This window comes from Solea solea, chromosome 2 (assembly GCF_958295425.1).
Source record: "Solea solea chromosome 2, fSolSol10.1, whole genome shotgun sequence".
Classification (NCBI taxonomy): domain Eukaryota; kingdom Metazoa; phylum Chordata; class Actinopteri; order Pleuronectiformes; family Soleidae; genus Solea; species Solea solea.
The window spans coordinates 12,965,401-13,109,579 of record NC_081135.1 but is presented as its reverse complement, the minus strand read 5'-3'; positions in this window follow the sequence as shown (position 1 = coordinate 13,109,579).

Below are 144,179 nucleotides of genomic sequence, written 5' to 3'. Positions count from 1 at the left end.
TTTGTATAGCGCCAAATCATATGAATGACACAACAGTCAGAAATGTGATGATTATCAGGCAGGATTTCACCTCAGGTTGCAGTTACAGGTGTATAACACACACACACACACACACACACACAGACCACACACATCAGGCACCTCGTCTTCCTCTCCAATTACTTAAACCTGCCTTGGGTATTTTACTGTATGCCCTTTTGATTCAGCAGTGTCTTAGCCTTTTGTTGTTTTGTCACACATACAAACATGGTGATGGAAACTTATGATTTGTGATTCTCAGTGTTGTGTATTTTGTTCTGGTGTGATGACATTTGTCCTTGTATGCTCTGGGTCATTGCACTGTATGTTTTAGTACATGTCATCACTGGTGTGGCAGCAACTCAATGCATTTTTGTCACATAGACATCAGGTTCAAACCAGAAAAGTGATTGATCTGAGTCTATTTGCATGTGACATTAGTAAACCACACGGGGTGCCATTGTATTGGGGGTCCTGTGTAATAAAGTAGCTGGTGTGCTGCAACAGCATATTATCTTCTTCTTTTGTGTGTTATGTGACTTTGAATTTGTGATCTTGCAAGAATTAATTACAATTTGATCATTTTCTGCAACCATTTAAAGGGAAATATGAAAGAAAAAAAAAAGCTTTTGGCAAGTTGCTGTCGTGTTTGGCAACGTTGATATTTTTTCAGAGCAGTTCCTTTCAAAAGTGCACATGTTATCAAATCCAATGACTCGGTGGGCTGAGCTTTTCTCTTTCTGAGAGGAAACAGCTGGCATAAAAGGATCCTGAAATGTAATAGAATCTTGTATTCTTTCTTTCTTTCTTGTGCATAACACTTGCATGTGTGTGTCTAATAGGAACATGGGTAACAATCGGACCATTAATGAAGACAGCTGAGAGAGGAGAAGAAGAGCAGGGTTTCAGATTTAACTCACTGTTAAGAGTTTGTGTCACTTTGTAAATGCCTCACCTCCCAAACCACAGTCCATGAAGGCAATCTGCATTTTTAGCTTGCAGGGACACAACAGCTGCTGGTCTACTGCTACTTTTGGTAACGTTGTGTCACTTCTAACACACAAATCACAAAACAAACATCTGTTGAACTAACTAATGGACATAATTATATATATGATATAATATATATCATCATATAATATATTCTCTCTGGACTTTGGTATAAAGCAACACAAACTTAAGATATCACACATTTAAGTTGGTGTAGCTTTTATAAGGTGATCCTTTTGTTGAAATATGTTTTTCCTAATGTTCCCTGTTGGCAGCCACTGTGGGTGTGTGTGTGTGTGTGTGTGTGTGTGTGAGTGGCTTTTAGGTTCTCGTTTGAAATCCGCTCTACATAACATGCTGACCTCCCTCATACAACCCTCAAAAAACCTGAAATATCCCTTTCAGGCACATGTAGTATCATATGCACACTCGATGTATGGTAGACTGACGCTGCCACACTCCCAAGTGTAAACAGGTCGAGACAGTGTTAGTATTACTGATGAGGAAACAGAAGAATACCTCCACCCTGTTTTACAAACTGCCCCAGAGAGGAATTTGACAGGTTTCCGTTTTTTTCCCAGTCGCCTAAGCTTTTCCATGTTTTTTAAGACCTGGAATGCTGTTTGTTGAAATGAGAGCAGAGTTGCTGGGAGTGTTTTATATGGGGTTAGCTCATATTTATTATAAGCTGCTTGGAACGTGACAAATTAGATCATGTCCTTTTTTTGGAGGAGAGGGCAGGCCTCCATTTTGCTGCTGGTCTTTCTGCAGTATCGTGATTTCTATTTCCTTTCCATTTGGGTAAAGTATTTTACCCACATAAGCACCTTAGTGTATCTTAAAGGCAGGAGCCAACATCCATAAAAACTGTTAAAACCTGTAAAAATGCTTGAAACACGCAATAAATGCAGGAAAACAATACTAATGTTTTAATGAACCTGTGTGTGTGCACATTAAAGTCATCAGAAAGCATTTTCAGGATATGAAGTCAGTGTGAGCTCCCTCACCCAGCATGGTAATGGCAATTACAATGAAGAGTCATTACTTCAGGTTTTTCACCCAGTCGGCCTATAGTCTGAGAAAATAGTTTCAACTAGAAGTATCATCCTTATAGCCAATGTTAAAATGCATTGGTGACAATAATGTTGAGTTCATATATGCAACCGATTTCAATTTCACATCTACTGATATCTTTGCATTGACCTCATGGCAATACAAATGTATGTTGTGTTTCCAGCTTGCTGTTACCAGCGTTGTTCAAAACCTGAAGTGAAAATGTTTCCAAAAGTTAACACAATATAATTACACACACATGTCATTTTATTTTGGCCATCAAAGGTTCAGTATGTGAGAATTAGTGACAATTATCTTTCCTTCCCTTTTTCGAGCACATCACCTATAACTACACGTAACAGAAAAGTCCATTTGGGCTGCTGTAAAAACATGGTGGTTCACTGCTTGTGTGAAACCTAAAGTACATATTGGATGCTAATTTTAAGTATACAAAAACCAAATGATTTTCATTTTAAAATTTTGATTTTGCATTTATACAAACATACTTACAAAAAATAATTAATTTCTGCCAATAAACTCCTAAATGATAAACACTGGACCTTTAACTAACAGTGAACCAATACCAGCACCTGCAATTTTGGTCAACTGGATCAAATAGACTTTCTGAATATGTATAAACGTTACCTGCTTATAGATATTACCATCTTACATAATGTATCCTGAACTGTTAAGCATTTAAATTGCCGCCAAATCTGTCATCTGGATCAGCTCTGGATGAAACTTAGTCTGATGTCTGATACTCCAATTTCATTCAAATTTCATTTTGAGATTTCACAGTTTTGAGATAGGGATTTCTTGAACAGCTCCTGGCACAAAGTGCGAGGAACCCATTGTTCTTCTTCGGGTTATTATTAATCTGTGTCATTTGCGTGCATTTTTGAGGGGATTAACAGGCATGAAAACTCTTGAACCTTTGCATGGAGGTCAGGTGTGGAGGAAATGTGATAGTGGCGTACTATATAGTAGTAGGGTCATAGCCAGACAAGTGTCCTCAGATTGGGACGGATCAGTTCATATATTTGTGTGCGGGAATTTGTGTTTACCCAGCTCCAGAGGGTCACCCTTCATCACAAAAAAACAATATATAAAGTTTTAAAATGCAAAGAAGAAACAAAACGGATGAGGATTTAAAGAAGTCTGAGTCAGCTGCAAAGATTATATCACAGGCATGTTACAAGTCAATGCCGTACCACAGACCCATCACATATTCCAAGCAATTAATTGCAGTTCTGGTCGTTGTCCAGCTGAGATGCATTCACAGCAGCAGGAGGATCTCCAGGTGAAGGGGGATGACGCCTGGTTTGAGATTGCAGGGGGACGGCACTCACCTCACTGTGAATTATTCAGAGTTTCTCTTGCCGCAGTCTCCGATGAGCTCACTCAGACATGATCCAGAGATTTGACTCTAGGGAACTGGCAGGATAATCAACTTCGGTGACTTCATCAAGTTCAGTACATGAACACAGCTTTTGTAGCATGTCCCAGATAATTAAACTAAAAGCTTTTTATGTAACATACACAATTTTCCTTGGTCAACACAGCAATTTCTAAGTCCATGTTTGTGGAACAAGTACACACGCTCCCTGATTATAGAGGGAAAAGACAAGTGTGGAAAACTATGAATTGGCCTAAACTCAGCTGAAGATAATCTCACAGCCTAATCTCACTTGCAGACTTTGGACAATGAGATTCCAGATGTGTTGATCAATACAGTGGTGTCAATTATTTCCTCTTGAGCTCATGCTGATAATTGTAATTGTAACAGGCTTAGCTACATATCAATACATGTAGTTACTGTATTATTTACCATAAAGTTAAACCACAAGTGGTTTTAAATGTACAGATTTAAATGAGCAACTAATTGAGGGGATGCATTTTATATTAATTTCCAGTTTCAAAATCAACTGTAATTAAATTAATTACAATAATTGATGCATGGTACATATTAGATGCTCATAAGTAAACCTGTACTCAAAATATTCAGTCCCTCTAATTAAATATGCACTTTGTACAATGTTTATTCTGCACAACATCTCAAAAATGGTATGAAGACTCAAGGGGAATAAATAAGTGAAGCTTCTCTGTGAAGAGACCATCACAGAACATTGATTTGCTGTGTTCAAGGAAAATCTGTTTTAGGTCAGGGAAAAAAACATACAATTCCAAAACTTGTAATATCTTTCCCAGAGGAATATTGTTATATAAGTTGTAAATGGCTGAGCAGTTTGCATAAAAGACCATGAACATTGTTGGATGCATCATGTCAGAACAACTTTTCCACTCAAGGTTGTAGCTGTTATTGCTAAAAAAGGAAATAACATATTTGAACATATTCCTGTGAAGTGAAGTGATTCATTTGATCACTTACAGCTGCTGGGGTGCTGCTCAACCTGCTCCTTGTTGCAAAAGTCTCACAATCTTTTTGTTTTAATTTCCTTTCTATCCTCTGTATAGATCAGACTCTCAGAAATTGTGTTCTACAACAACTGCAGCAATTGCAATTAAATAGATTTAGGTTTTTTCAAGTGTGGTTGTGTTTGATAGGATCTGATCTATGCCTAAAATTTTCATTAGGCAGAAATTGACAATAAAATAATAGATTTTTTTAGATAAGCGAACAATCACCTGATAGTATAAATTGTTGATTTTCTCTATAGTACAGGAAGTAAGTCATTTACAAAGCAACACAAACTTTAGTTTTCCAGTTGAAAAAGACTGTATAATTATAAACGTGTTCTTAAATATCTTAGACTTAAACTGGTGTAGATTTTATTTTGTGAATATTTTGCTAAGTGGCTAAAACCTGTTTTCCATCCAACCATGTTGTCATGCCTGCCTGTGTTCTCATTAAAGGTGCATGCACATTGTCAGTACCTCATAATACCACAATTCAAATATCCTGAAGTGGCTGATCTTTAAAGCTGAAATAATATGATCTAAAAAAAAAACAATTAAACACTACACACACCATGATAATAAGGTGATATTACAGTATGTGGTCGTACTTGTTAATGTGCCCCATTATGAGCTGTACTAAGTAGCTCAGCAGTATCATGTATTGCAGGTGGTGAGCTGTGATTATCTGCACATCCACAAGGCCATTCATCAGTCCGTCAGCACACTGCACACTATCTAAGCATCCCCCCGGTCCACCATATGGATCTTGTTATGTTGTATTATGGAATGTAAAGTGCAAGTCTGCCGAAAGATTCCCTCATCCACATGGAAGTGTGTGTGTAAACAAAACTTTGGCACATGAAAATGGTTTCCTCATCCACAGGTGGTAATCTCGTCCTGCCAACACCAACCACTGGAGTGTTGTTTGATTGTATGAGACATCTCCGACTACCAGGACATAATGTGTTTCCCACTTTGAATGCTGAAGGGTGCCTTTTTGTATCTTGTACATACATTATTTATTCACAACGTAAACACAAAACGAACCCATAGTCTACATAGTCTACACGATCATATGCTTCCAATTTATGTTTTTGCAATCCACTGATACGTGTGAGCTCATGTTTCTGGATCAAAATGAAGTTTCCATGTTTACACGTCTGCAGACATGCATATTAATGTAATCATTTTTTTAACTGCTTGTGGTGCAATGGTTGAAAATGTGATGCAGTGGTTGAAATGAGGAAATGAAGACCATTCACATGCTATGAATGTGATTAGGTGTAGTGACACAAAAAAACACCTGGTTAGGAAAAGTTTGGTGTTTTTTTCCCTCATATTGCAGCGTCTTCATAAAAGCACACAACACTGGAACATCACCATAACATCTTAACAATCTGCATTCGTCTTTTTACATTTAAAACGGAGATCTCTCACACTTCACTACTAAGAATTCACTACGTTACAACAAGCTCCTCCTCCCAGTTCCTCCCAGCATTTCAACAGTGAAGTCACAAAATAACACATTTGAACTCAGGGAGGCAGCAGTGAATCAACCACCCCTGTGCAACGTGATGTGCTGTAAAATTATTGATTTTCTCAATGGACTTTGGCACAGGTTTACAAACTCTAGTTTCCTGTTGAAAAAGGCTTTCTTACTGGCTACGATAAAGATGAAGGCTCTCTCAGTGCGATGCATCATTACCTCATACAACCACACTTCAAAAACACTGAAATATCCCCTGGAGTTGTTTGCATCTCCATATCTATTTTCACTTCTGTTTGCCACACATTTAAATACGTTGTAAATAATGTAAACTGTATATACCAAACCACACCCTGGAGTGCTATAAGGCCTCCTGTGAAGTTACCATCATCTTTCACACACCAGTCTTTAAATCTCAATATCTTACCTGCAGGCACCTCTGCACCAATAAATCACATTATTCTGGCAAGTACAGTCTGCACACGTACTCATACCATCTACAAAACAGTGGTGAGGAATATTTCTCTGCCGTGTTTTGTTGGAGCCAGTCAGAAATTCCCATCCAACAGATTCACAGTAGCTACAAAAACAAAACAGTGTCATTAAAATACCTCAGGTCATTTATGAATCGTGTCTGGGTTTAATACTTTGTCAGATGATGTGCTTACAGTCTGTATTTGTTTAACCGTCATTCTGCGTAGCACCAGGCTTATTTGTAAAGACTTGTTCATGGATGAAGTTTACCTTCAAACCTCAGGATCAAGATAATTATTCTTGGCAGATGGCTGATGATGGGTGAGGCTGGCAAAACTCCAGGAAGGCTTGTTCAGAGTGGGTGTGGTTGACACATAGAGTATCTAGACAGTTTCAATAGATTGTTCCTACCACACGGTAATAAGAATGGAACAATCCTGGCAGGTAAAATGTGCAGCTCTTGATATATGTTGCCACATTTCTATGGAACTTACTTTAACCTTTTTTGTGGTTGTTACCATCATTTTATATTGATGATAACATCAATATAACATAAAACAACGTTAAGGCGGAGCTCTGGGAACAGGACAGGTTGTAAACAAGTCTGAGATGTAATTATAATTAAAGGCACGGTAGGTTTTTTTTTCTGATTTTGATCAACAATTTCATTATAACCTTTCAGAAAAATGTATATCAAGTGATCTGAGAAATAAACATTGACATTTCTACATTTCATCTGGCCTCTGTTTACAGTGTTTACTAATTATTTCCAATCACAGTAGGCTTTGACCAATCACAGCGCAGTTCAGAGATATTGCAACTGTTCCAGCGCTGGCAACAACTTCCTGTGCTGCAAAGAAACCTAAAGCAAGGAAAGAGCCATCCATACTATGCCATTTTCATTTTAAAAATGCTATCCACACTAGCCTGGGGTTTTATAACACCGGAAGATGAGAGGTTTAAAAATGTCACTCACTCACATTTTTTGTTTAAATACACCAGGGCTCCATTTCCAGTTACTTGCATTGACTTCCTGTTTTATGACTGACAGCTGTAAATATAAAGCTATGTTATCTGCTTTTGGCCATTGTTGTTTCTCTAAAAAGAAGCAAACAAATGCAGAGGAGAGAATCAACGTCATGCTTATACCTGTACATGCATGCCCAGTGTACATTATTAGCCAAATCCTATACATCATTGTCTACCGCTTCCCCTTCAACGTGAGGGTAGCTGGAGCCAAGTTATTTGGAAACTAAATTGAATGCATCCCAGCTGACAATGCATGTCAGCTGGGATGCATTCAATTTAGTTTCCAAATAACTTCTGCCTGTTTTTGGACTGTGGGAGGAAGTATACACAGAAAGGCCAGGATGCAACTCACCAACCTTGTTAAAAATCCATTCTACTAATCTACCAGTTTCCTTGCTGACGCCAATATGGAAGTATCCGTATACTGGGTAGGCTCCAGGAGACAACTTTGAATTGAAGTCTATGGGAAAAATGACCCTACTTCTCATTTGATTTACAATCACTACTTTCAGGTCTTTTCTTCAATAAAGGATGCTGTCACTTTTGTACATTCTGATCCCCTTTAGAATAAAAAAAAAAGACAAAATATGGCATATATATTCTGGCACATTTGATTGACAGCTGGTATTGTTCAATACAAACGTGGGTGATGACTATGAAACAAAGTTTGCAAAGCCAAATAATGATTTGGAGGCCTTAAACTAGGAGATTAGATTGTTATGGCATCAAGACACAATAAGACACAATAATACGTGTCAATATTAGCAGAAAGTTCCAGAGATTTCCTTAGGTCGTATGTTGAGTATGAAATGAGTGCATGCTTTTCTGATGTACAACAAACAACCCATGTATGAATCTTAACAATCAGCTTTATTTTTTTCCTAGTGATCCTGCCACTTCAATTACAAAATCAGTTCATGGGTGAAACTACACATGCACACACGTGAAAAGCACACTTGAACTAAATTACCGACCTTTCATGGAAGAACTGTGTTCTTATAAAACTCCATCACGGATTCTTGGTCAAATTTGAACCATGAAATCCTCTGTAAACTTTGTTGGGGTTTTGATTTTTACAATTTACCTACATTTTAATCTGACATAATATGTTTTCTGTATCACTGGAGTTGTGTAAAACATGAATATTTCTTTTTAACTTTGCTGTTTTCTGACAGTGTTATTAAGCCAAAAACAAGGAAAAGCAGAAACATAAGTTGTAATGATCCTTTAATACACACCAGCTGCTTCATCACAGGTCACTTTCTCTTCCACCTTCAGTAAATTAAAACAGAGTTCTCTCACACTGTCACAAACAGACAACATGAAAAACATTACATCCTACATGAATGAAGTTTTACAATGACCTGGGGCTACAGCAGTGACCCAGGGGCCATGAGGTGAAAGGTCAGCCTTTTAGCTATCTCAGAGCACCTACTGATGTTTTCTTGTCATCAAAGAGAGACTCCAATATGCATGAAAATTTAAAATTACAACTTGAATCAAACCTGGAATCTCAAGTGATTGCATGTGTGTGTGTGTGTGTGTGTGTGTGGAGGTGAAAAAAGGAGTTTTCCTTCTTGTTTGGTTGGCATTGGGAACTGTCATGGAAACTTAGAGGGAAGTTAGGTTGATCTTATTGTGTGTCATGCCCGTAACTAATGACACGCCGCAGGCGTTGTTCCCCAATATAGGCACAGCCAGGAATAACATTGCTGGCTTTTCTCAAATGAAATCACAGAGAAAAAAGAAAACTCCTGGGGCTATACTGTATGTGCGTGTTCTACAGCAGTACAACTCTCACAACACAGAGTACAATGTTACACACATGCATATACTTTTATCTACAACCTTATTCTCTCCAAAAACCCCAGCAGCGGATATTAATTAATCTGATAATGTTAATTTCCTGTTCGTACAGAGAACGAGGATAAATGCTGCTTTTCTTCTGTTGCCAAACCTGCTCAGTGATGTGCTCTATCTCTTAAATGTTGTTATGTGGGAGAACATGGCGACTTGCTTTTTAAAAGCTTATCAAGATGGACTGATAAGGAGATGGACAGCTTAGCAAATTATTTCCTTTAATGAAAGAATTGTGAAATGCATGATTGAGTTGCACTCTGGCAGAAGCAAGTGCAAGCTCAAGAAAATTGACGGTGCATTTTATTGAACAAAATTAAAATGTATACTCTATTGTAAGAAAGTTAATATTTAGAATGACTTGCTTTAGGGTTAGCAAGCCCCTAACCCTAACCCAAAAGCAAGATATGACATTTATTATAGGGATCAAATAAATAGAACACCCCCAGTGGAGAAAATGGATCTTCAGCTATTCTTTAGGACTAGAACTTGGGAACATGTGCTTGTAATTACCTTTCCACCTCTGCAAGCCACTGCACCCATTTACTCTTGTCTGTGCTGGAGTAACAATCATTCCTCTAAAGCATGGAGGAGACTCAGAAGTGGACATACTCTTTCATACATTATCACTTAATTTACATTGTTCTGAAAGGTTAATGTAAAGGTCAGCTGGGATTGGCTGTAGGTCCCCACAACCCTCATGTGGAGGATAAAGCGGTAGACAATTGGGACACATGCTTGTGCAGTGGCTATCATGTGTCCCCACAACAACAAGAACGTCACTGGTTTGAGTCCCAGTTTGACTCCCACAGTCCCACAGTCCAAAAACATGCATTAATTGGTTAAATGGTTATTTATCAGATTCAGTCCAGATTTTATTCAGGCCCTGCTATAGACTAGCGACCTGTCCAAGATGTGACAGAGGTTGGCTCCTGTGACTCTCATGTGGAGGATAATGTGGTACAAAAGGAATGAATGCAAAGTTAATTTGGAATTACTATTACCTCTTTCCTCTGTTTTTTGTTCTCTTCATTGATCATACATTGACAATTCACAAAGCTTTCAACAGCAGACTTGTAACATCAATTATTGCAAGCAGGTTTCTGACCATGGTCACTGTGGGCACTATTCAGACATGGAATTAGCATCCGTCCTGAGTGATCTAATCTAAAAGTGGACAGCAAGTTCACACCTATTAAGTACCTCCTGGATGAGGCTCTCACTTTCTCAGTTTGTTAATGTGTGTGAGAGTGAGTTATGGGGAAAGTCGAAACTGAGTGAATCAAAACACCACTCTTTCAGCTCAACCAGAAAATAAGATTTCATCCATTGAAGATTACAAGTTATTTTTCTTTGTTTTTGTGATAGCTACAGATATCTCAATCTATGGGCACAGAGAAGTGTAAACATACTGTAAAACTGCAGCAGATCATAGAAAAGAGGAATCTTGCACATTTTGTTTGCATGCTGTATTTATGTATTTTGTTTAACCTATTTGTTCATTTTATATAATACATAAATATATTAATATTTTCCTTTTTTAAATAGCTAATATTCATTTTATCTGTATTATGTCACATCACTACATTTTAAACTGAATTTGCACTTCATGTCTTTCTTTAGTTATTAAATTATTAATTTGACCTTTTTATGACTTCACTCCTACTCTGACTACTTTTACTTCTCGTTTTAGTACTTTTTCTTTTTACCTTGGCATTGATTTCTTTCAATTCTGTATGTGTTTTTTTATATTTAATTTTCTTTTTTATTCCCTGTACATCACCTGGCTTTGCCTTTAGTGCCTCCTGATGACAGACTGTGACCACACATGCAATACAATTTGGCCACATGGTCCCAGATCATCTTTAGGGGCCTTCAAATCACTCCGAACAGGGTTTTCTGTTCCCAAAATAGTCCCCAAATCATCTCCCTCTCAGCTCCAGGGGCACCAGCTTATCACCTGCTTACCTTGTTAAACTGCAGCTGTAAAACAGCAGACACCTGCTCAATGAGGTCAAAGGTGACTCAGCTCCCCCAAAAGAACCCTCAGAAATGAGTGTTCCCGCTCTGTGACACCATCACCCCCACCCAAACCTAACCCTCCACTCATATCACGGACATGACATTTGAAAAACGTCCTTGTTTCTTTGGCACCCGAAAAGCTGTGAACCTATTTTAAAAGGGGCCAATTGCAGCAATCCTGCAGTGGTCTTTGCCAACTGGTAGTCACATTTTTTTGCTGGCTACATGTGGGCTATTATGTGTAACCTATCCTACCCTCATGAATATACACAGCTGAGGATGTTGAAATTCAGCTCAGGGACACGTGTGGCGGCCTGCACACTCACATGTGCCACACCTGAGAGAAACAGTAGCGTCTGATGGTGCTGAGCATCTGAGAGTGAGTGAAAGAGAGAGACACAGGGGGGTGGAGTCAACAACAGCAGGATGATTCACTTAATGTCACTTATGATGCCAGTCATACGGAAAGACTCTGTCTTTGTTTTCAGAAACTGTCAGGAGTTGTGGTGGAGTGACATCAACGATCCAGATGTTTCCATTTAAAGCTTTGTTTGACTTGTTTGTTTCAACGCCATCTCATGTTCAGATTGCAATTTTCATTTCAGTTGATTTTGTCTGTCGTGCAGAGACTTGCACTCATCCGCCCACCTCACTCCATCATGCTGTCATTCCACTGAGCAGATCACCTGAAGTGAACTCTCTGATGTGACAGTGAAGTGACAGCTAATCAAAACAGCATTAGCTCATTAGTAAAAGCAAATGATTTTTTCTTATTATTATTATTTAGTTTTGCCTGCCATGACCTGCACTTTTATAGAAAGGGAGACATTTAAAAAAAAAAAAATGTGACTCAGTAGCTGTATGCATCACGCTGACTATACTAACTTACTGTACATTATTGTAAGTTATTTTTTTTATTTTTATAATTAATCAAAATGAGCTCGCATGTACAACTAATAACAGATCATAACAACTACAATAATAACAACATATACAATAAGTAGATACATTCAAAGCCTCAAAGCATTTGAGAGATTTGAAGTTCAACTAAAAAACTAATTACATTGGGAGACATTGTGAACAAAAATTATATTTATGAATGTCAAATTTGCCACGTAAGATTAAAATATTTTACTCGTACTATTTTATATATGCTCAAATGAAAAATGCTATTGAGACATCACCATTGGCCTATTGTTGAGTCAGTAGGCCAACGGGGGGTAGAATGTTCAATTCTCAACCTCACAAACTCACCATACCCTTTATGAAACAGAGGAGCTGACACCCACTATATTCGTAATAGGGATGAGGTGATATAATACCAATATTGATCAGTATTGATCAGAAACAGGCCAAAATCACTGGGTCAGTGTTACATGCAATAGTTTTAGTAAATGTTTGTTGAAAGGGCAGGTTTTTGTCAGGCCTTTAGTGTCGCAGGTTATCATAGATGGATGCACCTGAAGAACTGCTGAGATGTTCACTGGTTCCCATGGAATTGAGAGGACCAATCACCAGCCAGTGGATCCAATAAATACTTATCAACTGAGAAACCCCCCACCCTGCACCCTTCAGAATCAGGTTCATTGCCAGGTAATACTTTCACAATACAATGAATTTGTTTTGGTCATTGGTGCCAAAAACAAGAGCAAAGTCCAGTATAAATATTAAGGGAGATTAAGAAAATAAAGATTATAGTGCCATTTTACACATTATAGACAACATGGAGAAACAAGCTCTTCACTTCATACTTGTTCATCTTACCTGTTTAAAATTAACCTTAAACTTTGGTTGTTTGAGGTTGGAGGATCTGAACCTATAGGTAAGCTCAGGGTACCATTTACACTTTACACACTTTACTTTACATTTTTCTGTATATCATACTGTACGTTGCTCTTTATTTTGTCACAGTTCATTCTTTTTGTGTGTGTTGTCTTTTTCAATGTTTTTTTGTATCATTTAACTTAACATTTAACAGTTTTGTACAGCTTTTCTTCTTGCTCACCTTGTCCTCGTTTTGTTTCGTCGCGCATGAGCAGAAATGTGGTGGTGACTCCCCAGAACTCAGTGCTTTGCCAAAGGTTTCAGCATGTGTGTTGGGGCTGTGATGTTGGACCCAAATGCAGGATGACACAAACAGGAGATTGCAGGCAAAATCCAAATTGAACGTGAAACAAAGGAGGTCACGAGCAAACATAATCCCAGAACAAAGCAAAGCAAAATGCACATGGGTAATGTAAAAAACAACAACTGTGAAAGTCACTCCCACCAAACTTCCGCAACTCTAACTCTCTTCCCCTCTTTAAATGTATTATTATTATCATTATTATTATTATTATTTTTATTATTAATAGCTGTGAGTTCTTTGCCCCCTTGAACTAATCTCCCAGTTGGACGCGGGTCCGCCTTTACACGTGGGAATGCCAAACAAAGAGACACTAATTCACTTGCCACCTTCACCCAACCACGTCGGATTCTCGGATTCTCCGGCACCCCATCCCCCTGCACATTTATTCACTGTGTCACAAATACATTTTGACTTTAACTCATTACTGAGTTCTGTTTCTTGCATTTGGGTCCGGTCCCTGTTGTTACCATAACAAATACCTCCACTTGTCAGTCTCTGTCACTCAGACCCCTTCATTGATATTGTATACGATTAAATATGTTCATATGCACGGAATGTTTCATTTCAATAGAGCAAGAGCAGAATGTATTCAACAAAAATCAAAGCAAATATCTGTGCAGTTATAAAAATAATAAACAAAGCTGTAAAACAAATATCACATTATTATGAAAAAGAGCAGCTTAAAAACAGATGAAAACCCTGCGACACATTTCAAAGAAATACATTCAGACTTTTGTGAACATTAATACAATGGCTCAGAAATCACAGAACAACCCGCTCACTTGAGATTTGCGCTGGGTCCCACAGGACCCACAGGATCCCAGTCCCAATGCAGAGCTCTACTCCCAGGTAATTGTAAAACAAAGTGTCAAAATAAAACAGGAAGTCCACAGAAAACAACACTAGCAGTTACAAGACAAAAGTAAAATTCCAAATAAATCAAAACACTAGAAAGTAACAAAGGTCCAGGTAAATAATCATGACAAGGTTTATAGACTGTCACATACCTGCCATGTCAAAGTGACAAACAGATTAATGGTTGAGCTGTAAGATCATACACTGCAAGTACTTGACTAAGAGTTTTCAGCTGCAAATACCAAACAGGCATTATTATGGTTTCCATGTATGCAGCTCCTCTGGTCCAGTTACTGGAGAACATTCGTGTCAAAGTAACTTGGTTTCCTGTTCCTGCACACACAAATGAGACGGTGAAGCGAGGATCCCTATAAAGGACAATGCACATGAAAAGAAAATCCATTCAATAACAAACCACAGATCAGTCATATCTTATGATGTCTCTCACTATCTTTACTGCATGGCACTGATTTAATGTCTTTATATTTGAGGCCAAATAAACCTTTGGAAACACAAGTGTGTGTTTCATTGACGTGTTTGTTTTTGTCTAAGCGTGGCTGCTCCTAACACAGCCATATGTATTCCTGTTTTCTTTTGTATGTTGCTAAATTGTACTGGGATGGAAAGGGCAAGCAGTAAGCTTCCATCATTTGCCCATCAGAGATTCAGAGTGATGCTAACAGTGGCTGCAGGCTAATGCTATCAGCTATCAACACTGAAGACCCTCGAATGTAAAAGCTGGAAACCCAGAGTGTTTGCTGTCTCCATTTCTAGCGGGAAGATGTCTGTTTCTGCTCATACAGTGATATAAAGCAGCAAAGTTATCAAAGTAACGTTTCATACACAATTACATATAAGTAAGCAATTATTTATAAATAAGCAACGTTATCAAAGTAAAGTCAAATTGTTTTAGCTTGAGAATATTTTCGGTGTTATTCAAATGTTTTTTTTAATGCTATTCATGTTTGTTCAAGAAGTTACAGACAATGTTTTCGAGCGACATTTTCAGTGCAAAATACTGCCACTACATTATGGACCAGGGCCTTGACGTGGTGATGATAACCACGGACTGCTCCCACGCTTTCACAAACAAACACAATCCTCCTCAATTCTTCAACCTACACCCCCATTCACACATCATGGTCTCTCAGGGGCCAGCCACATGGAAATGGATTTAGGTGAATATGCATTCTTTTTTTTGAGAATGCCTCCCACAGTGGGAACATTTCAAAATTCCAGCCTCACGTTTCCATGTATACAGAAAATACGCTACTATAGGAAAATGATGACATCATAGTCCCACCTCTGTTTGACAGTGTTACCAACTACTGTCAATGAAAAGTAACTAGTGTTGAAGCATTAAGAGAGAAAACTATTTTCACAGACCCTATTTTTACTTGAATAAACAATACAGATCAGTGATAGTTCCACACACACAGTTGGCTGCACTGCACATCCACAGTCTATGACTCTGTTTATTTGCACGGCGCTCACACAGCTTTTCTCTCAGTGCTTCTATGTGTGTGTGTGTGCGTGTGTCTGTCTGTCAGTCTGTCTGTCTGACTCTCCGCCCGCAGAAAATACAGTTAGATGGATCTCACTCATGCAGCAGAATTGTGCTTTTCCTTCTCAGAAAGTATTTAGGTTTATGACAGAATGTCACTAGATCTGTCGCTAAAAAAACCCCAACAAAAATCTTTAATGTGTACATCTTTTCTCTGTGTGTTACAGCGCAACTACAGTCCTGGCATATGTACAACAGCGTTTTGAGTCACTTCCATGTGGATGGAGATATTTGCTAAAAATATGCTGTGTTTACGGGGAACTTTTTGAAAATGGCAAAGAAAAAGATTGTTTACGTTAAGTGCCGTCTGGATGCTGGCCTCACTCATTCAGCCAGCATTCTAATTCTAGGTAATGAGGGAGACATGACAACAAAGACAGGTGTGTTACCATGTGTTCGCAGAGTATCATAATTACCAAAATTAGAGTGTTCGCAGCTAACTCAGTTGGCATATTTTGCTGGTAGTTTGTAAAAAGTAAAGTAAAATGATAAAATATTAATATATATATATATTTTTTTTATATATTTATAATATATATATTTTTGCTGTCATATTACTTACTATACTACGCAAGTTAGATTCACACAATAAAGATGATGCAAACTAAGACCATCATTCTGCTATTGTAAATCGGTCAACATAATGCTGCTTCTGAATTATTTATCAGCCCTTTTCTCCAAATTAATTCACGTTTTCTTTAATTATACTCTAATGGAGCAACTCTAAGGGCTAGAAAATAAACCAACATGAATTTCAATTTTTAATTAAAAAAAATAATTATATCATTATTATTATAGCTCATTCGGAGCATCCACAGTCTCTTTATAGACACAGTACTTATTTTCAGGAGTATCTTCTTCTGGTGTCCCGAACACCAATCGTGCAGGGCTGCCAACTTGTGAGAAAACCTTGGAGTAAGACTTTGTGGTGTGCGTTCCGTTCTGCGCATGTGCAGAACGTGTCTACACTGTTGTAAATATCCAATTGTGTTCCTGGTACGGATCCAGCACCAACAGCAGGATGTCTTTTCCCGCAATTTGGGAAATCAGCCAATCAGAGGTAACTAGGGCAGGTGCTTTGCTGAATTCCTAGAAATGCCCTAGATGGAAGCCAACTGTTTAAGAAACCCATCACCATAATGATAAATGACCATATCGAACACCTGTCTTTTCGTGGATTCAGATATCCTTTTCAACCCCTTGTCCTTGGTTACCCCTGCTAAGAAAATACAACCCCAAATTGAATTGGCGAACAGGGGAAGTACAATCATGGGAAGGGGAATGCTCTAAATTCTGTGGGAAAAGATCTCTTGCAGTGTCCATGTTTTCCGTAGTGAGTAAGAACTTGTCTCACATCAACCAGAACACCACGTCCGACAGCCCTGACTTGTCATTAGTACCAAAAGCTTATCACCACTTGGGGCAGGTGTTCAGCAAGGCGAAGGCCTCATCCCTTCCACCCCACAGACAATACGATTGTCCCATCGACCTTGTGCCGGGCGCGACTATCCATAAGGGGAGAGTTTATTCACTCTTGCAGCCCGAAAAACAAGCCATGAAGGAGTATATGAAGCAGTCGTTAAAGACGGGTTTGATTTGACCTTCTTCATCCCCTGCCGGTGCTGGGTTTTTTTGGGGGGCCAAGAGAGATGGGTCCCTTCGGCCTTGCATAGACTATAGTCTACTAAATTCAATTCAAAAATCGTTATCCTCTCCCCCTCATATCGTCTGCTTTCGAACAACTGCGAGAAGCCTGTGTGTTCACTAAGCTAGACCTTCGAAATGCTTACCATCTAGTTAGGATCAGAGAAGGAGATGAGTGGAAGACTGGCTTCAATACCCCCACGGGACACTATGAGTACTTGGTGATGCCGTTCGGGTTGTCTTATGCTCCTGCCGTGACTTTTTGAACTGTTTTGTTTTGTCTACCTGGATGACATTTAGATTTTTTCCCCGGACATTAAGACTCACATCACCCACGTTCGCCAGGTCCTCCAGCAATTATTAGCCCACCAGCAGTATGTCAAGGCCGAGAAATGTGAGTTCCACACCACCACAGTCACGTTCCTCGGATTCATCATCACTCCGGGGAAGATCGAAATGGACCCAGCGAAGGTCAGTGCAGTGAGGGACTGGCCTATACCTACCAACCGGAAAAAGGTACAGCAGTTTTTGGGATTTGCCAACTTCTATCAGCAATTCATCAGGAACTTTAGCTCAGTTGCTGCCCCTTTACATGCACTGACCTCGCCCAGTTCTCAGTTTGTGTGGAACCCACAGGAGGAGAAGGCATTCCAACGCCTCAAGGGATCATTCTCCTCAGCACCAGTCCTCATCATCCCGGATCCGCAACGCCAATTCTTGGTAGAGGTCGACGCATCAAATGAGGGGGTAGGGGCGGTCCTGTCTCAGAGGGCGGTTCAGGACAACAAACTCCACCCCTGTGCCTGGGGGTGGGCCTTGTTTTTAACTTTGTTTTCTCTTACAGACCTGGGACCAGAAATGGGAAGCCTGATGCCCTCTCTCGCCTCCATGACCCAGAGCCTATGGCCAAGGATCCTGAACCAATCCTCCCACTGAACCGTGTGGTTGGAGTGGTGATTTGGCCTATATAAAACCAGGTAAAGAGTGAACTTGGTGTGAACGAGGCACCTAGTGGCTGTCCGCCTAATAGGCTGTATGTCCCTGAAACCATGCAGTCCCACGTCATTCATTGGGCTCACACCTCACTACTTACCTGTCATCCAGGGGCCAGGCGGATCAACTTTGTGCTCTGGCAAAGGTTCTGGTGGCCAGGCCTGGACCACGACGTGAGGGGGTACGTTGCAGTGTGCACGGTTTGTACTTCCAGCTCGCCTTTTGTTTGATGAACTGAGTGAATAAAACTCTTTAAACCCTTTTTCCTGATTCTGGTCTCGTGCATTTGGGTCCAAGCCTTGTGAGAGTCCTTAACACCCATCTATGCATTTGTGGCACACAGCTGGGGTGCTTTGTTACACATACTGCTGTTTCCATGGCCCATTTCTTAATTTCTTCATCCTCACCGACGGGCAGGTTTTTCCTCTCGGCAGCAGGGGAATAACGGCAGTTATTTCTTTGTTGGTATCCAACTTCTTGTTGCACAAGGAATATTACCTTCCTGCGTTCATTGTCACATTGTTAAAACAAAACAAAAAGGTATTGCTACTTAACACACACACATACATATAAGACACATATAAAGGAGTGTTTGTTGAGGCTAAGGTCAATTACTTATCCAATTTACTTTTCAAGTTTTATTTATATATCTCTGTGTTGATTTTAAAATTTTTATTTTAGAATTGATTGTAAATTAATATTTATTTTTAAGAGTGTGGTGACCACTTGCATACACATACATACATTCCTTATGTTTCTTCTATGGTTTGTCTTAAGGGAACCATTTTGGAATTATGTGAAGTTTCTGCATACATGCTTCTGATAAATATATTTGAAAGAGAAAATTGAAGATGGAAAAGACTGTGGCAGATACATTTTAATCATTTGTTTTGGTTCCCCCTCTGTGACTCAGTGACTTTGGCAAATTCTTCATGCTTTAGTAAAAGAAAAACAAAGACAAAACAAAAGATTGAGGTAGATTTATATGGCAGCGCTTTGGGGTCTAAAGTTTATGCAAATGATCCAGATCCAACCTCACAAACAAGTATCCATCAGTCTGAAACAAGCAATTTACGACAACGTTTGAGAGAATTTGGTGAATTCAACCTTTGTGATAACAAGCCTCACGGCAAACATGGAATTGTGCGACACGAATAGCAAAAACGGGGCAGAAGAGAGAAAGTGTGTTTTACATGCTCTTAACTCCTCTGTTTGTCAAACGGCAACATATTGTTTTGCTCAGGAATGCACATATCACATTGATGCTTTAACCAGTTCAATTTAGACAAAGACAGGAAGGCTGCGATCTTGTTGTGAAGTCGTGAGAAAAAAGAAGGGAAAAAAATGCCCCCGAGGTTAGTGCCTGGATTCTTATGGCTTCAATCATGCAAACCATAATTGGTTCAAACTGAAGAGCAATCATTTTACACTTGCAGTCAAATGTGTCTTTGAACAGTGAGGCGTGTGCTGACACAACTGCATTCTTTTCTTTGTGATTGTGCTGTGTGTGTGTGTGTGTATGTGGATTTTGCATACAGTGTGGAAAGTCCCCCAGATCAAAATAGCACAATAATGTAGTGTCATGTTTCCATGAAACTTCAACACAGGAGTCATTCCAGTTCTCACTTTAAAGACCAATTGTAATAAATAAGACATAATTAGGTAGATATCTAAAGGTATTTAAACAACAAATGTGTGGGCTTACAAATGGGATCAAATGAACAGAACTGTGTAAGTCCACTGAACTTGGATTTTCAACTCGGAAACTCTGAGCAACCTCAACCACCATACAAACACTGCTACTTTTACCATTAATAGCACTACTGTCATATTTGTTTAGCAGATAATCAGTCATACACATAATACTGTTTCATTTTTAACCCTAGGTTACCTATGTGTTGCTTTGCTGTTTGTAGAGTGGTGCTATCAACTTTTATTGCTAACAATGGCTAGCCCAAGATATGTTTGCGTCTATTTTTTTTATTTCCGACTTCAGAACTGGAACACGGTTAACTCATGGGTGATGTCACTCCTCGTTTTTAATTTCCCATGAAATGTAACACATTGAAAATTTAGGAAAGTAAAACAAGATAATTCAACACCTGAATAGCATCTATCTCTTTCCTATCTCCTGTATTGAATATATTATATAAAAATTCCTTTCCCAAAAATGTGGAGATGTTGGAAGACTCACCACCGTCTGTCTGACAGTTGAAGATCTTTGGACGAGTTTGACAGCACAGATGAGCTACAGTGGAAGAGTTTCTCCATGCTGAAGAAGGTTTATTCAGTTAAGGACTATGAAGGACTATTCTTGAAGATTCTATTTTTACTGTTCCCTGGCATATTTGTGACTTCATCTGCTCAACCCTCTGTTGTTACTTTCCATCAGATTTGTTTCACTTCCTGGTTCCTCATTGATGTTAATACTCCTCTTCCTCATTCAGCATCAAATCTCCTTTTTGTTAAATGTGAAGTGCATGACATGCAAGTATAAACAAATGTCTGTTTCATTGTCAAATGAGTTCACACCATGGTGATTAAGCCTTTCAGCTGCGTACATATATCGGTGTTAAGATCTGGTGTGGCCCAGTGGCATTCCTGGACAGCACACAAAAACACGTTGGAGTATGCCTGATAACACAAGACGCACCCTCAAAAGGTTTCAGAAGTTGATTTGTTTGATGCTTCTTGTCCCCTCCCACCCCTACAGTGCTGCTGTATACACACACATTTTTCGCTCAGCCATTCAGGTTTCAGAGACCTGGAAATAACATGATCGGATCACAGACCAAATGGTGCTAAGTACATTCTGAACTGTCCCAGTGCGTCCTGAATGCTTCCACAGATCTGATCACAGAAACCACATTCAGAGATGGTTTGAGTACAATGTGACACAATTCCTGAGCTGCATGAACACAGTCTGTCTTCAGGATTGATTAGAGACCACTTCAACTGACTGTGATCTCTATATAATTTACTTTTTCTAATGTTTTAATATTTGTTCAGCGAGTGATTATTGGATTCACTTGATTCACTGTCAATTACACACATACACACAGATGCACCCACACAAACACACTGACAGCAGGGATATAGATCTGTACAATCAGACTCATTAAATATAACATTCTAAACAGTCATGCCATCGGTGTTTACTTGAATAAAGGGCAGGGATGCCAAATCCAACATGTAAGATGTTTTCCACTAAACAAAAGACCAAATAAAATGTTCCCCACTTAATTTAGCCATTAGGCAACATTTTTTTTAATGTAAACCGAAGTTTGTTAGCCACAGGAGTTGTTGATCCACGTCTGCCTCCATCAGTGAGTTTATATATGTTAAGTGACTTTTTGTGTTGGACGTGAGTCCAACACAAAAAGTGACACAAACTCACCAAACAAAGCCACAATAGATAAGCAGCTCACATTTTACTATTAGCTAAAAATGCGGATTTTCACTATGAAAATGTTATTAAGTTATCGTAGACTTAATCAGGTTTGGATTTTGGTCACAGAAGACACATCCGTGATGCATTATAATGCGACGTGTGAACAGTCGTGCTTTATGTTATTTGTGATCGCATCACTGAGGTTGGACGTTAAATCCACATTTGAACAGGTTTTCAGATTAAGGACTCAGCATGCAATGGTGTTCCTTTGTTTTGTTTAATGAAAACCAGACAGAGGTAAAAAAAAAAACATCCAAAGTTATGCATTGCAGCTTTCATGCTAAATCAGGTGTCAACTAACATGTTGAAAATGGTTGTGCCATTGTTGAATGAACTTGTCAAGACTCTTATTATCCAGTGGCAGTTTTTTCCAGCAACTCTGTTATCAGCATTATCTGCTTTTCTGGTCTTTTGAAGCTAAGCACATACAAGTTTTAACTGGCCCTGCGATCCACTGGTGAATCCATGTGTTATTCCCTGCCACTCTTCCATAAAGCTTCCCATGGATAAAAGTACAAAATACAGCAGTATAGCATGTTGCAGCCCCTGCTTTCCAACATGTAAAAAAAATGGAAACACATCACAAGCATCTTCTTTTTTTGGCTTTAATTACTCCTATCATTCATGGTCATGAGCGCAGCGTCAAAATCAGCAGTCAGGCTCTCTGGTGTGCTAGCAGTTGACCTCCACGACTTGATCGTGGAGCTGCTCAACGTTATCTGTACGGCTGTGTTTAGCCTTACATTCCTGTCTCCATGCATGATGCTTGTGTACGTCTAAGGCTGTGAAAAAGCTATAGGGAACAATGGCCTCCTGTGTCCCACCCCCTCTTATCTGTCCTTTACTCCTTTATTGAAAAGGCTTACCCCATGTTTCTATTAATTACATGAAAACAATGATTTTAGCCAAGGATGGGCTCCACAGTGATTCTGAAGCCACTTTACCTCGTCTTTAATCTTGGTTATGAAGAGGCAACAATGAAGCTTTTGTGTTGCATTTAAATGACAGCTAGACAATACTCAGGCAGTCTCGCATTAACTCATACAAACATCTAGAATTTTAAAAGCATGATATCATGAAAGTAATAATGTAGTGTGTGTGTGTGTGTGTGTGTGTGTACTAGGGCTGTCAGTTCTTCTTAACCTAGACACAGACAAAGTAAACCATCTTCCTGAGCAGACAATCACGACACCAAAGCATTTTAAAAGTGAATGTACTAATATTTATTGAAATTAGTTGTTTTTTAAAAAAAGTAACAGTCTAAGTGTTTTCTGACACAATGCTGCTATGACCTATGTAGACTGGAGCCGTTCCGCATCTCCTTCCTGCTGAGATCAGTGTATGACACACTCCCAACCCCAACAAACTTTTACACAAGTGGGGCATGAGAGAGGACCCATTGTGGGGAGAGGGGAACCATGGCAGACATCCTGTCTGGGTGTAAAACAGCATTCACCCAAGACCCATGACACTCGCTAACACCTTAGAGCAGGAGAGGAAAAAGAAACGTCAACCACTTTGGAAAACAACATCAATCCAGATTGTAAGGGAGGGGGAAAAGCCACCAACCACAGCAACAACAAGAACCAGTCTGCTACAAGAGGCCCAATCATGGGAAATGAAGGTTGACCTGGGAGGACCTGAAGTTCCCCCAGATTGTCCAGACAACCCTGAGGCTGGATATGGTCCTGTGTTAAAAAAAAGATCATCCTCATAGAACTTACAGTCCCATGGGAAGTTTGTGTTTGTAACAGGAAGCATAAATACCAAGACCTTCTGCATGACTACAGGTGGAAAGGATGGCAGGCATGGCTGTTCATGATCGAGGTCGGCTGTAGAGGATTCCCTGCTCAGTCAGTTTGGAGAATGCACACAGCCATTGGAATGACAGGGAAGGAGAGAAAGACAGCAGCTCGCAGGATGGGGAGACAGCAGAAAGAGCCCCTTGCCGATTATGGAGCAGTAGAGAGGAGCTAAGCTGGAAGCCAGGAGGAGTAGATGGGCAGTGACCTGGCCAGGGCTACATTCACTTAACGTGAATGAAGGAGAGAAGCATCTTACGATGTACTTACAATGCTGTCCATTTGATGTCGGACACTGGAATTTTCGAGTTCTGGACTCAGACTTCCAACTCACAATCTTGGAGCTACCTCACCAACCCCGAAATTGGGTTCCAGGATGGCTGCATACAAACACTACTACATTTAGCACTTCTGTTGATATTTGTGTCAATCAGTTGTACACATAGTACTGCTAGAATTTTAACCATACAACCTACACTGTTTGTGTACACAAAATACCACATATAGCATCATTATCGAATGATATTGCTAGCCCAGATGCATTTGTGTGCATCATTTTTCTGATTATGCCTAGAGAGCTGCTATTCCCTTTCAACTTCACTCCTGGCTGATATTATGCAGATTGCTGCCTGCTATCTGTTAGTGACTTCTGTCTTGGAATTAGGAGTACCATAATATGACTATAATATTAGCCTCCATTACTGTAAACTTCTATAGATTGGTTATCCTGTCCACATGTCTTGGGATTTTGATGTGCTAGTTGAAATATTCTGAACGTGCACTTTTGACACAACTTGTGATGCACATGATGCTTCTTTACATTGACTTTGAAATCTGTCATGTGACCAAATTATATACAAACATAGTTGGCATGAACATACAGTTTAACTGTTTTCCATATTAATGGAAGTCAATGCAGTGTTCTACAAATATGTGTGTGTGTATGTGTATGTGTGAGAGAGTGTATGCTGTTGCACTGAAACTGCCTCACTATTCTGAGCTGGGGACACAATCGTTGTTCTTCGTGTTTGTTACGGGAAGCATAACTTCCGGCAACAGTTTCATTCCTATTCTTCAGCTTCTTCCAGAGCAACCATCAGCTCATTGTGAAGTCCAGCAGTCACAACTCTGAATCTCTGATCTACTTATGGAAGGGATCATGGAAGTAGACACCCATCAAAGTTTAATCAGTGCTGCTAGAATCAGAACGTGTCATCACTAGGGTTCTAACACCCGCCAAAAAAAAAAATCATTTTGGCCGGCGTTAATAAAAACTTACTAGCCAGTTTGGCCGGTGATGCATGAGGCAATCATGTCAATCAGAGCCACTCTACTGTTCTCGCTCCCTGGGCAGTACTGACTGCATAATGAACACTGTCGTGATGCTACGTGATGATGTATAAGACTCCCATTGGCTGCGCACAGGCAGTGCAACCAACCAGCGCGAGAAACCATGGAAACAGAAAACACAAAGAAGAAGAAGAAGAAGAATGAATGAATGGAGCAGAAAGTACACATGTCCGCGGCCCCAGGATGCGTCGAGGTCCGGGCGGGGGGTCGCAGAGGCCGCCTGCCACCTTCGCCCCGAGCCTTTCCAAGCCGACCTAGAGGCAGTTGTGGCGCACCACTGGCGGAGGAAATGCGTCCGGCGGGGGCTTCTGCTCCATTCATTCATTCTTTTTCTTCTTCTTCTTCTTTTGATAGTTTCTGCCAGTAACTGTCAAAGAAGGGAGGGAGCTAGCTAAAGTAAATAAAAAAATAGCCTAAACTTAAACTAAATGCGGCGGTGGTTGGTTGGACAGACGTCTGGTGGCGAGAAGAGGAAGGAGGCAGGGGATGAGATTGAGAATATCAACAACGATATGAAACGAAAAAAAAATTAAGTTCAATGCCAAATGGCTGACGGGTCGTAAATGGCTTGTGCGAAAATGTCGTCACGACTGCCGCATGTACACAAAAGTAAAAAAACAAAACAAACGATTTCGTGGGGGGGGGAACTAATCATTTTAAAGTTGAGGCTGTAAAGGACCATGATAGTGCCCGGAGTCATCAGGATTAAATCTGCAGTTCGTATTGAAGAGAGCCTTGCTGGGAGAAGCCTTTCTTTATTAAAAACGTCGAGTAAGTGAATCAACGCTAACGTTACTATTTATATGTTTCAGAATCAGTGCATTTAATACGATACAGAGTGACATACATGCTTCCACAGACACAGATGGAACTTTACAAAAAGAAAATACTATGATATGATAATTAATTTCAGGGTGGATAGGAAGAAGGGCTTGAAGATAGGAGAGCCATACACAAATGAATACCAGGCAAAAGATGCGGTAGAGCTCTGAAATGATCAAAATGAAAAATAAAGGATTTTTTTGTTGTTAATTTAGAACCCTGGTCATCACCATCTGTATCACCAAAACCAAAAATAAAACTGCATTGCTTCATTAAAAGTGTTTTTAAGACAGGAAGGAGAGGTGAAAGGGTTGGGTTATTAAATTTTTTTTTTCAAGTTTTCAGGTTTGTTGCAGGTCTATGAATTGAGGAAAATATTTGGTTCAAATAATGCTACAGCATGTAACACAGAATAAAGCACTTCCTGTATGCAGCATAGGAATGTCACCGGGTGACACAAGTTGTAAACACCACTGTGCTGAGTGTTTTCGAGCTGATAGGCTTGATCACCGTTGTGTAGAGTAATTTGACAATGATGTGATTGTAACTACAGTTTTGATATGGGCATGTCCCTTGTGGCTACTCTGAGCCTTTCTATCATTTTCTGAAAAAGTCAGTCAATTGGAAGTCAGAAAAGACTGTCAAACAGCAAGTTAAAGCAGCTAAAACATATTTCCTAAGTCCTAAGTTTATTAGCTAAAATCTATTTTTCCTGTGTCCCTACTGGTTTTACTGAGCTTGTGTCCGCCTGTCACTTGCGGGTTTTCAGCTCAGGGAGTGTGCAGAGTGCAGTCAGCTGTGTCTAGGCAGCCATACTTCACAGAACCTGAACTATCCTTTTAAGTGGTTCAGTATTGCTCTCGCTTATAAAGCTGGAGGACATTGAACTTAACTTTTTTTTTTTTTATTAATAAAGTGTCTGAGTACCTGAATTTATTCTGTTGACCTTTGTTTGTGTACACCATATATTTCAAACCCTATAATTTGAAATTAAGGCTTTGAAAATGTGTCATCGTAAGCCCTCCATGACATTATCAAGGTCATTTCCTCTCATGTGACACACTGGAAAGTTCACTGTTATTATAATAAAACATGTATCCACATCATGTCCAAGATGTGTGGAATATTCCTTTTTAATTACATTTATTTGTTTATGTTCTCTCGTTGGAAAATGTCTCTAACATGTTCATGGAAAGATTCATGGAAGGTTTTCATATTTGTGTCGTGACTAATCTACTTACAGATGTGCAATGAAATCATCCTTTTGTTGCACTTCCCAGCTTTAAAATGTAAATATCAAGCGAAGATAACATATTCTGGCTAAACATAATCTAACTTTTGAGAAATTACTTTTGTCTCTGTTGCCAGTGAAAACATGACCGAGGGGACACAAAAGAGAGATATTTTAGCCATGCCACAAAAGTCTGTTAGCCACTTAATTTTGCCAGTAGACATTACTTCTTAAATGTGGCCCAGGGCCAAGTGGAAAGGGAACTTGGCTTGTAAGCGGAGGTCGGTCGGTTCGAGTACTCTGTCTCCCGACTCGGCCACAGTTTCCTCAAGCTCACCGTTAGCCGCTCGGTGCAGTGCTCTCAGTGCTCTCAGTGCTCTCAGTGCCAGGACTTGTGCCATTTCTTCTTCATTCTCCACCTGCAGCAGGTCTCCAGCTGGCAGCAATGATACAGTCATGTACCCACACCCACAACTGCTACACTTTGGAAATTTGGCTGGTTTTCTGCACACTCCCTAGCGAGGTTGTCCCGCTATCCTGCCATGCATGTGGAGTCGGTCTGCCATTTTGTTTGGGTTTGTGTACTTGTTTTTATCATCTCTTGGGAACCTTTTTTTTAAATTATTATTTTATTTTTTTTACATCATTTAATCTTATTTTTCTTCTCTCCAAGAAACGTGCCGATTCCAACCAGTTTGACAAGAGTAAGCAGTGTGAGTCCTGGCTCTCAGTGCACAGTCTGTATCACAGTTATGTGTTCCCAGGCTGCTGTTCCCCACGCACCATATAAAAACACCCTTTTACAAGGTGACTTTTGTGAGACTGTGGTTTTGTGTGGTTTTTGTCAGCAAAATACTCCAAAACTCTTATGGTTCAATCGTGAAGGTGGGCCCTGTGCACAGCGACACTCATACTCAAGCTCCCCAGCTGTTATTCCTTCACACTCAGCTGAGGTTGTATACATAAAAGCATTCTCTGTGGTTGCTCTCTTATCAAACCGAGGTGGGCTCGGTTGATGTCGGTAGATATGCATATGCGGGGACATAATAAAAGGAAAATAATAAAAGGAAAATGTGTTCTATTGAGGCCATGTTAACGTCTTGGGAGGTTAAAGTTGATATGTGTGTGAGTATACAAGATGTGTTGGTGTGAATTAGGGGGAGCAGGGCTCGGTTTTGTCTCTAACCACTCAGTGGTTTTCTCTTGTTTAGTCTCAGAGGAAGAAGGGAGCACAAGTTCTTTCCCACCTACTTATTTGTGTTTCGAACTTGTGTGCTATTGTGTCTTTGGGCAAGACAGCACTTGGATGCTTTTGGATGCACTGTTGCTTATCTTCATCGTCCTCTTCTTGTGTTTAGAGATTGTTTGGTCTGTTTACTTTTGCTTTATTTTCTTTCCTTAGTCGCCCTGGCTTTCCTCATTCTGTCTTTGTTTCTGTGATTGTATACATTGTAATACTTATTTGAATAAGGCTTTATTTGAAAAAAATAAAAATAAAAATGTTTGAACAAATGTAACAAGCAGAGTGTGCTTGTATAATAGGGGAAAATAGTATGTATCGACAGTTGGCAGGGAAACTCAAGATCAAGTCTAGGCTACTGTACCTGGTACAATTCAATCTTCTTTTATTCTGCATGACACAAACCAAATGGGTGATGAGTAAAGGTTTGAGGTAAATGTGAATACACCCGGCTGTTCCATTATCCCTCTCCAGCAGCTACATATAAGATAAAACTGCCCTACGCTGGAGAAACACCTTAAACCGATCGAAATATAGCAATGACTCCCACGTGGAGGAGACAAAACATGTATTTATTACAGGGGTATAGCTGTATCATAAACACAATGAGTATAAAGCAGTTTAAAGGGACTACAGCTTCAGTAAACTCAGGGAAATTGTCACTCAAGTTAAATCAGAGCTTCTCTAACCAGTTAACTCTCACCGGTCAGGTACCTTACAGTACACTGGACCACTAGTATTGGTCTGCAAACCCCCAAATAAAAAAATAGAAAATGATAATATTGCAGTATATAAAACGTTCTGACTGTATAACAGCTGCTATTTAACATATGCTATGATATTCAAGAGAAAAATAAAACATCATGAACTTCTTCTCTGGTTTTGGTGTTTTTCTGTAGCAGCGCTACACCGCCATGTGCATGTCTGTTATTCCACTTGTCTATCAGAGCATATATAACAAGCAGCAGCCCTGAAATCACAGTGAGCACCAGCTGTCATTCTGATCTGATGAGTTACCGAGTCACAGTTTATCCTCATTTGAAAGCAATGATCACCCACACTCAACTCCACAGAAGACATTTGGTTAATTAATTAGTGCTGCTGCTGCCTGATGTGTACACTCGAGCGGCTGGAGATGGAGGGTGGGGGGTCTATTACAATTCATAAAAAAAAAAGGAAAAAAAAAGACTGTATATCCCAGGGTTTCCTGGGTAAGTTAATCTGTCTCAGTCCGCCATGTTTTTGTTTTTTGTTAGAGAGAAAAATACACTCACGTCTCATGTTGCACTGTTTGGATATTTTTAATGTAAGATTGATTATACAAATATGTTGCCCACACACAGATTAATTACAAATTCTAATGCTGCAATACGAATAATTAAAAAAATCTCTTATTCAAACAAATGTTGCACAGACATTCAACAAGTGCTCCAATAATCTTGCCAGTGTATGTTTGTACACAATTGTGAAACTCTCATAATTTAAATTAAAAACTTTGCTGCTGTTGAAAAGCAGCTCAAAAAAGGGCAGCTACAGAATAAGAGATGATAAAAATGAAAGATGGTACGATGGTTGAAGTGTCCTTAGAATTATTAATAAGTCAAATGTTGCAATGGTCCCAAGCTAAATTGAAGTTGGCTCATGCTGTGATTAGAACATTAAAAAAGCTGGGGTAGGCTACTTTTTTATTGATCCAATACTTACGTAATAGCCTTTCATCATAGACTAAATCAAGAGATTTCATGAAAAGTATGGACTTGACTCTGTTTTCAGCCTTGTGAAAATCTGGTCTGTGATGAGAGAGAAAGATAGATACATGCACACACTCATACATGCTAAAATACAAAAACTGCAATACAATGCAACTGTGTTTCATTATTATATTTTCCTCTTTGTGAGATTTTACCTTCATTTTATAACCATATTGTTATATCCATCCATCCATCCATCCATTATCTACCACTTTATCCTCCACCGCAGGGTCGCGGGGGGTGCTCTGCCAATCTCAGCTGACATAGGGCGATAGCCGGTGTACACCAATTTACTTAATCCCCATATTGCATGTTTATGGACTGTGGGAGGAAGCCAGAGAACCCAGAGAAAACCCACGCACACACGGGGAGAACAGGCAAACTCCATGCAGAAATACCCTTGTTCCAACCGGGCTCAAACCCATGTCACTGTAAAACACTGACATATGGTTGCTGGTTGAAGCACAGTCAATAAACTCCAACAGCATCGTCATAGAAAGTGGGCCATGAAGTAAGAAATTCAAACTACATGTCAAATTAAATTAGTTTCTACGTACAGAAACGTACAGAAAAGTTCTAAAGATAATTTTTGACTGCTTAGGATACTCAGGATATCTGATGATGTCAATAAATACCTGAACATCTAACAAATGATAAACATCATACATGATTATGGAATATTTTGTTGGTGATTGCGTATGGAAGAACGTCATGGGCGATACTCTATATTTTTTCTTATATTTCTTTTTCTATTTTTCTCTCTATTATCGAGATCACAGACTCATTACAATGATAATGCATTCATTTATATAGTTATCATAGGATAACAGTCCACCATCTTGTGATAATGTTATAAATGAATGGGTTACCACAAGACAAAATGGCTCATTCTCACTTGATTTGAGATAAATTAATCTGTCACCTCGAGATTCAAGATTCAAGATTAAATGAATGCATTATCTCAAGATAACATGGCTTGTTTTCACGTTATGTCGGGATTAACAAATTGCCTGATGTGTCCCTGTAAAACACTTAACCCCCAAGCTGCTCCTGATTATAATACCATGATCTCAGGGTAAACAGACTGAAAAACTATAGTAGTGACCATGGGTATGCTTGACGTTCTTTTGCAGATGTGTTTTTACCACCGCTTTTAAGAAAAGCTTTAAAATAGTACATTTTAAGAAGTACATTGACATCCAGCAGCCACAGCTACTTCTCCCTGAATCTTCTCAGGAAGCTGATGTTCCTATGGCAACAGCAACACATTTGGCTTCACATTGAGGAGCCTGCAGCACAGATGATCTTCATCAGGGCAAACACTACATGTTAACCCCAGGTTGCCTCTGTTAGACTGTCTGAGTTATTGTGGGAATATTGTTTCTAAGATGCAAAGGTTCATTACCTTTCCAACACTGTCTCACAGAAATAATCTTTCAAAAAAACTTAGGTGCATGCTTTCTGGAAATGATGCATCTGTCGTGGTGTGTTTTAATATATATATGGTGTGTTTAAATATATTTAACAGTACTGCATGGTGTACTACTGACGGTCTGAACTGAAACTAAAACATTGTCTAATGTAAAAATGTAATTTTTTGATTGTTCTTTCCTGGAGTCATTTGTCTCTCAATGGTAGGTTGTGGTTTGAGAAAGCATCAATGGATAGAATAATCTTTATCTTTAACTATTATTTTGGTTTGGTTAACCATTGTTTCATGACTGTATCAACACCACAATGTGTTTTTAGCACACTTTATATTTGGATAATTGAATTGAATAATATATACATACCTATAATATATATATAATATATATGAACTATGTAAGCCCTTTTTTTGCTCCATATGCCAATATATGGAGCAGTGGGCGGACACAGACGCTGGGCTTCTGCATGACGATTGGAGGAACTAAGTTTTGATTGACACCGTTGCAGAAACATACACATAAATACAGAATTTATGTAAAAAGGTATGTATAAATAACCGGGCTTGAAATGAGCTTCCCTTACTTCAATATATGAGATATATTTTCATACTCGTGTGACAGCAGATACATTTTCTCTGTTATGCAAATTAAATAAACATGAAAAACTACTCAGTGTGGCAGCCCACTGCTCCTAATGGGTCAAAATGCAGAGAATAATTTCCCTAAGGGGATTAATAAAGTATCTAAAAAAAAAAAAATGCTGGAACTTATACAAAGGTCCAGGTTATAGTTGTGACACTACTCAGCCTACTGTTTTAGTCATTAGTCATATGGGTGGATCTTGGTGTGAGCTGATACTGATATCTATTTTTTAACATCCATTTGTTTTTGTTTTGATAGACCAGCAACTGCCAGAGATTGACTGTCAGACACACCTACACCACATCTACATACACCAAGGGTCATAACAGATGGGGTCATCTGAACAGGCAAAACACTGCAGCTACACAATCCCTCCATTTGTTTTAAGTCCTACAACAGTTTCAATGAGTGATTGAGATATTTATGATCCGACAGCTGCTTCAGATATCTGCTGCAACAATTGTGCTACATATAGATTTTCTAATAAAGTCATAAAATCTAAGGATTAACACAGACTTCATGAACGCTCCCTGTCTGTGTGCAAGTCAATTGTACGTGTGTGTTCAAGAGGATTATGTTGGGGCTTGCAGAAGGAAGAAAGATTAATCTGCAGGGCTGTGTTGTTAATTTAGACGTCATGCTCTCTTTCTCTGCTTTATGCTAAATTGTGTGTGTGTTCTCCCTTTAATCTGGATCGGTCAGGCAAGTCGCTCTGCTGTATGTCAAAGTGTCTGCCTGTTGATTTATTGAGACTGATCACGGAACAACAAGAAGCAGAACCACATACAAAAACAGTCATCGTCCAGGCTCACACATAGCTGAAATAATATCAGCCAAAACAGGATTTGAAATACAATTACAACTAATCATAAGTGATTTTTCATGATTACACTGAAAATGTCACAAGGTCAATCTTTTCCAGCTCTGATTAAGGACCTGAAATTCAAAATACCAAATGCAAATGTATAAAATGGCTGCTCAAAAATGTTAGAAAAATCCTTAATGTAATGAGTATAATGACAACTCATTACTTAATTTGTAAGATTTTTAAAATCAAGACTGACAACAGTGAGAGTCACTCAAAACATGCTGTTTTTATAGCCATGGAATAATGTATAATTATAAATTATGATACATTTATTTTTTTTATTTATTAAATGAGAAATAAAAAAAGCCAGAATTCTGACTTTACTCTCCGAATTCTGACATTCACTCTCTTTTATCTCAGACAATTAAGGCATTATTTTCAAAGATAAAGGTCATAATATTCATCTTTAATCACAAAAAGTCACTTTTTTCTCAAACATCTGACTTGTTTTTAAAAGGTGTTCACATGTGGCCCAATCCCTTTCCAAACTATTGTGATGCAAACCTAAAAAGAAAGATATAAAAACAAAAATAAGTGGTATTGATGCTAGGACGGACAGGACTTCCCATGTCTGTCTCGTCCCTGCAGACTGAGGAATATTGTTTTCACTGTGACCGGTTTGTGTTCAAAGTTGAACTGTTGTTGTTCAAAGGCAGGACGGTGAGTAAGACAGATAGTCAACACTGCCCTCCGCATGCAGACATAACCATTAAGTACCTGCTGGTATGTCCTGTCGAAATAAGGTGCAGGATAGACAATACACCTGTGTGATGAATCACATGCTGTCATTTAAACGCGGTGTCTACGTGATGAATGGAATAAGAAAACAGACTGCTATTGTCATGGTGTTGTGAACCATGCATGGCTGTAATGATAACAGAAATGCAGGTTTTTTTGGAAAAAAAAATGATCAAAGGTCTCGTTATGATGAGTAAATCACTGATTCAAATGATTTACAGATAAGTGCCTTTTACTCACGGTTTCAGTCTGTATCAGTAGACAGTAGGCCTCTGTGAACCTCTCTTTTCCCAAAATATAGACAGGAGGATCTTCACTCCTGAAACACTGAAATAAAACACATGGTTGAAAAACCTTTAAAAAATAATAATAATAGAACAAATGTGGTGATATTCAAATAAATTAAATTAAATCAAACTAAAGTTGGCAATGCTGTATTCGGAACTTGGACTGGAACTTACCTCACCCCTGTGTGTCATATCCAGAAAGTTGTGTTAAGTTATGTTTAGTTTTGCCTTCTATTTGTTTTGTGACTTCCTGTTTTATTTTGAAATCTCTCTTTCCTCTTGTTTCAGATAACTTGCCCTTCCCCTGTAGTTTTCCCGCCAGTCTGATTATCTTCCCCGCCCTGATTGTTTCCACCTGTTCCCCATTTACTTTGAGTTACATATAGCCTGTGCTTCCCTCTGCCCTGCGTCAGTTCGTCTTGTCTGTCATGCCAGAGAACCCACGCCAATCCATGCCACGTCAATTGTTTGTAAGGTTTTTGCTTTTCTTAGTTGCTACTTTGTTTTGTCCCTTTTTGAGCCATCAGAGTTTTTTCCTCGTGAAGAGTGATTTTGATTTGGCACCTTGCCCAGACCTTTTGTCTCCTCCCAGTGAGTGATTATAATTTGTTACTTTGGCCTTTTGCTTATCTAGTGATTCCTCGATCGAGTGATTTTCTGTTGATACTTTTCCTCCCTTTGAGAGTGATTTTTATTTGTTACTTTGTCCAATAAATTGGAATATTTTTGGAAGTTGTCTCTGAGTCGTGCTATTGGGTTCAAGTCCTTGTTCGGTTGTGACATTACGAACTGACCAGCATGAACCCAGCCGACTCAGAACAACTGACAGCGGCCGTTCGCTCCCAGAACACCCGTCTGACTCAGCAGGAGGAGCACATGGCCTCTCTGCACAGTGGCGTGAAGGGGATGGCTAAAAGTCAGGAGGAGTTCAAAGCCTCTATGACAGCCCAAGTTAACCTCCTGGCAAACCAAGTACATCAAGTCCTTGCTCATCTCACAAGGGATCCCTCTCCCTCAGACACCATGACCACACCATCTCCGGCGGATACCAGAGCTTCATTGATCTCAGCTCCCCATGCCACGACTCTTCGCCTTTCCCCCCCAGAAAAGTTTTCTGGTGAGTCAGGAGGATGTCGGGCGTTTATTGTGGACTGTGATATGCATTATGAACACTTGCCCTCAGCCTTTCCTACGGAACGATCGAAGGTGGCATTCATGATCTCCCACCTCACCGGGAGGGCGAGGGCATGGGCTACGGCTGAATGGTCTCGGGATTCAATGATCTGCGGATCCCTCAAGGAGTTTAAACAGGCTCTGCGGAAGGCTTTCGATCCCCTCTCATCCGACCGAGAGAAAGCACGTGAGTTGAGCAACATCAAACAAAATAGAGACTCTGTTTGTGACTATGCTATCCACTTTCGCACCCTAGCCACGGATAGCGGATGGAATACCACGGCCCTGTATGATGTTTTTCTCAAGGGACTTTCAGATCAAATTCAAGACTTGTTAGTGCCCCTAGATTTGCCTTCTGATCTAGACTCAGTAATGACTCTGGCCATAAGAACAGACAACCGCTTACAGGAGCTACAACGAAGCCGAATGGCCTCTGCAGCTGGTCGTCATCAGGGTCGCGCTGCTGTCACTACACCCAGTTGGCGGAGCTCCTCACGTGCTCCATCACCCATTACCCGGAGGGAGAGGCCATCCGAGGAGGTGGAGGAGCCCATGCAGTTGGGGCGAACCAAACTGTCCACAGAGGAGCGCCGTCGTCGCCTGCAGGAAGGCAGGTGCTTCTATTGCGGACAGCAAGGGCATCTGCTAGCAGCGTGTCCGGCAAAAGGCACAGGCTCACCAGTCGACAGGGGGGTACTGGGGAGACGTTTCTCCTCCACGGAATTCCCTCCTCGAGCTTTAACCCAGACTAAGGTGAGGCATCACAACACCACACTTAGTTTGGAGACTCTCATTGACTCGGGGGCTGATGAAAGTCTCATGGACTGGGATTTTGCCATGAGACTCAAGCTAAAAACAGAACAATTATCTCAGCCTATAGAGGCCAGCGCTCTCGATGGCAGTCTGATTTTTCGAGTGACGCACAAGACTGAACTGCTCACAGTTATCATTGATAACCACTATGAACTTATGCAATTTCATTTATATAACTCTGCCCAGTATCCTCTCATTTTGGGTTTTCCCTGGCTGAAGAAACATAACCCGCACATTGACTGGAGTACTGGGAGGGTCTTGAACTGGGCAGAAGAATGTAAAACCAAGTGTTTAAAGTCTTGTCATAATGTGAAAACTAGTGATAACATTGCCTCTGTTCATGTCACAGACTCTGAAACTCCTGACCTGACTTCAGTCCCAAGATGTTACCACGAGTTGAGTGAGGTATTTAGTAAAAAGAAGGCAACCTCCCTTCCTCCCCACAGGCCTTATGATTGCCCCATTGATTTGATCCCGGGGTCCCCTATTCCTAAGGGTAGACTATATTCCATCTCTGGCCCCGAAAAGAAGGCTATGACCGAGTATATTGAGTCCTCGTTAAAGGCTGGTCTTATCCGCCCCTCTTCATCTCCAGCGGGGGCAGGGTTCTTTTTTGTGGGAAAGAAAGATGGGACACTCCGACCATGTATAGACTATGCACCACTTAATGACATAACTGTTAAGAATCGGTACCCTCTGCCACTAATGTCATCAGCTTTTGATCAGCTTCAGCAAGCTAAGGTTTTCACTAAATTAGACCTCAGAAACGCCTATCATCTGGTTAGGATCAGAGAGGGGGATGAATGGAAAACAGGCTTTAACACTCCTAGTGGTCATTACGAGTACCTAGTCATGCCGTTTGGGTTGACCAATGCTCCTGCTGTCTTCCAAGCAATGATCAACGATGTACTGAGAGACTTCCTGAACCACTTTGTGTTCGTGTATTTAGATGACATATTGATCTTCTCCCCAGATTTAGACTCTCATGTGCATCATGTACGGCAGGTTCTCCAGCGACTGCTGGAGAACCAATTATATGTCAAGACAGAAAAGAGCGAATTCCATGCCGACACTGTATCTTTCCTTGGCTTTATCATAGCCCCTGGAAAGGTGCAAATGGATCCGGCTAAAGTTAGCGCTGTGGCTCAGTGGCCAACACCTGATAGCCGCAAAAAGGTTCAACAATTCTTAGGATTTGCTAACTTTTACAGGAGGTTTATCCGAAACTTCAGTGCCACAGCTGCACCTCTACATGCACTTACCTCTCCTCAGTCTCCCTTTTTGTGGTCCCCTCAAGCTGAGGAGGCCTTCCAGCAGCTCAAAGTGCGATTCACTACTGCCCCCATTCTCACAGTTCCTGATCCCAGATGGCAGTTTGTGGTGGAGGTGGATGCCTCCAATAATGGAGTGGGGGCAGTACTCTCCCAGCACTCTGAGAAGGACAACAAGCTTCATCCCTGCGCCTTCCTGTCTCATAAACTCTCGCCGGCAGAGAGAAACTACGATGTTGGGAACCGTGAGTTATTAGCAGTGAAAAAAGCTTTGGAAGAGTGGAGACATTGGTTAGAGGGCGCACAGCACCCATTCATTGTATGGACAGATCATAAGAATCTGGAATATATTCGCAAAGCAAAGAGACTGAACTCTCGCCAAGCCAGATGGACATTTTTTTTTAACAGATTTAACTTTGTTTTGTCTTATAGGCCGGGGTCCCAGAACACCAAGCCCGATGCCTTGTCCCGTCTGTTTGACCCCGAGCCTACTGCCAAGGAACCGGAGCCCATCCTACCACTGAACCGTGTGGTAGGAGCGGTGAGTTGGCAGATAGAATCTCAGGTGAAGCAGGCTAATGGTGAGAATCCGACACCTAGTGGTTGTCCGGAGAATCGCTTGTTTGTCCCTGTTGTTATGCGTCCACAGGTGATCCATTGGGCTCACACCGGACTGCTCACCTGCCATCCAGGAGTTAAGAGGACCATGTACGTCATTTCCCAGAGGTTTTGGTGGCCCTCCATGGAGAGGGAGGTTCGGGAGTATGTGGAGGCGTGTTCCATCTGTGCCCGCAACAAGACCTCCTCCAGAGCGCAGATGGGGTTGCTGCAGCCACTCCCTGTTCCCACTCGTCCATGGGCTGAGATCTCACTCGACTTCGTCACGGGGCTCCCGGTCTCTGAAGGAAACACCACTGTGCTCACAGTGGTAGACAGGTTTTCGAAAATGACTCATTTCATAGCATTACCCAAGCTTCCATCTGCCAAAAGAACGGCAGAGATTATGATGACTCAAGTATTTCGTATTCATGGTTTTCCCAAAGACATTGTTTCAGACCGGGGGCCCCAGTTCATATCCAGGTTCTGGAAAGAGTTCTGCAAGCTCATCGGAGCCACCGTCAGCCTCACCTCTGGTTATCACCCAGAAGCCAACGGCCAGACGGAACGTCTCAACCAGGAGTTAGAGACCTGTCTTCGATGCCTGGTGTCGCAGAATCCGGCTTCCTGGAGCAAGAAGCTGGTGTGGGTGGAATATGCCCACAACTCTCTTCTCACCTCGGCAACTGGCATGTCTCCATTCCAGTGCGTCTTCGGCTACCAGCCCCCTGTCTTCTCCGAGACAGAAAAGGAGATCATCGTCCCGTCGGCCCATGCCATGGTCCGGCGATGCCACCGCATCTGGGCAGCCGCCCGTAAGGCACTCCTACGCAGTTTGGACCACATGAAGAGGGCTGCTGATCGGAGGCGCCTACCTGCTCCTGTATACAAGCCTGGCCAGAAGGTCTGGCTCTCTACGCGGGATTTGCCTCTCCAAGTCGCCTCCAGGAAGTTGGCTCCACGGTTCGTGGGGCCTTTCCCAGTGTCCAAGGTCATCGGTCCTTCCGCTGTCCGTCTGCGTTTGCCCCGGTCCATGAGAGTCCACCCCACCTTCCACGTCAGCCGGGTGAAACCGGTTAAGGAAAGCCTCATGGTGCCCGCAGCCACACCCCCTCCACCTCCCCAGATGGTCGACGGCGGCCCTGTCTACTCAGTCAAGGCTCTGCTGGCTGTGCGCAACAGGGGCCGGGGCAGGCAGTTCCTGGTGGATTGGGAGGGCTACGGTCCAGAGGAACGATCATGGGTTCCTGCTAGCTTTATTGTGGATCCTGACCTCATCACAGACTTTTACAGACGCCACCCTCAGTTATCTGGGCCGTCAGGTGCCGTCCCTAGAGGGGGGGGTACTGTCATATCCAGAAAGTTGTGTTAAGTTATGTTTAGTTTTGCCTTCTATTTGTTTTGTGACTTCCTGTTTTATTTTGAAATCTCTCTTTCCTCTTGTTTCAGATAACTTGCCCTTCCCCTGTAGTTTTCCCGCCAGTCTGATTATCTTCCCCGCCCTGATTGTTTCCACCTGTTCCCCATTTACTTTGAGTTACATATAGCCTGTGCTTCCCTCTGCCCTGCGTCAGTTCGTCTTGTCTGTCATGCCAGAGAACCCACGCCAATCCATGCCACGTCAATTGTTTGTAAGGTTTTTGCTTTTCTTAGTTGCTACTTTGTTTTGTCCCTTTTTGAGCCATCAGAGTTTTTTCCTCGTGAAGAGTGATTTTGATTTGGCACCTTGCCCAGACCTTTTGTCTCCTCCCAGTGAGTGATTATAATTTGTTACTTTGGCCTTTTGCTTATCTAGTGATTCCTCGATCGAGTGATTTTCTGTTGATACTTTTCCTCCCTTTGAGAGTGATTTTTATTTGTTACTTTGTCCAATAAATTGGAATATTTTTGGAAGTTGTCTCTGAGTCGTGCTATTGGGTTCAAGTCCTTGTTCGGTTGTGACACTGTGTTCCAGTTGAGAAATAGGAAAAGATAACAAGGCTCAATATGTTATGTTGCATACACAAACAGCTTAACATACCTTCATAAAAATGTCACAGCACTATGTGTACGACTGATTTACAGTAAAACATACACAACAGAAGTGCTACTAACAGTAAAAGTATTCTAACTCAGGGTATGTGAGGTTGCTCCGTGTTTCATAGTTGGAAATCCTTGTGTAAGGAACGCCCTGTGACCTCGGAAATTTCTATACATCTGTGTGTTCTACTTAATACAATGACGTCTGCACTGGTACAACAACTGATGCCTTGTGTATTAGGTGCGCTACCAAAAGGAAGTCCATCAGATTTCATGTTGCAAAATATCGCTTATTACTGAATGCAGGACAGTGTTGCAGCATTGGAAAACTAAAGAGACATATCGGTGAAGGAGTGGTTTGACGGAATGGCTAAGATCCCCTATGGAAGACTTGTTACAGAGAGGGATGTATGTGTATATGCTCCCTATTCCTTCTGGGTTTTTTTTTTCTGCTTAAAAGAGAAAAAAATATTTTCCTCTTTTAAGCGCAACATCAAGGATGTTTATGGTGCATTTACATCAAATATGACACAAGACGATAAAAATCAATGCAAAAACATAAGGAAATGTACACAGTCTTTGCTTCTTTTGCTGTATGATGTAATGTTTGCCCATAATTTATTCTATTATTTATTATTATTATTATTATTATTACTATTATTACTATTATTTATTAAGGTTTCCGAGCACAGCAGAGCAAGCTCATGTTCAGCATATCTAAAAGAGCTGACCGTCAAGTGCTTGCTCACTGGGTTCCTGTTGGGTCTCTCTATAATAATTGTAAGGTCCTGACCTTACTATGTAAAGTGCCAAATAAAATTGAATTAAATTTAATTGAATTTAAAATCAGCTATGGTCAAATCGTTCCAAAGGGAATGTAGTCCCTGGGATATATTTGTTATTTTTTTTATCTTGTAGAAAATCTTTTACAAAAGAAAAAAACAAGAAAACCCCTGGGCATTATGTTTATGAGCATCCTCACAACTATAGAGAGAGATGTGGGTTTCTGTCGCATCATGAGAAGCAGAGGTCGAGCTCAGGGAGATGACTTTCATCCAGGGGCCTGTGGTTTGACTCCCGGTTAGATCCAAGCTTGATATTGACTTAATTTTCATTTACATATGCAGTTTTTAGTTGCAGTTTGGATTGAGGCAACGACACTGCTTGGTTAGTTTTACGAAAAAGATCATGTTTTTGGTTAAAATAGACCATTTTACAATTTTAACCATGTGTTAGCCAAACTCTCTGCCAGACCCTCTCCCAAGGGAATCATTGAAGTGGTTTATGAGAGCTGAAAATATCATCGTTGACTACGGACACCTGGGGTGCATCAGCATTTCTTTTCCACTAAGTATAAATCTTTAGCAGATGTGCTACAGTGCAAGCATTTATGTGTTTGCTTTGACTATTTGTAAGACAGTGAACACTTAACAGTGTTCCAAGGTTCAAAAATCTCTTTGAATCCTAACACCACACATGTGTACACATACAGGATGTGCGGTATACACTCAATGAACTGTAAATGTACACACGAAAAAAAAATATCACTATATTTATTTTCTGCAAACCATGTGGAATGTTACAGTTCTCCATTTTATACAAACAAATACATTTTAGAAATGTTTTCACACCTGTGATATCATTTCCACTGTGTTGTAATTCACAAGCATCTGAGGCTAAATTGTTTATTGCCGGTAAATTGGACCCATATCGCTGAAAAAAGTCCATCAGGCACATGATATCGCATACTTTTCCACAGTCAGCTCATTAGTCCTCAGTGCGAGTTCTTCTCTTTTAGTTTCCAGTAGAACATTTCCCTCTGTTATGCTTGAGAGGCTTTTCCTCTGCTTCTCTGTCCAACTCAGAAAAGCCTTTGTGCTGTAGGTCCTTTCTGCACAGCTGTAATTGTGTGATTTGACTTGTTGCTTTTTGTACAACTCTAAATGAAGCCTTTTTTTTGTCATAAAATCGTGGTGTGTAGTGTGAACTACTGGGGAGGATCTTTTCTCTTGACCAGGCTGCCTTTATTTCCTGTCTCTTATACTGTACTTTTGTGATTATCTCATGAAACCATCCACTTCTTTTAATACACGTTTTCTATGTGTTTGGGTATTTTTCCATCTGTTTTATGACACTGAACTTCATGCTTTTTCATAATCAAAAGACAGAATTAAGCTCCGTAATTAATTGTTTTATGTGGACTGAATGTTCTATGGCCTTTTAATGACAGTGTCTCGCAGTGATGTGCAGTGAGGTTCATGACTGGTGAGGCACTCGTCGGGTGTACAAATATATGAACCTGAAATAGAAGCTTATATTTCAATTTTGACCATAATTGAAACATTTAGTTGTTTTAAAAGCTTTTAATTGTGCTTTAATCAATTCCATACTCTTAAACTATACGATAGCAAGAAAAATAACATTTGATATAAGGTCATATTTGATTTTTCAGAGATCGATTTCAAACAATTTTTTTTTTTTTAATTTAAATGTATTTTCTGGCTGATCTCTCGTTTTTTAATTAAAATTGAAAATTGTGTATGGTCTTACCTTTATATGTATATGAAGTCCATGCGCCTATCCTTCTGCACCAGTCAGTGTGTATGGCACAGCTCCGTCAGAGGTGAGGCGCAGCTCATCGCTGCCTCACTTCGCTCTTCTCCCATGTATTTGAACAGGAAATGCATAAATTCAGCGATTTTGACCGTAGAAATGTTAAATCATGGTTGTAAATCATACAGAAAACAAATTTATAGACCAGTCAAGTGGACACTATGAGTTTATTTTATCATTGTTAGTATTTTACTTGTCATGATGACAGGTGAGGCATTGCCTCACCTACCTCCCCTGACTGCACGTCACTGGAGTCTCGTTCATTTATTCACAAAAAAGGGACATGAACAGTTTATGTACAATGCTTCTCCATCAATCCATCAAGGGGGAGTTTGAAGTTCAAATGATTTGTTTTCATTCCTGCCTTGTGCCTGTAAGGGGATGTTGAGGGACAGTGATAAAGCGGCATTATATGATTCTCTTCTAGTTTATGATTCTCTCTATTCTCCTAGTTACCAGTTATAGGGTTAGGGCTAGGGATAAGGCTTTGTCCAAATGAGCAGAAGTTAATGCAGTGTCCCTAAAAGGACAGCAGCATAAACCTGTGTGTGTGTAATAGACTGCTTGATTTGTGAAAAATTCTTTAGAAATAATGAAAATACTTTATTTTCTAAAGTGCAAGTTAAATATCACATTATATTACATTTACTAACCTTCACGATAACCAGTTCATGCTTAACCCTAACCTAAAACTCACCATAATTCAAATCTTAGCCCTAAACTTAACCAGTTCATCAAAAAATTAGGTTCTGCCTCATTAGGACCAGGTTTTGGTCTCCATGAGGCCTACTGGTCCTGACAATGTCTGCGTTTATGCCAGAAAAGGTCCTAAAAAGGTACGAAATACAAGTACACACAAATACATTTACACAGACAAACACATTTTAATGATTACCAGTTTCCTTCAGGGCAGCCTGTTATCTGCAGCACTGTGGCAAAACTGTGGGCCTGAGCTGCACGAGAGCCGGAAACACTCATCACCTCTGACCTCGTGATTCTTTATCTGTCCCGACACAGAACTGGTGTAAAAATATTTCACCTAGGAGAGAAAACAAGATTGTAAAAGAGCGGGCCGCTGGGCCACAGGATGGGTTAAGTTATTCTTCTGGCCTAAGACAACAATACTGCAGTGCGTCGCACGAGGAATACATGTTGCCAGATTTCAGAGGGAAGACTCTGTGTACGTGTGTGTGTGTGTGTGTGTGTAAGCGTAGTGTGGTGTTAGATGAAATTTGGTGAGGGACCAAGTGGAGACAGAATAAGGAAAGTCACAGAGCATCATGGAGCATTGATGCAGACTGTTCCTGACAGTGCAGTGAGGACAAAATGCTATCAGCTCTGCAGGCGGAGGGAGGGAGGGAGGGAGGGAGGTTATTTCATCTGTCATGTGGACAGAAATGTCAAGAAGAAAAAAGATGTGGGGAGGAAGTTTCAGATAAGTGCCATGTTACTGACATACGAGAGGAAGAAGGTCAGAAAAGACAGAGGAGAAACAAAGACACAGGTAGACATACAACCACTTTTAGTTTAATGTTACTATTTCATTGTATTTCTATGCACAGTTCCTTGAATTCACTTTATCCTCAGCCCTCACTACCCATAGAAAAATAAAAAGTGATTTTTCATTATGGCACACCAGAGTATTTGATCCACTGCTACCTCCAGCAATAAATTCAAATTTGCAATTTTGTTACTTTGGGATTTGAAACCCTAAATTTGGATTTACTCAACACCAACTTACCAAACATCATCATACACAGATGATAAGTGGCAACAATCTCCTTTGCCTTGTGTCACCACTGGCAGGCACATTTTTCCTGAGCATATTATTGCTTGTTCTGTTGCAGGTTTGTGGCATAGGGGACACCTAGTACCATCACTTGTATGAAAGGATGTTAATATAGAGCTCCAGTTGCTGATGTCATGTAACCAAGATAATGCCCTGTGGCAGGAAACAATGCTGTTCACAACACTGTAGATGTGTAGACTAGACAACACATACATCGGGCAATGTGTCAGACAACTTGTCTCTTTGTCTGCTGTTTTCATCATAAAAGTGAAGATGGTGGACAGCAGAACAAGTCATTGTTTTGCAAGTCATAAGTAAGTCTCAAGTCTTTGCCCTTATGTCCCGAGTCAAGTCACAAGTCAAGACAGGCAAGTCCAAAGTCACGACTGACAAGTCTCAAGTCAAGCCTGAAGTCCTGCAGTTTGAGTTTTGAGTCCTTTCGAGTCATTTTAACAACAGAGTAATAATATATTTACACAGATGCTTTTAAAATCTGTTTTTATTTATTACAAGTGCAATTGAAATTGCAGGAAAAAAAAAATAGTGCTGACATTGCACTTCCTAATTGCACTACTATGCAGTCTTTTTTAACAATTAACTCATATTTAGCAAGTTGAGTCTAAAGATATCAAATTCAGGACTCCTGAATTTGACTCGAGTCCACATCACATCATGTGACTCGAGTCCACACCTCTAGTGATTAGATGTGCAAAAACAATCAGAGAAAGGCTAGAGGGAGAAGATTTTTTACCAGATCCAGAGACTAAGGGGGGGAATCACTGCTATGAAATGTGTTCAGAGTGAGCAGAAGAAGATGGAGCGATGTGAACCTATAAGCAATGAATTTCTTGTTTAGCTCTTGGTAAATCATGCCCTCAGACTAGATTTACCAAGACCTCATCAGCACAGCAACATTAAACTGCCTGTTGCTAATGCTAAGGTTATGCTATGTTTTGCTGATGTGACAACAACGCTATCTTAAGCCAGTAAACGTCAGAGTTCAGTGTTTGTCACAAAGCCAGATTGTGTCCATTTCTTTCCCTCCAGACTTTTGTAAACGTTCAGTGAATCCTGGGAGTAAGATGAAGGGAAGTTAATCAGGAAGTTGAAGATGTCAGGATACTGGAGGTCTGGAATAATGTCCTCTCTGCCAGTTTCCAAACTTTGATTTTCCAAACCAAGATTACTCTGATGCTTTAAATCTGATTCAGCATCTGATGACATGCAGACTTAAATATTGGTACTTTAAAACATGCGATTAATAAAGAAAATAGTTGTACTATAGTTGCCCTTAGCACATTAGTCTTATGTTGTTGAGGGTATGAATAGTGTGCTGAGGTATGACATGCACCCTCGTGGTCATTTGTCATAGTCGGACAGCGACTGACATTGTTTCAGTGAGCATAAACAAACTGATTCCTCCTTATGATCATTATAAAGTGATTGAGGGAGACTCCTGTGACACCGTGTTATGACATGTGCAGCTTTGTTCCTGCCTACTGGACAGCAGGAGCGTGGGAACCTGGAAACCATGACTGCTCAGTGCTTCTGTCAGTGGAAAAAAAACAGGACATTGTTATTTCAATCACTTTGGCACAAAGACTACACCGTGTTTGACGTATGCAAAGCTGATGCATGGCTCCGGTGTTTCACACTCATTGTTTGGCTGGATTTTAGGCCAGCACAGAGTTTAAGGAATACACTATTGGTATTTAATCAACAACAATGTGGAAACACATGCATGTTCCCACAGTTACCAATTAATTTACATCATGATATGAGTCACTTCAATAGATATGATTGGTCCCATGATGAACACATGGATTTAATAGCAGTTTGGGTTTTGAATTGGCCAGTGCTGCTCTCCCTCTGGTCTACCACAAACGAACCATGCCACAGTCATGTCGGAAGTCTACAAAGATCCACTCATTCATGTGGTCTTGGTCTTGCTGTTTCATCTGCATCTGAGCTAAAATGACAGTGTTCACAGCAGATTTACAGAGTCAGTGGCACAAGTTCAATTGAACCACATCGTCGATCTACTATACATTTAGCAACAAGATCCTGCTTCTACCAAGGCAGCCTGATGATGGATGACAGATGAGGTCCACTTACAGTGTGTAAAGCCAGTGTGACAGGTGCTATTGTTGTGTTTGATTTTCTTCATGTTGGTCAATAGAGATTTGAGTGAAAAACTAAATCTTGTGCATGAAGCATGTTACCTTAATACTCACTGAAGCAGCACACAAAACCATCAGATATCCTTAAATTTCTATTTTCTTTGTTACCATCTTGTGCCCGGGTCAAACTGGATGCATGTGGGGATTTGTGGGTTTTGTCGAACAGCTTGTTTTTTCATTTCAGTACCAATGACATCAGGTCAGAGCAGCTACTTGCAAAGAGATGGGGTCTCACCTGCTTTTCCTGCATGTCAGTTCACAACAACAGAAAGTGAAAATTATTGTTGACCACAGATGTGTACCATTGTATGTGCAACATATTCTGTACTTGTTTCAAAACAAAGGTTCTTTAGATTTACTGTTCATCAAATCTATTCATTAAAGGGTACATAGGCCTACTTATTTGTGATAGGTTTCATTTGCTTCTCCTTTATCGTACACAAGAGATGTCTGATTCATTCACTTATTTTCCACAATCTACATTTCTTAAATGGTTAGAACTGCATGTACTGCATTTTGAATGGAACTCAAATAAATGTGGCTGGAGACTGACTGTGACCCAAACCCCTGTCAGTGCAAACAACATCAGGTGTATACATTTCAGCTTTTTTGTAATGAGTCAGTGTGAAAGCAAAATTAAGCATAACATGAACATGTATGTTTTGAGACTGTTGTCTCTTAAAATGTAATTCCCATGATTTAAAGCTGTTTAAAGCCTAATGAAGCAGAGATATATGCTGGAGACATGGCTGCTTATGAGACATAAGTACATGACCTCAAACCTCTGTCTACAAATAGAAATATCAGACGTACCTTAGTAGATCTAACACATAAGCCCTGACTGCACTGTGCACACCCCATGTGCTGAGAACTAGTTTAGCCACTGAACAAAAGACTCAGAACAAACTACTGACTTTCGCACACCAAAGTCCATAGAGAAAATCTGTGAACTTATATCATGGCATATCATAGCATGTGACTTGGTCCCTATAAACCGCCACTTAGTCACTCAAGGGTGTAACACATAAACAGGTCCGTGTGACAACCTCAACTTAGTTCCCCTTACACAACAGAACAATATATCACAAAGCTTGACTGAGTGAATATATCTGACTGTTCCACAAAGTCCAGACGTGTTTTTCTGACTTTGCGAAACAGCCGTAGAGGCTATTATTCTGAAGCTGTATCCTGCCATCTTCAACTTCCCTTCATCTTACTCCAGAGAGTCACAGAAAGTTTACAAGAGGAAAAACAAGGAGGAAAAACAAATGGACGCAATCTGGCTTTGTGACAAACACTAGAGTCTACCGGCTAAAGGAATTGATAAGTGTCACATTAGCATATCTGTAAATAAAGTCTGAAAACTTCAACCAGTTTCGGGTAATCTCATTGCTGAGCGCGGAGAGCAAAATTATCTTCAGCATCGTGGCCAAGAGACTCTCCGGTTTCCTGGTGAGCAATCAGTACTGTACATCAGCACACAGAGTACACAAGCGTGGTAACCCAGCTCATCAGGGAGGCATGAGAAGGCAGACGTGATTAGCCATGCTGTGGCTGGATCTTCCGAATGCTTATGGTTCCATATCCTATAAGTTAGTGCAGGCCACACTGGAGAAACACCATGTACCCCACAAGATAAGACCTCATCCCTGACTACTACAGTAAATTCAGCCTGAGAGTCTCATCTGGCCAGTTGACCTCTGACTGGCACCAGTTAGAAGTGGGCATAATCACAGGTTGCACCATTTCAGTAACCCTCTTCGCACTGGCTATGGACATGCTGGTCAAAGGAGCTGAAGCAGAATGCAGAGGCCCCCTCAGCAAATGTGGAGTAAGGCAACCTCCCATCAGAGCCTTCATGGACGACCACACAGTGACAAAAACAACTTTACCAGGAGCCAGGGGGATACTCCAGGGCTTGGAGAGTATCATGGCTTGGGCATGCATGAGCTTCAAGCCAGCAAAGTCCAGGTCCTTGGTTTTAAATAAGGGGAAGGTCACAGACAGGTTCCACTTCAGGCTGGGAGAACATCTGATCCCATTGGTCACTGAAAAACCCATAAAGAGTCTTAGGAAGGTCTTCAACTGCAGCCTGAAGGATCCCCGGAAGATTCAAGGCCTGGATCTACCAGCATGGAAACCTGCCAAGAATCCTCTGGACTCTGCTCATCCAGGAGGTTCCCATGACTGTAGTGGAGGGGTTGGAGCAAATTGTGAGCAGCTACCTTCATAGATGGCTGGCACTGCCACACAGCCTAAGTAACATTGGGCTATATGGGAACACCAACAAACTCAGGCTTCCCTTCAGCATGGTCAGGGAAGAGTTAATTGTGTCAAGGGAACATCTGCATTACTCTGGACCCAGAGATGAGTGTCAGGGGAAAGGATTGGAGTGAGGACAGGGAGGAAGTGGAGGGTGGCTGATGCAGTCCAGCAACCCCAAACTCGGCTGAAGCACAGAGCCATCATTGGTTCAGTAGTGCAAGGTAGAGCTGGACTTGGGTGTCAAACAGCAACCTGACTCTGTCAGAGGGAGAGAGAGGCAGAGGCTGGTTCAGGAAGAGGTGCAAGCATCAGTCGAGCAAGAGCGAATCAGCAGAGCAGTAGCCATGAGGAAGCAAGGTGCCTGGATCAAGTGGGAGCAGGCGATTGAGTGGAGTATCACCTGGAAGGACATCTGGCAGTGGAACCCCCAAATAATCAAGTTCCTAATTCAGGGAGTCTATGACGTCCTCCCAAGCCCAGCCATCCTGTGCAACTGGGGCAAAACAGAGACTCCCGTCTCTCCCCTATGAACAGAACACTAGAACACATCCTGAGAAGCTGATCCAGGGCACTAAGCGAGAGTCCCTGAGCAAGGCTTATGGCACATTGGGCATAATAGATGCACAATGAGCCAGCCTAAGGAGAGCCATGAACAAGTATGTGGCGGTGGCAGAGAAAGCATCCAGATGGCTCTGGTTGAAGAGGGGGTTGCAGTGGGGGCAGTAGAGTGCCACTTGGACACAGGCCGGGTCTGATCAGCCTCGGTCGGGTCGTCTGGACGAGGGTGTCTGTTGTAAGACCCGAAACACCCAGTGACTCCAGGAAACAACACCGATGATGTGTCCAAGTTTGTGCATCAGAAGATGTATTATTAACTAACACAAATCAGACTCATCCATGTCCTATTTGTGTACCATCTGGCTAATAATAATAATTATTATTATTATAATAATTTTTTAAAGAAGAGTTAAATAGAAGAAAAGAGTCCTTTATTAGTCCCGCAGTGGGGAAATTTACATTGTCACAGCTGCAAAGGATACATGGTCTTGTAAATGGCAGTATTTCCTCCCTGTTCTCTCTCTCTTTTTCTCTTTCTCTGTCTCTCTAGCTCACCCTTTCTATTCCAGCATGGCTAATTACTATATCACTGACTCCATTATCAGTGTTTGTAGACATCACAGAGTGACACAGAGGACCTGCATCACCATCGATTTTCACCTGAAGTACAGATGGCATGTCTGCAGGGTGTCTGCCCATAAAGAGTTTTTTAAATAATGATAATAACAATTGTCGCTTTGAATCTCTCCCAGATGGCTCAGCTGGCCTGAGTAACCACAGATGCTCAACATATTTCTGCTCTGTTTCTACACTTGTTAAGGACTAGTCCTTTGGTGTGACACCCAGAGGGTGTGCAGCATCTTTCTCCTAACTTCAAAAATGAAGTGCTTTGCATTTGAGGATGAGACATCCAAAACATTCTGCCATTTTTGAGGTTATGTTTTGTTTGGCATGGGTTTATCTGTAAGTTTGTCCTACTGTTAGCAACATACTGTCTACAGATTTATTTATTTTTTGTGATGGGTAGGTGATCTTTCAAGTATGTTCCCATTAAATGTGGGAATAATCTACCCAGTGATGGGCGAAAGTGTAAAAAAAAAGCAAAAGATATGTCCGTCAAAACTCATCAGATTTGAACGATTAAAGTGTTGTTCATCGCATACATAAAACTGACAGGATATGAAACAAAACATGAACTAAATGCAGGATAAACTATTAAAAATTACAACAACAAAACCATACAAATGTAAAACCAATAAATCACAGAAACAAAGTCATTTAACAATATAAATATGTAGAAAACATTAAAACTACCATCTCATATATAGGAACTCCAAAGAGAAGTCAGTGGCAGTGTGGGAGCAAGTTTAATGTGGGAGGCCAGTTCATTCCACAATTTTGGAGCCATTACTTTTGTCTACCGCATCAAAAGCAGCTGAAAGATGTAAAAGAATAAGAACAGTGTTTCCAATATCAGTAGTTAAAAACAGGTAATTAAAAACTATTAAAAGTGGTGATTCAGTGCTAAAACCAGAGTGGAAGACCTCAAGGATACTATTAACGTTTAAAAAAAGACTCCAATTGGTTAAGAACAACTTTTACCATTTTTTTGGACATAAAAGGGAGTTTGAAGAAATTGGTCTACAGAGTATTTAGAGTAACCAATTTACCTAATCCCCATATTGCGTGTTTTTGGACTGTAGGAGGAAGCCAGAGAAAAGTTTAATTTTATTAATCCCCTTAGGGAAAGTATTCCTCTGCATTTGACCCATCCTACAATTAGGAGCAGTGGGCTGCCACACTGAGTAGCGCCCGGGGAGCATTGGGGGTTGGGTACCTTGCTCAGGGGTACCCCAGCCCTTTTTGGCCGGGTGGGGATTTGAAATGGCGACCCTCTGGTTACAAGTCAAGTTCCCTTTCCACTTGGCCACGGGCTGCCAAGTGGCTGCCTTGCATGTTCTCCACACACACCGGGAGAACATGCAAACTCCATGCAGAAAGGCCCTTGTTCCAACCGGGGCTCGAACCCAGGTCTAAATAATATAATATAATATAATATAATATAATATAATATAATATAATATAATATAATATAATATAATATATTTAGTCATTGGTCTGCAGCTTGATTTGCTAACTTTTTGCAAGTGTGCAAGAGTGAGTGTGAGGGAGTGTGAACTACAAGCTTTGTCAAAAAGAAAGGATTTGAGTCTAACTGACACTGGGAGCTGGTTCCAAAAGGAGACGAGCCTGGTGACTACTCTTACAAACTCTGGGAACTACAAGTAAGCCTGCATTTTGGGACCAAAGTGATCTGTTGGAATGATATGGTAAAACTAGGTCATTAAGATATGATGGGGCCTGATCATATACTAGTTTGTTGTTCGAGGCAGATGGCTGCACAACTTTGAGTCTGGTTCTGACATTTCTTCCTGTTAAAAGGGAGTCTAGTTGTCTATGTACAGTGCTTTGTACATAGACAACTATGTACAAAGTTGTCTATGTACAATTGAATTGAATCATAAAGTGCTTTGTATGTGAGGAGGAGGATTTTATTCAGTAACTGTGCTCGGTTTGTTCTCTATATTGTCAAATGAAAAGTGCATTAGTCAGACTTTGTTTAAATTCATTTTGGGGAAAAACACCAAAAAATTCCACCGCCTATTCATCTAGAATCTAAACTTTCTGGGTGTAATCAGCAATCAGAGCCTGACTATTGCTAAACATGAAGCACTTACTCACACTCAGCAGTCTATTGTTCCCTGTGTCACACTTTGGCAGTGACTTCTGCGTTACCGAGTGACAAGGTTGCCCATTTCCCTGGCACTACCAGTAGCACTTGCGCAGCACCACAGTAGGCCCTAAACACCGAAACCCAACCTTTGTGTTTAGAGCCCCCATGTGACAGCAATGAGGAGAGAACAATGGCGTGTATTGTGACTCACTACAATGCTGCTCTAATGTGCTTTGACACGGCACAAGCAGTACAAGTGATGGCAAAGCATGTGGGCCGTCACCAAGATTAATAATGACAGGAGTGTGTAATTGTGATATTCCCACACTGTCTTCCGTGGTTATGTGCTGAGCTCACAACAGAGCTGATGGGAGGGAAAGTGTACATACCTGGATTGTTTCCGAGTTTACAAAACATCCTCGACAAATCAAAGGTCAGAGACACCTGAGAGACACTTGAGAGCTTTGACAAGACACAAGCAGTACTTTGTTCATCTGACGAGTCAGGAGCTTAAAGATAAGACCGATCTGTGTTTCGACATATGAGTCTGATGACACAGCCAGCTTTTCTGTGTCATTGTTTTTGGTTTTAAGAATGAGAAATGTTCACACATGCACACACACACACACAAACAGAGAAAGAGAGAGAGAGAAAGAGAGAGAGAGAGAGAACGAGACCACCCACTGCACACTGAACCTGCTCATTATCTCCAGCTCACCTACACTTATATGCAGCAAGAAGAACCAAAAACTGAGAGGCTATAGGTGCTGCACAGGGATTAACAGGGGCTTGGGGCAAAAAATGTCCTTGAAACATCTGAATGTATGCTTATTATTCACATAATAGTTAAAAAGGTATAGCAAAATGTGACCACTGTTCATTGTTAAGTGGCCCCTCAAATTAAACCCCAGCAACAGGGGGGTCACTGCCAGTTCACTCCTTGTGCCAGTCCCAAGTCCAGATAAGTGCGAGGGTTGCATCAGGAAGGGCATTCGGCGTAAACATCTCTGCCAAATCAAATATGCGCACACACTGGACACTGGAAGTTGAGACATGTTCCCTCTATCCATGGCTCTCACGGGAAACCCTGGACAAAAGAAAATAGAAGAATCCCATAAAAACATGACCAATGTCGAAGCACAAAGATTCAGAGTTAAGTGATTGTAATATTTAAACACAAATGGGATACATGGTTTACATGCTAACATAAATGTAACTTTAGTTTAGCTCAACCAAGTCGTCTAACACTCGTAATACTAATTTTTCTGTTTTTTTTCTTTCTCACTCCATGTCCTCCTTATGTGCCTATAAGTTTGCAAAGACATTTCTAAGGGTACAAATACCAGCAAAGAGCGATACCTAATACCTAAGCGGGCACCACCCCAGTGACAAGCCGTTGTTCCCCTAAAGGTACAATAATGTACCTCTTTTTCTAAGAGTGTAGATTGTTACCTTTTGCCATGCAGAACTCAACATGCAACTCCTGTCACTTCCTCCTACATTCACCCATGGTATTGTTTGCAAGGCCAGCAAGCCACAAGCCACAAAACATGGTCAGAAGATGGACAGGATCTGGACACATCCTCCAGAACCTGGGGCTACTGAGTATCTTGTTTGGTCAGAGGGGGCCAGTCAAGTGAGAACAATGTCCCAACTTTTTGGGAAAGAGCAATAGTTTAGTTGGGGCGAACACTTGCCTCTTTTCAGTATAGGGGTGAATGATATGAGCTTAAAATTATATCACAATATTCCATCATATTTCAAGGAATTTCTAAATAAAAGTGTTTATTTTGAGAGGCATTGATACATACCTCACCATTAAAATATATCTATCACTCTAAATAAATCTGTAATAAAAAAACCATACAGAAATAACTCATGATAACTTGATATTTAGTGGTGAGTTAAACTGTAATAATACAGCATTCAATTTACATAAATGCCAATAAGTGTTACTAAAATGCCTTAAGACTCTTAAATTTGATTTGGACAATCATGTGGTAGAGAAAAAAAGGTATTTCCCAATATTCAATAAAATTACTCAGGGAGAACATCCACAATACCACAAAAGCAAGTTGATTTCCTCCTCTTTGTTGCATGATATTCCATCATTATCAACAGACTTTAATGCAAAAGCATCTGTTTGTGTTTGATCCACCGCATGTGTGTCAAACACTCTAACAGGCACAAAATGTGGTATAACAACAGCATGACTGTCAGTGGCACCATGATAATGTAAGAGGATGCACATTTCCTGTTGGCATTTCTAGGACTGTGTACAGGAATCAGCAGGTAGATATTTAAATTAATGAAGACTAAATCCGTTAATTGTGAAAACAATCCAATTTAATTGGTGAAACTGTCTGAACATATTTTAAACATACACCTGTTCGCTGTAATGCAGATGAACCTAAAACACATAGGATTTCTAGGTCATTTTTCATGAATCTCATTCTTATGCTGAAGTCACAACAAACGCACATTTTGTCATTTCTCCATTCACATCATTTGCGCTGTTTTTGTGTACTTCTTCAAGTCTATAACAAGAGTGGCACAAATTCCAGAGGTTGGTATTTTATGTCCTGTAAAGACAAAAGGAAGAGAAGGTATGTCTCTTCACCAGCATCATCGCTGAATTTAATCGTAAATAAAACTTCTAGTATCGTACAGCTCTGGATGTGAACACACAGAGATGATAAGGTTTTCCTCTGTTGTGAACCAACTGAGTATGGCTGGTCAGCTAATACGGGGTTATCGATCTCAACAGTGATTCGATTTCGCGTCATTGCATGAGGTGAAGTTGAGATTCTGCGCTGCTTGGCCCGGCTAATGCGGAATGTGCATCTATTTGCACCTGTGCGTTGTGCATTTTGTATGTAAACTTGACAAAAATTTGGACTGCTTCTCGTGTGACTGCAGCATTTGAATAAACATATTTAACTGGCCTTGTTTTGTTAACAACACAACCGTTTAATTCATATGATAACATCTTACCATCTTAATATATTTTGTCATTCTTATGCAAGATGGTAATAGCTCTAAGCAAGTAAAGTTCTATACAGTGGGTGACGACTTGTGCTTCAAGTTTGGCTACATGCTAACTTCACTAGCCGGTGTTGCATCAGAGTTGACCATAAGAATTCCGCCTCATTGCTTTTGTTGGGTTAAGACAAGAACATTTAACTTGGTAAACACTGGCAGAGAAGAGTAGCTGCTTCTGGTGATATTCACAGCTCCAAGAGAAAGCACAGTCAGTCAGTCAGTCATCATCTACCGCTTTATCCTCAACCAGAGGGTCGCGGGGGGTGCTGTGCCAATCTCAGCTACATCGGGCGATAGGCGGGGTACAACCTGGACAGTTCGCCAGTCCATCGCAGGGCCACACACACATAGAGACAAACAACCATTCACTCTCACATTCACTCCTAGGGTCAATTTAGAGTGTCCAATTTACCTAATCCCCACATTGCATGTTTTTGGACTGTGGGAGGAAGCCGGAGAACCCGGAGAGAACCCACGCACACACGGGGAGAACATGCAAACTCCATGCAGAAAGGCCCTTGTTCCAACCGGGGCTCGAACCCGGGTCTTCTCGCTGCAAGGCGAGAGGAAAGCACAGTATTTATTTTTTTTTAGTCTTGTGAGTACTATAAAATATAATCCTGCCATTGCTGCTTTAGGTAAAGAATTGGAGACTTTAGGTTTAGGTGGTAATATATTTTTCTTAATTAGTAAAGTGATCTCTGCTAACGTTATCATTATCAGATTACATTTAGGAGGCTATAATAGTATTGACTGCAAAAAACAAACACTGTTTGTGGATAGTTTGCAAAAATAAAAAAAAATACATATTTCTATTCAAGGGACCAAAGTTACTTAAACAAGAGATCTGATGGTTATTGTTTCATAGAGGTGAAGAGAAGAAAAACGTCCAGCTGCATCCAGAATTACAGAGGTCCATTGTTGTTGTGAGGCTGTTAAGTGGAAAAAGACTTTGGGAGTGCAGTTCAAAGACCTGATGACACTCTACTGTCACACTGACACTATCAGTTTATGATACATTTTAGGCTCGTGATTAAAAGATAATCATAACAGAACTCAACTCAGCGAACGCTCATTGAGAACTTCAAACTGGGTGTTTGAATGAATCAGCAGTTATATTCCGGCCAAGGAAGAGAGATGATTTGAAAGAATTGAATTCATCTGGCTGCTGTCAACATAAGGGAGGATTGACATGAGTCAATTTGCATTTACACTTGTTGACAAGTCTTTTCAATAACATATATGGATGGAAAGACAAACAATCAGAAGCCCAATGTTTTTTATAGACTTTCCTGAAGTGATTCCATTGTTAAGCTATTTGATGTCATGAAAAAGGTTCACCCCTCACATTATATAAAACCCCTCTCAGTCAACTCAGTTTCCTGCCACCGTCTGAGAAAACATACAAAACAGATTTTCTGATGTCTTTCCCAGGAATCTGAAGATACAGGTTGTATATACAGTATGCATGCATGTGTGTGTGTTGGGGGTTGGGGAATCCTGCCCAAATGCTCTTTGTATGTCTAAAGTCCCTTGGACTCACTTCTCTGTTTGAAGGCTTTTTAAAAGATTGTATTAGATAAAATAGTGTGTATCCAGCCGTAATGGTCCCTCTGTGATATTCAGTGGAGGATTGTTGGTCCTGAGCCATTACTGAGTGACAACTTTACTGTTGTGAGAACCAGAGTTTCAGTGAATAATTTATATCTGAATGTTCTTGGTTAAGAACCAAAACAGTGTAGAAAGTATGAAAACAGTGGTTAAAGAGTTTTAAATAAATGTGGATCCACGTGCAAATGGTCATTCCCTTGAATGTGATTTTCACAAAGGTGCAAAATGCATACCTGAGCAACAGCAGGTCAAACGAAAATGGCGATTAAAAGGGGGAGGAGTCTGGGACAACAAGCCTGCTGGTTGTACAAGACGGTGACAAAAGTGTGTACCAGTGATGCAAGAGTGGACTAAGAAGCCAGTGGCTGAATTTGAATGCAGTAGCTGGTGTTTGACCAGAGAGGCAGTACATTTATACTGCATTTTTATGTACAGTGTAATTTCAATATTTTACAATTAACTGTGAAGATGTTCACCTGTAAAAGCAAATAACATTACTAGATACCCATATACACTGATTTACACCAGAAAAAAATGGTTTAGGAGTTTAGTGACACTTAAACTCCACAATTTTAGCTTATTTTCTTTTTTTTATCAATATTAGCTTCGCTGGACATGTTTTGTTGTGCAGTGTACAGGGGAACCAAGGACCAATCATCTGCTCTCACATGGCTATCAGAGGAATTTTGTACATGTCTGCCAACCCCACGCTCTCACACTGTGTAAGTAGACCTACAACTCTGTTCCCCAGCTTCAGTGTCTTTTCTCTCACTGTGCCTGATGATACAGAACACAAAATCAAACATGTGTTGCCCACCCCAGCTTTAAGAGGCCAGAGTCTGTCAAGCAAATATTCTCCACACCATTTTGGAGGTGGTTGGATTCATCAGAGGAGGCTATGTTTTTCAGTCTTCAGCTGTCTGTGCCGTCTGTGGCTATGTCCACTGCAGCCTCACAGTTCTGCTCTCAGCTAACGGGAGAGCAACCTGTCAAATGTTATGCTGTTGAAGACCATACACAGATTTTCCCTCAAATAACAAAGCTTGAGCAAACGCAGAGTCACAGCACTTTGTTGTGGAGATGACAAGAGAAAGACCGATCATCACACACTTATTCTGTCTGCCTTTGTGTCTGTTAGTCTGCTGGCTCTACTCCTTGATTTTTTTCTTTCTCTCTCTGACTGACACACACACAGGCACACGTACACGCCCTGGTACAGCACCATGCCTGCCAGGATGACTTTTTTGTTCTGTGATTTATGCGATCACTCCACCCTATCATTACCTCTGACTGTAATAGGCACCTCTGTTTCCAATCAAGTTTCTACTTTCTGTTGGGGAAAGTAAACTGTTTTTGCAGCAGACACATTTTATTCCTCACACATACACAGTGTCACCCTGGCTATACCCTGGCTTGTCTAAATTCTTCACAAAGCACATTTGCTGCTCATGAAGCTCTCGCATTGTTGCCAGAATGCTGTCAAAAGGTTCAGAGGGGCTCTGCATTTTTCATGGAGTGCTTTGGGTAGGATGGTAGGTGGTCTGTCTATACTCAGGCTCCTGATATCCAAAGAACAACAGAGGAAGAAGAATGTATAGTCAAATTTGAATTGTTCTGTAATCTTGTTACTATTGCTGCTCTCTTTATGAATCATGTTCTAGTCCTGTGTTTTTGCCATTTCACTTTCTGCTATTGTCCGCTTACTTAGGTAAATGGTTGAATCTCTCTGCAGGGGTGAGGGAGCAATTGTTTAGCGGGAGATAGAGTAGGCTGAGGCAATCACCTGGGACAGGACGCAACTATAGGAGCCAGGTTACTATTTGTCTTTTTCTACCATTACACAGGTTTATAGCAGCATGTGTGTGATACACGGTCATGCTGCTATATAAACCTTATTTCTATGGCCCATGACATCTTGCATTAACTATTGGTGTGACTTCCAGGGCATTGGGAGCAGAACGAGCATTTTCCAAGGTATCTGGACCCTACTCACTGAAAGCGATTGTGGAATTTAACATGTGGGAACATTAACCTGTCACATCTGGAAAAGTTAAATTAAACAATTAAAACATTCTCTCAGGCCTGCAATCTAACAGCACATATCAACACCAACTAATATTTGTAGGCATGTTGCTTTTGGGATCATTGCTTAGTTCTATACAAAGAAGGAATTACTGTCCTGGCAAGCCATGTATATTGTGGCAAGAGTGTATCTGGAAAAATTTGACACTGCATTTCCTTACTCTGCAAATGCTGAGCCAATTATTGTGAAACTAGCTGACAATTTATGACACAAAACCAATATACGTACTGCAAAACAACAATGAGCTCAAAGTTCAACACAACAACCTTCCTCAGCTTGAGCTCCACAAACTGTACTTGTTGTACTTTTTATGATGTATTATTGCAAAAAGTCAAAACGGACTAAACAAGAACAGGCTAACTCAATTTAACCAGGACAACCAGTGAGTAGCATCATCACAATCAGCTAACACCGAACACCATTCAAAAGATGATTTAGTGTGGCCCTCAAAAGATGATATATAAATTGAAATGACTCTTGATAGAATTAAACTTAACATTTGAATAGAGACTATGAAGGAAAATCTTGACTTTGAGTCAGTCTTTCCAACCTGTCCCCCAACTGAAACGTAACTATGGTTTTGACATAGGACATACACATAGGTCGTAATTCCTGCATTGGACATCCCTGGTGGTCTAGTGGTTAGTATTCGGCGCTCTCACCGCCACGGGCCGGGTTCGATTCCCGGTCAGGGAACCCTTCTTTGCAGCCTGTGGCCAAGTGGAAAGGGAACTTGGCTTGTCGCCGGTTCATGTCCCCACCAGGTCAAAAGGGCTGGGGGACCCCTGAGCAAGGTACCCAACCCCCGTTGCTCCCTGGGCGCTACACAGTGTGGCAGCCCACTGCTCCTAATTGTAGGATGGGTCAAATGCAGAGAAACTATTTCCCTTAGGGGATTAATAAAGTATAAATCTAAATCATATGTACGGTGCTGTATTTTTCAACTCAAATATGCACATGTGTTTCTGAGGCTAGGACAAATAAGACAGGGTTAGGCAGTAAAAATTTAAAAGTTAGTATGGGGAGTTGAATCCACACTCAGTTGCAGTACTCTCGTCACTGAGCCGACTGCCAGTGGTGACTTCGGCAAAGCTACTAGATACCACTTCCAAGGTACCAGGTTGCTGTCATGTATACAACCATGGGGCGCTGGTTTTGAAAACGTACACATAAGTCATTATTCCTGCATACAACTTATATGTACGTTTCATTGGAGGACAGTCTCAGTCTTTCACATTATTAATTGCTAGTTGAAAGTCCAGTTGTTTGGAGACCACCTTATTGTACAGAAACAGCTTCTTTCGATGTTGGCTCCAAGAGAAAGCCATTGTGGTCAATCCCTTCCAGCAAGAAGCCAATCAGAGCCTGGTGTACACCAACATATAAAGAAGACAGCCTGTGTCTTCCTGATTCTAATAACATTTGAGCTCCAGCTTCTCCCACTCTAGGTGTGGCCACTGCGAGTTTTCACAACCAGATTCGACCCTCCCATTTATGTTTGGGAGGGGTTATGTTTGAGTGTCCAATTCACAATAAGCAATCGGGATTGGGTATGTTGATCAAGGGGACCCCAGCCCTTGACCTGAAGGGAGTTTGTTTTTGTGTCATGTTGGGGACTGATCTTCAAAATTGGAGGTAGCATGTTGCCTCGGTTCTCCTTGGCGTGTAAGTACATTCAAATAAATGTCCTTCAACTCATCACAGACTCCAGGGGCTTCTTCACAATGCTATTTCTGCACTGTAAACAGGAAGTGATTATTTTTTTTATCAAGGCAGAAGGAGGCAACAGCAACATTGTACTAGCAGTTGTTCAGCAGTTTGATGAGTTAAATATGTCTTCAGCACCTGTCCATGCACTGCTGCTATATACAAACAAAAGCACTGCAAATCTAAGTTGCCAGATGTGATAAACTATATTTGTCACGTCCTACAAAATGAACAAGCAAACCCACAAGAAAGATGGTTCTTTCACCAAATCCCTGAACAACTGTAGTGTAACACGAACATTGAAAAAAAAAATCACAATTTTCCAACAGTACAGATGCACACAATAGCAAAGCTTTACTGTAGGAGCTGCAGCTGTGCAAGCAACACCGAGTTTGAAGGCAAAGTGAATACAACAGTGCATTTCCAAACGTGTTCTCCATGTGTGATCGCTTGAAAGAAAAAAAACTTGGAGGCCATATGTCTGCACTGGAGTGAAGTTTCCTATTATTCAGCTCTTTTCTGCTGAAGAGTGCTGCTGTCTTACAACTTTTTGAAGTGGGTCACAATGGCCGTCATTTATCAAACTTGTAAATATCACCTTACTTGGCATAAGGGGATATTTACGAGTTTGATCACGTGTGATTCATGAAACGTGCGTTAAGCCACCAAATCCTGGTATACACCTGATCAGCCTTTGATAAAGGCAGTGGCTGAAAATGATCATAAATTGAATGCCATCATCTCGTTTCGAGAACCCATAATCATCATTATGTTTAACGATAACAAAATTCAACATTTTGTTTGCAATATATGATTTAACGTAAGGTCTGGGAATCTCTGTGTGAACGAACATTGCATTAGTATGATCTAATAACAATTGTCCACACAATCACACACTGCACTGCGAGTCCATGGAGATTTCAAACGCCTAAGTCCATATTGATAAATGCCAATCTTTGCGTGGAAAAAAGCATACACCCACTTTTTTGGTGTACGCACGCTTGACAAATGAGGGCCAAGGTGTTTATGAATCTTTTGTCCTGTGGTTGGAGTCAAGGGTCATGAGCATTTTTGTTAGTGCTATTTTTCAATTATCCAGCCTGTGCTGGACTGATGGTGATGTTGAGCTGAGACAGGATTCAGTCTGACTAAGTACAGTAAATCCTTTTTTTTCACTTAGCTTTAGTAAAGGTCAAATTATTGACCACTTGATTTTGTCAGAATTATCAAGACCGCAGACGGATGCGTGTGGATTGGGAGTTGCAAGGAACTGAAAGTTTAATGTGACTTTTTTTCTATCCAAATCACTCTATACCTTTTTCCTTGAATTACTTTTCTTGGACCACACGGTGGAATAGTGGCTAGCACTGTGATGCCTAAGAGCAAAGAGACAGCTTTGGTCTGACTGAGGGTCTTTCTGTATGGAGGTTGTGTGTTCTCCCCATGTACACCTGGGTTTTCTCCTGGTGCAGATTTCCTCCTACAGTCCAAAAACATACAGAGGTTAACTGAACTCTCTAAATTGAATGAAATTGAGTGTGAGAACGAATGGTTGTTTGTCTTTATATCTTGGACTTGTGACCTGTATTAGTGTACCCTGCCTTTTGCCCTTTGTCAGCTGAAATTGGCTCCAGCGACCCATGACCCTCATGTGGAGGATAAAGCAATAGACAAGGAATGAATTCATGAATTTTCTTTGACAGTAAAACCTATTAGGATTAAGGATGAGAATCTGTTTTCATCAGGAATTATGTGGAAGCTCATGACCCCACACTGCTCCCCGGCATCTGACTAGGTATTTTGTTATTGTTTTGACTAAGAGAGAGACCCCTAGTGGCAGAAATGACATATTGTTGTCAGGAAGTCAGGAGCGCTGCACTTAATGGACATACCAACCAGGCCTGCAGTCAAGCAAAACATGTCTTTGTATTAAAGCAGGAAACAGACTAAATGGAAAAGTCCTGTGGTGATATGTCCGCTTCATTATGGCGTTTGGAGTGAGAATTAGTTGGCTACCAAGCAGGTCTGCGTACCTCAGCGCATGCATATAGGCAACAATTCAGACTGTGATATGACCATTCTCACAGATGCTGAATAAAATACTTGCCTCCAAAAGAATCCATGCAACTACTAAGGTTTAGTCACTCTTATCGGTTTACAGTTCTGAGAGGTTCCAGATGAATGATGGTCTTTAATTAACACTGTTTTGTAAAAACACTTGAATTGGAGGGATTGTTGGTAAATCTAAATGTCAAATTGTGTAATGCATTTGGAACCAACAAAAAACTCTCAGCAAGAAAGCTATAGGAGTAGTAGTAAATTAAACATTAAAGTGTGATTAAAATCAGATGAAATAACAACAGGGAATATCTCCAAAGACGCGCTTTCAAACATAAATGAAAAGTAGAAATCTGGTTGTGAGACTAGTGAGATTACTGAGAATTTCCCTAAATATTTCTGTTGAGTTATCTCGTAATGGATCTGAACACTTTAAGTGTTTTCATTCTGTGGTCTTCTCTCAGCACCTCAGAATGTGTCACTCAGTCAGTGGTCAGTGCAGATGCTACATGTCAGCAAACCATAAAGAGCCGTGGAAGCTGTGTTCCTTGGAACAGATGGGAGAGTGGGTAAACACACACACACAAACACACACTTGACTGGTTCGGTTTCTGAAGCTCTGAAAAGTATGTGCTCGCACGTTTGTGTGTGTATGCTGTATTTGTTACCTCTTTATGATCTTCTCTGGCCTAAACACTGACCTTGTCAGGACCAGTAGTCCTCATGGAGACCAAAACCTGGTCCTAATGAGGCAGAACTTGGTTGTTAGCGTTTGACATTAACTGGTTTTGGTTAAAGTTAGGGATAAAGCTTTGTTCAGGCTGTTCAAATAAATGGGTGTCAGTGCAGAGTCCTTAAAATGAGAGCTGCACGAACCTGTCTATGTGTGTGTCCCAGTGGGATTTTCACATTAATGTTAAGATTTCACAGTAAACTGTTTTTTTTAATGTTTCAACTGTAACATTGCTCAGGGACATTATGGAATTAATCATTTTCACCTGTTTGATTTTGCAAGGTGAGAACGACAGCTGAAAACACTGTTACATAATAATAATTAAAAAAATCTTATCTTCACATTTAGCAAAGAATGGGAGTTTTTTGCACAAAAAATACTTTAGTAGTAATAGAAAAAATGGTCTTATTCATTAATCTACCAATAACAATAGATGTATTCCTAAATAATAAATTGGGCTCATTAATGTCAACATTTTTGATTACCTGTAACATGTAGTTTATATAGTTTATACAGTGTATGGATTATTATCTATTATCTCTACATATCTGCAGAAACAAAATGCTAATTGTCTATAAAGTTGTATTTCAGTTAAGCATTAACTTTGTTATTTTATATTAGATGCAGGGGGAAATAAAAAGCCAGTCAACCCCTGCACTGCAACTGGTTATTAAGTATTATTATTATTATTATTATTATTATAATAATGATTGTTATTAATTTTTTTCTTTCGATTTATGCGTTTTATCTTAGTCATTTATTTTGCTCTCGACATCAGTCACATTATTTAAATGTTATTGTTTTAGAGGAAAAATCTGGCAGACAAGGTAGTGTCGACATACAAAGTTTAATTGTTTCATGACACATGTTGACTTGAAACTCTGTATACAACGTCTGAAAACTTACATGTTAATTATTTTAAGTCTGGTCTTGTGTCAAGCTCAAACTGTCTGTTCCATAAATATTTATACGAGAGAGGGAGCAGGGCATGTTCCTCCTGCTCCTGCTCCATCCACCCCATCATGCCCTCCCCCCCACAAACACACACTTCCACCCGGACTGTTCCCTCTGGCAGCTTGGGAGCCAAAGGTCGCCACGGTATTGTGTTTTCTGTGCAATGACCCAAAAACTATGAGATAACTCTCAAAATAAAGTCGCAAATCTGAGCTCGTCAGAATGACCCACTTGAATGAAATCATCTCTCAAAATGTCTGAGCATGTCATCAGTGTTGGGGAGGAGACATACAAACCCTTCATTTAGCTGAATTCTATACTGTTCTCCCACTCAACCCAACTGTGAGACTAAACACGACACGAGGGTGAGACTTCACTTCCAGGAGATAATCAGGCAACACCCAGTTATTTGTGCCAGAGTGAACGCAGAGTGTGCAAACAAAGCAGTTGATATCAAGTTTCTTTAATGACTGTGTCTATGAAGTGGAGTAGAACTCACTGCATGACCGAATTTCACAGATAACTTTTACACAAACTAAAGACACAAAGGAAAAATTTACTCTTTGAAGAAAAAGTGTCTCAATAAAAGGCCTCCAAACTGAATGAGACTTGAAAAACACCTTGAATTGAGAAAGAGAAGATAACCTCAGAAAATGAATCCTGTTTTTTTCTTCTTCAAATTGCCACATAATCTTAAAATAAATATGGGATGCTGTTTGGAAGGTCACTCAGTATTATTTTACCAAATGTATCAAAACAACTTTCACAACAGTGGTGCAATTTATACATATATACACAATTTATACTTAATATATGCATTTATAATTTATATATGTGTGTATGTATGTATGTATATACAGTATATATATATATATATATATACTGTATGTATATATATATATACATATGCTTATATACAGTGCTTACATTTATTAGACAAATAAAAGCGAGAACACAAATATTTTAGGAATCTTTCAAAAACTTGATTTCTTTTAAATTAGGGCATCTGTGGCTTTGCGTGGTGGTTGGTGTTAAGCAATATATTATATATAAGGTTTATGCCAAAGCTAAAATATAATTTTTTGATACATTTAATTTTAAAGCAAAAAAACCCCAAAAGTAACAAGTGTTTATTGTGTTTATTTTTAGGTGGCAATATATATATATATATATATATATATATATATATATATATATATATATATATATATATATATATATATATATATATATATATAAATATATATATGCATATGTATGTGTATATATATATACACAGTATTTATATACAGTATTTATCTCTCTCTCCCTCTTGCTCTCTATGTGAGTGTTGTATTTCTCTGTTTCTCCGTGTAAAGATACACTAAAACATCAAGATGCCTTTTTTGTGCCAAATGTGTACTTCACAGAAGATAAACTGTGTTTAAAGTTTAAAGAAAGTAAATATACTTTTTGTGTTGATTCTACATTCATGATGTTATATAAATAAATATATATAATATTTTTTTAATCGATTGACAGTCCTCATGTATATATATATATATATATATATATATACACAAACATCTGAGATCCCTATATGTATATATATATATATATATATATATATATATATATATATATATATATATATATTTATTTATATGAATATACATTAAAGCTATTTCTCAAATGTCTCGTGTTCCTTCTTGATGTTGCTGTCACTTGGGATTATCACTACAGCCCTCTAATGCTTATCAACAACCACTATGTTGAGCCAACACCAGTCTGTCTGTCTGGATCTGGTCTAGTCCTACAGGCTTTTGGTACTGTTGTTCTCAACCACCTTTGCAGGGCTGCTTCCATCTAGATCCAAACTCAGTACATTATGTTCCTGTGCACTATTCCAGAAACTTTTTTTATAGAGCACAGTTGTGCTCCCTGTGGAGTGGGTGTAGACGAATGTGAGGGGTGATGTGTGACAGAAGGATAGCAGCAAAAGTGAAAGGAAAGGTCTAGAATACTTTAGTGAGACCTGCTATGATGTATTGCTTAGACAATGGTACTGGATAAACGACAGGAGGCGCTGGAGGTGATTTCCATTGGGTGTGGCCAGGATGTACAGAATTAGAAATGAGCATAATCAAGGGATGGCTTAGGTTGAACGGTTTGAAATAAAGTAAGAGACGCAAGGTTGAGATGACTTGGTCATGTGCAGAGGAGGGATAGTGATTATATCACACAGAGGTTGTTGAAAATGGAGCAGGAGGAAAAAGGAAGACCACAGAGAGGGTTCATGCTATGGATGTATAGGACTGGATAGAGCACCGCCCCCCTACCTTGGGGTTAGTTTACATTTTTAAAAATATTACGACAAACCAGGTATTAGTTATTTATTTGTCGCTCATTAGCATCTATTCTTAGCATCTGCTGTGTGGATTCAATGAGGAGAGGACACTGACATGCTGCACTTTATCACTTTGTTTAGTCCCGGACATCGTGACACTGATGACGGTGTGGACTATGGAGCTGTGACTATGACTATGTGACTATGCACCTGCGCTCAGTTCACCACTGATTCTTGGGGAGGCTGCTTGTCTTATCATCACTATCTGTAAGTTACTGATGAATGTGATGAACAGGTGAATTAGAGTCTAAGATAGACAAGTTGACTCAAACAATCTGGAGTTATAAAACTACATTTAATACGTTGTTATTGTTCCTAATAATATGATAATGAGTCTACAGGTTTTCTGGCCTGACTTAAGTTTTATGATCATTGTGTTAATATAATTTAAATGCAATAAGGATATTAATATTATCATTATTATTATAATGATAATAAGAGGACAATTGTAGAAACATTGAAAATGTGTTTTTTTCACAGTTTACAGCAACTTTGATATTATCATACAGTATACAGTGTATCACAATATTTTATATTAACTGCATAAATATCACATTAAACACGACAGTTCTTCTTCCTCAGCAGCTGTCACTGCGTCACTCCCATCATGCCTTTGGCTGTTGGCTGTGCCAAGTACAGAACGTGGACGGCTCATTCACATAGCCGAGAGGCATTATGGGAGTAACAGTACTGCACATCAACAACCCGAAAATAAACCCGGAAGTCAGAAACTTTTTTTGGTGTATGCACTAGGTGAGCAGCTCCATAGGAATGAACGGAGCCATAGAGAGGGTGTTCTATCCAGTTATTATAATCATCCATGTTTCATGGATGTTGTGAAGGAGGACATAAGGACAGTTGGTGTAAAACAAGATGACACAAGGGAGAGGACAGGGTGGAGGCAGATGATCTGCCCCCTAAAGGGAGATGCCAAAAGAAGATGAAGAAGTAGTTGTGCTCTCTGTACCATACAACCACAATCCCTTTAACAAATAAGAATGTATAGATCTACTTAATTACAATTGCTTTAGATGTAGACATAACACAATACCCACAAACCAAGGCATGGATCTGGCAAACATTTTCCCTTAAGATAAACTGGAACATATGTGATTGGAGGCTTAATTTCTCAACCTTCAGTACTTAAGAACCAACTTGTTCCCGTACACACATCAGTGTGTCATCAACATTCACCATGTGCCGTCCCCTCATTGATTGCTACACCGGCACAGTTCATTTCTTAAGCCTGTCACTGAGCACTTGAAGATGCCTTGGACGACGCAGGCAATCACAAAATAGGTGCCACTGCATGCAATATCACTTCAGATGCTGATTACTTTCATTACAGGGTAGTAATTAGCACCTAAAGAGGGAAACACAGGTTCAGAGATGCCATCCCCAGGTGATTTTAAAGAGTTAGTTTAATCTCAACTATAGGACAGAATAAATTAAGAATTGTCACAGGGGAGGGAGTTCTTACCAGAGCTGACACACACATGAGGAAGCACAGTTAGCATATTTAATTTCAGTATTCAGTATATGAATACATCTACATACATCCACTATGAGGATCATGACTGACACATAGGATTTCTATCATTTACTGTGAAGAGCAGAGGGTAACAATTGCAATATGTATAAATGTAACAAGGCTAAAACTGATTATGAGGTTATGAGGTTGGTAGGTTATGGTGGTGAGATTAGAAGTGATTTAAAGTGATTGTTCTGAAATGCATGACATGGCTGCAAAACTAATTTTAGCCATCTAATAAAAGGCTCACCTTAAAAAAATCAACAATGTCAACTATGTCTTAAAAAAATATGACGGCCACTTTTTTTCACCATGAGGCGGTCTTTTCACTCCGCTTTGCAGAGTTGTCAATTCACTGCTGTGTCCATCAGTGAGTTCAAATGTGCCATTTTGTGACCGCAGGCTTTGAGATTCTTTTGGATTTAGTTCAGTGACCCAAACTTACCAAACAAGGCAGCAGCAGTGGACAGCAGTTTATGTGTCGCTGTGAGCTAGTATTGCTGATTTTCTCTGTAGACTTTGATGCTTAAGAGTCAGTAGTTGAAAAACTTTGATGAAAACATAGTTTTCAGTTGGAAAAGTCTATTTAACAGTGACATAAATCAGTCCATGATAACGTATAATTAAGTTATAATAGACTTAAGTGGGCATTCATTATACTAGGGAAGCCTTTAGGTTAGGTTGGGTTGGATTGTACCCTTTTTTATGAGACAGCACTTCTTAGGTGACAAGTGCAAATTATCATATAGATTATGAAGAAACATAAAAGTCACTCCTTGAAGAAAGTAAACCTGCAGGTTTAACTGACTTTTTTTTTCCACATCTCAGCACCAACACCAAATATTAAAATATCCCTGCAAAAATATAAGAATTTTAATGCTAATAAGGCAGAGTCTATTACAGGTTATATTAATAAGGGTCACCAATGTCCTCCCCTTGTGCCACTGGATATAATAAAGGCCTAAAAATTAATGGGAACTGAACATTTGTGGCACAACAGTGACAACTGTATTAATTACTTGATTCATTATTCATAACTAATTATCACTGACACAGGAGACATGATTGGTCAGAATATAACATATCTAATTAACCTTCTGTACTTTTTCTACTCCAAGGCCAGCTGGAGCACAAAAAAATCACAGCTGATGATCAGGTCAATTTTTCCTATATTGGTACTTGGCTTCAATTCCGCTTTGTCCTTCATTTTAGGGTTGTGGTGGGGGATGAAGCCAATCCCAGCTGACATGGGGCAACATTTGAAGTACACCCTGGACAGGTCGTCAATCCAACTCAATCTGTGGTCCCACTGTACCGCCATGTGTCCCCAAGCACTTTATTGTAAGTAAAAAGTTGAAATAATCGTTTGTTCATTACATTACATTACATGTCATTTAGTAAACGCTTTTATCCAAAGCGACTTACAATAAGTGCATTTCAACATTTGGGTACAAACAAAAGCTAGACGTAATGTGCTAAGTGCTTCTTTTTTTTTTGCCGCCGTCGTCGTGTCTTAGTCGAGGTAGAGTTGAAAGAAATGTGTTTTCAGTCGGCGGCGGAAAATGTGGAGGCTTTCTGCTGTCCGGACGTCGATGGGGAGCTAGACAGCAAACAGTCGTTAGTTCGGAGAATGCCTCTGTGATCCTCTCAGTGAGGGGGCAATAAGCCAGTGTGCCCATGCAGAGCGGAGTGGGCGGGTTGGGGTGTAGGGTTTGATCATGTCCTGGATGTAGGCTGGACCGGATCCGTTTGTAGCATGGAACACAAGCACTAGAGTCTTGAAGTGGATGTGTGCAGCTACAGGAAGCCAGTGAAGGGAGCGGAGGAGCGGTGCAGTATGAGAGAATTTTGGTAAGTTGAAGACCACTCAAGCTGCTGCATTCTGGATGAGCTGCAGAGGTCGTATGGCACACCCAGGGAGACCAGCCAGGAGGGAGTTGCAGTCGTCCAAGCGTGAGATGACAAGAGCCTGGACCAGAACCTGTGCCGCCTTCTGGGTTAGAAGAGGACGTATCCTTCTGATGTTGTGCAACATGTATCTGCAAGATCGAGCTGCTGCAGCAATGTTGGCAGTGAGGGAGAGATGGTCATCAAGTGTCACACCCAGGTTCCTTGCGGTATGAGAAGGAGCTACCACAGAGTTGTTGAGGGTGATGGTCAGGTCTGTGGTGGGAGAGCCCTTTCCTGGGAGAAAAAGAAATTCCGTCTTTTCGAGATTGAGTTTCAAGTGATGGTCAGACATCCATTGAGAGATGTCAGTCAGACAAGCAGAGATCCGTTCTGTGTGTTTCTGACCGGCGGAAAAGAGAGAATGAGTTTGTCATCAGCGTATCTGTGATAGGAAAAAACATGGTAGTGAATGACAGAACCAAGAGAGTTGGTGTACAGAGAGAAGAGGAGTTGGGCCCAGAACCCTGAGGGACCCCAGTAGTAAGAGGACAAGTTCGGACACAGATCCTCTCCAGGTTACTCTGTACGGTTTTGAAGATAGGATGAGAGTAGGGCAAGTGCAGATCCTGAGACACCTAGTTCCTGAAGGGCGGAAGTAAGGATCTGGTGGTTAACTGTGTCAAACGCTGCAGAAAGGTCCAAGAGGATGAGCACAGAGGAGAGAGAGGCAGCCCTGGCAGTGTGGAGTTGCTCAGTGACAGCAAGAAGTGCAGTTTCGGTCACCTGTTTGACCTGCCTTAAAACCAGACTGATGAGGATCGAGAAGGTTGTTCCGATGAAGGTAGGAGGAGAGTTGATAGCACGCTCCAGAGTTTTGGAAAGAAATGGACAGACCTGTTTGTTTTTTAGCAAGACTGAAAACACTCTTACTGAGAGTTTCATTGAACTTGAGTAGTTCTGCTCATGTGTATAGTACAACCTAAACATATGGCAAAGCTCATGTTCAAATATGTTTACCATCATTGTTTTTACATCACAATTTGCATTTTACTATGATTTGGCTCTTGCAGGTTGTAACAGTCATTATTTCTCCTATCATTAAACATAAAGACAAAGATTTAACAGCAAAATGTCTGCTCATCGTAGGAGACGTCGTCATAAAAACAACACAGCCTAAATTTTAGGCTCCCACTGACTGTATAGGGGATGAGAGCTCTCTGTAAACAAAATGAGACAAATATTTTTGAGATTTCAGGACATAAATAAGAAATACCTTTACTCATTTATCAGCTCAGAGTCACTGATAAGATAAAGCTGAAATTCTTATTCGGCACTGCAGGAATTTGGTTGATTAAAGTCCAATAACAACATGGTCAAAAGGGGAGAGGAAAGTAGACTGTTATATCTAAGATGTTGTGAAAAACAATTCACAGAGATAAGGTCGAGAGAAAACGACAGAAAAAAAAAACATGACCACAATTTCCAAAGGTCAATGCATTACATGCGTCAGATAGTGGAAATGCCACACACCACAGCAGCCACTTGTCACTTGATCTAGCCTTTTATTTTTCCGCCGTTCAGGTCATGACAGAAAAAACAAAACAAAACACAGTGACCTGGTGACAAAATATACAACACTGATACTGTTTATCAAGACTGGTTGAACAAATATTCACTCAAATGTAAATGTAAACATAAACAGCTATGCGGGGATCGGACGTCAGATTTGTGTACTCTGAACTGGGAGCAATGTGAGCAGGAGGAGAATGTGCAGCGAGTCAAGTTTCACTTTCAACAAACACTTGAGACAAAAAAGTAGCACTCACTAGCTGGTATATGGACTCACAATGTACACTGGACTGTGCTCAAACATGCAACATGGCCTCATTTAGAAAATAGAATGTTCTTTGACTGTTGTTTCACTTTTTTTGAAACTACACATATATTCCTGAACATGTATTCAATAATTGTATTATAATATGTTCTTATCCTCACCTTCAAGGCCATGCTAACCTCTAAACTAACACACCCATCCGCACTCTCAGGTCTTCTTCCTATATCCACCTCCATGTACCAGCTGCTCTGGCCCACACCTCTGGAACTCCCTCCCAACAGAAATCCTTTGTGAAAACTGAAAAGAATTTGTTCAAACTAGCATTATTCACTTTGATTTGTTTTATCTGTCCATATGTTTCAAACCCCTCTGTATATAATGATTTTAATGCATAATGTTGTTTTTTTTACAGTACATTATGCTTTTGTATTTCTTAATTTCTTAACTGCCTATAATGTGACCTTGAGTGCTAAAAGTGTTATTATTATGAATAGTAGTAGAAGTAGTGTCATTATTAGCATATATGGCACGTGGTGTATCTGTAATAATAAATAAAATAAGATGTCAGAAAGGCAGTAAACCAGAGTTCAAGGCCAAACATTGGAAGATTGTTTGCTGATTATTGTGATGCTATGGGGTTTTTATGTCCATAATTCTGGTGTTTATGGACGTCCACGAGACACCTGGAAGACATCTGTCCAGTTCGAGACGACACAGTTTTTTCCTTGTCCTTACCAGCTGTTTTTTGTGCTTAAACCTAACCACAATCATAGATAGTGATTAACCCCCAAACACTTTGCAGTTGATGACTGTGCATTGCCCTTGAAAATGTGACGACGGTGATGATGATGATGATGATGATGTTGGTTATGTCTGCCATTGTGTATTTTGTCCAATGGCTGGTGACAGGACGCATGTCCTATAGTTCAGACGTTGTAGAGATTGACCTTAAAACTTAAAAATATTTGATTGGTGTTCTATGAGTGCTCAGTGGCTTGTATTGTTGCCTCACAGCAAGAGGGCTAGCAGTTTGGTTTGAATTTGCATTGTTTCCATATGGGTTTTCTGTGGGCACTCTGGCAGTCAATTGGAACACTCTAAGTTGATTGTAGGTGATAATGTCAGAGTGAATGGTTTGTTTCTGTTGTTCTGTTCTGTTCTGTTGATAGAAAGTGAGTGATTTGATTGGCCGTGTGGTATTATTGGCTGGTGCCTGTGCTGCTTGCAAAGTTGAACATTCTATAGCACATAGAGTGAGCAAAGCAAAAAACAGATCCACGATGCAGTTTAGCGATTCAGCTATACTGTATTAAGCAAATGAGTCGCGTCTCAGTGAATGCAGTAAAGTGGTGTGGAAATGTCAGTTTTATACAAGGTTGTGATCACATACTGTGCACGAGCCAGCTGTGGGAGGGAGTGGCAGGTTTGTCCTGTCATCATTGTGTCACAGTCACCTCCAGTGAAGTAGGGATGAAAAGGGAGGAGGAGTGGAGGACAGGGTTACTTAAAATGTGCAGGAGTGTGTGTGTGTGTGTGTGTGTGTGTGTGTGTGTGTGTGTGCTTTGTTTCACTCATAGCACAGTTTGCAGCATTATTGATTTTCAGTCATGGTACATTTCTCAGTTTGGGTTCACTTCAGGCAATGCAGGACATACCCCATTTGGAAGTCGACTTACCTCCTGAGTAATTCATCAATCACTTTTTCATTAATTTTTCAGCAATTCCTGCTACAGTAGCTGTCCCATGGGATTGAACAACATGGGACAACCTTCAGTCCCCAAGCATGTGCATCAGTCTGTCCATAACCCTGTCACCAGTTTTACCTGCAAAAGTTGCAGTCGTATAAGTTGTCCCAATGTGTCTCATGCATACACATTTTTCTGATTCCAACACATTAACTGCAAGGACAAAGTGTTGATTTATTAATTCATTGCCCACCGCTTTATGCTCCACATGAGGGTCGTGAGGGGATATGGAGCAAAGCTCAGCTGACATAGGGCACAGGTGGGGTACACCCTGTACAGACTGCCAGTCCATTGCAGGGGCAACACATGAGACAAACAATCCTTTACATTCACACCTACAGTCAATTTAGTGGCTTCCATGGGGTCCCATCCGTGTTTGCCCATTTGGGGCACATGCCCACTTATAAGGAAAGGAAAGGAAAGCATATTTATTTGTCATTATACAACAACAACAACTGGTATTGCACAACAAAATGTCAAGGTCAGATGGAGGGTTGATCAGAGCCGCTGCAACTGAGCGCGCTGGGGACCAACCTGACCGAATGTAACTAACATTCTAACATGTTTTGATGTTTTATTACACCCTTAGTGCCTTCTTGCTGTGAGGACAACAGTGCTACTGTACCACCTTGTACCAACAAAACATCCACTTCCTGCCTAACATATCCCAACTGTCTGGTGCCATTGCAACTTGAAAATCAATATTATTCACTTCACCTGTTGGTGGCTATAATGTTTTGGTTGATATATAATATATATATATATATATATATTATATATATATATATATATATATATTTATATATATATAACAGCAAACACTGTACATAGCACAGACCACAGGGATTTGCTCTCATGTCTAATTTACGGTTTGATTCCTACTTTCTTTTTCATTTTCTTTTTTGATTTAGACTTCATATCTTGTATCAAGTCTTTTGACCTTTCAAACATATTTCCCTCCTCATTCTCTCCGAGTTCTTTAAATGCCATCTGAAAAACTCCAAGCAGCCTGTCATGTGCTTTTTACTCAAGAGCAGCCTATGCCTGATTGATGAAGTGCTGCAGAGAGGTTCGATCTTCATGCAGATTCCTCCATTTTTATAGACGAGACATTCCAGTCTCTTCTTGGTGGGTCTTGGTTTCTAACACGATTGGATACTTTATTGCCCAGTTACTCAGTAATCATTAACTTTTGATTAACCAAATGCTATACATTCATATTTAATGTGTCCATCTGATCAAATGTATTACAATGTTTCCCCTGCAGGACTTTATGTGTGGTTTCAGTGGTGAGACAACACATTTTCTCTCATCGGGGTGCAACCATAATATTTATCTCATCTTATACATATGACACTGTCCATTTCTTTATTGCTACAACTGTGTTGTTATAAATATGTAAAATGGCAATGAGCGTGAAAGGATTTTCTTCACTTTTTAAGCCAGTGGTGTTTTAAAGGCTTATTATTCACTGTTGTTTAGACACGTGTGTGTATAAGTGTGTTTATGGCATGCCAAGGGAGACAAACGCTGAGTAAAACATTGTGAGAGGAAGTGTTACATGCACAAGAGACATGACTATACAGTAGTTGCTTGTTTACATTACAGTATACTGTGTAGGAAAGGATGAGTTACTGTGACTAGTTACTATCATCAAACAACCAACCAATCAGGCTTCATTCATATATCACTATTCAAGCAGAATTGCAATACAAACTGCTGAACAAAGTGTCACACATAAAAAACCAAAATCCTACAAGTATTATCCCTAACCTTAACCATAACCAGTTAATGCTTAAGCCTTACCGTAGCCCAACCACAATTGAAATCTTGGCCCTAAACTGAGGTTCTGTCTCATTAGTACCATGAAGACTACTAGTCCTGACAAGATCAGTGTTTATGCCAGAAAAGGTCCTATAGAAGTACACGTGGGCATTATGGTTTGCTGTTCCAACAAGTATGCAGTTCAGCTGTTAACAGCGTCCAGACATAAAGGTACTGGTCAAATAAAGGTCAATTGATCTGAGAAACCACACCAAACTGCTGCCTCTCCTATAGTTTCTGGTGAAAGAGCGAGATGCAATTCCAAAATATGAATATTTGAACAACCAGTAGATACAACTCAACAATTATTTTTATTTATTTTTTTATCAATCTTCCAAATGACAGCATTAATAAATGGTCTGTATTCATAAAGAGCTTTTCTAGTATTGATGACCACTCAACGCTGCTTTACACTACAGGTTTGCCATTCACCCATTCATACCCTTCTTCCACATCTTTCGTACCACTGATCCGTCGTCACCCAATACAATACAATGCGCTTTTCATTTAGACAGAAAATGTCTATATTTTCTGTCTTTTCTGTGTCTTACTTATCATTCAAAGTGAACGATTCGTGAAACTTTGATGTTTGTGCGAAGTAAACCTGCTGCTCCGACCTTCCTCGGGTGTCCAACGGCAGCACTTAAACGCATAGTTCTGTTGAACTATGTAATGACTGAGTGTGAGAAGGAGAAAATACTGCTGTGGATGGCAACACCAAAACTCTTCCAGGCTCACACTTTAATGGAATACTTTCTATTGAGGTAGACAAAGAAAAGAAAAAAAAAAATATGACAGACAAAGAAGCTTGGGCCCAGGTGTTGAATTGGAGCAGCCATTTTCTATCCCCTTCTGACGGATGAATGCTTTAGCACAGTGAGAGAGCAGTGGTTGGCAGCACCATCCAGCTTCCGTGTCCACTTTTCTTTTCTTTTCATCGTCGCTACTTGAGAGAATAATGGCGGAGGTGTATTGGGTTTCAGGTGTGAACTAAATGCAGTGCTCCACACAGTGATGCAGGAGGCATTCATGTTAGAGGACTGTGACTTATTCATCAGTTCTTGACACTTTCTCCCCCACAGGTGAAGGACTAATGCGAGGCCCACACATTTATGATAAATGGCGGCACAGGTCCGCTGCTATTTCTCACAGTTAGGGGCAAGGCAAGGCTTTTTTTTCAACAGATGTCAGCCACACGGTGCTGTCCATTCACACCATGGGTGAGTTATTCCACAGGAAATGTCTTTTCTTTTCTTCTCTCTTTTTTTTTTTTTTTGCCAAAGTGCTCGGTCTCACATCTGTGGCCACTTTTCAGTAACGCTATTATATGTATATTTTTAGATGTGAATGGAAGGAGTTTGACACAATGTGAAAAGCTGACACATTTAAAAAAGATCGCCAGAGATATTTCTTCGGTTAGAGTCAACTGTTTTATTTTTGAGTCAGGCTGGATGTGAGGACGCCATCGCCACAGAGACATGTGGGGTCCGAGTCGTCAGGGGACGATCAAAAACAATTAAACAAAGTCCCTACTCGCCTACACTATGAACACAGATTTAACCACACATGCACACCAGCAGGAAATAGAAAAAATAGGAAAATTCAATCACTTTCTCTCGAACGCTCTCACTCTCTCTCCCAGCATGCACCACGAGAATGAAAGAAAGAAAATGTTGTTAGATAATTCTAACAAACCCAAATTTTACATAAAGAAATAAAGAAATTAAGAAAGAAAGAAAGAAATGACTCACCTCCTAATTTCAATATGTTTTTTTAGAAGTGAGAATGATAAGTGAGGTAATTATGATTAAGACGTGTTGTTTTCTTTATGTGTTATGCTCTCATTGTGTGAATACATGAATTATCTACATGAATCAAATGAAGAGGGAAAGTTTTGAGATAGTACAGTAGAAGTACAGTATTTGGTTTCAAGTTCACTTCTACAGGGTGGAGAGAGATTTTTTAGTAGTAGTAGTTCATAGTGTCTATTTTGAGTAAGGTTTTTAGTTAGTTTGGTCAGTCTACAGATGTTGTTTACACCCTGAGGCTGTAAATACAGCGGCAGTATAGTCCGCCTCACACGCGAAGCTGTGCATATTTGCAGTCTGTTTGTTTCCTTATGTTTTTATTTTCACTCTGATTTGCTCTGTTGAAAGAGTGAAGCTTTTCCACTTTTTTTTGGCTGAGACGCAAACAAATGAAATAAAGAAAAAAAGTATTGTTGAGGGAAATTCATAACCCTTAGTTAGCTTTATGTGTCGGAATTGGAGGTAGTGTCAGACTGTGAACATGCCTGTCTTGATGTTGCCTCTGTGGTCCTTGGCCAAGTTTTAACTTAACTCATCACAGACTGTGATAATAAACACGCTGCACATAGATCCGCTGTATGATTGTGTGATTGAATGTTTGTGAATGGGTGAATAACTAAACTGGAGAATAAAGCAGCTTATTTTCCAAACCCTAAATACCAAAATATATACACAATTGGCAATTCTAGTGAGTAGCTGCAAATATTATCTGAAGATTGCCTCAGAACATCTCTCACGTAGGGCAGACCTACGGCCATTATAAGTGTGTATGCACAAAATAAGGTGTACGTCATTTTCTATGCAAAGTTTGGGATTTTTTTAAAAACAAACTTGACGGGAAACGTAGCCCTTTATGGAAACTCTGACCCATGCGTGCACACAGAAATGGAAGAGAGGAGAAATTGAGACTTCACACTGGATCCCAGATCCAATTTGAACAACAACTCTCCTACAACGTCTCAGTCCTCAAACCATTCACTTACAGGCAACAATTCCCAAAAGGGGTGGAGCTTAATTGTGCGCTGTTGTGGAGCAGCACCATTGACCTTCTGCATTTACAGCATCTGTCACATTCTGTCACTCAAAACGTCCATTTTGGCGTCAGTGATGATGAAGCTGTATAAATATGGTTGCGTAAATCGACTAAAAGCTTACACATGTACTACTTATATTGTACACAAAATGCTTACACACATACAGCATTTTCTTGCACATGCAAAGCTTGCAGATAAACCAATTTTGTCTTGCATATCCCCGTCAAAAGCTCACACACATACCACTTTTTCTTTGTGTGTGAGTTCTTACTGCAAGGGCAAGAGTGCTAACCACTACGCCAACTGTGTGCCACAAAACTGTATTATCAGATCTTATGAATTAAGAGAAGGTTTGACCCTCTGGTCATCTGAACCCTCAACGAAGACGCAGTACTTTAAACAATATCATTGGAATCGCATTATTCACTGTTGTTTCCTACATAGCCACCTTTATGTGCACTCCACCTGCTCACTATATACTGTTCTTAATTAATTCAATATTATCAACTAAACTTGACTGTTTACACCTGCACATGGAGGTTGTGTTTTGGCAGTGTTTGTCAGTTTATGAGCAGCATGACTCTGAAAGTCAAGAACGTATTTTGATTGAATTTTATGGGGATGTAGGTTTTGGCTCAAGAAATAAATGATCAGATTTTAGCAGTGTTCCACACAAGGATCCGTGGTTCCTGATCCAATCTTTGTGAATGGCTGATGTTATTCATTTGGATGATGTAGCATACGCTTTGTGTGTGTGTGTGGATATACAGTGACACACTGCAAAAACAGCCTTCTTAGATTCAGGCCAGATATTCTTAAATTGATTTAACATTTGTTTTAAGAAAAAAAACTGTCTGGGATAAGCAGTTGGTTTGGTGTGTTCGAGTGCTCATTGTTACTATTACACAGCAAAAGTTCAGTGACATTTTTATTTGTGTATGGTGCAAATACTGATACTGACATAATGGCATACAATAAATATGTAACATTTAACTACATATTGGTTGTCTGTCACCGGGATGCAGAGCTAGAGTTCAGTAGGGTGACAGCTGCAGGAAAGAAGCTTCCTCCTAACCTGCTGGTTCGGGTGCGGAGAGACCTGTAACGCCTCCCGTAGGGGAGAGGGGTGAACAGTCTGTGGTTGGGGGCACAGCTTCACTGCGCCTTGTCTGACTCACAGTGCTGTGTGAGTGAGAGAGGGAGTGGCTGCAGTAGATCGGCGAAAGCCAATGCGTGCTTCGGACCATCGGTTTGAGAAATAATGATGTATGTGAATAACACCCACAAACAAAGCATTACCCTAACCCTTTACTATTAGCAGCTTATGTCTAACCCTAACCTTAAACTTAACCTAATTCTAATCTAAGCCCTGAATTTAACTAGTTCCTCATACACAAGGTTTGGCCTCATTAGGAACAAGTCTTGGTCCCATGAGGACCACAGATTCTGACAAGGTCAGTGTTTATGCCAGAAAAAAGTCAAAGAGGAAACAAATGGAAGTCCATATACACTCATGCTCTGAGGTGAATGTGTGAGGGTGTGAAACACACTTTTCCTCCCCTCAGGTTCAAACTTATTATGACCTCAGGGAGAAAGAAGAGGAATTTCTCACAATCTCGACCTCTGTTCCCCTGCATGTCCTCACCACAGACATCTTGAAGAGAAAGGGACAGGTAATTAAAGAAAATAAAAATGACAGTGTGGGAAACAGAGAGAGAAAGAGGGAGATGGATTGGAAAAAAAAATGGGATTTACTCAGAATAAAAGAAGAAGAGACAGACAGAGACTGGGTGAAGGAGGGGGGTGCAGGAGGCAGAGAGGGATGGATGAAAAGATGAAAGATTAAGTGGCACGGAAGAATGTTAAGTGTAGCTTAAGCGTGTGTACAGAAGAGAGAGATTTATGAGCAGTACATGCTTCGGGGCAAAAATAGTTTCAGAATTATTAAACGACTGCAATTAAAGTAATATAAGGGGACAGAGGCAGAGTGTGTGTGTGTGTGTGTGTGTGTGTGTCTCCTTACACTTCCCCATCAACTTTGATTTATGACCATCCTTTTCTTCTTCTCCTCCTTCTGCACTCACTTCGTCATGCCCCTTGTCTCCTGGCAGCAGATGACATCCTCATCCTGCTCTTTTTCTTTCGTGACTTTCACAGAAGATTTATTTACTATGTTTTGCATTGCATTGTGGTCTTAAAAGTGAAAGGTTGTTTTTTTTACATTGCATTTTTATGGAGTGTACAAGATTTGTTTTTGTTTTTTTAATCCTGATGTTAAATACAATTGTGTTAATAACCAAACTATCACCACAGTCACTTGTCATGGCTATTGGAGTCAGTCATCTTTCCATTACAACTTTCACAGCAGTGCCTAAGGAGTTAAGTCTCCCAGAGTCAGCATCCACACTATTCTTTTCTTCGGTATTGACCTGCACCTACAATATTTCAATCATTGTGAAGGACAGAGGACCATGCTGCTAAATACAGTAAATACATATTAAGTTTACTTTTACTTACCCTGTTTACAGTACCCTGTTCCAGAGTGTTTAGTTACTAACTCCTCTCAAAGTTGTTGGCCAATTTTCACCCACTCACCTATCAAAACATCTGGATTGTCTAGAAACATCTATGTATAAGTAGCATTTTGAAATGAAATGAAGCTTTTTTTTAAAAATACTCATACAAATGCACATTTTACTGCACCTTTTATTATTTTTATTTTTTTTTATTTTTTACATTTTATTGTTTTCTGGCATTTGCAGCTATGTGTATGAATGTAAATGGAGACATGGTACAGGCGATGTGTGCTTGAGCAATGGAGTGTGAGGATGAATATATATATATATATACACTATATAAATATACATATCTATATATACTGTATATATATATATATGATATGTAGCTACATATAACTACTTTTCATAGCTTATACATAAGTAAGATAATGTTTAGTGTATTTAAGTATTAAAGTATTGTGTCTGTTGTACAATCAATGTATTGATGAAATTTAGAATTTCTGATTGTGCATGAATGAATGAACACTTTAGTGGATTCAAAACCTACATATAACCACATGGGACACCATCAAAATGCAATAATTAAGTATACAAAAGAAAAAGTTGCTATTTTACTTAAAATGGCATTTGCACATTCTGTACAGAATAACATGTTTTTATATGTCATGTCAACATTTTTAACGTGATATAGTTCAAAAGTATCTGAGACAGATTTTTAAGTGGGAGGAGGGGATGGTAATGGTGTGTAACATAGTGTAACGTAACTTAAATAAATAATGCCCTGAGGTCACACATGTCTGTGGTTTGTAGAAATATAAGATTGTATCGTGTTCTCCTGGAGAGTGGGTTGTATTTTGGGAACAAATGGTTCTTTTCAAATCTTAACAGCTACTTAAAGCACTTTACATTCACTACAAGGTACATTCACTCCTTCACACAGCACTTACTGTATATTACACTTCTTTGTCACTGACACATTCACATACAGCTGCCAGGTCCAATTTGGGGTTTGGAGTTTTGCCTTTCAAATGTGGAGTGAAGGAACCCTAGACTGAGGATGACCCGCTCAGCCCTCTGAACCAATTACTCCTGCAGCAAGCAAACATTGGGTGTGTTTGTTTTCACCTTGAATGAATAAAGTGAAGTGTTTCATAAAGTTTGTCATTCGCTCAGTTTTATGCTACCACCTGCAGTATTTATCTATGATATATGAAATGTATCCAGCAACCACTAGCTTACAGTTCAGATCATTTGTCTTGATGTTGACATTATTATAGTTTGAGAACGATTTACCCGTGTTTTATACACCACTCTTACACAGACTTCCATATTTATTTTAAACTTTAATTTATTTATTTAAAAGTTTCAAATTTCACATTTTCATTTTTACTTGGGATTGTCAATCAATCTAATATATCTATAAATTTGGGCTCAGTGCTGTGTGATGTGACCTACGTTTCTTAATTTTGGTTCTGCTTTTCAAGGGGATGTCTTTTTGATTTTTCTTTTTTCATTTTCTCTTCTTCTGTATTTCTCTCCCTATTTGGAAAGCACTTAATGCCTGAGCTTGAAAAGTGCTGTACAAATGAAATTGCTGTTATAATAAAATAATCTTTGATTTGAAAGGAAACAAATACTTTCAGACACAATTAATTGTTGTTATAATAAAATAATCTTTGATTTGAAAGGAAACAAATACTTTTAGACACAATTAATTGTTGTTATAATAAAATAATCTTGATTTGAAAGGAAACAAATACTTTCAGACACAATTAATTGTTGTTATAATAAAATAATCTTTGATTTGAAAGGAAACAAATACTTTCCGACACAATTAGTTGTTGTTAAAAAACATTGTGTTCACATTACAGAAGATGACACTGTTGGTCTCGATACTGTTTCAAATAAGCATCTAATCCACTATTTTTTTTTTAGTATTGATTAGTAGAGTTGTTGACCCCAAATAAGTGAGAAATAAAGTATAATTCAGAAAAAGTACAGTACATTTGCAAAAGACTGAAGTATTTTAGGCAAAAAATGCGTGAAATCTGTTGAAAGGTCAGGACGTATGGATTCCTTGCAACACATGGGGTGTGAAGAGTCTCATCCCTGCTGACTCTATGTTCTTCTGCTGCCAGCCAGACATCTGTATCCACACATCGTAAAAGTGTCATGAAAGGTGATATGTCTGTGAATATTCCCAGTGAGCATCTTAAAAATCATGTTTCCAGACTGTGGGATTTGCTCTCTGTCACCAGCACTCACTACACCTGACACAGTCCATCCAAATCAAAATGGCCCCCAAACGTTTCTTTTCCTCCACGACTGCAAAGCGCAGATTTGTGCATTTTCCACTGCACCACCTCAGCTGCTAAACATTTTTATGTGATTTGTTTGCTTTTACAAGGGTTACACCATGAGTCAATGCTGCTGCGTTTATGGTCCAATTTAAGGGCCGTCATTTGGAGGTTACGGCTAAAGGTTATGAGCACAGGCCTTCAGCCAGCTGGGCCGAGCATATTTGATTCTAATCACTGTGGACTTCTCATAAAACTGGGTGCATTTGGAAAGAAACAGGCCCAAGTGCCGACATCAGCTAATGGCAAATATAGCGGGAGGGATTGGAGAAAATCCTAATTAGTTGAAAGTGAAATAACTGTAGCGCAGAGAGTATGGAATGTGAAATACCCATTTCAACCCAAGTTGGCAAATTTTTGCTTCACATTCATATGATATTGAAATTATTACAGCTTCAGTGCACTAGGCACTCCTCAAACTGATTTAGGGTTAACAGTGGTTATGAAGACATTGGGTTCCCAGAGAAAAATCAAATTAAATATGAATATAAATTTCATAAAAAATAAAAACACGAAAGCTAATATACTTAGGAGTTAGGAGGCTCAAATATACTGTAGATACATATTTCTAATATCAAATAAAATAAAATAAATTGAAGTCGCTCTGTGGTGTAGTGTGGATGGATCAGTCTGTTGCTGAATGAGCTCCTGGCTAAATCATTAGCATCACAGTCAATACACAATAGGTATAATACTCATTGGACACTTATGGACAGTTATTTTGAGTACCTATTAAATTGACTGGCGTGGTCTTCTGCTGCTGTAGCCCACCTGCTTTCAGGTCTGACATCTTGTGCATTCATAAAGGACCTGCATATTTTGGCTATGTAAGAAAATCCCATACTCAGAACAACAATGGCCCGGTTGAACTCTTCCAGTGAATTTGCTCTGTCAGTACTAGTCAGCCAATCACAGGCAGAGTATGGCAGCCTTCATTGAATAGAGGCGCAGAAAACAGCTGGGACCCTTGTGACAGCGGCAGTGGCAGTGACAGGGAGAAAAATATAGACACACAAATATAGGCTCCAATAAATAAGTGATCTTAAAGCCAACAATGATCGGTCAAAGAGGATTTTAACACATTCATTTACTGGCCAACAACTCACTAACGAGTGTTCCCTCAGATTTCGATTGAGAACCTTGACTTCACACAGTGCAGATACTGATACACAGACAATGCTGCTTCAATATATATGAACTAATTGTAATGTATAACTAAATTATAATCCAATTTAAACATGATGATGATGCAGACCTGTACATGAGGACATTTTCTCCATCTGGACGTGCTTAAATCATAATTGACTACTCCTGGTCTAACAGATCCCCTGGGCAAAAGTCGTTAGATGCCATTACCAGATAGCCATCGCTCCTATAAAACTACAACAAGCACATTATTGACACATTTTTCGTCGCTCTGCATACTTCTTCTTGATCATTGGTCTGTTTGGTGATGGGAGTACAGAGGCATTTTGATCTATGTCCATTAGACACACCTCTTGAAACAACCAACAACTACATTCAAAGTCACTTACATCCCCTTTCTTCCTCATTCTGATGCTTGGTTTGATCTTCAGCCGCTCGTCTTCAGCTTGTTCAGTTGCCAGCAGTTAAGCAGGTGTAACTATGTGTATATAAAAACACACACACTGTCCAAGCTCGCCTTGTTTGTGATGGGTCCTACTCATCCTAGACCTCCTGTTAGTCTGTTAGTGACTAGTCGAGGTATCTGCCAATTGCCTGTCTAATCCAAGTGACATGAGCTAGCGTTAGAGCGATGTTGGCTGGGAGATCAATTGTGATCAAACTGTGTGCTAAAAACACCAATGCTAATTGCATTGTCATTGTTTACTTCTCAGCTGGGATGAAATGAGGCAGACAGAGAAAGGCCTGAACCAGCAGCTAAGCGGCCAGTGCGTGAAACATCATGATATGGTGTTTAGAGATTAAATTTCTCTATGTTGGCATGAATAATAGCCATGAAAAGAGCATTATGGACTAATCTATGGCTGATAATTTCCGGCTGATTAATGTGGAAGAGTGACAATCGGAGAGTAATATCAAATTGTAGGGATATTTTACTCCTACCAGTGCAGCATATAGGAAAAACCTCTATTGTTATTATTATTATTATTATTATTAGCATAGATAGAGAAGAAGAGTAACTATTATGTCACTGGCAATCTGGTAATTAAGTGATTTTAAAATGTTACTAATAATTTGTAAAGCTCTTCAAAGTTTAGCTCCCAGCTACAGTACCTGCTCCTCACTTGGTGGTTCCAGAGTCCGTTTTAAGACTGAGGAGAAGCATTTCTGGATCTGAACATTCCCTCACTAGTACAATATTGTGCTTGGACATGCCACAAGAGGTGACAAAGTCAATTCAATCAAAAGACAGAAATAATTTGTATCTTCGTCACAAAATTTGTCTGACTAAGTCTAAGAAATAGTTCAAAATTGTGAAATAGTGTGGATGATAACCCTCCAAGTGCTGTGGCCAAACGCTGTTTCTCCACAGCAACCCAGGCTGTCACTGGTGGGTCGTACAAGGCTGTAGGAGTGGTTTACTTTTATTTAAACTTCAATATATTCAGCCTGTGGACTAGTGGAAAGGGAACTTCCCTTGGGTACCTCTGAACTAATCACCCAATCCCTGTTGCTCCCCATTGGGTTGATTTGACATGCTAAATTGACACAGTACCACTCCCAAGCCTGGATAAATGGAAGGGTTGGAGGTGATCCACTGTAGCAACCCTTAGAGAGAGAGAAGGAAAGAAAAAAAGAAAGTATTAACCATTGCAAAGAAGCACTGTCTTGTAACCACAGCAGTAACCCTGATAATAACGTTGGATAAATATTGTCCTTCACCTCCAAATTGACAGAATTATTGACCCATCGCCGTTGAAAATGCATGTAACTGTCAGTTCTTTTGCAGGCCTTTGTCCTGGCACCAGTGTAAGACGAAGGATTCTCCACAAGATATATAACCAAAGTGGAGCTCTGGCAGACACTTTGTTGTTTTCAGCACTTGAAATACGATTGTGGGTGCAGTAAAAGAATCGTTAGTGCCCAAATATAGTAGTTGCTCTTCATACCTCCATTTTCTGCAGTTGTAAAGTGATTTAAATGCCCATTTCTTTCAAATGATGCAGCATTAACGAGCAACCCGGTTCCACATGGTATCAGGTGTGGGCTGCTGTATTGTTTAATAGTTTTGCCCTTGTGACAAATACAATTAAATAACTAATTCTTTAATGCCTCCATCAGGCACATCTCTTCCATAAGCTGTTTGATTTATTAATGTCCACATTAGCTTGAAGCTACAGTACACTCAGTCCATCTCTGTTTGCCTCAGGTTTACATGTGACATTGAAACACGCTGTGTGATATCACTTTAAGAGCCAACACTAAGCTCCTTAAATAGTTGAAATCCTACCTCAGCGTGGTTTCTGGTCATTATGAGATTCCTTTGAAAGCCTCTGCCGCGGCGTGTGCACACATGAAGGAGACTTTACACAAATCCATCATCTGGTTCATATGTAAACTCTGACATCGCCTTTGTATGAAAGTCTTTCTGGAGGATGTGACATCATCGTGTCCCTTTGTCGAGACAGAGTGTGAATTTATATGCTAACATAAAAATCACACCTTTATTTTAACAGGCCACTCCCTCCCACTGTCACAAGGGCAATATATAATCTTCACCTAAACATTTGAACTCGAGCTTCAGAGCCTAGGAATGGTGCCAGAGGGGCCTGTTTGGTTTTATTAGAGTGTCAAAATGTGTATTGATTGAGAGTATGATTGAAAACACAGTATATGGCCTTAGAAAGTAAAAGAAAAATGGATGCGGTCAGGAGGTGTTCGGGTTATGGTTGTGGGTTTTATATCATACGCATTTGTAAAAGTGTAACAATGAGATAGACTTTTGTAAAAGTAATTTATTATATAGTATTATCTATAAATAAAAGCACACCACCAAGCAAAACAAATCTTAGTTTAAACAAAATGGCTTCTCACATCAAAACCATACTTCTTTATTTATAGGACACAGAATGACATTTTCACAACCAACCATGAAATTCTCCTTCTATATTTTGCAAAGAAGTGATGCTGTGACAGATGAAGCAAGAGCAGGAGCTGCTGCAGGGGACTGAAGAAAAGAAGAGAGAGGGAGAGAGGAAGTTTATTGATTATTCCAAAAGTGTAGGTGAACAGACACTTGATGTGCTCATAAAATGCTTGTGTTTTGAAAAAAAAGTGTTAGTGTTTCCTGTCCTCTCCTCACAGCTCATCAGTGACTGCATCATTGCTGGCCATAATATGCCGTCACAGATGAGCTCGCCACAGAAAAATAGACTCCACCTCAGTGATCTCTGTATTCCCCCCCCCCCCCAAAGAAGTGCTAATGCTCCTCTGTCTGCAAAGGAACTTTCAAGTTTTACAATTTTAATGTTTACTAGAATCACCTTTTTCCGTTACAGCTGAGCAACCTCAATGATATGAGGAAGACAGAGTCGTGGTTGAAAGCTCACAAAACTGTGAACAATGAAAATACGTAAAAAAACTGTGGGCAAGTTTGTAATAGGGACAATGCAGTTTAACATAGTTCCAAGACAGAGTGTGAAGCTGATGTGCTGGACATAGAGTTTATAGCAATTTGCTAAAGTATAATTCCAGTCCATAGTTGGTCTTTCTGTTACTGTAAATATATGGGAATGCAACACAATGAAATACATCTCAACAGACATATCACAAAGCACACATACACCATACAAAAGTTTTAACAAATAAGTTCAGCTAAATTAGTACAGCTCTGATTTGATTTCGCCTTCAAAGTCAAAAGATTTTAAATTTGCATCAATGACAGCCTTTTACAGAATAAGCAAATTGTCCAAATATAGAGTGACAGTGGTATTTTATAGTTACCATTCACTGTTTTGTCTTTGGATGAGATAGTCCATATTACGGATGTATGCATTCATTCATTTTAACTCACATTTTAGTTGATAATATAGAGTATATGTCATTGTATTTAAAAGTATAATAAATGCTCTCGGAACAGAGTTGCCTTGCCTTGAACATATTTTCGTCTCACTGACCACTCAACGATTAGATCCTGTGAATATGTTACACTTCTTTACATTACATTACATGTCATTTAGCAGAAGCTTTTATCCAAGGCGACTTACAATGGAATTCAGCCAAGGGTGGAGTCCAACTTGCAACCATTGCGACCATGATGTCTTTCGCACACAGGGTACCGCTCTTAACCACTGAGCCACTCCACCCGACTCTTTAGCCACTTAGATATATTAAATATATTATTATATAATATATTAAAATATTGCTTTTGTCCATCCCTGTTCCAAGTAATGGAATTCAAATGAAAGTTTTCTCTTTTTTTGTCCACCTCTTTTTCACAGACGCCCTCTATGCTTTGACCATGGAGGCAAGTTCAGGCGTGTCATGTGGCAGTATCACAAGATGAATAAGTTGGAGTTGATTGTTACTCAGGCTGCAGGTATTTCAAGTATCCACTTATCATGCAAATAAGGAGCCTAGACATTTACTCATACATCAAGAAAAAAAATATTAGACTCTGATTTATTCTTAAGTAGGTTTAACAAAAAAGGAGTCTGATATGTTGTTTTGGCATCATATCAAATAAAAATAACACTGAGCACAAAAGGCAATAAATACAAGGCAAAAAAAATAACATTTAAAAGATTATAATGATTCAAAAATACTGTTTTGGGATTGGAGCTTTGTCTAAAAGCCCCTCCCTCCAAATCAACATGGGTTCCTACACAGTTTTAAAAATCACTTTATTGACACTTTTATTTTTCAGACCATCACTACCAAACAAAACAGCATTCAAAATTGTTAGCCTAATAGCATAGTTGCCTAAGTCATATTTGAACGTAGGGAATAAGGTAGGGTGATGCAGCAGTGGTAGGAGAGTTAAGTAAGGCAGATATCACAATTACCAAAAAAATGACTTAGCCAATTATGCTATTAGGCTAACACAATGTAATAATTAACTCCCTATTCAATGCCACAGAACAAACCTCAAACAGGCCTTTAGCAGTTCTTCCCAAACTGGCATAAGATCCACATTGTCAGTACCCCCAACTCTTCTGAACCTGGTGACCAACTTGTGCACCACCACACAAACAATTCACTACAGGGTGTATATGTTTTGTTTTTTCTTTGCATATTAATTAGGACCAAAGATAAACAAACCAAAATAAAAAGCTTCCGCAAGACCTTTAACCATGACATCAGACTTAAGACTCCAATACTCCATCCATGACATGTTTTGCATTGATTGTCTTTTTCTTCTTTTTTTAAAGGTTTCTTTGCAGTGGAGGCAGTTGTTGTATGGTTGTGGAACAGACTAAAGGGTTTAGGTTTAGGAATTAATCATGGCTTTGGTCTGTTATCCTGGTTAAAACATTTAGGGCAGCCAACAGCCAAAAGGAAAGGCAATAGGCTCGTAGCTTGAAAGTTGCTGGTTCAAATCCCAGGATGTTCAATGGCTGGGGTGCCCAGTACCCCATTTCTCGTGTGTGATAATGATAGATTAAATGGAGAGGTACAATTTAACATCACTAATTAGTGTGTGTTGCCAAAAAGAACTTAACTTCTAATATTAAGATCGACTGAACTTCAACAATAAAGCTATAGCTCCCCAATACCGTACTTGACCTGTTGGTTTGCTTTGTACAGCAGGACACTTTAAAAATGAAAAAAAACACAAATATTTAATTAGTGGAAGGTTCTACGTGATAGCTCTGCAGTTGCTCCCAGGCTGTGTTTCTTTTAGCTCATAGCTGCTTCGTCATGGTTATCACATTACACTGTATGACTACAGAACATAGGTTTATCTCAGTGGATATAAGGTATCATGAAACCAATATCATCTCAGGTTGTCTTGGCATCAGTTTCTTCACAGTCTTAGCACAATAATTCATTTCAAAAGTATTTTTTGAGGCTTAAATTAGTTTATTATAGTTTGAGGTCAGTGAATAAATCAATGGAAGTTTTTTGCAGGTATGCTATGAACATCTGCTGCTCTACGGAATGATGGAAAAAGGACAATCATTTTACAAAAGGTTAATGAAAGTCAGATTATTTTATGAAATGTCACAAAAATGAGGTCAAATAATCTAATAATCAGTGCTAATGGTACAATATGTTGCTCTTCAAGAAGTGATCAAGGATCAGTGATATAACCACACAGGACAAACTTCAAAATAAGTGAGTTCCAGAGGGGCAAGAATTAATAGCTCTGGTTATATGTCAAACTTAATTTATGAAGGGGGTGGTTTTGCTGAGCATGCAGTCACCTTGATAGCATTTAGCATGTTTACACACAATGAAGGTTTGTGTGTGGGGAACGTAGCATAATAATCTGACCATTTTCAGAACAAGCCTTTTATATGTACTCAAGGCAAGAACCTTGTTTTACAGAGGTAAAAGAGAAAGAGAGGTTGATTGGAACCTTCCTCAGTGAAAAAGCATGCTGCCTTTCAACAGGAAGGTTGTGGATTCAATTCTTTGGTCTGGCTCCTTAGGCAAGGCAATTATGTTGTGTTTCCACAGAGTAGAACGGAAAAGTACCAAAACAACCATCCCCAACTGTTCCATTTTTTGGTACCTTTCCCTTGGGGCACCAGAGTGCTGGTGCAGTACTGTATGGATGGAGCTAGACCCACAACAGTCAGATGACATGATGGAAACATGCCATTACATTATATACCCCTGTTTCATACCTATTCACACTGAGGCATTTTTGACCTACTCATATGCTGTGTGACAGAAAATATTAGCAGCACATAGATTGGCGTCATGTATGGGTGTGAATGGGTGAATGGCAAACAAATGTGGTGTAAAGCAGCTTAGTGTGGTCATCAAAAGTGCTATATAAATACAGACCATTTACCATTTGCATGTTTATGTCAAATCAGCAAAACATTGAAATTAGACATGTTTTCTTGTACACAAATTGTTAGTCTTGTATTGTTCAATATTGAGGGTCAGTGGCTGTCGGAGTGATTGAGGCAGGAACTGTCTGACATCAATTTAAAGGTGTTGATTTTGCTTTTAATTTATTTAAAAAGTAAATAACTGAAAATAACTATTTCTGCTCTAGATACTCTTAATGTTTGAAAACGCTGCTGGCTCAAATTTAGTTTGAAACATTTACGTATAGAAGTGTACGCAGTCTTCCTGTTTGAAAAGTGGAAGCCTACTAAGTGGACGGAAGTAGCAGTATGTGGGAAACTCCATTGGCTGCAAAAATAATTCTGTTGGAAAGTTTGGGTAAAATAACCTAGTTCTATCTTGATTTATAACATTTCTAACAAGTAGTTAATGGTCTCAATAGTGTCAATTCTTCTATCATAGAACATTATGCCAATTTTGTAAAGTATGTCTCCATTTAGTGGAAAATAAACAATTGTGCACGGCCACACATGCCCAGTGAATCTCAATGGTCGCGTTTTAGGTTTATTTGTATTTGGATTATAGAGCTGAAAAACTTGTCAGGATACAGATAATGTTTGTTTGAAAATGAAAACATGGATGAAGCATAAATCATGTCTGCTTCTCCTGTGTGGAACAACCCCTCCTACACATACACTCTCCGGACACACACATAAAACAAATCCCCTTTCACTACACTCCATCCTTTTCTCTTATCCTTTTTAAACCTGGATCCAAACATTTACCTTAAGTCACTGTCTCCTTGGTTCTTGGCAGACTGCCCAGCCCTCTCCTTTTATATTTTACAGTGGAGACACGTACACAAACCCCATGGCAATGTGAATAATGAGAACATGCACTTGGTGGAAGAGGAACAAATAGGGAACCAGCCAAGATGGAAAACAAGATAAAACAAAAATTACCTCCTGATGTTTCAGAGCTTCCTCAGTACATGCAGTATGTCTTCACAGCATGTACACAGAAGACTGTATACCTAAGCATTTTACTGAACCAGGTAACTGCTTGAACTACTCCATCATTTGAAGATGTGTATACTTTGTGTCTCAACACCTCAGCATATAGATGACAACTAATTTTTACTTTATATTATAAAACTACTCATTACTGCTAATGTTAATATTATCCTCATCTGTCCTTCATCAATGACTTGTCCTTTTCTGAGGGTCACATGAGGAGCTGGAACCAAACCCAGATGGCATTGGGGCAAAAGACATGCCACACCCTGAATGAGATGATGAAGATAATAATGATGATAATTGTTTTTTCATGTTATAGATTTTTAAAATGCTCCTGCTCTCTATCTTTTCTCTTTCCCATCTTTGTAAATTCGATGTGATTGCTGAATTTCTTTCTGTGAATGTGACACCTACAGCATGTCTGTCTGTCCTGGGAGAGGGAGAAACCTCAGGAAGAGACACAGAAAATCCCTTCTCTCTCTCTCTCTCTCTCTCTCTCTCTCTCTCTCAACAAAAGGGATTCCTCCGGACTTGAGGTAGGTTTGATTGACAGGTCCACACGCCCTCATTATCATTCAACACAGAAAAGAGGAGACAAAAGACGAACATCAAAAGGCTGCATCACGAGTAATTAATCAGACCACACAAACACGCAGGTCTACATGAGGACAAACTCTGTTCTAATTCATTTGAAACAGGCCTGATACATTTGCTGTTAATTGCTCAGAACAATCGGAAACATGAGCCAGGCTCAGTCACATGCAAAGGCAGCGGCAAGTCTTTAGTTCCGTGCCAGCCATGGACAAAAACCTCACTGTCCTCATAATCAGTGAGCCCTTCTGCGAGGTTTCCCACAATAAGAATACATTCTCATTCAATGAACCCCAATCAGTGCTTATGTGTGTATTTACTTTTTTCAAATGGCAGTAGAAAATGGAATCCTTGTTCCTGTTCAAACCGCACTCCACCCTCACCCACCCTGTCAGCTGATTGAGAGCATCCACTCCGAAAGGAAACGAGGAATGAATTTGATATCCTCTGTGTAATTGTGCAAATCGCTTTGAGAGGTTCAAGACTTGCCTCCCAGGTAAAACTATTTTACTTTGCAAACCATGACAGCTTTACAGTTGCTACATTCTAATAGAATACAATGTTGTATAGATGGGACCTGTTTTGGCATATGGATATTTAAGTATTTGAGGCAAAGTTTGCAAATAGAGGTGAAGAGCCCATTGTTGGGTTCGCTCAGTGGTTCTGGGTCACCCATATCACTCTCATTCTTAGAAGTGGATGAAATTTTGCATCCCCCCTTGACTTCTTAGGGAAGGTTTTGACACTGTAGGGCATTGTGTCCTTACATTATGAAACAATTTCCTTGTAACAGGTTGTGTCCCAAGTGCTTTGAAACATGCTGTAGTGCAAAAATAAAAGGCCTGGACCCATCAGTCTTTGGTTAGTACAGGCCAATTTCTAAACTGCCCTTTTCGTTCAAAATCATGGAAAACGTAGTCCATCTCCAGCTTCAGACATTTTTTAAGCAAGAATGGAAAAGGTTGTCCAAGTTTAAACCTCAACATAGCACCAAACAATGTGTTGGCATCAAAGGTGTTGCACTCAAGTGGTTTCAGTCATAGCAGACCATAGTGTCCAAATGGAGTATTATTCATCGGAGAGGGCCACCCTTACCTGTGGTGTACTTCACGGCCCATCCTATTTTTATTTGTACATGCTGCCTCTGGGATCAATATTTCAAAAAATATGGTGTATCCTTCCATTTTTACTGATGATGTGCAAATGTATCTGCCTCTTAAATGGGGAAAAAGGGACACTCTCCAGCCCTTACTTAATTGCATTCATGACTCGAAACTTTCTTCACCTAAATGAAAATGAAACACATGTAAAAATATTTGGTCACCCTGATCGAGTGGCTGTGGGTGCAAAAGCCTTGGCTTCCATCTTGACAGTGCTTTTAAATTTGAGAAGCAAATCTCGGCAGATATTAAGTCCAGTTTATTCTAGCTGAGGCTCATCGCCAAGGTGAAGGCCTATCTCCCTTTTACAATTTTAGAGACTCTGACATCAGAGTTATGTTATAACTCTGATGTTATTACATAACATCAGACGAAGTATGCAGAGCGACGGAAAATGTGTCAATAATGTGCTTGTTGTAGTTTTCTAGGAGCGATGGCTATCTCATAATGGCATCTAACAACTTTTGCCCAGGGGATCTGTTAGACCAGGGGTAGTCAATTAGGATTTAAGCACATCCAGATGGAGAAAATGTCCTCATGTACAGGTCTGCATCATCATCATGTTTAAATTGGATTATAATTTAGTTATACTTTACAATTAGTTCATACATATTGAAGTAGCAGTGTCTTTGTATCAGTATCTGCACTGTGTGAAATCAAGGACTGAAATGGTGCATCCAGAATTTGAGAGAGGTAATTACAGATCCTTCTCTGTTGAGTAATATTATTTGTACATATCCTGTACATTTCATGGAAAGACTCCTGTACGTTTACTAGAGCTGCCAGAGCAGCTTGAAGGTCCGTCCCATGGAAATAATCCGACATGTTTGTTTATTTCCCTGTACTGGCGCATGTATGTGACGTAAACGCGTACGCGACGTGAGCAGATCTGAGCAGAGTTTTGCATCTTTGCAGTGCAGATGGAGACGCTACGGCGAAGCGTATTCAAGTTTTCCGCTCTGGAGGGTGGTTTCAGATTTTTGCTTTTTTAAGCCCCAAAAACACCGTCACCGTCTAAACGAAAGGAACTTCCGATAAAATATTTTGTTGTTTTTACCCGCAAGCTTCCTTGTGTGAATGGGGTCTAACAGTAACTGCACAGAGTTTTTGTTAATGTGATCAAGAAGACCTGTGTTTTTAGGACCCAGGATGCAGACTTGGACACAGAGATTGAAGCATAACACAAAACAAAACAAGTAATGGAAAATCCAAACTATAAGGCAAAAACAACAGACTAGAGCAAGTCAAAAACCTGAAGAAACTAGACAGAGATCTATAACACATAGGGGAACTAACATGGATGTGACAATTACCAGCAGTTAATGCAATGATATGTCACTTGTTTTGGGTGTACGACAATGTGATAAATGTCAGAATCACGTGAGGCTTTGCCACGATGACCCATCAGCATTGGGATTTTACTAACTTCACTTTAAGATCAAGTCAAGATTTCAATTACAGATCAAAAAACTATAGTTGCAGAACTTTTATTACTTCTAAATATGTACAATCTGGATAACTTCAGCCATTGGTGATGGCAATTTCCAGAAGCCCTGGCCTCTGGAAATTGCGTCATTACCATGATGGATGAGCAAAATGAAAAGATCCCACAATATATGATCCTGGAGAGTGGATTGCAAGTGTTTCAGCCCTATCATGTCAGAGAGCAGGACCCATACTCAAACACATGAATCCACTCAGGAATAACAGATACCACAGTACCTCAAGAAACCCACAGTCACCACATACTGAGCTGGGCAAACAGCAGTGGTTTCCCCATATCGCCACAAGCACATGGTGATCCATCCATTGCTATCCACCATTTTGTCCTCTAAGCATGTATAGAAGCACAGTGGTGAACAGTACAGCTTTCACTGATAGGTCAGGGATAAGGAATTTAGTATGTAGAGTATCTGATTAAAATGTTTAGCCCAGATAAACACTCTCCACAAACAGTAGTCAGAGAACAATGATGTCCAGAGCTTATACAACACACCCTCTTAACATTTCACTGCCTGTTTTGAATGATCAGGTTTAATCTCATCATCTTCATCCTCCGCCGACCCCCAGTTGCTTCAAACAAACATTTGATTGTGGTTAGCTGCAAGGGGAAGCCCACAACATCGTTCTCCCTATTCTACCAAGTGGATGTGTTTACATGGGTTAGAGGCAGAAAAGGAATTATACCTCTCCAGTGTGTACAGTAATACGATTACCCTCGAAAATCCAATAGAAACGTTCACGTCCTTGGTCTCAGGGAGAAAACATAAAAGTGTGAAGGGCAGTTGAACTATGATGAAGTAAAGATAACAGTGGACTGGCATGGGCATAAACAGTGTGATAATGATTCAAGTGGCTGATTCAGCATGTGTGGGTTGTGTAGCACGAGTATAAACTGGGGAAATGTTAAGAGCAGATTACATTGTCTGTGTCATCCAATAAGCTTTGGAATGATGGTTGAGGGCACACGTGTAAGCAATGATGCTCGCCGTTGTTGCACCTTCTCCCAGCAATTTATTTCACACTCGTTTCCAGGGAGACACCATCATCTTCCCTTTATTTTATACCTTTAATCTTTAAAGGTATAACACAAACACCTTACTCACTCAAGTTGTATTTTTGCACCTTAAGTGTTGACCACCCAAAGTGTTTTTCTCAGTTCATATTTTCACACCTGTACCCACTCCTTCCTTATTTATCCTCCTCACACCTTCTCTTTGTATGATACATATTTAATGAGCTAAACATTGCAAGGTTGAGCAAACTGAGTAGTTCATGTTTGGGTGGACTTTAAAAGGAAATTTTCTCTTTCACACCTTTGGACTGTTTCAGTTTGTGTCAAAGATGAGAGATCTCATGATCACACACGATCAAATGAATCATGTGACTGGTTGTCAAACCTGAAAGTTTTGGACCACACCTCATTGGTTACTTTTGAAGGTCCATGAAGAAATTGAAATACTACCAGCCGAAATTTAATTTATTACCCTTAATTATGTTGTTTAATTAATATTTAATGAATTACGCCAATTGGTTATTACCTACAACCTGCTGTCATTCACTGTACTTGTGGTTTGCAAAATGTTTTCAAACTTCAGTTAGTTTGATTGTGATTGTATTCTTTTACCAGCATATTTGATTTGTCAAATGTTTTAACACCAGATGCCCTTCCTGAAGCGACCCTCCACATTTATCGGGATTTAGTACCGGCACTTTAGTTGTGGCCCACCAGAGGCGGGGTTAGTTAGTTAGTTTTTATTAAATTTGTATTCTACTTTGTGGTGTGTTCACACCAGACATGAAGGAGATTATGTACAAACAGTGTTGCCAACATGCTATATTTAACAAATTTTCAGATCTCCCTAGTGACTTTTTAGATGATTTTCTATTCCCATAACAGCCTCCACATTAAAACCAATGCTTTGAGTGGAATGGAGACCATGTACCATTTACTCCCTTCAGTTTAAATATTTTAACATAAATAAAATATTTGATTGACAAGATGTTACAAAATCCAATCAGTATTACAATTCTCCTAACCCCAAATTATTGGATAAATTGCAAAAATATATTGCACTTTAATTGTTTTTTTTTATTATTCAGCGCTGCCACAATTAATCAATTTTAATTGATTTTTGCCTCAGATGTCAGTTGCTTAAGGTGACATCAAATGTTTGTACCACACATATATGTTAGTTATGGAGGTCTACTTAGATATATTAACTTGTATTCATGGTCAAAAACCTTCTAGTCACCGCAAACGAGCTAATCGGAATATCTCCTCACTGACGCTCTCGTCAGCCGTGCTGTTTCAGACCAAAATCACACCCTCAGAACGCGGACTGTGTTGTGATTGGCCAGCCAACGAGAGCTTTCCCACTGTCCTGTGATTGGCCAGGTACCTGGAAGTGACGTAATTGGTAGGTCAGCTCTCAGATACGCAGCACGGTGGATGCTCTGCATCTCAGCAGCTACAACGAGAGTAGTTCTTCTTCTTCTGCGGTTGAATGTACGCAACCGGATGTGCCCGGACTAGTGCCCGCACCAGGAGGCGCTATGGTGGTGAGAGGAGTGGTGAGGTTTCCTCATCAGCAAACAGAAGTGCCATTCCTCTTTGCAGAGCCCAGGAAAACAATTCAACCCTATTTTCTCAGCAGTGGCTGAACTGTTTGTTCTGAAACTAGGGTTTCATAAATGAGTTAATGACACAGATACACACACAAACGCAGCATTAATTGTTGCTTCCGGTCTATGTTGCCTTTAAATGTGAACATGTTCTTCTCACCTATGACAGTGAATATGTATGATTTGTGATCATCATTTTGAAGTTCATCAGTCACTAACATTGTGATGGTATCATGAAGTAATACTCTGCCTTGTTTTAAATGTTGAAGTTAATATTTAACTGGAGCTTGATAAAAAAAAAAAAATAAATAAATAAATCATGGTTTTCCTCTGCTCAATTAATTAGCAACACATGTGACACAGAAACATGTGGCTTCGGTATTATGAATCATCTCAAGATTGACAGCTCTGGTTTTCAGTGCAATATCCTGACATATATTGGATGAAGAACCATGAAACGTGGCACACACATCATACTGTATTTCTGTCACTCCTTTCAGCCCCGTCAGATTCTTATCTTCTGAAGTTTCCTGAGAAAGGTTTTGTACCATAGGGAGGAGGAGGAGGCCAGCTGGAGATACAGTAGAACACTATTTAATATATGTCTACTGATTTGTTGTTGGATTTCAATCACAGTGACAGCTTCCTTCAAGCTTCCAGATACAGTACAATCAGTCATATACATTTATATCAGAGCTTATCCCTCAGCTGTTCTATATATTGAGAAATCTGTCTAACTAACCACATTTGGCTGTGTTCAAAGTCTGGCAGGAAACATACTGTATTAATTAGCAGGAGACAAAGGCAGGAAATTTGGTTTCTCACCACCTCAGAGAGGAGAAGGGGATACATGCACAGTGAATATCTTAAAGAGCTGTTTTCAGGCTGGCTTTTTTTCTCCCCAGTACCCAAGAGTATGAGTAGGGATGGAGACAGATTTTGAGTATAGGTGAGACACAAAGAAATAGAGAAAGAGAGAGATCGGATTGAAAATGCAACACTAATCCAGATGTGACAGGACAAGCTCAATCTGCTAATTGCATTTAGCACTCAATTTCTCACCTTAATTAAGAAAAAAATGAAAAGTGGGAAGAGCTCAGCTACAGACATCACTTCCAACATATGTTGGGTATTTTTAAAGAGGGACAATGAGCTGTATTTTGTATTTGCTGTTGTATAATTTTATTATTATTATTATTATTATTATTGTTATTATCATTATTACTGTTAGATGTGCACCTGTTAGCTTTTACTAGCTATTAAAAAACACAACAACCTACAGTTGACTTCACATACCCAGCATTCCCCTCACCCCCTGACGTCATCCCGCTGTCGCCGTAACTATAGAAACTGTCAACACAGTCAACATCCCCCTTCTGAAATTATATTTCTCTCTTATTGAACAAAGCACATAGTAGAAAATGGTACATACTTGCATGTAAAGGAACTCCAAGTATCTGTAGAATGAACATGTGGGTTATGCATATAATGTGTAAATGCAGAACATCTGTTTTACTTGTTCTGTTTTTTTTTTCCAGAAACAGTGTCCAACAGTCTACACAGCCAGAACAGGCTGCAACATGAAGGGTGGGGGTCAAATGTCAATGTGCCTGCATGTCACAGCAGGTCTGTGACAAAGACCTTGTAGAGAGAGCTGTGTCTTGACACTCTCCCTGAGCGAGTAACAATCACAGGCTGTGACAATTCTGATCCCACAGTGTCATGTTTTGGGGCGTAGTGGATGTGCGATTGCAGTGACAGCAGGTGGGTCCCCTGCCATGGAGTCGGAGACATAGGTCTCAGGTGTCTGGAGTAGGTGGCATCTGTTTCAGACATATGTAGCATCTCCAGCCTTGACCTGGTAACTGTTGAGTTGTGGTGCTGTTCCTAGCACTGTGTCCTCTCTGTGTCTGCATTCTCTTTGCCCAGCTCGCAGTGGAGCCAGCGGCCTAGCTGATTTGTCGTGATAGGCTTTTCTACTCTATCTTGCCTGTGTCAGGCCATTTGGACCTGTGTCTCCACTTTGGGTGAGTACATGGCTTTGATCATGGGAATGAAAGCCCTGGTGCGCCGAGAAAGCTGGCACTGACCTAGCGACGGCAAGCCCGTTGGACTGAGGGTACAGGGGACTGCTGGTGACATGACAGAAGTCCCACAATTCCCTCCCACTCTGAGGGAAACTTCTGCTGCAGTGAGGGACCACGGTAGGTCAGGGACGACATGTAAGTCAAGGGGCTCCTTAGGCTGGTGTGGCTCGAGAGCATTGCAGGGGGCACACCTGTAAACTTCTCTTTCAACATCACTGTAGATGGTCAGTGTCTCAGTGACATTGTCTCGCTGGCCCTGCGCTTTGTGGCCTGGAGACCAGGGTGGCCCTGTTGCAGCTGTTGCACATAATAACGCTGCAGGGAGTGTTGAATGCTGAACCACTGTCTGCGGAGGAGCAAGCCACTGTCGGTTGTGAATTCCTCTCTCATGGCGTAGAATGGCCTCAGGTAACGTGGCACCTCCCTAAATGTATCGGGCTAGCCTGCAGCAATGACCTCAGACAGGCGGACGGCAGAAGTCTTGGCAGGGTCTGGTTTAACCCCCTGGTCGGTGAGCAGGTGACAACATAAGAAACCTCTGTGACCCTGAAAGGCTCAGTTCAGTCTGAGATTGACGGTCTGTATTCTGTCCATGACTTGGCAGAGACGTAGATCATGCTACTCTCTCGAGCGGCCCCACACCAAGATGTCATCAATTACAATTGCACATTGGCATTCGTAGGAAGGCATAGCTGCCCACAGGAGTCATAAAGGTGGTGAGTTTTGAGGACTCTTTGCTGAGTGGCACCTGACAGAAGCCACACTTAGCATTCAGAATGTTGAATATTTTGCCATCAGGCATGTCAGCAATGACCTCTTCCACAGTTTTCAGCAGGTGGTGGGGTCTGAGGAGGGCTTTATTGAGGTTGACGGGGTCGATGCATAGTCTGATGCTACCATCTCGTTTGCATTCAGTGGGCTCCTGAATTGGCATGATGACTTCCAGCCTGGTCATTCTATGCAGTTCTACCACAATCCTGTCCTTCATGGCCAGTGGCCATGAAGGACAGGATTGCCAGTGGTCTTGGAGTGCAAATAGTGGCGTGCATGGTGTCATCCAGGCACATGTGATACGCTATAGGCAGCTTACATAGCCAAGTCTGACACTGTCTCTGAGACCCAGCAGCGGCTTTTACGTTTCTGTCCACAACTTCAGTTCAGCAAACCTTTCATGTTGCTCATGCACATCCTCTGGCTTGTCTATGCGCTCACAGTAAAACATTTCTATAGTCTCGCAGTGAAACACATTAGTTGGCTCTTGTGTTGGCTGCGTGTCAAGCGTGTCAAGCTCACTCACATATGTGTCTCTGCCCCTGCATGCAGTGGGGGGGCAGAACCTGTCCTGGTCTGTTGGAGGCAAACAGTTTGCCTGATCTGCAGCATCTCGGGAAGTGGTTAATTTTCCACCTCTTACAGCGCTTGTTGAAAGCTGGGCACCTGTTTCAGTTAGGTGTGTGTTGGCCACCGCAGTTTATGCATGGGTTGAATTGCATTGTGAACACCTCTGCTTCCTTTTTTAGTTCCCTGTTGCCCTTCTCAGATTGTTCATATAGCATGCAGATGTCAATGGCTGAATTTAGTGACAGCTTCTTCTCCTTCAAAAGCTGTGCACGGACAGTATCACTGTGAATACTACACACCAAATGGTCTCTAATCAGTTCATCATGTAATGTCCCGAAGTCACATTTCTTGGCCATTACTTTCAACATGGAAACATAAGACTGGATTGACTCATGCTGTTTCTGGTTAGTTGTGATAAATGCATGTCTGTCCATAATTACGTTCTTTACTGGCAGGCATAGTTCCTCAAATTTCTTTACCAGGACGGCAGGGTCTTTGCGATCTTCGCAGTCTGCAAAATCAAACGTGTCGAGTTTATCCAGTGCCTGAGGTGAGGTTGAGAAACGTGTAGGCTTTCACTTTCTTACTAGCTGTTTTTAGCTCGGTGTTGCCATAGACGTGCTATTCCCACTTGAGGTTCTTCCAGTTGTGAGCGATATCCTCATTAAAGACGAGCGGGTTGATCCGGTGGAGTCCTTGTACCATCTTAGCTTAGATTCGACTCACTTCTGACACCATGTAGATGTGCATGAAGGAGGAAGACTGCCGACAGTCATGGCAGTGATGTAGTACTCGAGTCCGGTCTCGGACTGCTTTCTCGGACTCGGTCTTGACTCGGACTCGGACCACAGTGGGATGAGAAGGACTCGTAATTTCAGACCGAGTCCTCGAGGCCAACGCATTTTTTTATGTTCATGTTATGCCCTAACTATGATTAAAAATCATAGTTGGCAGAAAATAGGCAGAGGATGATGCATGTGGTAGGGATTTTTTTAATGATAGTAAAAGCATAGTCCATATTAAGACTGCTCCTCTAAACAATTCCAAATCTGTCTTAGTCTGTAGGCCTAACTGTTGATTATTAACTGGGGTGATACTAAATCATGAATATGAAAACTGACATGTTTTTATGGTCTTGGTCTCGACTCGGTCTCGACTCCTAAAGGTATCAGTCTCGACTTGGACTTTATTCTTTATTCAGGTATTATAAACATCTTTGACATATAGGTTGTTAAATAATGTAATAGCGTTATAGAACATAAAAAATAATGTCAGTTACTTTGCTGAGTAACTATTTACTTTTACAATGTGGTAACTGAGTTACCAACTCCATTAATTTTTGGGAGAAGTAATTTGTAAGTATAACTAATTACTTTTTTAAAGTAAATTGCCAAACACTGCCCTTCTGTGACAATACATGAAATTTCCATTCACCACTTGTGTATATTATTGTATTACAGCTAGCATAATTGTCTCTTTTGCAATGTCACAATTTCAGCAGAGATGCAAAGTAATGAGTTAATTAAGGCTTCAGCAGCAAATGTGTTTTTGACTCCATCACTGTTGCAGCCTGTGAGAGAACAAAACCATATTCTTCCTCTTGATTATAGAATTGTAACACTAGTTGCCAAACATTGTGTAATCAATGAATATTATGCTAATGTTTCTGTCAAGTCAGAATGTCTGAATGAAATATGAAAGTAATTTTGATAAAGCCAGAATTTTTGCCTATCTTAGCAATTAAATAAATTAATCTTTGTGAAGTACTGAGATAATTATTCTGCAGCTATTAGCTTTTGAGATTGTTCCTGGTGCCTGAAGCAACCAAGTGAAAGCATGACAACATTTAAATCATGATTATACTGACCAAAATAACAGCAATTCACAATCATATTGTGATAATTGTAATAATGAATACATAAGCAAATACAACACATTCTCACTCTCTAACTCTAAACTTAACTCTTAAAATCATGAATAACAAAATTAATGAAAATCGCCTTACATTACAATTGTGTATGAAACAAATATCTATATTTTTGGCAAATAAATATTTTAAAATATTTTAAAATAATTTTAAGTGGAAAAGAAGAATCTTAAAGTTGCAGTGTGTAATAATTGTGCATACAGTCAAAAATTAGGGCTCCTCCACAAGCACACAAGCACATCTAGGAAAAGTGGTGGCCTTTACATACCAGAGTCAGTCCTCTCTGCTTGTGTAGTAAGATTCATCCTTCATAGTGCGAAACATACAATCTGGATTGTTCATTTCCGTTACTATGGAAACACGGTAGTGCAGGGTCCTTATCTAAAGTACACATAAAAGCTCTATTGTAAGGCTACACAACCTAACTGTTTTTGTTTTAAGGTAATTGCACACTTACAAAACATACTTATGGGTAATATATTCAGTTGTTGCCAATAAGTCATACTGGGCCTGTAAATACAATTTCAGAATTTAATTTGGCCATGAATCACTAAAACTGTATGTGGCAGAGTTAGGGAGCATTAACAAGTCAAAATTAAACATTAACAGTTTCCCCCATTCACTTTTTGGGCAAAACAATAAAGCTATGTATGCATTGTTGTTGTCTTTTTTATAATTTACAATTAAATCATTGGCGTCAGTATATGACAACATAAACAAGTGTTGATTTGGAGTACAGGGAAAGGCATGGGCGTCAGAATCATTTGTAATATGGGGGATACATGGCTGGGGGTCCTCTCCCAGTAGAATTTAACAGGTGTGTTAGGCACCTATTTTTACAATTAATTATACACAATGTATCACCAACAGTGCATTTTACTTTAAAATAGTAATGACTTTCACTAAGTTTATACAACTGACTAAAAAGCTTATTAGTCATACTTTTAAAATAAATGCCCCTCAGGAGAATTGTTCCTGGTTTTACCATGGCGGCGCACAAATATTGATTTGAGTTTACATTTTGGATTTACAGTTTGAAAGTGAGTCGAGTCTAGTATAAATAGTTGGCAATTTTCAAATAAACCATCCACATCACATTTTTTTTTATAACTGCCCAGTACCCTTCATCACTCACATGAGCAATGGAACTATCTCCACTGTCCCTACATGCTGACCCTGCCTCTGACTCACTCTCAGTCTCAAGCACCTATATGAAGAGAGAGATGGAGATGGGTTGAGCATTGTTTTTATGGATTTAAATAAATGAGCTTTAAAAACTCAAGAAATGTGCATGAAATAACATCAATACATGACAAATGACATGTTAGGCCTAGTTTGAACCCAAATATATTTTTTTTAAATACTGAACTCCCAAAAAGCATCTTGGATGAGTATTCTATTCTTGCTGATAACGAAAGATACAGATGATGCACTCACTCTGTGTACTAGACATAGCCGATGCCAAAAACATCCTTTTTGTTTACTTGAATGTAACATTAATCTAACATGACTATTATGCTATTATAGAGGCTATGTAACAAAAGAATAAGGCTTTACAGCTGAACATTTTGAGATGGCAGTGGGGCTGATGTCTGTGAGTTGTTGTCGGTATAAGTAACAAGGAAAACACAGATTAGATTTTCAGTGATATGGGTCTTCTCCTTACGATCAAGTATAATTAATTAATTGCCAACCAATGGAAACAGCAGGGGGTGGATAGACTGATCGTGCACTAACATTTTACATGGTAAATGTGGAGGGGTCCAAATAAATCATTTTGAAATGTGGAGTGGGCATGTGGGAAAGGGTTGGCTCAGATTGTAAACCAATATTCTTGTTCATTCATTGTGTCAGTTAGGTCTTATTGTGAATTGTTTGTATGCTTTATGTCTTAGAAATAAAACATGAAGCTGGATTTATTTGGATTTATTCATCAATTATTTATTGAATTTTTACTTGTACTTTGTAGACTATATTTTTGTGTGATTAGAGGAATCGTCTGTCTGGCAAAATGTATTTCATTGCATTGACTGTACACTGTAATGTATATGACGGTAAAGTAAACTAAACTAAAGCATACAAAAAGCATGACAAAATTAAGGCTTAATTAAGTATTAAGCCTTAATTTAAGTACCTTAATTATTAAGTATTAATTAAATTAAGTATTCATATTCATATTCAGTTCTTTATTAAGAGATGTTCACATATTGAAACTTGTCAGTTTGCCACAATCCTCAACACAGAATTCTTTCAACTGTGAGATGTTTGAGGGTTTTTTTGCACATACAGCCTGTTTCAAGTCACCCCAGAGCAACACTTCAGCCAGTCCTTGGTGGATTTACTGGTATGTTTTGGGTAATTGTCATGTTGCAGATATGATGTGCTGCAAACCTGCCTCTAAACCGCTCACATCCAACATCTGTGAGGAAATATCTTAACCACCGTTATTGGTAGAATCATTACTACAATCTGATAATTCCACAACCGATCAGGAGGTAATTTCACTGCAGCCATAATCTCTCTTCCACGAAAGTAAGGTCCCAGTGAGTGAGCGTGATGGGAGAAGAGGACTGTTTCCTGTCAGCAGCGCAGCAGCGAGTGAAAAACAACTCGACTGAATGTCAAAGAAAAACAATAAATTATGTTAAATGGGTTTTTACCCAAGACATTGTTGAGGTAAGGAGTAGTCGAGATGGGCATGTGGAGTTTGACTAGAGGTCTCTTTGGATGGGATTCATTTCGATGGGCCAAAACTGACATTTCCTCTTTGTGGCAACAGCTAAAGAGAAACAAATGACTCCTCAATGGCTGAGGCCAGTGTGGAAATTTGATGAGGGAAAATTACACATCACATCTGTCCTCGTTTTAGGCCCTAAAATCATACATAGTTCTCCAATCGAAGGTTGCCTCCAGTACTAGAAGTGCACTGAGGGAAAAGTGAATGTGCCTTTGTTAAGAGAGTTTGTACATGGCACATGTTTGCGTGTTGTACCGTCTCTGACTGGCCATCACTCAGTTGTCACTGATTGTGGTGGTGGGGGGAGGTGTTTTATCGCACAGCTGGATTATGAGAACAAAAGGAGACATTCCACTCATGTTCCACGCTTCATCCGAGCAAAGTGGATGATTGAATTCAGACAGATGGACAGAATGAAGGTTCTGCAGACAGTCTACACACTGACTAACACTTTTTATAATTATTAATTATTTATTAATATTGTGTCATGTTTCCGCAGATTGGTAAAATTTGGTATGGTACAATATGGTATGTATTTGTATGTATTAGTACAAAAATAACCAGACCCTACTGTTCCATTTCTTTGGCACCCTTCCCTTGGGGTACCATAGTAAAACTAGAACTACAACTAGCACCACCCACAACAGTCAACTGACTGGGCAACAGAAAAACGTCACTCCTTTTCAATTAGCCCTCGGGTCGTGTTCATCTCCCGCCTCTTACTTTAGTGTTCCCGGTCAAAATTGACCGGTCTGTTTTAACTGCTCTTAAATTACGACAAAAAAACATTTTTCACCACAAATTTTTATTCAACATACTCTTTAGCTGTGAACAATGTTGCAAAGTAGTGTTTAACTTGAATTTACAGCATTAGACATAAAATAACTGCAGTGAAAATACAAATCGGCGCTGAAAATATATTACAAAATGAACATGTAATGGAAAAAATAAATGGAAAACCAAAGACAAAACTCAGCATGAAGGTGTGTGTGTGTGTGTGTGTGTATTCATGCACATGACTGGCATGTGACACTCAGGTCAGAGTGGGCCTTGCAAACAAAGGCATCACATTTGCAGCATCTCAGGCTTGTTTTGTTGTCTCTGGGTGCACAGAGCTCACAACGCTTCCTTTTCTGCCCATGTCCTTGTTGAGGGAGAGCTGGGGCTTGCACACTCCTGACCAGACTGGCAGAGGCTGGTGTGCGGGGAATGTGCTGGTGCCGTTGATTAAGAGGAGTCACCAAAGCTTTCCCCAGCTCTGCTATGAAAAGTCCTCCTCTCCTAAAATCAACAGACCTATGTAGGCTTGGAGTTCTACCAGGTCAACCAGGTGTCCCCAAACACACGCTTCCCTTCCAGGTTTGTCATTTCGAGTATAATTCCCTCAATGGACTCTGGTAAAAAGAGTTGGAAGCTGGACTTGATGTCATCGACACGAGATATTGCATATCGTGTTGGCCCTGGCGTCATCTTTATGACATTTTCCACTCTAGCTCTACTTCCTCTGTCCCGGGGGGATGAAGACCAGAGCAAGTCTCCACTCTTGGACTGGAAACTCTCTTTAGGTGCCTGTTCTTCAGGTGCCTCTCCCTCTCCATCTGTTGACTGGGCAGTCTCCTCATAGTTTGGATCCAAATCAGTGTTGTCTTCCACTTCGGAGACATCCTCCTCTATCTCTGGATCTATTTCAGTGCCCTCTTCATCGTGTCCAAAAAGCTGGACGAGAACCTCTTCCACAGAGAACCTCTTGGTCAGTCGCCTACTCATTGTATATATATATATATATATATATATATATATATAGAGGGGTCTGTGTGAAAATGATACATTAATTATTCTGGAAGGTGTGGTTCACGTGGGGGACAGGCACAAAAGCGCAGGAAAGAGAGGGGTTCACATGACAGACACCTGTCTAGTTTGTGAGAAGATATGATACATTGTTTCATCTGGAAGTTGGTTCACGTGGAAGGATCGGCACATAAGCGCGGGAAAAAGAGGGGTTCACATGACAGACACCTGTCTAGTTTGTGAAAAGATACTATAAGTTGTTTCATCAGGAAGTTGGTTCACGTGGGAGGATCGGCACATAAGCACGGGAACGAGATGTGAACCCACAAAAGACATTGTTCAGTCTGAAATGTGTGCGTGAGTGAGTGAGTGAGTGAGTTGGGGTGGTGTGTATGGGGATGTTTTCTGTCTGATGGATGAATATAGCCTGGATTCCCATTCATTTCCTATGACGGTCACTTTTGACCGGGAACACCACAGGTGTAACAAAGTTGATTAAAACACTCAAAATTCAATGAAAGAGGTGATCGTCACTTTTTATATGTTCAAGTGCATTGTGTGGAGGATATCATGAGGCCTTGAGGCAATCGGATGTAAAACACAATATTTATGAGTGTTTTAAGTTTAAATCGGTCAGATTTGTCCCGAACACGACCCGAGGGTTAGTGTAAATAAACCATGGAAGTCTACAAAGCTCAACGTCTTGTTGAGAAAAACAGCCACAAACTTGTCGCCGCACTGGTACGTCACACTACATGACCATTCGTCACAGCCTACACCCCATTCTCAGTCGAAATACAAGTTTGACACAGGGTTTTACCATTCTAAACCGCACTGTACTGTTCCAAACCAAACTCTCCAAAGTCTCCAGGCTGTATCCGGAGACTTTTTCTGATATGCTTCTGTTTGAAATGATTTTACTCAAGTTCCCAATTATGAGACGTTGTAAATAGTTACTTTACAGTGTTCATATGAACTTATAGTATAGTATAGTACATCATAGTATAGTATAGTATAGTCTAGTATAGTATAGGATAGTATAGTACAGTAATATACAATTTAAAATTTTATAAAAATGTATTTTAATATTGAGGTTTTGTGATTAATCACAATTACACAATAAAGAATGAAAACAAAATGAATGAACAAAATTACAATGAATGTCATATATAATAATATGTGGCAGAACACTAATTCTATACAAGAGGCCCACATACACGCACAAGCCTACACACACACACTGTGGGTGAAGAGTCAGTGACCTGCAGCTTCATTACTGGAAAGGAAGGTTGTTCTGATACTTGGCAGCAGTGGACATGTATCACACACTGTAGCCTCTGACCTCCTGTAGGTCCTTGTACACCCATATTGAAGCGGGTATCCATGGCAACACTGCATATGTTGTTTTTTTATGAATTTTAACATCTACATGTGTCGAAGAACTATCTCAAACAGAGAAAAACACAAACATACAAAACGTTTTCAATAACTTCATTGGTTTGACCTTTTGTTGCTCACATTCATTATTTTTCTTATTATCTTTATTTTTTTATCTCATTATCAGAGAAACAAATGTCACTGAAGTAACTGTGTGTGTTTGTTCACTTATATGCAGCAGCTTGTTTGTCAGTCAGTCAGTCAGTCTACCGCTTTATCCTCCACCAGAGGGTCGTGGGGCCAATCTCAGCTACATCGGGCGATAGGCGGGGTACACCCTGGACAGTTCGCCAGTCCATCGCAGGGCCACACACACATAGAGATGAACAACCATTCACTCTCACATTCACACCTATGGTCAATTTAGGGTGTCCAATTTACCTAATCCCCACATTGCATGTTTTTGGACTGTGGGAGGAAGCCGGAGAACCCGGAGAAAACCCACGCACACACAGGGAGAACATGCAAACTCCATCCAGGTCTTCTCGCTGCAAGGCAATAGTGTCAACCACTACACCACCGTGTAGCCCAGCTTGTTGGTGTTAATACATATTTGGGAATTTAATTACAATTTGATTTTCAACCTCTGTTTCTATCATGTCTATAAAAATACTAAGTGCCATAGGGCACTAAAAGGCCCCTTTATAAACCCATGAAAAAAATTATTTATGCCATATAAGGGTAAAGGTATAGGCTAAAAAAAGTTAAGCTTTCACTCTGTGGTCTCCAAGCTTCATCATCATTATTATTATAATTGTTATTATTATTGTTGTTATTATTATTATTATTATTATATTAAGGTGAGGCTGAGATAAAATAAACTTTGAAGGGGAGTAATTAGAGCTGCAACAAGATTTGAGTTGCATTTTAATAAAATGTTTAAAAAGCTTGTGATTCAAGCTTCTTTCAGTTTCTTTGCTCCTACAACATCACTGAACATCTATAAATATGTCTACAAAACAAGTTGTTTTGATCATTTTACATCATTTAGAAATTTGGGAAACACTGATCGACATTTTTCATCATTTTCTGGATCACTTTATGGATTAAACAAAAACAAACTAATTGATCAATCATTGGTGTAGTTGCAGTCCTAGTAGTACATAATAAGTTTTTTTTCTGAGACAAAATGTTAGAAAGAGTTATGTCAGAGTATAGCAAAAGTAAACCACACCCTGGAAGGTGAGGGTGGAGTCCGTCTGGGCGGAACAGAAAATGTGGATATGTGTTTTTAATTATTATTCCTGCAAAATCCATTGAATCTTCCTAATACTTGAAAAGTCAATTTTCCACAGGTCCTTTTCAATTTGAAAAAGATGATGAAAAAAACAATGCAATGGCGTCTTTGCAGTCCGTGCTCGTGCCCTAAATCCATCCGTCTATTGTCTACCACTTTATCTTCCACAGGGTCATAGGACTGCTGGTGCCGATCTGCAGGTTCACCAGTCCATCACAGGTGGACCCAAAATATAATGCTAAATATCATTATATACTGTAGTGTATGAGAGATGATGTATAAAAATGTTGTGGCACTATGTATGTATGTACTAGCAGAGCCGGGAATTGACCCCACAACCTTTGAGTTGAAGGACAACAAATGCATTATGTCTTTGAGTGTCCACACAAAGAATGCAAATCCAGCATGTGTGTGTGTGATGAATTCACATGTATTCAGATTTTGGAGATACTTCTCCCTGCGTGCAAGCTTTCACGGATATTGCATACAAATAGGAATGTCGAAAAGCATGTGTAACATTTTGCTACAATGATGGAAAACAATAAATAAATTCATGGCTGCACACAAGTTTATAGTTTCTCCCAGTGGCTCCACTGAGAAGCCAAGGGAGGAGAACATATCAAGCTGCAGCCAAGAATCAGGAATGTCACGGTTGATAAGTTTAAAGGAAAAATGCAAGAGAAAATACCATTGATAGGCCATAAGGTGAACCAGTTTTTCATTTCATCTCATTCAGAAAAAAATTGTTTTCCTCCTCTAATCCCATGTTTTCATGTTGTTTTGTGCCTTAAACTTAAATCATCTGTCAGTGATGGCTGCTGCATTTATTCACAAAACAAACAGGCTAATCAGGACACACTGGGGCAGTGGCTAGCATTATTGCCTCAAAGCAAGAAGATCACCAGTGCAGATCCTTTCTGAGAGGAGTTAAGTTAGCCTGTTCTCCCCATGTGCATGTGGGTTTTCTTTGGGTACTTTGGTTTCCTCTCAGTCCAAAAAGATATCGAGGTTAGTGAGGCACTCTAACTTGACTGGAGGTGTGAGTGCGACTGTGAGAAGGAATGGTTGTTCGCCTCTGTAATATTCTGGCGACCTGACCAGGGTGCACCCTACTTTTTGCCGTTCGTCAGCTGGGATTGGTTCCAGCTCCCACTACCACTTGACCCTCATATAGAAGATCATGTGGTAGACAAACAGCCTAACCTTATAAGCAAAGAGAACTGTCTATTTGTGGAGTTATGGCTCCTGATTGGATTAAAGTGTTGTGGGATCCTGGGAAAGTTTCTCTTGAAATCACCCGAAAGCTAATAGATCATTGGACATCTGTTTCTCAGTAGGTAGAGAAGGTCATCTTCTACTTTCTGCATTTGGAAGTCCAAAGAGGTTTGATATGGTCAGCATGGCGTAAATATCGCCATCCATTTGTGTCCATGACAGTACATTCAGACCCTATCTGGACATATGCGAGCATATGATCATGGTACCGGAGGGCTGTTGATCAGAGCAAGTTATGAATGTGACTGCCAGATCTGATGCACCATGGGGAGACTGGCCATGTGCTCCCAGTTGTGCCACCCAGATACCTACAAGACAGACAGACAAGGACCAGGAAAAGCTAAAAAAAAACAGAGCAGGCTCTGCTTGAGCAGGAGGGCCATCACATAACCCTATTTGAATGCAGCCTATTTGGGTCCTCTGTTTCAGAAAGGAACTCAAATGCAACAGGTAGACTGAGTACAATAATAAAGGTTTGATAACTACACACATGAGTGTGACATCACATGAACACATCAGTAAAATTGTGTTTTTTCCACATCTTGTAAAGCAAGTCTCATATTGCTACTTTAACTGCATGCTGCATATGTATAAAGACTGGTAACTGAGTAAAAACAGAATAGAGCTATTTAACACAGATTTGAGCATCCATATTTCAGACCAATTTTACTTGAAGGAAAAACATTGATATAAGAATCCTTGAATATGCAACAAAGAGCTTTATGCTATATTATCAGATACAATTGTAGTTGCATTTTCTTTAATTTAATTCACATTCATACATTGTGTGTGTCATCTTCCCTCCGCAGCAGAATCAAAAGAAATGCAAAGGCACAGCTGGAATAAGTGAAGAGAAAAACAGACATGCGGGAAACAGCACAGAGGGCTAAATTACTTAATACTGACATGTTAAACAGAAAAAATGACTCATTTTGAATCATTATGGAGTAAATGCAGCACATGAGACGTGCTAGTCTTGAAACTAGGAAGCCAGGGCAGAGAGTATAAAAAAAGCATATGAAAGAAGAGGACGAGGGAAGATGAGGATGAGAGATGTGGAGCAACAGTAGCAGCAGATGCAGCAAATGTGGTGGAAATGTTACAGAAAGAAGACCAAACCCAGAAGCTAAATTCGGATTTAGTGGAGCTGAGCTGAGTTTCAAAGAGCTTTGGCTCCACTGAGCCTCATCAGAATGGCCTCAGTGGAGCAGTGGAGGATGCTAATGGGCCTGACAGTTCTGGGTGAGAATCAGTGGATTTGTTTTTACCTGACGCGATTTACCTCGTGCCTCGTTTTAGATGTTTAATATACTACTTAACATATCTGTTCTCCCAGCTTTGTTTTCTTAATGCCTCCTGTTCTCATTTTCACTTTTCCCATCTTTATGTATTTCTACTGGTACCTAACAGATTCTCCCTGCTATCTAGCCACAGGCCCTGCTATGGTGTTGTCATCCTGGCTAGCCTGCAGTGGAGCTGGAGGGGGTTGGATGGCCACACAGTGTCCTGAGGGAAGATGGAGGTCTGGCAGGAAGGCACAAAAAAGTTGAAACACAAAGTTTGGGAGATGAAGAGCAGCCTGAGTGTCAACCTGAGATCAGAGATAACCCTGCCACTGTACATTGTCCACTTCCACCATCAACCACAACAACTATTGGAAAGCCTGAAGAGATATTCTGTTAAATCAAAGCATTCCAGTGTTTCTTATTCAGCTGGAATGAAAAAGCAAATGGCAAAGTGGCTAAAAACCTACTTTTGCATTTACTTCCACTTAACAGTGGACTGGAATTAGATAGAGGCATTGAAATGTGAAACACTGCAAGTAACAAATGACTGAAAGGCTGACATTTCCTTGTCCTATGGCGTGATTGTTTTGTGTTATATGCCTGCAATACATAAATGTAAGAAACAATACATTCCCTGAGGTTCTCACCTTTATGTCCTCATCCATTAAGATACAGCAATTTTTATGTCCATATAGTATCTTGTTTTAAATCTATAAGAGTCAATATCCCACTGAAGCTTGATTTACAAAGTTATTATATCACAGTCCACTCTGTCTGCCACTCCTCATTGCCAGGTTGTTCCTCTGCATTATGCAAGGCTCCCCTGCGTTGACTCTTGGTCTGCTTACCTGTTGTCGACCTGTCTCCCCTGCCTGCTCCATGGGAAACCTACCTGCCCTCGTCTCTGACCACAAATATTGCCTCAGGTCTACCCGTTTCTTGTCTGCCTGTTCCAGGGGCTGCTCAGTGTGCTCTGTCTTTGATGAATATAAGTGCTGGTTTACCTGCCAGTTTATAGACTCTGATCTGCTGTGTGTGTACTTGCATACTCACCTACCTGTACTCACTGGCATGCTGGGTTTTCCTCTTCGGCATGGCCTGTCCTAACAGGTTCAGAGTCTCTTGGGTCTTCTGGAAGAACTGAACTTTGTCATTATCTCTCTGCTTGTGGTTTATCCTGTTGCCTTCAAAAATAAAGCACATTTCCAACTAATTCTGTAGTTTAGTGTACTGCCATTGTGTCCTACCGCTTCCCGTCACAGTACAATCTGGCCAATCGTGAAGCGAGCACTCACCTCACCGCAGAACCCCTTCAAGAGGTTTGAGCTACAGCAACAGGAGCAAATGATGGCTCCCACTAGTGTAAATATTACTGATTTTTATGAAGAGATAAACTTCATCAAAGATGATACAGTTGTGCAGTAGTTAGCAGTGCTGTCACACTGGAAGAAGGTTCTGGATTGAAACTGCTGGTGCAGTTTTCCTTTGGCTTTTATTTAAAATATATTCATTTTAATTGAATTGATATAAAGTAGTTCATCGGAGGGTTAAAAACAAAACAGTACATTTTACATGATATTTTATGTTTAGTTTGCAAAAAAGGTATTTACAAGCCAGAAGCTTTAGTGTTAGTGTTTAGTGTTTGTTAATTGAAGGGCGGCATTTCCCATAATGCTTTGCAGCTGACTATATACAGTGTTCGGTGTCATATTTACAAAAAGGTAAACCCCATTTTTATTCATTCATTCTGTAAAGTTCAAGTCAGAATCTGGTGTCGGATTTTGTGGATGTATTTGGATTAAAATACAATGAAACATGTACAAAACAATGTAACCTTGATGGTGTTACAGGTTTAGAAATATATGAAATAGAGGGATTTGTGTGATTGCATAGTGAATGATAAACTGAATCGTATGGTATATGTAATTCATTATTATTATTTTTTTTTTTACCATATAAATAGAAACTCAATAACATATTGCATTTTGTATGGCTAAACCTGCTATGTTCTCACATGAGCTCAAATGGCCATTATCTTCAGATCTGACAAAGAAGCTGGTATGAGAATGTGTGCAGACATTTACATCCTCAAGCTCTTTACATCCATACATTTCTCTCCTCCCAAAGAAAACACTTAACATGTCAGTAGTGCTATTTTACTCTGTGACGTTTGAGAAATATGGGCCTTCTGTACAATTTTTCAAAGCAAAGAAACAGGTAAAATTACATCTGTTAACAAGGAACCAATTTTAGTATGTCGGCGCTTAACAAGTGTGGAAAAAAGATAAAAACAGTTTTCTCCTGATAGCAATATGTCAACTGCTAATTCCTGCATGGTTTGTAGCCCGAGGGCCTCTCACTCCTCTCTCTTTCCTTTAACCTTGATGGGAAGAGAGATACGTCCTCCATCAAACGTGCCGTCTCATCACTCTCCCGGCTATCACCTCGCAGCTAACCTGAGGGACTGCATTCCCTCCAGTAGGAGCTGGGTCGTTGTTTGTGGAAAAGAAAGACAAGTCTCTGAGACCTTGTATTGACTTTCGTGGCTTGAAAAATATTACAGTTAAAAACAAGTATCCTCTGCCTCTTATCAACTCTGCCTTTGAGCCTCTCCATGGTGCAACCATTTTTACTAAACTGGACTTCCGTAATACCTACCACTTGGTCTGCATCAGAGAAGGGGACGAGTGGAAAACGGCTTTTAACACCCCGTTAGGTCACTTCGACTACCTTTTTATGCCGTATGGCACTAACGCCCCAGCAAGCTCTGGTTAATGATGTGCTGAGAGACTTTTTGAACTACTCTGTGTTTGACTACCTGGATGATATCCTGATTTTCTCCCACAACCTTGAAGAGCACATTGTGCATGTGGGAGAATAAATTGTTTGTCAAGCATGAAAAGTGAGTTTTATGCTTCCTCAGTGACATTCCTAGGTTACATTCTGGAGTGTGGACAGTACGGACCGACCCTGCCACTCACGGAAGCAGCTCCAGAGATTCTTGGACTTCACTAATTTCTTCACTAATTACGGTTTGTGAGGAACTACAGCCAGGTAGTAGCCCCCCCTTGAAGAGACGTTTTTCCTCAGCTCCCATATTGGTGCACCCCGATCCATCTCACCAATTCATCATCGCAGTAGATCGATGCCTTGGATCTTGGTGTGGGAGCTATCATTTCGCAAATACCTGAAGGAGACGGCAAGCTTCACCCCTGGGCCTTCTTTTTCAAGAAGCTTTCACTCGCGGAGAGGAACTACGACATCAGCAACAGAGAATTGCTAGCGGTCAAGCTAGACCTGGAGCAGTGGTGCCACCGGCTGGAGGGAGCAGATTCACCGTTTACGTTATGGACAGATCACAAAAACCTGGCATACATTCAGACAGGTAAACAGTTAAACTCCTGCCAAGCATGTTGGGCCCTCTTTTTTGGCCACTGTAACTTCAACCTCACCTATAGACCTGGTAGCAAGAAAATTAAACTGAAAGCTCTCTCCAGACAGTTTAACTTAGACCCTGACAGGCCTTAAGCTCCTGATACCATCCTCCTACTGTCATGCCTGGTGGGCTCTCTGACATGGGAAATTGAGTCCTTGATAAGGACGGCTCTTCGAAGTAACCCAGATCCTGGAGGTGGTCCCCAGGGTCGTCTGTTTTTGTCTGCCCCTGTCTGTCCTCAGGTTCTGAAGTGGGGACACACTTCGCCTGTCATCCTGTAGTCTCCTGCACCCTGCTCCTGAGTCAATGCCATTTCTGGTGGCTATCCATCGCTGCTGACACACGTGAGTATGTGAAGGCCTGTACCATCTGCGCTCGTGGCAAAACTACTCATCGCCCACCAGCTGGTCTCCTTCATCTGCTCCCTCTGCCCGGCCGTCCATGGTCTCACATAGCTCTGGACTTTGTGACTGGACTACCCCCATCTAAAGGTAAAGACACCATATTAACTATTGTGGACCGTTTTCCAAGGCTGTGCATTTTGTGGCCCTTGCCAAACTTCCCTCAGCTGCAGAGACTGTTGAGCTGTTGGTCAACCATGTTTTCATGATTTCATGATTCATGGAATACCTTTGGACATTGTCTCTGATAGAGGTTCTCAACTCACCTCTCAAGTATGGAAAACATTTTGCCGGGCACTGGGAGTCACCATCCCCAGTCCAATGGCCAAACTGAAAGGGCAAATCAAGACCAAGCAACTCTTCCCCCTGCACATTTTTGTCACTGTGTCACAAATAAATATTAACTTTTAAAAAGGGAAAAAAATCTCAATTTGTTTTTCTTTCAGGCGGGCTTAACTCAATTACGACAGAAAAGCAACATCTAGCAGCTTTGGAAACACCCAACATGGTAGCCACCGAAGAGCAGCTACCATGTCAACAACTCTGCTGTTGCTTCCATGCGACTTGTTCCATAGGGCTCCCCTGGAAAAAGTCATTAGACACCATTACTTGGTAGCCATCGCTACAACGCACACTCCTTTCTAACCCCCGTTTGTATACAAATGTCACTAATGAGAGTATATGAACATGGACAACACCACAACATAACCCTGCACATCAGGCACTTTAGACCCACTAGTGTAGAAAGACCTTCATTAAACTGGACACAAAGCAAACACAAAAAACTTTATCAAAGATGGCACAGTGGTGCAGTGGTGAACACTGTTGTCTCACTGCACCACTGTGTTGTGGGCTGGTGTAGTTTTCTTTGGCCTTCCTCCCAGTCTAAATGCATTAAGGTTTTTATCGTGAAATGTTTTTGTATATATCCATAGACGTTTATATCTCTATATATGGTATTTGTAATATATCGCATGTGTTTTTTTTTTTACCTGATATGTACTTTTATATAAAAACAGTACATAAAAGAAATGTCAACATGTGTTATATTATGTATGGCTTAACCTACTGTGTTCTCACATGAGCTCAATTGGACATGATCTTTCAAAGAAGCTGGTATGAAAGTTTGTGCAAACATTTACATTCTCACATACTGTACATCCATGATCTTTAGATGCCCAAGGGCCTCTCACTCCTCCCTCTATCCTTTAATCTCGATGGGAGGAGAGATACATCCTCCATCAAACGCACCGACTCACCACTCTGAGGACGTGCGTTTTAGCTACGAGGTGCGTGGCACTTAAAACTTGAAATACATACCATCTGCCTCAGCCAGCCCTTGACCTCTGACCTGTAAAATATGCAGAAGGACAGTGGACTGTCAGATCTCTGCCACGTCTCTGTGAACTCTCCATGTGGGCACATGTCCTCAAAACAAACAGCTTCAAATTCACATTCTCCAACAACTGATAGCATCGCTGAACTTTTCTGTCACTGGCATCTGTCTTTGTCCCCCTTGATGCAGAGACACATTGGAGACAGTAATGTTTTTCCAAATCTGTCCTTAGACTTTAATTGGCTCCAGCAAACAGGCATATCATGGCATTGATCTAGATTACATTCTGGACATGGATCCTAAACTTTTTAGATCTATGAAACGTGTTTAATCTACTACATCTGCTGTTCACAGATGTGAAAGCAGTTTTAAATTCGTACTGGTGCTGCTACCTTTATTGTTTCACGTTCCCCTCTCCTCAGTTTCATGTATCCTTTAAAAAAAGTTTTTTCGTATTTCAATATTTCAAATTTTTAATCAAACTAAACAAAATCACATTTTTTTAAACCAAGTGCTGCAGTATGACGAAAGGAACACAATTACTATGAAATTTCCTGACACTGCACTGCATATTTGCAAGGGTGGAGCTAATTGTCTTCCTTACTATGGTTAGACTGAAGTGTCCTCTGTGTTTTGACGGCTTTTCACTTGCAAATTATGGATTGCATGTCAAATCTGTGAATATCTTTCCAGCTTTTCCCGAGTCACCCGGGTTTGCAGATAATTTAGAAGCAAGCCAAAACAACTAATAAGCAATTCATTGGTGATGAGAAAATATGTTTTTTCAGATGACAACAATAGCAGATGTGTTTTTTTGCTAAACATATACCGTGACTAGAATGAATGTGGGTTTTGACCCTGATGGCTGCTGTGTATATCAGTATTTATGGATATCTAGTAATGTAATCTGCTGATATAAGTGCAAATCTTCACAGTTTTGTGAAAATATTGAAGTTATACATATTTGGCGTATCTACTGCCTCTCTGGTCAAACACCTGCTACTGCATTCATTTGCCATTGCATATTTAATCTACTCTTGCATCAATGGTTCACTCTTTCTTCACCCTCTAATCAGTGAGTGGATTGTTGTCCCAGACTCCGCCCACCTTTTGGCATTTTTCAAAATCATGTATTCGGTGGAGAAAGCTGCAGAACTGGGGGTTTAGTTACTCTTTCATTCCCTGAGTTCAGTCAGGAAAATTATTCTGCAAGCTTCAGCTGTCTTGTCTCCGTATTCATCTTTTCAGCCTCTCAATTCTTGCTGTCATATCCCAGGCATGAACTGAGAGATCAGCTGTGTATCAGCTGCTTCCATCTCTCCAACAGCATGGCAACAAACCTTCACTCTTTATCTATCGTCTCGTAGTGTTCTTTGAAAATCTGCCATTCTCTTCCTGTCATGATTCATTCATGCAGCTCTAACACAGCAGCCGCAGCATTTCCTCCTCCCCATCACCACCTAGTCTTCACAGACTCATCATTATTCATCGTTTATTAGTCTCAGCAAGTCATAAACTACTGATATTTGTACTCCAGGGGGATTTAACCACCGTAGTTGCTGCTCAGGTCCCAATATCTTACCACTGAGTCCAAGCACCAAATATTGTATAACTTAATCACCACATGTTAACAACCTCTAATTAATTATCAATGTCTTTGAGGGACATGCACATTGTATCCATTATGTTATAAAAACAGCATTTTTGCACAAATATCCCTAAGTAAAGATGGCAAACTAAAAAGATTATGATGTATAAAAAAGCCATTGGTCTTTTTTCACCATAACAATCCTGAATGACTTGTTGATGCTGATTCACAAGTAGAAGCCACAGATGTATCGTGTTTGCCTTTTCTTCTGTGAGCTTCTCCTTAATTTCCCTTCTGTTTTACTGACAGTCACTTTTTCCAACATGAACATAGTATTCCTCAATTTAACATATTGCATATTTAAACATTTTTGTTTTGTTCCTGCAAACTTTGCATTACAAATACAAAAAACACAAAATATTTGTATAGTTTGTATGTATTTTCTATGTCTTACTTTATATTGTATTTTTTATTATTATTCACAAATGTATTTTTTATTATCCCTTGTGGTGCTCATCACAGCAAATTTCCCCATGTTGGGACTAAGGAAGGAATGTCTTAACATCCATATCAGGAGGGCATCAGAAAGCCCATTCACTAGCAGTTCTGCTACTCAGTTGACATCCTCTGACCTTAGATATTAGACCTTAGATAAATATTGAAAGTATTTTTACACTCCTCAGGTTTCATATACATTGATCTGTCCCCACTGCCACAATATTTACATTACCCAGATTGATCTGTTTTGCTCACACAGTGAAGTACACAAACAAACATTGACAAATTAGTCAACGGTCATTTGATCTTTGGACACAAATAGTATGTATACTGATGAGTGAAACGTTGAACATTACTTCCTTGGTTTAAACTGAAAAAAAAAACTGCATTTTTAGACAAAATTAACCAAAAATCAAATCAGCCAAAAAATAAAATGTCGGCTACAGTGGAAGCAGTATCAGTGGTTGGAACGTTTCTGCTTCTGGACATGAGCAGCTGAGCTCATTGCAGGAAATTAATTCCAATGTTTATCTGTGGATCTAAATCTGGGCTCAGACAACATGAATTTTGGCCTGATTTAACCCTGCTTCATACCTATCAAGAGTCAGAGGAGCAATGCTGTTGTTGTTGTGCCCTGATTATCTGGTCATCGGTCATGTGAGGGGGCAGAGATTAAATCTTAAAAGTCCAGTGTGTAAACATGAGATCGAATGGTGAGACTGGAGGGGGCAACAAGTGGAGGACCTCTCTGCTCACCCCTCCTTTTCATTTTTTTTATTTTTCTCCTGATTTGCATAGTAAGCTTTTGTGTCCAAATGCTAATGCTAATCTGGCTGGTTTGTCTTTTCGGTTTGCTGAAGCTTTATATCTCCAAAAAAAGGGAACCATTTGCAAACGTTTTCTTTTTTCCCCTGGCATGCAAGAGGTGGGCTTAACAGGATGACGACAGAGTGAGCAACATTAGTATACATCCAACGTGGAGACCACCAATTAACAGCTGTCTTTCGATTTCGCTGTTGCTTCCATTATAAGTGACTTTCTCCACAGAGCTCCCCCTGTGCAAAGGTCTTTAGACGCCATTACGAGATAGCCATCGCTTCTACTACAACATGCCTCTTGGAAGTGGGAGGTGACTACATCCTTCCTAGTGAGATGTCTGACATTAGCAAGGCTATGTGAAAATGGCTGCTGTGCAAAGGGCACATTTCCACAAACAACCTGTAACACTTGACTGGTTGTAAGTGTTTTGTCATTCTGATAGGACTCGCTGCTTAAAGGATTCCTGTACCAACTGCTTATAGGTTTAAGACTTTATCAATACAGAGATAACACCTGCTTTCAGGGGTTTTGCCTCGATCAAGAAAACTCTAGCAGCACAAACGTCCCCAGGCTGTCCCTCCAGTTCAGAAAGAAACCACAAAAAAGTCACTTTTTCCTGCCTGCGGTTTTTATCTTGATTAATTATCATCTTTCACATTTTAAAGCCTGTACATGAGGCCAACTCTACAGGATAATATCAGCATAGCTGTCTACCATCTGAAGAACACTGACAGATGTGGCTGGGACACTGACCCTAAACATGTCAGTAAATCAACAACACAATGACTTCAAACAAAGAAAGAATAGAAATGCTGCCTTCTGTAGAGGCTCAGTCAGATCCCAGACATCAGCCCCAACGCAGACACTGTGGAATGAGCTCAAGGGAAAGTAGAGCAAGTCTGATCTGCAGCTGCAGTTCTTAAATCCACAGGGACACTTGCGCTTTTCCACCACGCCACTGAATCTTTTATGCTTGTGCTGAATAAAGATGCTTAAGCTCACAATTTTCATGGTGTTATCACCTTGCACCTTTTTTTTCTGCCTTTAAATTAAATATCAGATGACATTTACAACCAGCTAAAGTGATAGTGATACTATATTTTGAAGTGTGTTAATATGAGATACATTGTCAAAAAGGCTCGCCTAATAAAATCACTGCCTGCTTTTAAAGCAGAACTTTGCAAGTCTGGTCGCTTTTGCTCTACAGAGCTCCCCCTACAGTTTCACAGTACATATTTTTTACGACACCACTGCTAATGCTCCCTCCTTCCCCTCTTCTGGCCATCTGCATGTACTTACAACGAAGTCGGCGAACACAAGCCGCGGAGCCAGGTCCTCCGTGCTGGTCGGCATCTGTTTTGCATGCTTCTGTGTTTTTCAATTCTCGCCCTTCGAAAAAAGCTGGTGCAATGTTTACTCGTGTGTGGCCCCTTGCTCGGTCAGACAGTTGTTTCCTCTTCCTCGCTTCCTCCTACAACAGTTTTCTCTGCTTCTATTTAGCCAGCTCTGCCATGATGAATGACTCAAACAACACCATCAGTGCCTTGATCTTATAGCCGGTACCTGGCTAGGATGTGTGTGTGTATTGTGCCGTGAAGCAATTTGGGTTTCTTGCAAGACCTGAGACTTCGCAAGACCTCTCCGGGTCGGGGTCCCTGATCTTGCAAGGCTTGTTATCCACTAACAGACAGTAGGGGGATTGGAGACAGCCTTGCATCTCCCCGCAACAAGCCACTTAACCATCACAATGATTCTGAAGCTGTTAAATTCGACTAAAACAGCACACAGGAGTTATTGATCCATGGCTGGCATCAATAAGTTCAAATGTGTAATTTGCAGGTTATAATGAATGGTTGATTTTTCTTGCCCTATGTCCAGATATACATTACTGAGTCATATGTACAGGCACATTAGCACACATACACATGCTTGCTGAGCAGCAGCTGTGCAGCCTATGCATTCATGCACCATCTGCATGAATGCCATAGATTTACCTGACGTAGACCTGAAATTGGATCTCATGTAGTGCTCCCTACAGACACCAAGCTGTACACTTGTAAATTATTTAAAATGAGGAGCTTATGGACTGCATAATGTAACCTTAAGAAATTAGGAACATGAGATGATAACAGTATAAGCGAAGAGGAGTGTATGTTGACTTGTGTTGTAACTCCTTTATCATGATCACAGGATAAAGAGATGGGTGTTTTCATCCATGTGTGAATATTCAGCTGTCTAGATCAGCAGGAGATGTACCAACTCCTTAGAGAAGAGGTTTATTAAGTTCCATTTTTATTTTGAACATTTTTTGACACCACTCTGCAATAGAGACACTCCTTTGAAGTTATTTAACCACTGATATTACAACTTCTTATTTCTAATTTACTATATTGCTTTACTTTTTGAACCACTTTTGTGTGTGTGTGTGTGTGAGAGAGACTTCACAATATTCGTCTCACTTTTACACAAGCGCAGTGTGCAGCAATGCTTTGTAGTTAGACAGATCTGACAGGAATACACAGCAGCAACTTGGTATGTGACAGCAGCTAGTGTACCATGCTTTAATTCCCATCTCATCTCTCATGCACGAATCAGACTGGCTCCAGTGCTTTCCTTCATTCACAGACTGCGTCTTTGCCTACTTCAGACACTTGATTTGTATTTATTTTTTCCCCTTTCCACAGCCAAAGCTGAACAGGATTGTATGGGATAATTAATTCCCTCTCTTTCCTTACTACATGTATACTCATGTAGTATATTGTTGCTGTATACTGTTTCTGCAAACAGAGGAAATGAAGGTGATGATAACCATTATCTGGTTATGAACGTGTTTAGGCAAAATAAGCAATTGGTAATGGTGAGGAATACACATGGATAACACACACAGATATGTCCGCATGATAGTCCTGGAAGGTTTATTGGCCAAAAGTGTATCATTGTTTTTATAGCCTTGGAATTAGCCTTTTTATATGTACTTATATATATGTATATAAGTATACATATATATATATATATATGTATATATATGTGTGTGTGTGTGTGTGTGTAAAGCAAGGCCCTTGCTTTACAGTAACCGCCATTTGTCCCTTTTATGTACATTTTTATTTTTGAGTATTATTTTTTTCCATTTCTATCAATCCTATATTTTTTTCATTTTACAATTCTGATTGTTTTATCATATTTCTCCTGCTTAGTTACTTATTTTTTAGGATTTTAGGAGCATTTACTTTTATGTTTTACCATACAACTCTGCCTGTGGTGTTTCCATTTTTGCAATCTGTAATCTGGATTGTATTCCCCCATTTCCCTTTTTTGCCCTGTGTTACACTTTGTGCATATGAAAAGGGCTGTGCAAATGCAACCCAAATTAAGTTTGGCTTCAGACCTGCTGCCAGTGACACTGAGATGATATACCTTCATATCAGTGAAGGGGATTATGTGGGAGGTCAAATTAATCTCCTGTCATTGAGTGCTTGAATAATTCAACAAGTGCAACCTCATTATATCAATTGGATAACAGGGGAAAAAAAGGAAAAGAAGAAGTATTGGTAATTTGACAAATTTGGTTTTAATGTGAGGCTCCCCTATTTGATCACATCTGGATATGATGAGGTTTCCTGATAGAAAAGGGTCACAGTGGGTGTCATCTTTATTAAAAGTTAGTTCAAAAGACACTTGTAATGGTGATTCACTCAATTCAGTGGATTACAATCTCTTTGATAGGTTAAACATTTAACATATGTACGACCCCTCTCTGCATGCGTTCCCACCAGCTGTGCCGATATCACATGCCTTGATGGTTCATTGCTCTGTATCTCCCTGTGGGACACACATAGAGCAGAGCCACTTATGACACTGGCACATGTTTAGGCACTGCAATGAGATGACAAACATGTGTAAGGAGAACAGAAGTCATGGCCGTGACTGAGTCTGCTGTAGTCAAACTGTGATGATACAGTATTTCAGAACACACAAGGGTTGAGTTATGTCAGGCAGCCATCAGCAGGGTCACAGTTATGGCCTGATCAGAGGATGTCAGGTAAGGGGGCGATCAGTAATCTGTCCTCGGAAATATCCTCAGAAATGTGGACAAAAGTGTCCTCAAACCAGCTCCCAATGTGTTTTCTGTGATCAGATCTGTGGAAGTATTCAAAAATTATAGTTGGCCATTCAGACATGAATTTAGGGTGATCTGCTTGTGATCAGATCACTGAGTATGAATGTTAATAATCATGTACAATAGTCTGAAACATTGTTATGCATACATTTGCTGTAGTTACAATTTATATTGTGACAAGAGCAATCATTTTTAAGTGGATACCCATATGACAAGTTTGGGGAAACACTGCTCCAGTCTACATGCTGATGTCTCCCCTGGGCAAGACACTTAACCCTAAATTGCTCCTGACAGCTGTGCCAGCAGCTCTTGAGTGGGTCTGAATGATGTGTCAGAAACACGTACAGATGCATACAGATGTTGTGTATAAATGTGTGTATGTAGTGTAGGGCACTTTGAGTGGCCATCAAGACTAGAATATGGCTGCATAAATACAGACATTATTTATATACATGTATATACATTTGGTACTGCACATAGTGATGGATATTGTGGCAAAACAAAAAAAAGATTTTTCTTTGATCTCTCATTCGTTAATTCATCTTCTACCTCTAAATCCTTTATCGCATCACAAGGAGCGCTGGTGCCAATCTCAGCTGACATAGGGCGAAAGGTGGGGTACATCCTGGACAGGTCGTCAGTCCATCACAGGACCACATAGAGACAAACAACCATTCACTGTCACATATGGTCAATTTAGAGTGTCCAATTTGCCTAATCTGTTTGATCTCTCAATGTATTGAAATTATAGCTTTAAAGCTGTAGTGCATCCATTTAATATAATTTATATAAACTATGCTTGAATGATTTCACATCATGACAATTAATCCAGTGGCTCCACACAACAGTTACTGTCTTTCTCAGTATAAAATAAGTGTTTTCAAATGATGCCTGTTCAATCACATAAAAAGGCAGAAGCACGACAGCTAGAAAAATTCTGTAAAGCCAGACTGTTAGCTGAAAACGCAGCTAACGGTTGAATATGGACTCAGAGTTGTTCATTTGGAAAGCTCTGCAGGCTCACATGTGTGTTTGTGTATGTAGTGTAGGGCACTTTGAGTTTTGCATGTTCTCCCTGTGCACGTTTGGGTTCTCCAGCTTCCTGCCACAGTCGAAAAACATGCAGATTGGCGATAAAGTTAATTGCACACTTTAAAATGACATAGGTTTAATTGTGAATTGTTGATCGTCTCTGTATTTTGGCCAAACAATGGACTGGTGCTCTGTCCAAAGTGTGCCCCCTTATTTTTGCAATGTGGAGGATAAAGCAGTAAAAAATGAATGTTTGTTGTCCTCTCATAAGTAAATTTACCAAAACTAACAATCAGGTTAATTATTGTTAATGTTGATTAAGAAACCGAAAAGCAAAACACTGCAGATGTTGGAGAAAATGTATGTGGTTGAATGAAGCCTTTTGTTTTGCGATAACTTAAGTGCTGCCACTTCAGTCTGTATAATAGTATGAAAACTAAAATATTTTCTACTGAAGGCTACATTAGGCAGTAGCATTTGACACCAAACTGTTCAATGGAGCAGGCAGTTGAGTTGAATCTTTGGTGGCTATCATGCTCTTACTAGAACACGATCAGGGTAAAACAAAAGAAGACTCTGTTGTTTGTAACATGCTATGTCACATTTTACATTATGTAATGTAATCAAATACATTTCCACTATGATAAACAAAGTGTATTGTGTTACATGGTGCAATTGGGCCCTTTGTTGTAAAATCTGTCTGATAGATCCATAATTCTCTTGAGTGATGACGAGACCAAACAAAATGAGGACCACATTGTCATTAAGTTGATAAATAAGCGCTCAACTCTTTAGAGATCTCTGAATGTGGTCCAAAGATTATATGTCGCCACTGGGCTTTTCTATAAACCAGCTACCCATGACCTCATATCTCGGATGCAAAACAAAGTTATTTATTGACATCTATACCTCCATATGCACATCTTCAGACATGGTATCAATAAGTCAGTGCAGGGGTCATGGAAATGCAGACCACAGATTTGTACCCAGAGCCGAACAAAACAATATTTTGAATTGCCAAATGTAATGGAGCATTTGTCTGCTAGCTGGTGCTGGATTTCTCTAGCCTTTATGGCACTCAAGGTAGAGGAAATTAAGGACTTTCACGTGTGTTGTAAAGTGGCGTTAGTTACCAAGACAGACAAGATTAACTTGATTTACAACTTTTAGTGTATTCCTTTACAATTATGCATTATAAGATACGCATTTTGTGAGACCAGCTCTTTGAGATTGAAATGTTTTTGTAAATTCAAGTCTGATGGAGCAGCAAAAGTCAGTGAGGACCACTGGGACATTTAATAAAAATAGGTCCTGCGACTCTGGACACATCGTCAGTGATGTTCCTGGAATCGTCGGGTGTTTTGGGTCTTTCAACATCATACACCCTCCTCCAGGTGACCCAGCCAGGGGTGATCAGACGCGTCCAGATGGCTCAAATACCATGCCTCCATGGCTCTCCTCTTTGAGTCACAGCCATCTTGCGGACCTCTTTGTCTATGCCCATCTGTCTTACTGTTTTGTCTTACTAGGTCTTGTGGTGAAATCAATAAATTAAATCCTAGTACTGGTACTAATAATAAATAGACGAAATAAAGTCAACAAAAATGTGTGAATAGAAAATAGCTTTTCAAATTAGCTTTTTTAGCTCCATAAATGTTTTGCTGTAACGTTAGAATGTAGCATCAGTGCAGGGGGTTCAGGCCAAATTGCTGATGAAAAAGAGCCAGTGGAAAGGTAATGCTAAATACAACTGCCAAGAGGGGATGTCACCTTTGTGTCACAGTGCTTACCTTACACAATTAATAGCTCTTCCCCTCAGTGTAGCACTCTTTAACTTAATCCGTGTCACCATCCAGGTCCCTGTGCAGGACCTAATCTGGGTTTAATACAACTATAATCCAATTAATCTGTCATAGCACAGAGCCACTGATGATATTTTTACTTTCTGCTGACATGTCTCATTTGCCCTCTTGGCAAAATAATGTGGAGGAATAACTTAATTTGAAGCACGGAGCACAGTAATGAAAGACACTTAACGCAGTAGTGCTGGAGATGGAGTGTGAGGGTGCAGAGAGTAAAGAGTTATTTGGCTTCATAATGAGGTGCATTTGTTGGCTCTAAACTTGTTTACTCGCTGTCAGCATAATGACCAGCAAACACGTTCCACATCACTGCATCTGCATCTTTGTGGCCATGGATGTAGGTGATTTTGAACAGTAGCTCTTGGCATCACAGTGTGGCTGACGTAAATAGACAAAGCCATCCTTGTCTTCACCTCATATTTTAGCACCTGATCGCAAGAGAAAAATATGACACAAATTCATCTAATCATGTGACATTTTTTTTTCATATCCACTTTAGGTCTGATTGGGAGCTTTTACTGTCTGACATGTGTGCAGGAGCTTTTGCATGCTAATATTGTCCGTGTCCTGTCACATACTAAGTGAGTGCAGTGTCATAAAAATAACAATCCCACTTTATCACACACAATTTGCATCCCCATTTAAATTTCATGAGGAATATATTCTCTGACACAAAGTTATGTTACTTATTTACATGTTTGCAGATGTGTATGTTAACCTGCTAGTGTTTTAACAGACTCAATTTGGTCATGGCCAAATTGAGTCTAATTGGGTCGGGGGATTGTCGGTTCAAATCTAGGGATAAGTGGCCTTGAGCACCCTACTGGTGTATAGGGCAAGGCAAGGCAGCTTAATTTGTATTGCACATTTCATTCAGAGCAGCTTAGATTGACCAGGCTGGTGACCATGATGGCAACATGTGGTCAAGGTAAATATCTTGAATTAATTGATATTGTATCTGTTCTGTATCTGAACTTGAATAATTTGAATAAACTGAAGTCAACTTTCTTCAAAAGAAGCAGGTTTCTTAAGATGAGGAATTACCAGATGAGAAGAACGCCACTGCAAATGAAGGACAGCCATTTTTGATCGAGGTATATACTCTCAAATGGTTACATTGTGTTGTAAGCGATCCATGTGGCTCCACTAATGTCCATGTAGGAGGGCGGCCTGCACAATTGTCCCCAAGTAATGATAGGTGGAGTTGAGAGTCTGCAACTTGTGATTGAAGTATGTACTCTCAATCTACTGCCACCATCCTTTTCACTATATTTATTCAGTTGCATAAGTGGAAGAAGTCTTGTATGCACACATTTTTTCTCTAAAGTGTATTTCATCTCTTCATAAGGACGACGAGGCCTCAGATGTTTCAATACAGTCCGGAGAAGAAAGTGAACATGAGAGAGGGTGTCCTGCACCAAAAGTAAATAACAGTTGAATTGCCTGTATTTTCTGACTGTATTGGAAAATATGTTTTTTAATTGGCTTATGTGTGTTATGCATATTTGCCGTGAGTACAATGCAGTTAATTCATTTACTCATTGCAACATTTCAGAATGATCCATGTAATCTTAGGGTCTACTACCATTCGTACTGTGATTCACTGCTAAAGTTTCCCAGTCATTTTCATTTCAGATATCCAAAAATTAAAAAAAAACTATTCCAGATATCCAGAATGTAATTTTGAATATCCAAAAATACATTGTGACGAGGTTCACTCAGATTACTTGCAGCATGAGACAGATGTACCTGGACATGAGAGACCGCATCCTGCAAATTCGGTACATTTTCAGGATGCCATCTTTTGATCAGAAAGAGTCCACTCTGAAATGATTGAGACATGTGAGCAGTGTTGTGCAAGTTTAAGACAACCCTCAATATTGCATCTATCATTTTACCCATTATCACTGTAGTGATAGGAATGATCGCGCTGCACATGAGGCGTGACATGAAGAAAACATAACGTTGTCGGTACAGTTAACAGGCTCGGTAGTGAATCACTCAAGGGCTGACGGATTGTTTTGGAATAAGTTAATTAACTTACATACAGCAGGTGAGTTTCATCAGGCAAACTTAAACTTAAAGTCCCTTTCCCACACTTAGGCCAGTCAGACCACCTCTCTCTGCTCCTATACATCTCTCAGGAGAACTACCATCACTACATGGCCTGAGTTCTCCACCTACAGAACTGCTTTGCTGACACAGAGTCGGATGTTTTTGAACACAGAGGCTGTCTTGTCCCATATCAAGTTCTGTGTGGGAAATGTCACAGTGGACAAACGCATGCAGGCGTTCCCAAACCAGAAGAGCTGGATGACCAGCCAGGTATGGCTACTCCTCAAGAACCGCAACATCGCCTTCAGGTCAGGGAGTAAAGAATTGTAAGGTTCTGCCACAGCTGACCTGAAGATAGGCATTAAAAAGCCAAATCTGACTACAGGAGAAAAGTAGAGGACCGGCTGTCCCCTCCTCTCCCTGAAGGATATTTACACTTCCTGCTGCCTCAGCAGAGCTGAGGGCATCATCAGAGACAACACTCATCCTGGCGCCCACCCTCTGGCAGGCTCTACAGATCAATAGGAATCCGAACAAACCAGCTCAGAGACAGCTTTTTCCCACAAGCCATGTGCAACACTGAATGCTCATACACACTACTTCACCATATTTGATTTGATATGGTCGACTATCGACTATCTAGTTTATATTCTTTTAATTCATAAATTCCATCCAACTTCAACTGCTTTATCCTCCAGGAGGGTCACAGTGCTGTGCCAGTCTCAGCTGACAGGACGATAGGCGGAGACAGTTCCCTTGTCCATCACAGGGCCACTTGGAGACAAACAACCATTCACTCTCACTCTCCCTCGCCTATGGTCAATTTAGAGTGTCCAGTTTACCGAATCCCCATATTGCATGTTTCTGGATTGTGGGTAGAAGCCAACCAACCCAGAGAAAACCCAGGCACAGACAGGGAGACATCTATAAACTCCATGCAGAAAGGCCATTGTTCCAACCAGGGCTCAAACCCAGGTCTTCTAGCTGCAAAGGCAAGAGTGCTGACCACTACACCAACCGTGTGGCCATAATTCATTAAATAAAATTAATCTGGATCAAAACCATTGGTAAGCAGAAGTGGAATGCTATATGCAATACCAATTAACAGTAAAAGTAGCAGTGTTTTTATAGCGATAGCCATCTTTTGAAAACCCAAATTCCCATGACCTTGCAAATTCCGAGTTCTGATTACAAATGGAATGCACCATAATACATTTGGATTACATTCAGGGTCAAATTCACTATCATGCAAACAGAACAGGTGACATAACAATATCCTGGTGATGACTGTAGTAAGGTTTAGTCACAGAAACCACCTAGTTAATAAAATTACGGCTTTGGCTGATAACTTTATCATGCTCTCCTTCAAAACACACCTTGACACAGTCACAAGTCTGTATTAAGGGACCCTCTGACCTCTGAATGACTTCTGACTCCTCTGTGGACCTTAATTATAGAGTTTTACTGTTTCAGATTTACTCTATTAACCCTTCAGAGTCCAACAGGCGCCTGTATCTGCTCCTTTCAAGGTACTTTAAAAACCCCATTAAAGTATTTTCATTTTAACTTTTTATTTGGGTCACTTTTGAAAATGTCAAAGAAATTTAGGTCAAAAGAAAAAAGAAAACATGTCAGAAACAGTACATACTTAAGATGTCCACTAACCACTTAACATCCTATTTGTTTAATTATTATAATTTTTTTGCCTAATCCTGCAAAGGTTTTTGCTCTTTCTATCATTTGTGTGCATACTTTGATTAGGATTAGACATTTACAAGTCCTAATCTTTACCTAATTGCTTTTGAACTTAAGTTACAGTAGGTCCTGTCTGAGGTTTGTCACATTGGCCTTCTCTCTCCTGTCATTCTGTCAACATTCTTCCTTTTTTCAGTTTCCAGTTCCACCTGTGCTCACTTGTACACTTTTAGTTTGTCGTCTAAGTTTGCTTTTAGTCCATCACGTATCTTAAAGCAGGGGTCGGCAACCTTTGTGACATGGAGTGCCAGTTTGAAATGTTCTTCTCATCTAGTGTGCCATTATCAACAATAACACAAAGTAAAATTATGACACAAAATACAAAAACATTTCCAATATACCTGGAATTTTATTCCATTCATAGAGCACATCTCAGTGCTGTATCTGCTCAAACATCTTAAAAAAAACACTGCGTTTAATAAACATATTGCTGTCAGGGCAGTTAGGCAATGAAGAGAGCATAGTTTCTGTGTCTCGTCCCCCTTCAATGGGAGTTTAGGGAACAGCAGACCTCCAGTTTGAAACTAACTATAACTGTTTTAAAGTTAGTTTAAATGAATTCATCAGCATATAATCAGCAAGAGATGACCAAGTTATGAATTTTCCCAGTCGTCCTGAGATGTTCCAAGACTGTAAAGTAAGGCCTTTTTTTTTTTGCAATAATACATAGTGTACTTTGCTTTTTAAACTGCTGTAAATGGTACATTGTTCCCACTTATTCAATTCCTGTGAGGAAGGGCTTATATATTTCAGCAGCTGGAACTAAACATGTCCTGTCTTTTTAAGCCTTTCCTGTAAATATCAGTGTAACAATCATGTCCCATGCTTTGAAAAATCAAAGAGCAGAGTTGAGCCTCTCTTGAACCCTCAAGGGCAGCTATTATCTGCCTACATGTGCATGATTCAGAGGAAGTGGACTTCAATTAGGGCCATTTTCAACCTCTTCTTTTTTTAAACTAAGTACCCACCATTTTATATGAATCATCCTGCAGGTAGCCTATAACCCGAATTAGTTAGACTTTACTCACAAATCGCGTGGAAACCCATTGCCCTATACTACTTTAGTTTTTACACAAGTTGAAACTTAACATGTTAAGTTGTATTAACATAGTACCCTTACTTTTTACACAAGCTGAAACTAAACATATCAAGTTGTTTTAACATAAAACCTTATGTTTAGTACTTTAGTATTTATTTTTATATAATTTAATATAATTAATATATAATATATTTAATATAATACATTTATATAATATAATTTATATTTATATAATTTAGTATTTATAATAGTGTTTACTCAATGTAAATCATTAAATAAAACTATTATGACATATTATTGCTACTCATCATGTATTACAATTACTGTATTTTCCTCTAATTTAATTAGCTTTTGATTTTTTTTAATATGGTATAAAACATAGTTTCAATTAAATTGGATGGATAGAGAAACACCTGTAAATGCTCCGATGCATTTTATTTTTTCAGAACAAAGGTAAAACAAACATCTTGTTATGACAAACGTATTCAAGTTGGCTCTGTAGTCTTTTGGGAATTAAAACACAGTAACACAAGTTAGATAGCTAAAATGAAAGACAAATAATGATCTATAAGAAAGCTTAAACAAAGTATCATTGTGATATGATGTTTTTCAAAACCTGTGAAAAACAATGCCAAGTACAAAATGTCTATGGACCTACATTGGTCTGTTGTGAAATCTGTGTCAACAACTGTCCAACATTCCCTCACTTGGATCGAAATAACTCCAGGAGACGAGGAATGTGCCGATCGATGTTCTCAAAAAATTCCTGCTTGAGGTTCTTGCCCACGATCCTGCTGAACTCCATGAACACCTGATAAATAAAGAGTTACACTAAATTAGTTACACTACTAGAGACTATATCTGGCCTGAACATCTTCCAGTTGTGTGTTCTGTGCTCCTTACTTCTGTGTGCATTAAATGTAGAATACACATGTGTGTGAAAGGTACAGCCAATTTATGGACACTGTACTCTGTGATTTACCTTTAAATGTGTACTGCGCAAGTGAGTGAGAAAGATCGCTTCTGAGCAGGGTGCAGAAAAATCACATGACTGACAGTGAAAGGTTTCACTCAGTTGTGCATCCTGGGTTTTCTGGTGAATCTTAGCTAAGTGGACCTTTAGTGCATTAATGGAATTGAATGTGCACACACATTCTTGGTGTAAGCAGGGAACTGGGACAGTTCTACCATAGATTCCGTGTTTTAAACAATAATGTTTTAAAGGCCACATAGACCGGAAGCTCCAATTAACGCTGCGTTTGTGTGTGTATCTGCGTCATTACCTCGTTTATGAAACCCTAAAGTTTCAGAACAAACAGTTCAGCCACTACTGAGAAAATTGTGTTGTATTGTTTTCCTGGGCTCTGCGAAGCGGATCGGCACTTCCGTAGTTGATGTCGTCACCAGAAATCCTTACCACTCCTCTCACCACCGTAGCACCTCCTGGTGCGGGCACTAGTCCGGGCACATCCGGTTGCGTACATTCAACCGCAGAAGAAGAACTACTCTCGTTGTAGCTGCTGAGATGCAGAGCATCCACCGTGCCAGAGGGGGAGCTGTGTATCTGAGAGCTGGCTTACCAATTACGTCACTTCCAGGTACCTGGCCAATCACAGGACAGTGGGAAAGCTCTCGTTGGCTGGCCAATCACAACACAGTCCACGTTCTGGGGGTGTGATTTTGGTCTGAAACAGCGCGGCTGACGAGAGCGTCAGTGAGGAGATATTTTGATCGGCTCGTTTGCAGCGATTAGGATTGTTTTAACCATGAAAATAAGTTAATATATGTAAGTAGACCTCCATAACTAACATATATGTGTGATACAAGCATTCCCTGCTAAACCTGATTAGTGCAATTAATATTTCAGCTAAATAGTACAAACAACTAATGTTGTTTCATAATGATAGCAGGTTTTTACTAAACATAAAAGAATAAGTAATGATCACTCAGAAGTTTAATTAGAAACAAAATCTGGGTTTACAGTGTATGCATTCATCATCAACAGGACATTATCTCCTGCTGGTAGTGAGAAACAGCCAGTTAGTTATCCTAATCTGTACAAATGCTACTACAAGCCATCCAGTAGTGCAGTCAGAAAATGAACAAAATGAGAATTACATAAAACATGGATAATTAGGTCCCTGATTGCCACATATCCCGGTGTAGGAACTAAGAAAGCCTCTCGACAGCCTCTTTGTTATTCAGCCTTCAGAGTCGTCAAAGTCAGTGCTTCGTGCATGAGCAGGAAAAACAAGGATATATTTGTTTTCTAAATTAGAATCACTTGGCTTCTGCCTGATGATTGGAGGAACTGTCTGGAAGTACTTATTGATTGACAGCGTTGCAGAATCATACATGAGAGTACAGCCTCAGTGTGGATTTTGAGAGGGAAGTATCTAGACAAATAGCTGGTCATTGTGTGTTATTAGCTTGGTGATATAGCCCATTTTTGTTTGTACATATACACTGTAAATAAAAACACTATTATAGCATTTCAGTTTTACTTAATTATCTCATTTCTTGTTCTAGTTGTTCATTTGTAGAATTTATTGAAATAGCTGTCCCTGAAATGAGCCACAGCAGCCACTGCTGTGGTGATATCATCCTCTTTAATCCTTTCATTCCCTGCTAATAATAAAATGAATACAACCTGCCAAGTCGAAAATAAAGTGCTTTTAGCATCAGTTTCTCAATGCTTACTGAGCTAGTAAATAAAATAAATGCTGAAATTAAGCACAAACATGAGACTTCAAATTAACCTGCTTCAAATGAAATTGAAAACAAATGTCTAAATAGCTTTGTTTTTGGATTTTGCAGATAACAATGATATCAAATGAGTTTATAATACTGCTTCTGTTGGCTGTTTCTCTTCATCAAGAGAGGAGAAATATAGACAACATGATTTTTGTATTGTTTTAAATAAAATCACAATACATTGTAATTTGTTTTACTTTTTATTAATTTTTTATTTAAGAAACAAGAGCAGTGGCAACATGGGAACTGGAGATTGTGTTGAACTTTGTCCATGCTTATAGTAGTTGTCAGGCTGCGTGCATTCTTGTGTTCAGTGGGTGGAGCTTTGATGAGAGGGTAATTAGGACTGGGTGGGATATACTGCTTGCATTTTCTTCAAAGTGTAGGCTGCTATTGCTAGCCTCTCCAGACTTCAAGACCCCAGCTTTAATAGCTGCAAATTTTCACTCGTTATTATAATAAATGGTACAGAGACAGCAAAAGAAATCAGCTGAACATATTTACCCTCCTTCAAACATATAACTGTAAACCCAGTATTGACATTTTGTAGTTTTATGTTGTTAATGTTTTGTTTTGTGTTTGTTTTGTTTTGTGTGGCTGTTGTCAGTCTATCCACCCAGCGCTGTTTTCTCTGCTTCGCCATAAATCCATTTGTGGAGTTTGTGTTTTGTAGAATATAAATTTAATCACTGTTATTTGTGATGATGATGGAAACGTATTGTAAGACGTTTTATGGTCAACACAATTTTACATTTATTTTTCTGTAAAATATACATACTGTATATCCTGTTAAATTTACAAAGCATTTGTGTTGATAGAGGAACATTTCCATAAGATATGCAACAATCTTACTTTCCAGAAAGATTAATTTACTGTAAAATATACATTCTATCACTGTTAATTCTACAAACCATCTATCAACATCTGTAAATCATCAACATGCTAATTATTTCAAGGCTTATGTCAATCCTTGCAAATTATATGTAGAAACTCGGTTTACACAAAACCATCTTCAGTCTGTTGTTACTTATTAAAATGTTGACAATAGAGACTTTAATTAAGCAGAAATGCAAATATTAGCCATATGTCTGATGGGGTGTACAATCCCAATGCCACACACACACACACACTCACACAAATGAAATGACGGAAGAGCAGTTGTACTTAAAATAAGTCTAAAAGAAAATAAGAAAAAAGTCAAAAATGTCTAGTGATAACTTTTATAAACAATATTTACAATGCACTGGTGCTTTATGTGCTAATACAATTTTCAGCTGATTTAACCCAGGAGTGGGATGTAGCAGCGAAAACCACTGCTATTCCATTTAATGTTCGGGGCCCGAGTGCTAATGATTTTCAGACGTCTCTCTGCTTAATCCACCCAGCAGCTGCACTAGCAGCTGCGTAAACCCACAGACATTGTCACTCCAAATCTGACATGCTCCATTTTTCACTGTCTTACTTTTGGTCTTTACTGTCTTTTATCGTCTTTCTGTAGATTTTTTTTCTCAAGCCTCCAATATTTCCATTCACTCTTTATAGCCCTATGTTCACTCCTCCCATCATCTGATTATTGTCAATCTCTTGTTTGTCTCCAAATAAAAACATTAAATCTCTCTAATAATTCAAGGATCATGTTTGCACTTGAAAATAAGGTACAGTATTGCACCTTCAAGGGTACAACGTCTTGTCACTGGGGTGCACCCTCTCCCAGTCAGTATGTCCACGTGGGCCCCATAAGAGTTATATTAGGGCTGATATTATAATAATAATAATAATAATAATAACAACAATATAATAGGAATCACAAGCAGGTTAGTCCGTGGTTTCCATGTTGGCCTCACCCGTGTTTGTCCACTTTGTATCCACTTAGTTCCCAGGTAGCCTGAAAGGCTAAAACAGCCACATGCCAATTGACAGAGGATAGGCAAGGCAATGTGCCATGCATGTGATGCTGCCATTTTTGAATGTTTATTTTTTTTTCTGCCTTTTAAATTTGCATAATTGCTGTGTGACTGTCTCTAAATGCACAAATGGCAAATAAACATCTTGAATCTTAAGACTTGAATCTATACAAAATACAGTTGTATTATTATTGGTGGTAAGACCTCTTTGTAGGGGCTTTGTAAGTTGTTGGCCTCTGTAAAGTGTGTTGAGATATGATTACAATTAAATGCTGTGTAAGTATAAATGAACTGACAGACAGACAGACAGACAGACAGACGACTTTATTAATCCCTTTGGGAGGTTCCCTCGGGGAAATTAACAGCTCCAGCATCCATACACAGCACTGTTAAAAATAGAGAATAGAATAAAATAAGATAATAATAAAAATAAAAATAAAAATATAAAAATGAAAGTGACCCATGCTATATATATGTATGTATACCTACATACACACAACCAATGTATATATATATATACATACATACACAGATACATGCATACATACGCACACATACATACATATACATACACGTATACTTATATATGCATACATACACATACATACATACATATACACACATATATACATATATATATATATATATACACACACACATAGGTATAGGTACACACACACCTAGAGTTACCCCGTAATGCCCAGGGTTTTATTGCACATGTCTATGGTTTTATTGCACATTATGTTATTGTTGTGGTTGTTGTTTGTTTAGTTCGTACCGGTTTTTTTATTTTTTGTTTGCTTGTTTGCCCTCCTCCCCCCCAGTGAGGAGTTGTACAGTTTGATGGCCCGGGGGACAAACGAGTCCCCCAGCCTGTTGGTCCTGTATTTTGGGAGGAGCAGCCTGTTGCTGAGGCTTCTGTGGCTCCTCTGGCTGCTGATGACAGTGTGCAGAGGGTGGCTGGCATTGTCCAGGATGCTCAGCAGTTTGTCCACAGTTTTTCTCTCTGCCACTGTCACCAGAGGGTCCAGCCTCATTCCTACCACCGAGCCGGCCCGCCTGATGAGTTTTTCCAGTCTGTGGAAGTCTGCCTTAGTTGTGCTCCTGCCCCAGCAAACCACGGCGTAGGAGAGAACACTGGCAACCACGGACTGGTAGAACATCCACAGGAGCTTTTTGCAGATGTTAAAGGATCGTAGCCTCCTCAGGAAGTACAACCTGCTCTGGGCCTTCTTGTACAGATGCCTTGTGTTGCTTGTCCAGTCCAGCTTGTTGTCCAGCCACAGCCCAAGATATTTGTAGGTCTGAACGACCTCCACCTCCTCTGCTCCTATTAGAACTGGTCTCGAACTGGGTCTGTCCCTCCTGAAGTCGATGACCAGTTCCTTGGTCTTAGAGGTGTTGAGCTGCAGGTTATTGATGTGGCACCAGACAACAAAGTTCCTCACCAGGCTCCTATATTCCTCTTCCTCTTCATTGTCTCTGATACACCCCATGATGGCCGTGTCGTCTGCGAACTTCTGGATGTGACACGTTTCCGAGTTGTAGCAGAAGTCTGCAGTGTACAGAGTGAAGAGGATGGGAGACAGCACAGTCCCCTGAGGAGCTCCGATGTTGCTGACCACCGTGTCAGACGTGATGTCCTTCAGCCTGACATACTGTGGTCTGTCTGTGAGGTAGCTGGAAATCCAAGCAACCAGGCAGGGGTCCACTCGCATTCTGGTGAGTTTTTCTTTTAGTACAAGGGGCTGGATGGTGTTGAAGGCACTCGAAAAGTCCAAAAAGAGGATCCTGACTGTGCCACTTCCCTTGTCCAGATGCGAGTGGGCTCGGTGTAGGAGGTAGAGAATGGCATCATCTACACTGACCTCTGCCCGATAGGCAAACTGTAGGGTGTCCTCAGCGTGCTGTACCTGAGGCCTGAGGAGGTTGAGGAAGAGCCGCTCCAGAGTCTTCATCAGATGTGAAGTAAGTGCCACCGGTCTGAAGTCATTCAGCTCGCTGGGCCGGTTCTTTTTTGGAACTGGAACGATGCATGATGTCTTCCAGAGGGTGGGCACTCTCCCGAGTTGTAGGCTCAGGTTGAAAACCCGTTGGAGTGGCTCCCCGAGTTCTGCAGCACAGGTTTTGAGGAGCCGTGGACACACCTGGTCTGGTCCTGCTGCTTTCCGGGGCCGGAGCTTCCTTAGTTCTCCCCTCACCTGATCAGCTGTGAAGCAGGGAGGTGGCTGAGAGGAGGGAAGGGGGGGGGGATGGCTGGTGTCAGAGAGAGGTGGGAGTGGGAGGGCAGGTTGGGGGGTGGCTGTGGTCGCAGGAGCTTTTTCACTGAAGTGAATTGGGAAATGTACCAGACATGGACAGTGTTCCATTGTTTTGCTGACCCATCCATTCACCCAATGTGGGAGCTACTATAAACAATGTCTTATGACTTCCTATTTACTGCAGCCAATGGACTAGTTCTAGACCTTTTGAGGGTCATCAACTGTCAAGAGTGGTGCAGCTTCACTGCCCGTCACTAGTATTTCTTTAGAATAAAATGTATTCTAATTATGGGTACTTATAAGATGTTTTGAGGGCAAATTTTTCCTTTCCTGCTACCACGCTGTGGCCCTTTTTTTTTCATCTTTTAAAGTTTCCTTTTTAAATCGATATATTAGAAAAAAACATGTATGATGATTTTACCTACAAAATTCAGATTCATGTCAAAAAAAGAGAATCAACACAATTATTTAAGAGATTTAAGATATAAAGAGTATTCCTGCAGTACCACAGCACAACACAAACCTCCTCTGCACACGTGTCAGTGGTCACAGGTCTGTGCCCTCGGGGTGGTTTCAGATTGTTTGGATGTGGTCTGGAGTGAATGTCTTGAATGTTAATCTTCACCCTGTCTGATTTTGAGGAGACAGCATGTCTAAATGTGCAGCTGAGGGCAATTTCCATACAACTGTGCTTGTCTTGTTCGCTAATTAATCCTAACTGTGAAAATACACATGGTAAAATGCATTTACAGGCACAGTGCAGGTGGACACACTGAGACTCAGGCACGTGTTCACACCCGCAATCACAGAAAAAATATTGGAAATCAAACACATGGCACAGTCAAACTGCTTTCCTCCAACATCTCTCTCATTCTCTTTGGGAAGATAATTCCCTCTGGTTCAAGGATGTCTGTGGCAGAGATTCTCACAAGTAGGTACAGCTTTTAGGAGAGGGAGGTGCAATTACTCCACAGGGAGCTCTGGAAGCAATTATTCCACCAGGCATATGCCCCAAAAACAATCCACCAACCATTCCCACACAAACTCTCCTGCCAACCTATTGTACTGAGTCACCATATGATTGCTTGGGTGAATCATATTAAACTTGTTTGCTGTGAATACACCCACATAACGCAACCGAGATGGAAAAAAAAAAAAAAAAGGAAAAGTGTCTGGCTCTCAAGATAATTCGGGGAGACTGTGTAAAGTAAAACTGATGTGTAAAATAAGATGTAAAGACACTGCCACACTTTCCTCCAGGCTGGTCTCTCAGAGATAGAACTGGGATTGTACTCATTACAAGGTTGCATTTGTTCATTATGTACAAAAACAAAATCAATGTGACATTTTGGCAAATTTTGGCGTATTCATCAAAGCATTTGTAAACTAAAGTCAAGTATTTGAGGCACAGAGGTGGTGCAAGTTGTCCAGGAAATGCCCACCAACTAACAGACCAAAGATTGAGACCCAACATCAGTGAATTATGCAAGTTTACAAAGTGCTTTGACATAAAAAGCAAAAAAAAGAGGATCTGTTTACCCTGTGTCACAGTTTAGATTTTAATAAATGGCCAAATATGGGATAAACATTTACCAGGGCACCAATGTTTATTAATCCAAATGAATGACTTTTAATCTCATTCACAAGAATTATACCACCCTGCCTTCCTTATCCTTTTTTAATAACTTTTTTTATGTACAATAATTGATTGTATTTTTTTACACACACTGACAGTCTTTTTATATATTTGATTGTTTAACTTCAGTTCAATGTCCATACTGTCTTTGACATGCTTCACAACACCAACTGCTTTGTTTCTGCTCTTGAACGCTCTGGTCTGTGTGTCTCTGCTCAGAGCTGCAGCTTGTGTATGAGAATGTATTAAATGTTGTCCTGGCTCAACACCAACACTGTAATCATCAGTATAGTGCTAAATCACAACATACACTATCTCAAGGCACTTTACATAGTAAGGCTGAGACCTCACGTTATAGTGATTTATGTGCATTAAAGGTGTTGCTACTAAATGAATACAAGCCTCATATTATCATCTTTGCTAAAATCATTTAATGTCTCTTTGGCTTTTTGTTTTCCTGTTAATAATGTTATTTCATTATGACAGTGATAAAGTCCCCTGTGTCACATTAAACAAGTGAATAGATTAATTTGTCATTACTTGTTTTTGCCAGTATCTCCCTCGCTCCCCCTTAATGTTTTCAGAGGCCCCACACACTAATAAATAAGCCAACCTGTAATAAAGATAATTACACTTTTGGACTTATTTCAGGAACACATTTCATTTCTTCCCCCCCCAAAAAAAAAATAAATCTATATATATATATATATATATATATAGCTTGATTTCCAAGCTATGTTTCCCTGCTACTCAATGGCAGACCATACAGTGACTATGTGGTTTGTATAACCCGTGTCTATATAGTGCTTATTGCTTGTATGAGGTACTGACAAAAGTGTTGCCAGCACTCTCTATGGCATCTTGCATTGAGAATCTGGCCTTTGATGTTATGTATTTACACAGATAAACTTGCAGTAAATGCATCCAGCCTGCCGAACCAAATATTTGTGCATCCCCAATTGAATACAAATAATAACCCCCCCCCCCCCCCCCCCCACAAAAAAGAATTCATTATATCATAGTACTTTACCAAAGTCCTCTCACACGAAAAGTGTCTCGGACAGGTGAGGCACATGTCAAGATGCCATCATATTAATGAATTTGCTCTCACCACCACACTTAAAGCATACATATAAACCACACAATAGTGGGTCCGTGCTGCACAGCAAAGATCCAGGCATTAAAATCCACAAAAGTAATCGTAAGTTTAATTAAATCCACTAGAAAACAAAATCTCTGCGTGCCGAAACCCTCCAAGACGCCACATCATTTCACCTGAGCACACCTGTGTCTTGCTGGGATACAGGGAGTGCTGATGTAATGCTTAATTTATTTTAGTTTGGTTTTTACACGTTTCCCATTTATATAAACATAAAGATAAAAAATGACACGGCAGGAAGTGGCGAAAAACCCAGTGTGCTTATACTACAATAAACCTCTGTAACAGTGAAAAAAAGGAAAAAATTATATAAAAAAAAAATATATATATATACAGTATAGTATCACAATGGATTAAATTGGGCAAGGACAAAAATAGCAAACAGTTACAAACAGCATACAATAATAAAACAAACTAAAAAAAAAATAAGTTTAATAAGTTTGCATTACCTAGATAAATAAATCCAAACACCACAGTCACAAAGTAACATTTGAACTTGCAGATGGAGGCACTAGTGGATCAAAAACATGTGTGCTGTGATGTAAAAATCCTGATTTTCTCTATGGGCTTTGATGTAGGAGCGTAAATTTAATTTGCCAGTCAGAAAAGGTTGTCGAAGAGTGGGGCAGAGTGCCAAACATATTCTTAAGACAGTCTACATTTAATCTGGTGTCTTCACATTTTCAGTGAGAGGGAGGTCCCACGTCTCAAGCTGGTTCTCGGCACAGTGAGAGCTCATCGTGCAATCAGTGCTCAGTATGTGTCAGTACCTCATCCAACTGCAGTTGTAAAAACCTGAACTATGCCTTTAAGTATTTTTGTGTGGTGTGTGTTTTCTTTTTCTGGAACATACACTGACCTTGTAATGACCAGTAGTCCTTATTGAGACCAAAACCTGGTTAAATTCAGAGTTGAGATTTTAATTGTGGTTAAGGTTAGGGTTAGATATTAACTATTAGGGTTAGGGATAAGGCTTTGTTTGGGCCGTCCAAATTAATGGAAGACATTGGAACTCATTTAAAGGTCATGTGTGAAAAATCCAGGTGAAATTATTTTCACATGGGTGGAAACTGTAGTGTGTAGTCACCAGATTGGCAGAATGAGACTTTTATATTTATATCAGGAGGAAGGTCAGCTCTAACAAGGCCACCATGTTTTTACTATAGCCCACAATGGACAAAATAAACATCTTTTGAGTTTTGATGCTAACCGAAGGCAACACACATTCAGCTGCAACACACTTGGAAGGGGGAGTGGGGTGAGGAATAGTCATGCAGTTTCACCAAAACAATGTTAAAATTG